This window comes from Balaenoptera musculus, chromosome 11, assembly GCF_009873245.2.
Source record: "Balaenoptera musculus isolate JJ_BM4_2016_0621 chromosome 11, mBalMus1.pri.v3, whole genome shotgun sequence".
Lineage (NCBI taxonomy): Eukaryota > Metazoa > Chordata > Mammalia > Artiodactyla > Balaenopteridae > Balaenoptera > Balaenoptera musculus.
Genome location: NC_045795.1, coordinates 68,415,068 through 68,559,246, shown reverse-complemented (window position 1 = coordinate 68,559,246; position 144,179 = coordinate 68,415,068). Strand labels below are relative to the sequence as shown.

The following is a 144,179-nucleotide window of genomic DNA, read 5'->3' as shown; positions in this document are numbered from 1 at the left end:
TAACAATAAAGGACTGTATCTATTTTTTTCTTCACATGGTTAAAACTACCTTTAATTTCCCTTTTCCACCAAGTGGCCATCCAACTTTCCAGCCCAAAGGCCACCCTGAACAAGAATTTAGTCTGCTGCCTAGAGTGTGAAAAAGCTGTTTTCAAGCCTTTCAAAAAAGTGACCCTTTTTTCACTATTTAATAAGGTGAGAAAAAGAGGGAAAGAGGGTAGTAACAATAACATCATTTTCTCACCTCTAAGAGCTTCTCCAAGGCCCTGTTCCCAACACCACCCCTAACCTCATCTCCCAAAGAATAAACACTTTCTTAAACACGAATCCAATCCCTCTTTACTAACTCTGCGTGTTCACGGAAGAAATAGAGGACAGAGGCCCCTGCAGACTTGGAAGACGGTGGCCTTGCTGTGCCAGAGACTGGTTGCCCAGTGGAAGCAATTCCTCAGAGCCACAAAGGAGCCTCCCTTCCCATGTTAGTAGCAAATATTAGAACAGGTAGCTTTACCTTTTGGGGTTTTAGGGGATTTTTTGCCTTGGATCCGTTTCTCTGACTGGAAGTATTTTGTCATTTGTTGTGATTGTTCTTATTATTATTAATACAACAGAAACCCTAGAGCATAAAGACACAGGACTTATAGGTGTACACCTGATTCACTCTGAAATTGTATTTAGCCTTCAAAGGGATGTTATTTAGCTTGCTAGGGGGTCTGTAATGATGCAACCTCCCCCTTTCTTCAATTCCTAGGCTTACAACAAGCTCTCAAAACAGACTCTCCCCCTTGTGATGGCCACTTTCCCAGGAAGATATTTTAATTAATTAAATGCAGCACAGAAGCCATTACTCCCCCTCTGTTAGTAGAGAGCAGGTTTAACCAGTGTGTCTGCCCCATCTGAGTGCACTATCAAAGGGCTTTAGAAGGCCACCCAGAAACATATATGCAAGAAAAATTACTGTAACTCCGTGCTGGGCTAGCTCACTGGGAAACTTCTGATTACCTAGCAATACGCACTTGTCCTTGGCTAACAAATATCCTCACTTTAACATATATGCCTGGCCTCAGCACTTTTCCGTCCTGAACTCTGCTGTCCTTTGATCCTCTTGACAGCACACATGTGTTCCGGGGCTCTTGAGGCTTGTGGGTGGCAATGTACCAGGAAGTGTGACCCAGGGGCCCCCATTCATTCTCCAGACAAGGAACAGCGTCTGTGGGCGGCCACCAGAGAGAGGTCAGGCTTAGGTTTCCAGAAAGGCTGACCACGATTCCAGAGACAAGCATTTCAGCAGAGGTACCACCTTATTCACATGCTGTCAGGAGCCATGATGTCTGTCCCCTACTCAAAAAACAAATCTGTTGTTTATGGCCTATAAGGAGGGACAAGAACCTTGTCGTTGATAGAGCCCTTCCTATGTGTTAGGCACTATGTTAGCTAATTTGCCCACGTCTTCTCAGTGTGGGCAAAGTTCCCAATTTCTACAAGCCCGGGAGGTAGAAATTATTAACCCTATTTTTTCAGATGAGAAAACAGATCCAGAGAAAAATGATTTCTCCGGTGGTACCAGCCATCACGCGATGGAGCCAAGACTGGAGTTCTTGTTTCACTTTCTGATTTGAAATGCTCAGATGTTGGACGTCTTAAAGCTACTGGTGAGATACTGCTTTAGCATATGCCAGCAAACAGGAGAAAAGGAGAACATTCTTTCCAAGAGTGTTCCAAGAAATATTATTCAAGAATGTAACCCCAAGGAGAACCCATATGGTTTTCTCTGTAACGAAACATATAGAAAAAGAAGGGAGTTGGCATCCTTTCCTCTCCCCTCAGTCCGTCCTAACCCCACCCACCACTGACTCTGCTCCTCCGTGTGGCTTCTCTGAGTGCCCTTCATCTGGAACACAGCCCTGGCTAGCATAGCAGGACCATTCATTTGGCACTTTACCATATACTGCTTTATAACAGTACCCCTTCTCACTACCCCTCTGAACTCCCAGTTACTCTAATAAGCAGAGAAATGCTAAGAAAAAAAAAAAGTAAGCATCTATTGATGGATGAATGGATAAAGAAAATGTGGTATGTATATATATAATAGAAGATATATACAAATATGTATACAATAGAATATTATTAGCCATAAAAAAGAAGGACATCTTGCCATTTGCAACGTGGATGGACTTTGAGGGCATTATGCTAAGTGAAATAAGTCAGACAGAGAGAGACAAATACTGTATGATTTCACTTATATGTGGTATCTAAAAAAAAATAAAATAAAACAAAGAAACTGAACTTATGGATACAGAAGACAGATTGATGATTGGCAGAGGCAGGGGGCGGGGGGAATGAGGTGAAGGGAGTCAAAAGGTACAAACTTCCAGTTATAAAGTAAACCAGTCCTGGGGATGTCATGTACAGCATGGAGACTATACTTAACAATACTGTATTACATATTTGAAAGTTGCTAAGAGAGTGGATCTTAAAAGTTCTCATCACAAGAAAAAAAATTTGTAACTACATATGGTGATGGATGTTAATTGGACTATTGCGGCGATCATTTCGCAAGACATACAAATATCAAACCATTACGTTGTACACCTGAAACTAATATAATTTTCTTTGTCAATTATATCTCAATGTTTTAATATAGTCAAAAAAAAAAAAAGTAAAGATCCTGGACATTTCACAGATTGAATCATCAGCCCCCGATATCCAGAGCTGACTATTACAGTGGGAGCTTCAGAGCATGGAAGTCTCTGCACGGCCCACTGGCAGAGAGGAAGGGAAGCCAGGACAGAGCTTTCAAGATTCACTTGGAATATATTGAGTTGTTCAGCAGTGAAGGAGCAAGAGACAAGGAAGCCCGTGGCAGCTCCAAGAAAAAGAAAACTCCAGTGACAGAACTGAGTTAAGTCAATCATGAGGGTCTTCCCAAAAGCGTCCCAAAACTTTTTAATGCATCTAACAAAATTTTATGGATGCCAGAATTTTTCTGTTTCTCCTTTTTTTTGTTTCACAACCCAGTTTCCATTATCTTACTAGCCAAAACCATCTTTCATATTTTCCTGAAACATTCACTATGAAAGCGGCTAGTGGGGTACCTGGGAATGGTCCTCCAAACCACCACTGGCACATTAGCATTTGTTTATCGGTTTTGCTACATGATTCCTTGGATGCCAAAGGGCTGAGATTCCAGCGTCCATGGATAGTGAGGCAGAGTGGTCTTGTGGGATGGGCACCCTGGCAGTGGGTGCTGATTCCACCTGTGTGAAGACAGGCTCTGTCATTTCACTATCAGAGCACCCATTTTCCCCTAGATGAAACAAGGATAAACATCCTTGTCTTGCCCTGGGTTGCATATTAAAGGAAATAATTTGTATGGATGTTCAGTGTGAGAGATGAATATTTCTATGGCAGTGACAGGGTTCAGGACATGCTTACCCCAAAATAGGGCACCTTGGCATATTGCATATTTCTACCTGAAAGAACTTGAGAAACGGCTTGTGCAGGAAGGACTTTTCTGACCTTTCCCTGAAGCAGGTCATAAAACCCTCATGTGAGACGTGCTCTCCCAATACCCTGAGGAAGGAGCATCGCTATCTCTGAAGAAAAAGGGACACAGGGAGGAATTTGAACCAACAGGCCTTGCTGAGTTTCCCCCAGTTTACTACACTTAGCTCATACCCTTCATCCCATCATCTCTCCACGACTTCCATTCTTCATCCAATCTAGCATAAAAACACTCAGGTTTATACAATGGAATATTACTTGGTCATAAAAAATACTGCCATCTGCAGTGACATGGGTGGACCTAGAGACTGTCAGACTGAGTGAAGCAAGTCAGACAGAGAAAAATATCATATGATATCGCTTATATGTGGAATCTAAAAATATGGTACAATGAACTTATTTATAAAACAGAAATAGAGTCACAGATGTAGAAAACAAACTTATGGTTACCAAAGGGGGAAAGGCAGGGAGGGATAAATTGGGAGATTGGGATTGACATACTCACTACTATATATAAAATAGATAACTAATAAGGACCTACTATATAGCACAGGGAAGTCTACTCAGTACTCTGTAATGAACTACATGGGAAAAGAATCTAAAAAAGAGTGCAAGCAAGATCCTTTTTGACCCACCTCCTAGAGAAATGGAAATGAAAACAAAAATAAACAAATGGGACCTAATGAAACTAAAAGCTTTTGCACAGCAAAGGAAACCATAAACAAGATGAAAAGACATCCCTCAGAACGGGAGAAAATATTTGCAAATGAAGCAACTGACAAAGGATTAATCTCCAAAATTTACAAGCAGCTCATGCAACTCAATATCAAAAAAACAAACAACCCAATCCAAAAATGGGCAGAAGAACTAAATTGACATTTCTCCAAAGAAGATTGCCAACAAACACATGAAAGAATGCTCAACAGCACTAATCATTAGAGAAATGCAAATCAAAACTACAATGAGGTATCACCTCACACCAGTCAGAATGGCCATCATCAAAAAATCTACAAACAATAAATGCTGGAGAGGATGTGGAGAAAAGGGAACCCTCTTGCACTGTTGGTGGGGATGTAAATTGATACAGCCACTATGGAGAACAGTATGGAGGTTCCTTAAAAAACTAAAAATAGAACTATCATACGACCCAGCAATCCCACTACTGGGCATATACCCTGAGAAAACCATAATTCAAAGAGTCATGTACCACAATGTTCATTGCAGCTCTATTTACAATAGCCAGGACATGGAAGCAACCTAAGTGTCCATCGACAGATGAATGGATAAAGAAGATGTGGCACATATATACAATGGAATATTACTCAGCCATAAAAAGAAACGAAATTGAGTTATTTGTGGTGAGGTGGATGGACCTAGAGTCTGTCATACAGAGTGAAGTAAGTCAGAAAGAGAAAACAAATACCGTATGCGAACACATATATATGGAATCTAAAAAAAAAAAATGGTTCTGAAGAACCTAGGGGCAGGACAGGAACAAAGACGCAGATGTAGAGAATGGACTTGAGGACATGGGGAGCGGGAAGGGTAAGCTGGGACAAAGTGAGAGAGTGGCATGGACATATATACACTATCAAATGTAAAATAGATAGCTAGTGGGAAGCAGCTGCATAGCACAGGGAGATCAGCTCGATGCTTTGTGACCACCTAGAGGGGTGGGATAGGGGGTTGGGAGGGAGACGCAAGAGGGAGGAGATATGGGGATATATGTACATGTATAGCTGATTCACTTTGTTATGAAGCAGAAACTGACACACCATTGTAAAGCAATTATACCCCAATAAAGATGTTAAAAAAAAAAAAAAGAGTTGATATTGGAATTCCCTGGTGGTCCAGTGGTTAGGACTCCAGGCTTTCACTGCCGAGGGCCCAGGTTCAGTCACTGGTCGGGGAACTAAGATCCTGCAAGCTACATGGCCAAAAAAATTAAAATTTTGAAATTAAAAAATAAAATAAATAAAATTTAAAAGAGTGGATATATATATATGTATAACTGATTCACTTTGCTGTAAAGCAGAAACTAATACAACATTGTAAATCAACTATACTCCAAAAAAAATTAATTAAAAAAAAAAACACTCAGGTTTAACCATTTCTTTGGGTCTTCATTTCATTATGAAGTCTCTTGTGTCACATGAAACTTAAATAAATATGTGTACTTTTCTCCTGTTAATCTTCATCAGTTTCATTTTCAGACCCAGCCATGGACCCTAAAAAGTTTGAGGAAAACTTTTTCCTCACCTATAGCAAGGAGCATATTAAAAGATGAAAGTACCAGAATGCGGTGCTTTGTCATCATGGCAGAGTTTGGATGTAGCTTATCAATGTTCTTACCCTGGAATTGTCGGGTCAAGATTGTTTGGTCAGTTAATTCTATACAAAATCAAAGTGCCTAACTATTTATTGGAAGAAGTGTTACTGAGTCCTCATGGGTTTGTTGCTTATATTTTTTGTTTAAAGTTAAAAGTCAAAGGATTTCCCTGGCGGTACGGTGCTTAAGACTCTGCGCTTCCACTGCAGGGGGCATGGGTTCAATCCCTGGTCGGGGAACTAAGATCCTACATGCTGTGTGGCAGGGCCAAAAAATAAAAAAAAGAAAGTTAAAAGTCAAATATTTTAGTGTACATACATCTGATGGTGATGGTTTTAAATAAAACTGGATTCAAAAGCTGGGTAGAAGATCAAAAGGAAGTCAGGTCTGTGTTTTCCCCTCAGCTTTCAAAATGCTCTTTTCACCCCATCTGCACCTTGGAGGACAGGTGACCCTACAGCAGAAGGCCCGGCCACACCACAATATTACACAGTCAGCAGCTGGCTTTGCTCTGCTCAGACCTATGAAACACTTAGGTCTCACAGATGCAAACCCAACACATACTTTCATAAAAAGTCAGTTCTCTTCTCTTTCACGATGTTAATATCAATTCATTTACCCTCTGCCTGTCTGAAGAAGGTTGCAATAAACTCATTGGCTTTGCCTCTGAAACCTCTTTTGCACCACCCATCTCCAGGTTGAAGGACAAAAAATCCAAAGACTGCTCCTTTTTTATGGTCAATGATACCTTTTTCAAAGACCTTTCCAGCTCACACCAGGAAAGATCTATGCTATTCCAAACACTTTAAAAATCAGTTGGGGCTTCCCTGGTGGCGCAGTGGTCTGCCTGCCAATGCAGGGGACACGGGTTCGAGCCCTAGTCTGGGAGGATCCCACATGCCGCGGAGCAACTGGGCCCGTGAGCCACAATTACTGAGCCTGCGCGTCTGGAGCCTGTGCTCCGCAACAGGAGAGGCCGCGATAGTGAGAGGCCCGCGCACCGCGATGAAGAGTGGCCCCCACTTGCCACAACTAGAGAAAGCCCTCGCACAGAAACGAAGACCCAACACAGCCATAAATAAATAAATAAATAATTTTTTTAAAAAAAATCAGTTGACTTCTTTTGGGGGAAGAAAAAACTCCTTGTTTATTCTGAGAAGGCATATGACATTGAGATTTTTAGTTCGGTTCAGCTGATGTATTTCAAGCAATTGCAAGCTACACAGCTCTTTTCTCTGATGTGATATGCCTTTCAACAGATCTCTTGGCTGCTTTCAATAGATGATGTACCTCAATCCTCAGGGATTCAATGACTAAAAAATTCGAGGTTTTTTTTTTTTGCACATATTCTATTAGCATAAACTGTGGATGGGCATTTTTTCCTCCCAAGCCTTAGTTTTCTGTAGATTACTTTAAATGCAGGAATCTGTGGAAAGCAGAAAATGTCTGTACAGTGATGTTTCACCCAACTAATCATATTTCCATTACCTTTGCTAAACCACAAGGTAATTTAGCTCAAAAACAGATCAATGGAACGCTTGACACTGTGTATCTTCTCAAGCGGTTCATTATGGAAGAATAAAAGGCCATCAAAGGAAAACAGAGATAGGAAAGGAATCACTGAGTCAGAAAACAAAAATTTTTCTATATGAAAACATCCATCAGTACTTAGGAAACACATGATTTTTAGACACTTACAAATAAAATGCCCCAACTCCCCCCCAAATCCCTTAAAACTAAGTTACGTCTATCACTAAACGGGCCCACTTAGATTATTTTCCAGCATTAAATATTATACAAATATACATGCTTTAAAATACTCTTTAAAAACAACAGCAAAGACTTAGAAGTGTCTGAAAGGATAAAGAACCATTAATAAAAGACTTTTCAAAACTAGATACAGTTCTTTTAAGAAGTAACTTTGCCAGCTTTTGCTGCTGGAAGATTTCACATAAAAATAACAATATAGTATTTTTCGTAGCCAGAAGGATATTTATATTGTATGATATTATTAATACCACTCTTTACTTCACCTTCATTGTTTTTTGGCTTGTACTTATCAGCAACCTAAGTAAAATAAAACTACGAATATACAGAGTATACACAAAATGAGATTCTATTTGATTCCCACTTTAACATTACCTTTCTACACCATCTGCCTCTGGATTTCCCATAAAAAATCTTTTGCTTTGAAAATCTTCATCTTTGCCAAAAGACAGTTTCTAGAGCTTTGGAAAGTTGTCACACTAATACAATCACAAAATGAAATGGCATGGAGCAGCTTAGGAAGACACAGGAGAGTGGGTGTTTTATTACATTTCTCCACCAGATCATTGTTTCTAGGAGGTAATCCATAAATTTTTAATTCTTCTAGTGTTCCTGAGCAATGTAAAAAGAACCGTTCCTGACCTAGTTCAACCTCTTTTTTCACAGTAGTGGCAATAATTTTATTGTGCAAGAGAAACTGGTTATTCTGTTACCTTTTGGGTTCATGCTTATTGAATGGTAAAGTATAATTTATGTGCTTCTCTTTAGATAATGAATATCAAGATCCCTTCAAGGCTCAGAACAGGTAATACTCATTAAATTCAAGGCTGCAGACAACATATAGATGAGTGACTGGCTTTTCATATTGTGACAGTTAATCTCCATTAAATTATAGTGGTTCAGTAATTCAGAGTGATTTTTAATGATCCTGTTTGACATCAAAGTCTATAAGTGCACTTGAATTGGGAAAGATAGGATTTCCTAATACGTGAGCCTTCAGGGTGAATGAGTTTGAGTTCACATAATCTGTATCTGAACCACGTTTATTACTCCACAGATCATATAGTGAGTGGTTTACACAAGGAAGACTCCCAATGACTAGTATGTCAGTTTTGTCTCAAGTAGACCACATGTCAGAGAGGCAAATTAGGACAAGATGTAAACAGAAAAACAGAAAGCATTGAACCCTTTAACTATGTAACATTGTGGTTTTACCGCAAAGTGGGAGGGTCTAATAAATATAAATGATTAATTCCTACAGGTATTTCTGTACAGATGCAAACCATAGGAGATCAACAGCTTATGAATATTCCCTGGCCACTGAACAATCAAATTGCAGATTCGAGGGAGCTAAAATTCACTAAATGAATTAAATTCATATGTAAAAATGATTATGATGTTAATTAAGTCAGAAAAATAAATATTAATAAATGAATAATGGCAATATAAGACTAGAAGAAACCCAGAATTAAAATTGGGGAGTTATAGAAGAGAATACATGGAGAGAATCTACAGGTTCTATTATCAGTGCTTCTTAGGCTTTCATATTTATCTGGACAGTCACCAAGAAACTATCAGCATTCAGAGTTGACACAACAGAGAGATGCCTTACAAAAACTCTTCTTATGGTCTTGGCTTAAGAAATATTGCATTTTCTGGGCAGAAGACCTCTAATAGACTTTTCTCCAAAGAAGACATACAGATGGCCAAAAGGCACATGGAAATATGCTCAACATGCAAATTATTAGAGAAACTCACATGAAAACTATAATGAGGTACCACCTCACACCACTCAAAATGGTCATCATCAAAAAGTCTAGGGACTTCCCTCATGGTCCAGTGGTTAAGAATCTGCCTTCCAGGGGCTTCCCTGGTGGCGCAGTGGTTGAGAGTCTGCCTGTCAATGCAGGGGACACGGGTTCGAGCCCTGGTCTGGGAAGATCCCACATGCCGCGGAGCAACTAGGCCCGTGAGCCACAACTACTGAGCCTGCGCATCTGGAGCCTGTGCTCCGCAACGAGAGGCCACGATAGTGAGAGGCCCACACACCACGATGAAGAGTGGCCCCCGCTTGCCGCAACTAGAGAACGTCCTCGCACAGAAACTAAGACCCAACACAGCCAAAAATAAAAATAATTAAAAAAAAAAAAAAAAAAGAATCTGCCTTCCAATGCAGGGGACACGGGTTCGACCCTGGGTCGGGGAAGTAAGATCCCACATGCCACGGGGCAATGAAGCCTGCACACTCTACAGCCTGCGCGCCACAAATAGAGAGCACTCATGCCGCAACTACTGAGCCCATGTGCCACAATGAAAGATTCCGTGTGCCACAATGAAGACCTGACGCAGCCAAATAAATAAATAAATAAATATTTTTTTAAAAAGTCTAGAAACAATAAATGCTGGGACTTTTCTGGTGGCACAGTGGTTAAGATTCTGTGCTCCCAGTGCAGGGGGCCTGGGTTCGATTCCTGGTGAAGGAATTAGATCCCACATTTATGCTGCAACTAACAGTTCACATGCCACAACTAAGGAGCCCGTGTGACGCAGCTACGGAGCTGTCGAGCTGCAATTAAGGAGCCCACAAGCCACAACTAAGGAGCCCGCCTGCTGCAACTAAGACCCAGCGCAACCAAATAAATAAATAAATTTTTTATAAAAAAAAGAAATGATAGAAACAATAAATGCTGGAGAGAGTGTGGAAAAAAAAAAATCCTACACTGTTCCTGGGAATGAAAATTGCTAGACCCAATATGGAGATCAGTGTGGAGGTTCCTTAAAAAATTGAAATTCAGATGCCAAACGATGCAGCAATCACACTCCTGGGCATATCTTCAGAGAATACCATAATTCGAAAGGATACATGCTACTCAGTGTTGAATGGAGCACTATTTACAATGACCAAGATATAGAGGCAACCTAAATGCCCATTGAGAGATGAATGGATAAAGAAGATGTGGTACATATACACAATGGAATAGTACTCAGCCATAAAAAAGAATGAAGTAATGCCAGTTTAACCAACATGGATGGACTAGGGATGTAAATATGAAGTGAAGTAAGGCAGACAAACACCGAAAAACATCATATCATACCACGAATATGTGGAATCTAAAAATAGAAACAAAAAAACTAATTTACAAAACTAAAACAAACTCACAGAATTAGAAAAAAAACATATGGTTACCAAAGGGAAAGGAGGTGGGGAGGGATAAATTGGGAGACTGGGATTAACACGAACATATTAATATATATAAAATAAATAATAAACACATACCAACTGCAGACCATAGTAAATTTAACTAAACACTGTGTCAAACTCTATGAGGGTAAGGAACCAAAACAGAATAAATATATCTATATGTATAACTGAATCCTCTTGTGGTACAACTAAAAGAAACAAACATTATGAATCAAATATACTCCAATAGAAAAATAAAATCAAATTAAAAAACAAACAAACCCAGGAAGAAATTCTTATAATATTCTCCTCAGGCTCCGGTTACCTAGGCTTTTGTCACCTCCCTGGAGCCTGAGCAGCCTGGGACCCAAGGCTGGCCCACCATAGGGCTGAGGGACCTGGGGAGGATGTGCAGGCACATGAGCCTCCTTTCCGACCTGGAGCGCCTCGTCCCCTCTGGATGGCACCACAAACTCCACACCCAGGCAGGCCCTGCTACGGCTAAAGCAGACCGAGTGCACCCAAGGATGCTGGACCCTCTGGGCTGGAAGGGTTTGGAAAAGTCCCCTGGTGTCCACGTCTCTTGCTGCTAAGGTTCCCAACTCCAGCCTTTTTCCTTAGAGTCACCGCCCCCCATTCAGCCGACAGCACATCGGGGTGTTGCAGGCCTTGGGATGAGTCCGGGGGAGGGACTGAAGGAAGAAGGAATGAGACAGAAACTTTTGGTTGTCTCTGCTGGCCCATTCACCGTAATTTCCAGCTCAGGAACACCACTTTGGCTAAGGCTCTGGTGGCGGAAGGAACCAAAGGCGGGAGTGATGAAATGCTGCCGCCTTGTGGCCATGGCCCATAACGACAAGTTTCAACCCGGGCTTCTGGGCTGGAAATAACACCTGCCCTCAAGAGCCCTGGGGTGGGTACTCGCAAAAGAATTCAAAACACAGCTGACTTTCAAGAAGCCAGTTTCCACAGGTACACTGCATGCGCACGCTGCGTCCAGAGGGAACAGAAAAAGCTGCTCAAATTTGCCTATATTTAGACAAATGCCAATCACAGCCACAGTATCATATCACCCCACACCAGTCACAATGGCCATCCTCTAAAAGACTGGAAACCATGCAAGCTGGAGAGAAAGAGGAGAAAAGGAAACCCTCTCGACAATCGAGGAGCGGGGAAGGTAAATTGGTAGAGCCACTATGGAAAACTGTATGGAGGTTCCCTAAAAAAGGAAAAATGGAGCTACCATGTGATCTGGCAAGTCCAGTCCTGGGTGTATACCCGCAGAAAACCAGGATTGGAAAAGTTACATGCACTTGACGTTGACTGAAGCACCATTTAGAATAGTCACGACACGGAGGCAACCAAAATGTCCATCCAGAGATGAATGCCCAAAGAACACGTGCTGCATATTTACTATGAAGTACTATCAGCCCTAGAAAAGACTGAAATCATGCCATTTGCAGCAACACGGATCGACCTGGAAAGGTCACACAAAGTGAAATAATTCACACAGAGAAGGACAGATATCATATGATATCACGTATATGTAAAGTCTACAAATGGATACAAATGAACAAATTTCCAAACCCAAAACACACCCACAGAAATAGAAAATAAACTTATGGTTAACAAAGGGGAAAGGTGGCGGGCATGGGTAAATTAAGAGGTTGGAATTAACATATACACACGAATGTATATATATAACAGATAATCAACCAGGACCCACTGAGAGCATGGGGAAATCGACTCAACGCTCTGTCATAAGCTATATGGAAAAGAAATCTGAAAGAGATTGGATATATGTATATGTGTAAGCAAGTCACGTTCCTGTACCCCTAAAAAAACACAACAGTGTAAATCAGCTATACTGCCATAGAAAATAAACATCGAATTAACACAAACAAACAAACAAACAAACCCAGAAAGAAATGGCTACTGTCTTCTCCTCAGACATCGGGGACCTAGGCTTTTGTCACCTCCCTGCAGCCTGAGCAGCCTGGGTCCCAAGGCTGGACTGTCGTGGGGCTGAGCGAGCTGGGGAGGATGTGCAGGCACATGAGCCCCCCTTGGACCTGGAGCGCCTCGTCCCCTCTGGATGGCACCACAAACTCCACACCCAGGCAGGCCCTCCTACGGCTAAAGCAGACCGAGTGCACCCAAGGATGCTGGACCCTCTGGGCTGGAAGAGCTTGGAAAAGTCCCCTGGTGTCCACATCTCTTGCTGCTAAGGTTCCCAACTCCAGCCTTTTTCCTTAGAGTCCCACCACCCCACCTTCAGTCGACAGCACCCTCTGCATCGAGGTATTGCAGGCCTTGGGATGAGGCCGGGGGAGGGACTGAAGGGTAACGGGGAAGAAGCAATGAGACACAAACTTTTGGGTGTCTCTGCTGGCCCATTCACCATAATTTCCAGCCCAGGAACACCACTTTGGCTAAGGCTCTGGTGGCCAGAGGAACCAGAGGCGGGCATGATGAAATGCTGCCGCCTTGTGGCCACGGCCCGTAACGACAAGTTTCAACCCGGGCTTCTGGACACTTCATATTCACAAAGCCTGCGGGGCTAGAAATAACACCTGCCCTCAAGAAATGTCCTGGGGTGGGTAATCGCAAAAGAATCAAACAGGGCCGACTTTCAATAAGCCAGTTTCTACCCGCACATTGCACGTGCACGCTGTGTCCAAACGGGAACAGAAAAAGCTGTTCAACTTTGCTGATTTTTAGAGAAATGCCCATCACAGCTACCACGACCTATCACCCCACACTAGTCACAATGGCCATCCTCTAAAGGTCTGGAAACAATGCATGCTGGAGAGACCGTGAGAAAAGGGAACCCCCTGCACTACTGGGGGGGAATGTAAATTGGTAGAGCCACTGTGGAAAACTGTGTAGAGATTCCTTAGAAAACAAAAATATGGAGCTACCATGTGATCCGGCTAGCCCAGTCCTGGGTGTATATCTGCAGAAAACCAGGATTGGAAAAGTTACATGCACTTGCCATTGACTGAAGCACCATTTACAATAGCCATGACACGGAGGGAACCGAAACGTCCACCCAGAGATGAATGGGTAAAGATCATGTGCTACACATCTACGGTGAAATACTACTCAGCCCTAGAAAAGAATAAAATCATGCCATTTGCAGCATCTCGGATGGACCTAGAGAAGATCATACGAAGTGAAGTAAGTCAGACAGAGTGGACAAATATTATATCATATCATTTATATGTGGATTCTAAAAATTGATACAAATGACCTAATTTTGAAAAACGAAATAAGTCTCAGTAGTTAGAAAACAAACCTATGGTCACCAAGTGGAAATTTGGGGGGCGGGCAGCTTGAGAGATATATTGGGAGTTTGGGATTGATGTGCACACACTGCCTTTTTAAAATTAGATAATCAACAAAGACCCCTTGTATAGCACAGGGTTCTTTGCTCAACATTCTGTAATAGCGTAGTATAAAAATAATTTGTAAGAGAATAGATATATGTATACGTATAATTGAATCACTTTGCTATACACCTGAAAATGACAGAACATTTTAAATCAAGTGTAGTCTAATATAAAATAAAATAAAAAATTTAAACCCAAAATCTAATTACAAGGAAAAAAATAAGAAATGCTTGCCTTTTAATTGCGAAAAATAAGGGCGTAAAAAAAGAAGTCTGAGAGTATCCTTGGAATCTCCCATTGATAAGGACAGTCTACCATTTGGCTTAGGGGTTTTTCATGATGGAATTATAAAATCAGTTTTCTAATGGTATAAGGTAAAATATTTTTGGTCCTTAGCCACTTCGTGACTCTGCAAATTTGTGCCTATAACTGATTGTAAATGCAGAGCTTTGGCTTGAATTCTTTTATAATCTTGACTTGTTGTCAAAGCACTAAGAAGTGTTCTGGTAAATTATATGCTTCATTTTAATTCTACTTCAGAAAATTGAAGTGTTATTGGTACTTTCTAAACAACCTGGACAGTAAAATAGTTCAGATCAGCTGGGCTCAGGTAACAAAAAGACCCTGAAGTATATCATCCAAACCCAACAGAGCCTGCTTGTCACTCCTATAATAGTCTGAGACGCGTACCCTGTTAGGCAGGCAGCTGTCCTTTGTGTGGTGATTCAGAGTGTCAGCTCTTTTCATGCCTTGTCTCTGCCATTCCTCAGGTCCTCACAGTGGCCTGCACCCAGTCAACAGAAGGGCTAAAACAAAGTCTGGAAGGGCAAGGTTCTCCTTTAAGCCTTGGCCTGGAGCAGACACACAGCACTTTTGCTAACATTCTACTGGCCTGATTTTGGTCATAGAGGCAAAGGGAAGCCAAAGGAGCTTGGTAAGTGAAGCCTAGCTGTGCCTCAGTCAATGGAAATGGATAAAAGGATTGCTGGTGAATGGCAGACAATCTCCGCCAGAGGCAAGTCAACTAATCTTGGGGCTCTGAGCTCCTTCATGTACAATTGTCTACATCCATGTACCAATCTTGAGGGCTTGTGTATATTTATCATGGACAAAAAAAAAAAAAAAAAGAAGAAGAAGAAAGAAAGAAAATAAATAAAAAGGTTGCAAATAAGAAAAGAGTTTATATGAAGTCTTAGAATTTGGGAGACACAGATTTGGGTAAAACCAAAAGAGTGTTCTGTGGAAGAGAAAGAGTCAGGGGCTTCTAAAGACGAAAGCCACAATGTTGTTAAAGTTCCTGGCAAGAATTGTGATTGACTCTGATGCAAGAAGGGAAATATCTGTCCTTAAGTAATTATGAGTTATTTTAGGGTAAGGGTCTGATAATTATCTTGAGTTTCTGGTAGATGTTCTGGATGAGTGCATTAGGACACTAAGTGGTCAAAAGGTCAGATTCCATACAGTCTGAGGCATGCATAAGTCATACTTCCTCGTGGCCTCCCTGCTGCAATTTAGAGAGCTCTCTTAGCAATACCGACTCCATTTTTATTTTCCTTCCACAGTGTACCTATGAAGCACTTTGAGTTCCATGGATAAGCAGTGTATCAGTTAAATATCCTGCTGTTGTTTATGACATTGCTATGTTATTGGTAATTTGAAACATTACATTGGGTAAAGTAACAGTAAACAACATAGAACTTTCTACCAAAGAACATTATCAAAAACACCATGTTCAATGCAATCTTTCCTGGCAATAGAGGGATGAACTAAATGTTGTTCTAATCCCATGTTCTTTTATTCTCACTACATTATTCCATATGGGAAAGCTATTTCTTTCTTCCTAGTTGAAAGTGTTATTATTTCTGCTCCAGAATTGACAGATTTAACTAGTTCAACATATCAGAAATGTAATTCTAGAAAACATCTAGCACCACTTAAAATACTTTCATAGAGTAACATTTTAAAATACAGAGGTCTGACCAGATGGCTTCACAGGTGAATTCTATCAAACATTAAGAGAAGCGCTAACACCCATCCTTCTCAAACTCTTCCAAAAAATTGCAGAGGAAGGAGCACTCCCAAACTCATTCTACGAGGCCACCATCACCCTGATACCAAAACCAGACAAAGATACTACAAAAAAAGAAAATTACAGACCAATATCACTGATGAATATAGATGCAAAAATCCTCAACAAAATACTAGCAAACAGAATCCAACAACACATTAAAAGGATCATACACCATGATCAAGTGGGATTTATCCCAGGGAAGCAAGGATTCTTCAATATACGCAAATCAATGGATGTGATACACCATATTAACAAATTGAAGAATAAAAACCATATGATCATCTCAATAGGTGCAGAAAAAGCTTTTGACAAAATTCAACACCCATTTATGATAAAAAAAAAAAACCTCTCCAGAAAGTGGGCACAGAGGGAACCTACCTCAACATAATAAAGGCCATATACGACAAACCCACAGGAAACATCATTCTCAATGAACTGAAAGCATTTCCTCTAAGATCAGCAACAAGACAGGGATATCCACTCTTGCCACTATTATTCAACATAGTTTTGGAAGTCCTAGCCATGGCAATCAGAGAAAAAAGAGAAATAAAAGGAATACACATTGGAAAAGAAGTAAAATTGTCACTGTTTGCAGATGACATGATACTATACATGAGAATCCTAAAGATGCCACCAGAAAACTACTAGAGCTCATCAATGAATTTGGTAAAGTTGCAGGATACAAAACTAATGCACAGAAATCTCTTGCATTCCTATACACTAACAACAAAAAATCAGAAAGAGAAATTAAGGAACCAATCCCATTCACCATTGCAAAAAAAAGAATGAAATACCTAGGAATAAACCTACCTAAGGAGGTAAAAGACCTGTACTCAGAAAACTATAAGACACTGATGAAAGAAATCAAAGATGACACAAACAGATGGAGAGATATACCATGTTCTTGGATTGGAAGAATCAATACTGGGAAAATGACTATACTACCCAAAGCAATCTACAGATTCAATGCAATCACTATCAAATTACCAATGACATTTTTTACAGAACTAGAACAAAAAATCTTAAAATTTGTATGGAGACACAAAAGACCCCAAATAGGCAAAGCAATTTTGAAGGGGAAAAAATGCAGCTGGAGGAATCAGACTCCCTGACTTCAGACTATACTACAAAGCTACAGTAATCAAGACAATATGGTACTGGCACAAAAACAGAAATATAGATCAATGGAACAGGATAGAAAACCCTGAGATAAACCCACACACCTGTGGTCAATTAATCTATGACAAAGGAGGCAAAGATATACAATGGAGAAAAGACAGTCTCTTCAATAAGTGGTGCTGGGAAAACTGGACAGCTACATGTAAAAGAATGAAATTAGAACACTCCCTAACACCATACACAAAAATAAACTCAAAATGGATTAAAGACCTAAATGTAAGACCGGACACTATAAAACTCTCAGAGGAAAGCATAGGAAGAACACTCTTTAACATAAATCACAGCAAGATCTTTTTTGACCCACCTCCTAGAGTGATGGAAATAAAAACAAAAATAAACAAATGGGACCTAATGAAATTTAAAAGCCTTTGCACAGCAAAGGAAACTATAAACAAGATGAAAAGACAACCCTCAGAATGGGAGAAAATATTTGCAAACGAATCAACGGACAAAGGATTAATCTCCAAAATATATAAACAGCTCATGCAGCTCAACATTAAAAAAACAACGACCCAATCAAAAAATAGGCAGAAGACCTAAATAGACATTTCTCCAAAGAAGACATACAGATGGCCAAGAGGCACATGAAAAGCTGCTCAACATCACTAATCATTAGAGAAATGCAAATCAAAACTACAATGAGGTATCACCTCACACCGGTTAGAATGGGCATCATCAGAAAATCTACAAACAAGTCTTCCCTGGTAGCTCAGTGGTTAAGAATCCGCCTGCCAATGCAGGAGACACGGATTCAATCCCTGGTCCAGGAAGATCCCACATGCTGCAGAGCAACTAAGCCCGTGCGCCACAACTACTGAGCCTGCACTCTGGAGCCCGCATGCCACACCTACTGAAGCCCGCGCGCCTAGAGCCCATGCTCCACAACAAGAGAAGCCACGACAATGAGAAGCCCAAGCACCGCAACAAAGAGTAGCCCCCGCTCACCACAGCTAGAGAAAGCCCACACACTGCAACGAAGACCCAATGCAGCCGAAAATTTAAAAAATTAATTAATTAATTTAAAAAAAAAAAGAAAATCTACAAACAGCAAATACCTAGAGACCTAGAGACTGTCATACAGAGTGAAGTAAATCAGAACGAGAAAAACAAATATTGTATATTAATGCATATATGTGGAATCTAGAATAATGGTACAGATGAACAGGTCTTCAAGGCAGAAATAGAGACACAGATGTAGAGAACAAATGTATGGACACCAAGGGGGGAAAGCAGGGGGGAGGTGGTGGTGGGATGAATTGGGAGATTGGGATTGACATGTATACACTAATATGTATAAAATTGGTAACTAATAAGAACCTGCTGTATAAAAAATAATAAATAAAATAAAGTACAAATCAAAAATAAATAAATAAATAAAATACAGAGGCCTGAGGCCTTTCTGGAGAAACTGAAGGAAAGAACTACCATCCTAATCATCTGGCAAGGACGAGGTAAGGAGTTTTATAGTAACTCCACAACCTTTTGGATATCAATCATGTAAAATAAATATCAACAGTGAAACAGCAGCATAAGGAAAACAAGTTTCACTCAAGTGTATCTAGTGTAATTTAAGAGTGTGCCTGGCAGAATAGTAGCAAGATACATGATCTACCTGGAAACCAAGGCTAGAAGATGCTAATTCCAACTCAGCAAATGAATCATTATATGACCTTGGGAAAATTAGTTAGCTTGCTTTCTCTGCCTACAAAGGTAAACAGTAATAAGCAGATACTTTCATTTATTTTTTAAATTATTTACTTATTTATTTATTTGGCTGCACCAGGTCTTAGTTGTGGCATGCGGGATCTAGTCCCCTGACCAGGAATCAAACCTGGGCCCCCTGCATTGGGAATGTGGAGTCTTAACCACTGGACCACCAGAGAAGTCCCTAAGCAGATACTTTTAGAATAAATCTTTAAAATCTGAGAAAGAGGACTTCCCTGGTGGCTCAGTGGTTAAGAATCCGCCTGCCAATGCAGGGGACAAGGGTTCGATTCCTGGTCTGGGAAGATCCCACATGCTGCGGAGCAACTAAGCCCGTGCGCCACAACTACTGAGCCTGTGTGTCACAACTACTGAAGCCCACATGCCTAGAAGCCCATGCTCTGCAACAAGAGAAGCCACCGCAATGAGAAGCCCACGCACTGCAACGAAGAGTAGCTCCCGCTTGCCTCAACTAGAGAAAGCCCACACACAGCAATGAAGACCCAATGCAACCAAAAAATAAATAAATAAATAAATTTTAAAAATTAAAAATTAAAAAAAATCTGAGAAAGAAGGGGAGAGGGAGGAGAGAAAGAGAGAGGAGCCAGAGATGGAGAGAAAATGGACAGAGAGAAAGTTGCAAGAGTGAAAAGATGCTGAATTCTGGGCTATACTAAAAGCGATAAGCATAGAGCCTAAGAAACAAAATATATTAATAATACAAGTAAATCAATCATGATTATTTGTTTATACTTATGACAAACAAATGTTTTGTTGGCTGTAGAGCTGAAACAACCATCCATTCTCTCAGGTTTATGTGGTAAATAGAAATCATCTTAACATTCCATTTAATCCAACAAATACTTATTAAGCCTGGCCTCTGTGTCAAAATGTGATAGTAAACAAGACAGACATGGTTCCTGCTTCACTAAGCTGATGAGACAGACAAAACATAAGTGAATATAATAACTACAACTCACAGATAAGTGCTATGAAGAAAGTGAGGAAATGAGCCGTTATTATATCACAGGGATATCAGAGACAAGAATGTTCCAGAAAGGGAGAACAACAAGTGCAAAGGCCCTGAGACTAGATTCATTTAGCACTTGTCAGTCAGTGGGCTGGGATGGAAAATTTGAAAGAGCAATTCACAGAAAATGGAGATGGAAAGAAAGCAAGAGACCAGGCCCAGCAATGTCTCCTCCTAGGCCATGGCAAGGACTTGGGATTTGACATTGGAGAAATGGGAAGTCTGGGACTGACAAAGCTACACAGCTGGTAGATGTATTTTAGTGCCCTTTATCTTAGAGCCCATGATTTTATTTTATTTTTTTTAATGAAAGGTTTATTCAGGGAGATACACACTCCATAGACAGAATGTGGGCCATCTCAGAAGGTGAGAGGCCCCAAAACATGGGGTGGTTACTTTTTATAGGCTGGGTAATTTCATATGCTAATGAGTGGGAGGATTATTCCAACAATTTTGGGAAAGGGGCAGAGATTTCTAGAAACTGGGCCACAGCCCACTTATTGGCCTTTTATGGTCAGCCTCGGAACTGCCATGGCTCCTGTGGGTGTGTCATTTAGCTTGCTGATGTATTACAATGAGGGTATACTGAGGCCCAAGGTCTAGTGGAAATCAACTTGTCCACCATCGTGGACCTAGAGCCCATGGTTTTAAATGGCAAGTTTTATTTTTTACCACAAAACCACTCAGAGTGGGAGAGACATGGGTTGGACTGATTGGGTTTTAGGTTTTCATATTTTAAATTATTTTTATTAAAAAACTGTCATTCATGGAACACAACGCAAATGTTACCAAAGGTTTTCCAGTGCAGAGTAAGACTCCTTCCCACCTCTGATCACATGATCCCAGCCACCCACCTCCCCACCCCTCCCACAAGTCTCTTCCATGGCCTTAAGGGAGTTGGGTCTTAAGACAACATTCATTCACCAGTATTTATTGAGAGTCTACTCTTTGCTGGGGTTGTGTTAGGTACTGGAGACCTAATAGACTGAGATGGAATCTCTGACCTCTCAAAGTCTATTGTCTAAAACAGTGGTCCCCAACCTTTTTGGCACCATGGACCAGTTTCATGGAAGACAATTTTTCCACGGATGGGGTGGGGGGTGGGGAATGGTTCAGAGCAATGGAGAGCGATGGGGAGTGGCAGACAAAGCTTCGCTTGCTAGCCCGCCGCTCACCTCCTGCTGTGCGGCCTGGTTCCTATCAGGCCTCGGACCACTACAGGTCCGAGGCCTGGCGGTTGGGGACCCCTGGTCTAAAAGACACGGGAAAGGTCTTAAGGTTTGATTCACAAATATAAGGTAAAGTCAGGCCTCAAAGTAAATGAGAAAGATTTTCAATTCCAAAATACTCACATTCTCTTTAATGTATCTTAAGAGCTGTATAGGGCATCAAAGTCAACATTAACATGTTTGGGGCCATGCAAACATGCATTTTGAAGCAATTTTCTATTCTGAATATGAAAACTCCCTAAAATAACTTGGTGTTCTTCACTAGTCTAGCCCTGTTCAATCAAAAATAAATATTTAATAAATAAAAAAAGAAATGTCCTAGATTATTTCAGGAAATCTACATAAGAAAAAAACGAATGAATAAGGCACAAGAATGTAATGTACAGCATGGTAACTACAGGTAATGATACTGTATTGCGTATTTGAAAGTAGCTAAGAGAGTGGATCTTGAACATTGTCATCATGAGAAAAAAAAATGTGTAACTATGTGTGGTGATGGATGTTAACTGGACTATTGTGGTGATCATTTTACAATATATACAAATATCAAATCATTATGTTGCACACCTGAAACTAATATAATGTTATATGTCACTATACCTCAATTAAAAAATAAAAATTAAAAAAACCTAAATTCTGTTTCAGGTGTGCCTTTGAATTCTGTACCAAGGGAATGTATTACTTTTTCAAAAAATACAATTAAAAAAATTAGGGTACAGATTGTTTAAATGTTCCCTTGAAAGTAGGTGGTGGGGGGAGGGATAGTCAGGGAGTTTGGGATTGACATGTACACACTGCCATATTTAAAATGGATAACCAACAAGGACCTACTGTAGAGCACAGGGAACTCCGTTCAATATTCTGTAACAACCTAAATGGGAAAAGAATTTGAAAAAGAATAGATACGCATGTATGTATACCTGAATCACTTTGTTGTACACCTGAAACTAACACAAAATGGTTAATCAACTATACTCCAATATAAAATAAAAAGTTTAAAAAAAAAAAGTAGGTATAGGGGATGTAGGGCTCTGCCTCCACTATGAAGAAAGGCAGCCATAGTGTGGATAAAAGGACCCTGGGGTAGCAGGCAGTAGTCCCTGGATTCTAATACCAGATCCCCCCTGACTAGTGTGCAACAACTAGCCAGTGATTTCTCCACCCAGCTTCAATTAAATCAACCATCAAATGAGGATGAACACATTTCTACCATTAGACTGTGAGATGAAAGGAAGCCCTTGCCTTTCTTCTCTGATGAATTCCTACTCATCCCTGAAACATTAATTCAAACATCATCTCCTCCATGAAGCCTTCCTATACTTTCCTGATGAAGTTAGTGGCTCCATCCTCTGGGTTTCAAGTGAAAGGTTTCTAGCATTGCCCCTACTTCTTTCAGTTTCTCCCAGAGCTAGAAAGTTGTCTTTGAAGTTTCCAGGGGGCTACCCTTTCACAATTAGGAGTTCAATAAATACTTGCTTAATGAACGGTAAATGAATTATACATGTTTCCTTGTCTGCATTTGTATACGTAAAGTGATTCTGCAAAGAATGTAAGACATGAAGTATCTTTCCATTAACAAATGGCCTTGGGATGTAAAATCATCAACAATACAACTACTATCCTTTTTATTTTTTTTTTTTCTGTCAAAAATTTTCAATTCCATCGGGGTATCTTTTCTGTAAGAAAATGTTTTTTAACAAGTCGGCGGTGAGGCAGAGCTCCCTATACCTTCCAAGCCTTGTTTTCCTCTTTAGCTAGTACCTGGCTCTTTAAAATGCTCAACAGATGTTTGCTAAAAGAATGAGTTATCGTTTTAAAGCTTTAAACGATCCAAGACAAACTCAAGCCTTCACGGGCTCTTTCCAAAACAGGATAGAAATATTTTCGTGGGATTCAGACGAGGAAAATAAGTAAACGTGGATAATCAGACACTCCTGTATAGTTACAGGCGGGTTAGTTTGGCTTTTTTCAAAATTTTCCTTCATAAAAACACCAAGAGATCCGAGATCTGGGGTAATTTTCGGGGATCCCTCCCTCCTTCCTCTCCGCTTTTCTGTGCTTTCTAAACTGCCCGTGGAGCACTGCCTTGCCACAGCGAGGTTTCCATTCTGCTGCCCCGGGAGCCTAGTCCGGCAGGAACGCTGAGAAAGCTCCCGAGCAGCCTTGATCCGGGCGCCGGGACCTTTCAGCCAGCGGAAAAGAAGCACCTGAGTCCCGGCCTACCAGCTCGGCCACGCGGCAGCACACGCCACCCCGGACGGTCGGTCCACTGGAACCTGACGACACTGGAACCCGACGCCCCGGGCGTGGGCGCAGCGGAGCATAATAGCTGACGTACCGCCTCGCCGCGAGGCCTGGCGGAGAGGAGGAAGTTGAGGGCGCTGACGCAGCTGGGGGAACTTTGGCTCGATGGTACCTTCCTGTCCGCGACTCCGCCCCCGCCAGAGGGGCTAGGCTTTGGAATTCAAGATGGAGTCGCTGAGTCGAGCTGGGCAAGAGATGAGCCTAGCGGCCTTGAAGCAACACGACCCCTACATCACCAGCATCGCAGACCTCACGGGCCAGGTCGCACTGTACACCTTCTGCCCCAAGGCCAACCAGTGGGTGAGTGCAGCCAGGCCGCTGAAGTCGCCCGCCCGGCCGCCGCCTCTTAAAGGGGCCGCGCGGACCGTCCTGGGTGGGGGCCGATGAGGGAGGCCAGGGCGGCAGGGGCGAGGCCAGGAACTGGAGAAGAGTCCGGCTGGCGCCTGAGGGGTGTCGGCGGAGCCGAGGATTGGGCGAGAGGAGCGAGAGAAGTAGGTCCAAACATCCGGGGGAAAAGCTGATAGAGGGGAGGGTCGGAAGAGGATCAGTCCCATGGGGTCCGGTTCGAGGATGTGGGCGACTTGCCTTTTTTGCAGGTGTGTTAGAGCATATGAGACCGGTGGAGTCATAAAGATGCCTGAAAGATTGTGTTTGAAGCTTTGAGGGTTATTAGATCAAGTATATATACATAATCTATAAAATAAACACTCCTTCTCTCCCCCCAATAGACACATAAATAAGAGCTCCCTTCTCAGAGGTCATTTGGATTTAGAGCTTGAAATCCAGTTAGTTTCAATTCTTGGAAGAGAGGGGTTGGGGATAAGTCCCGCATTTATCGAACTACACTGTATTTCCAGAGTTTGGAAAAGATTTCAAGGCACTTAGGAAAATGACTTCCATGTTAATTGGATTACCTTGAAACCTGTGGAAAAGAGACACTGTGTCTGTTTCAGCTATGCTGCTGGTGATGTCACCTCTGAATGCTCCCATCAGACTAAGTACTTTTTGTCTTTTTTGCACGGGAGAGGATCCGAAAAGTTGCATTCAGTTTGTTCACTGACTTGTTAGCCCTTTTGAAGCTTCGTCCGTTGTTTAAATAACATAATTAGGGAATTTCCTGGCGGTCCAGTGGTTAGGACTCTGCACTTCCACTGCAGGGTCCCCAGGTTCGATCCCTGGTCGGGGAACTAAGATCTCACAAGCCGCGCAAGCGGCCAAATAAATAAAGATAACAATTTCCCTTTAAAAAAAAATTGAACCTTCTTGATTAACTCATTCAGCTATATAGGCTTTACTTAGAAAGTAATCCGTAAATGTTTGTTGGATCGAATTAATGATTGACGTTCACGTTTCAGTAAGAATTGAAATCTTTATACTAACAAAACTGAAAGATTCTTATCGTAGTATGTCCTTTACAACATAGTGCAGATACATAGGTTATATTTAATTAGTAATTTTGTGAAAAATCATTTGGCATTTATAAACAGTTAATTCATATAAAGAGAGTTTTCAAAGTCATCTTGCTTTACTTTATCTTCTTTCCTTCACCTCCTGGAAGAGAAGGAGGTATGGGAACCTAAAGAGAACAAAATTATAGATTTTTTTTTAAGTGTGGCTGTTTTAGACATTGCTTTAGTTTGAATCGTTCTGAATCATTTTTCATTTCTTGCTCTACGTATAAATTTTTGTAATGTGGATTGCAGACAAATGGTGAAGATCTGGGGCATGGACTTATTATTAACAGGCTTTTATTTCTAGTTTGTCACAGACTTCCAATATTTTGGAATTTTAATTGTGGTGTTCTCCTTTAAATATGAAATACAAGCTATAATAACCTGAACTGAAAAATAAGCTGCCATTATTCATTTGGGTCATGGCACATGGAGCATAACCAAAGTCTCTTCTCTCATTGTTATTTTACAGTGAGTTGTAACTTTGCACAGTGGTTTATTTGGGCAAGTTTTCTTTCATTGTGAAACAGTTGATTACCAATTTCTTGTACTAATAAAGTTTGAAAGGCAAGAAAAAGCCTCTGAATTTTTAGTAAGGAAAAGTTTCATTATGATGTTTAAGCTAGGGCAATACTCCTGGAAGAAATCAAGATGGTAAATACTTTTTAAAATTATTTTTTCATCCCAGCAAATTCAATTTTATATAACTAACATTTAAGTTTGCTAAGTTTGTTGATTATATTAAACCATTTAGGTCCTATCTGGGCTGTGAACTGTAGACTAATGTTTTTTTTTTTTGCTTTTTTAAAAACATTGTAATGGTGTTTAAAACCTAAATATGCTCTTGTCACAGCAAATGAAAGATGATGAGTTGTACTTTCTTTTTTTTTTTTTTTTAATATTTATTTGTTTATTTGGTTGTGTCGGGTCTTAATTGCGGCATGCATGTGGGATCTAGTTCCCTGACCAGGGATCGAACCCAGGCCCCCTGCACTGGGAGCGCAGAGTCTTATCCACTGCGCCATCAGGGAAGTCCCGAGTTGTACTTTCTTAATCAAAACATTTACTTTAAGCTAAAAAAAAGTTTTTAATTATTTGTAAGACCTATAAGAATTACACTAAGACAGAGTATAGTTTCAATAGTCATGATTCTTCAACACAGTTTTAAAAATAACAAACTAATTGTGTTTGACAGTAACTCTTAACTAAATTTGCTACAAAATTTGCTACTCATAAAACTATACCCCCAGTGATGAAACAAAGTGTCCTATAAGAAAATTTCTTTTTTTTTTTCCCCCTACTAACTTTGATAAACTTTAAAGGTGAAGAAATTGCTGTATACAGGACCTTGGCTTTAAAATTAAGAAATTTGGGTAAAACATTTTAGTTTTAAGAAGTGAAAGCTAATTCTAGAATTTTTCTCCTTTAAATTTTAAAAAAGGAAAGGGAAATTACTGCAGATACAGGTGTGTTGCTGGATAGAACATTGCATATCAGTTAATACGCATCAATAGAATAGAAAGAATACAAAAGAAACTGGTAACAGTAGTCTGTGGAGAAGACCTCCTTGACCTGTTCAAAGTGATTAATTTTAAAATAAGTAAGTTGATCTTAAACATGAAGTATTTCTTCTCCATTGGGACTACTTGGGGTTAGATTATGGGGAAAAAAACTAATTGTCTCATTGTCTGTTATAGGAGAAGACTGATATAGAAGGGACCTTATTTGTATATCGAAGGTAAGCTTTTTTAAAAAAATTTTTTTTTAATTTTTTTTTTTTTTTAATTTGATGGTGAACGGTGTCATACGGAGTGATTCAACCCTATTGTATATTTGTCTTTGGAACCTTCCTGCTTGACCCTTCAACTATTCATCCATCCCTTGCTGTGAGATCCTTACCAAGTAATGTCCTTTCTTTGACACTTCCTGTGATTCAGAATCAAACAGAACTAGAATTTATTTAGGAACCTAGCAAAATGGAAAACATTTTCTAGTAATGAATGAGTCTAAAGCATTTGCCTTTCTCCCTCCCCCCATATTAAGAAAAATAGAATTCATTGAGAAAAATAGTTGAGAAAAAGAGAATACATGGACTAGCTGTTGTGTGATTACTAAACAAAAAGTTATCTTCTAAGACTCTGGTTCTGTCCCCTTTCCAGCTACCCCCAAAAGTTTTGGATTGTGTCAGTGTCTGTAGTAATATGTATTTTTAGTTTGAGAGTCTTTTAGAAAGCCTAGATTATTCATAATTGCACATTTTTTATTTTTAACTTTTCTGAGAATTATCATCTTAAAACATGATTTAAAAAAAAACATGATTGGTTTGTAAATGCAACTTGTGTTTTGTTCGGCAACTTTCTTGGCCTACAGGCAACTGACAGGGTATGTTAGTCATTGGAGTTCCTTGTTTTCCTGGATCCCTCTTAGGTCTTGCTCTGACTGGGGTAGGTTCCTTCCCTTGGTTTCTAAAGCTTAGGGAACTCAGCAGGAGTTATTACTGATACCTGGTTCTTTTCCTGTGTGTGTGTATTGTGAGTTATCTTTTATGGATTGCCTTTCTCCATTTCTCCACTAATGGTTATTAACAAGAATTTGTCAAATATTCTTCTAAATTTTGCTGTACAACTTTGAGATCTTGTCTAAAAATACTGATCTTTTTCTTCCTTTAAATGTAAATGCTTTGATGTTACTTTTTATTTTTTGACATTTTGTTTGCTGTTATTCATCTTTCTCCTTTCAAAAAAAAAAAAAGCCTTTACCCTTCACCTACTTCATTAGTCTTCATTACCAATATAAATACCTAGAAGCTCTTCAACTGTTGTTAGAATGTTCGTACTTGGAAAGTGGCTTGCTGGCCTTATTGTTACAGTAGAGTACAGATCCACCGGTTATAGAAGATGAAATTTAGTTTAGTGAGCGACTTGATTTAATGAAATTTATGGAGGCTTACACAGTATTGATTCTAATAAAAGGAGACCAGAGAAACTCTATTTGGGAACTGTGAGAACATTTTATATACTTTGGATAAATATATACCAGGATGTCAGAATGTCAATTTGGAGAGACCTTAGTATAAAAGAAGCCTGGATTTGGAATCAGAAAACCTAAAGGACTCAGCGAAACAAGTGTATACAGAGAAACAAGTGAGAAACCGTAAAGTGTTGTATACAAGTGAGAAATATCTAAAGGATCGTATGCTGAATCACCCTGATATGAGAACCAAGGGTGTTTCTTATTGTAGGATTCAAAGCATTTTCTGTGTAACTCAGGTTTTTCCATAGTTCTCACATTTGATGTAAGAAAAATCATTGTAATGGTGGGTAATAATTATAACCAATCCTGCAACATATTTAAAATAAATTATATTTTTATTGAGCATATGTTTATATGCTATATATATACTATATGTCTGTCTTGGGACATATCTAAAAAAATGACAACCCTATTTGCATGGAACTTACAGTTTAGTGGAGAAGGACAATAAATACAAAAAATGATAAGTGGTGTGGAAAAAGAGAGAGGAGGAATAGAGGTATTGAGTTTGGGAGCATTAAAAAGGGTAGTTCTCTAGTAGGCCTCAGTGAGAACAGGACAATTTACCAAAGGCTTGTGGGAAATGGGATAACTAGATTCTGGGCCAGTGGCCCAGGCAGAGGTCTTTAGGTGGAAACATACCTGTAGGAAGAATGGCAAGGAGCCCAGTGTGGCTGGAGCAGGAGGAACAAGGGAAGAGGCATAGGAGATGAAGTCAAGGGGGTGCACATCACCTAAGGCCTTGGTGGCCTTAGATAGGACCTTGGTCTTTTCTCTGAGGGACCGAGAAAGCTTCTGAGAGGAGGAGGGGTACGATCTGACTTAGATTTTTTTGTTTATAGTTTTAAGTGCTAATAATATTATATAATGCAATATTGTATTCGTTCTTTAAAATGGAAATAAAGAGGTAGATAACATTTCTGCAAATTGAACAGTGACTACAGATTTTTTTTTTCTTCTATTAAATCTAAGGTCAGCTTCACCTTACCATGGTTTTACCATTGTGAATCGACTGAATATGCACAATCTAGTTGAACCAGTGAATAAAGACTTGGAATTTCAGCTCCATGAACCATTTCTTCTATATAGAAATGCAAGCTGTGAGTATCTATCTGTTAATTACAGTGCATATGTTTGCAGTTAAAATTGAGTGACTTTAGTTTCTGTCAGCACATTATTCTTGGAAATTAAAGGTACAATAAAAAATATGGTCTATACTCTTGTGGTTATAAATGAGTCTCTTAGTAAGATCAAAGCTTTTAAATTGGGCTTCTAAAATTGAAACACTCTTTTGTATACAGTAACTTATTACATTATTTTAGTTAACTATACTATTCCATATAATAGCATTACATTATATTCCTATTGTTTGTTCTATGAAAATAAGTTTCACCCTTTGTTTTTGTTGTAACACGTATTAATGGCTGCCCATGCCCCTGAGCAACAGAACTTAGTTTAAGAGACACAGGACAGATACTGATATTTCTGTCCACAAAGAAAGTACTATCTTCGCCCTGATTGTGGTATTTTTCAATCTGTTTATTTAGTTGAGTATCTGTTGGGTATAAGTGCTGGGCCAAGAGCTATTGTACTTTAATGTTAATAATATAATAACCTCTGGAGTAGGCAGGCAGTTAAATGAGCTGAGACTCTGAGGTGAGTGGCGGCTATTCAGGTGAAGAGTGAGGACTGTAACCCTTTTTTCTGCTTCCTAGTCCAGGGTCCTTTCAGGCATTTTATAGACTCTAAAAATGGTTGGGTGTGGTCAGCAAAGCTAGAGTGGCCCTTTCAAGAAGGAAAGCGCTAAAAAGTATACCTGGTTCCTGTACTTCAGCATGGCTATTGAAGGTATGAGTGTTTGAGGACAGAAGACAGGCAATTTGTTTGGCATTGATGGTAGGGATATCAAAACATTACGGTGGTAAGGTGATTGTGCTGTAACCATCATCTAAGGAGATTGCTGGAGATAACTGCTCCTTAAGTAAAAGTTTGCATTTCACTTGACTGGGAGGTAACTGGTATTGGGGGAATGTCTTCAGTATAAAATGTAAAAAAACTACTAGAAATTATGCATCTTTTCATTCCCTGAATGAGAAATGGCAAGGTCTGTGTTGAAGCTAGAAACCCCAAATTCTTCTCTGTAGCTCACTTTTAAGCGAAATAAAATCTGTCTCTTGACTTTTCAGTAAACTATTTGTCCAGATAATTACCTCTCTTAGATGGTTTGAATGGATTTATTTAAACTAATGTTACAGTAGAATTACTTCAAATAGCTGTTTTCTTTATGCTGACCATTCTGTTAAAGGGAAAATTCTGCAAAGTAACACAGATCCAATTTTTTTTTAAGGAAAATTGGTTTAATTCTGCTTTTTATTACCTGAAAATTTAATCTAGCTATTGCCTCTAAGAAAAGTTTGATTAGTAGTCAGTAGGGGAAATTATCAGAGGACCATGGACTTGATTACCATTTAGCATAAGCCTGAAGTGAATCTCATTATATTTCTTTAACAAGTAAAGTTTCCTATGAAGTTGAAAGTGCAAGATGACACAAATATAAGTGAACCATGATTAACCAAAACCTTTTTTAAATTAATTTTTATTGGAGTATAGTTGATTTACAGTGTTGTGTTGATAAAACAAAATTTAATCGGAGCCTAAAATATCTGGAAATATTTCTATAGTCCATGTGTGGAAGAAATGAAAGCAAATTGTAAAAAAAACAAGCTAATGTTAGGTTTTATTTTGCGAAAATCTAGTAAATTTCTCATGTGTTACTTGGGATCAATAGTATAACTTTAACCGCACTATAGTGTCATAGATTGATTTGCTGTAATGATAAGACTTTAAATGGTCAGGAGTGTTTTTTATATTAATTAGAATATTCTTGAGGGAAAAAGTAAACTACTGCTTTTTATCTTAGAAAGGTTTTCAACAAGAGGTTGAAACAAAGGTTTCCTTAGTTAAACAGAAGACTCATTTAACCAGGTCATACCCTTCCTCGGTTAATTGAGGCACTGAATCATCTCAAGGGCCTTACAGTTTCTGATATTGCTAATTAGAAATTCAAGAGCACATCAGTTTGCTTTCAGACCAGAGAAAAGCCTGAAAAGGTCAAGCACAATACAGTGGATATATTAGAAACAGTCCAGAGGAGGAGTTTGGGGAAAGTATTTAAAGGAATAGCTGTATCAGGGAGAAGTGACAAGGCAGCATAAAGTGATTCTGGGAGTGTTAAGGCCTCTCTTGAGTATATGTTTTGTCTACCTAGTCTTAAAAGTAAAAAGTAGTCTTGTCAGGTCAGCAAGCTATTGAGTTGTTTAGGGATTGTTCTTTAAATAAAAAGTTAATTAGTGTCTGATTGTGTATACAGGTAATTGTACATGATTCTGTAGCTGCTCTTCTGTTGTTTTCTTTTGGAAAATACCCCCAAGACACCTGACCCATTTTACTCAAGTTACACCCTCAGATCTAGCCTCTTCCACTTAAATCAGTTTTTAGAGTTGAGAGAATATTGAGCTATAACTTTTTCCAGTTCTAAATTGTTTGTATTGCTTTATATTATTTTTTTTTAGTGGTTTTTTTTGTTTGTTTGTTTTGGCCGTTTTGTGCGGCTTGTGGGATCTTAGTTCCCCGACCAGGGATTGAATCCCGGCCCACAGCAGTGAAAGCGCGGAGTCCTAACCCCTGGACCACCAGGAAACTCACTAGTTTTTCTTTATACACTCCCCACCCACCCCAGCTTCACCACCCCAAGAGAAAAGTAAAGTCTTACAGAGGAAATGCTTATGCCCTCCAGAAGCTTAGCTTTGGTGATTCTCTTGAACCTTTTGGAAGCAGTATATTTTTGTATACTGTGCAAGGACTTTGGGCAGCCACAAGACCCAATGAGGGTTGTGGAGACTGCAGATTCTGTAGTTATTAAGCAAAAATGATGTTCCCAGCACCTTATTTCTGATTCCCGACTTACAGATGCGGAAACAAGAGTCCCAGAGAAGTTAAGAAATTTGCTCAAGAGTCACAAAGGTTATAAGTGACAGGCAGAAGTCAAATCTAGGTCTGTTGAGCTTCAAAACCAATGTTCTTTCTACTCTGCTACAACAATAAAATTACTTCATCAATCCACATTCTAGAGCAGTGGTGTCCAACAGAACTCTATGATGATGGAAAGAGTCTATATGGGTACTGTCTCATTTAGCAATCGCCAGCCAGCCACATGTGACTGTTGAGCACTTGAAATGTGGCTGGTGTGGCCAAGAAAAACATTTTTTTTAAGTTTATTTAATTTAATCAATTTGCATTTAAATAGCCGTACGAGACTAGTGGCTACCATATTGGACAACAGAGGTCTAAAGCATGGATCCATGCAGAAACACACCCTTTTGTTGTGCCATACCTGAACTGAACAAGCACTTGGGAAGCTTTAGATTAGATTTTTATGCCTCTCATTTAGTAATTCCTTTTTAAAATTTACAAATGATTTCGAGATACAAAGGCTGCAGAAGATATCCCTGAGGGTGGCTTTGCCATGGTAACACTCTTCTGCGTGGAATTTAGTTTGCAGACAAGAATTCTATTCTAGGCTTTGCCATTTTACCAACTGTAACCTTGGATAAATCACTTAAACCACTGATCTGACCTGCTTATCTTAAGAGAGCATCATATATGTAAAGGTTTTTTGTCAGGCACTTACAAATATAAAATATTATAGACTATGTCTCCATCTTGGACTTAAGCCAAATGATCTTATTAGTGGAAGAGTCATAAAGACTTTATTATCCAGGTTCTCTTATAACCTAGGCCCATAGTGTGCTTCTTTCCATCCCTTCTGATTAGCACCATGACAAGCTGGGAACTCTGTTTACCTTTACAAATATTACATTCAAATGTTGTAATGGCAATTACTAGACAGCCTGAGGTATGATAAGTTGAAAATATATATATATGTTAAAGATGAGAAATCTTAGAGGCTACAAATTTTTTAAAACTCTGATCAGTGGGTCATGGTGTGCTGGAACACACAGCCCCCTCCTGGCTAAAATTTTATAGGATAATGTAATGCTGTGTTAATCTGTGGACACATCTCCCTTAAAAACATTTATGATAGTTTTCATTTTATCTGTGATTAGTTGAAAAATCATAATTCTTTTGCTCTGTAAACATATGCATTACTACCAATCTGCTGATCTTCTGTTTTCATTTGTGAACAGAATCCATTTTACTAACTGGATTATAAAACCATTCTTTGGGAACTCTGAATTTCGAGGACTTATGGCATAGGCACATCAAAGAAAAACTCCTGTCCAACAATATGATGTCAGAAAATCTTCCCCCTACAAACACTTAGAAATGCTATATAAAGTATTAAATGCATAGTATAGCCTGAAAGGGAATGGGGGCATTTTAATGGGTGAGCATCAAAGTGAAAACTGAAAGCCAAAGTGGGAAGCTTGTGTGCTGACACCAGCTGCCAGCTGGTTATAGGGTTCTTGGGGATAGGGAACGCTCTTTAACATGAGGACCCCATTATAATTACATGGGATCAGGAGACAAGACCTTGACCCCTCACGAGGTGGCTCATTGGAGCTGAGATGTACATACCAACGTTCACCCAGGTGCCCTAATGAGTTATATATTAATAAATTAGAAAGATATCAGGGATATCCCCACGAACCTAGGGAGATGACAGGCAAGCTAATCTACCTCAATCTAGGCTATGAGTTGGAGGGAAAATGTCTCCCCTGAAAATTGTAACCATGAGCTCTCTCATACAGATTTGAGATTCAAGTTATATCATTCATTTGGTATAATTTCTTACCCAGGCCAAAAAATTAACATAAAATTGATCGTCAACTGTTGAGTACTCTAGAACACATGGCAAAAGCAAATACAAAACTTTTCTAGAGAGAAATATTCTTAATCCAGATTGCCCAGGCATCTTATTGACAAGCCTCGTGGTCCAAAATTACTATATATACAAAGAAATAATTCAGTCAGTAAAAGTTACAATAAAACAAACAGCCAACCCTTCGCAGAAACTTTGGGTAATGAAATGATCAGATAGAGACTTTAATGGATATGAGTATCCGATGTAGATTATAAAAGAAAATGATAGGTAGATTTGAAAAATAACCAAGTAAAACTTCTAGAAATTAAAATTTTAGTTATCGAAATAAACTCTCTACCTGGACTCAACAGTTAATTTATAACAATTGAAAAGAGAATTGGGGAACTGGAAGAGACATCTGAGAAAATTATCCAGGATGCATTCCAGAAAGGGAAAAAATGGAAAATTTGACAGAGAGGATAGGATTGGAAAGTCTTAGAAAGTTTAACATATGACAGAGAAGAATTTCCGAATGATAAAATATAGAGAGAGGTACTATTTGAAGAGATTATGACTGAGAATTTTCCAGAATCCATGAAAGACAGAAGTCTCAGATTTAGGCAGTAAAATAAGGCCCCAAGCAAAATAAATAGAAATAAATACACACCTGGACAGATGGTAAAACATCAAAGGCAAAGACAGAAGCAACCAAGCTTGAGACTGATTATTTACAAAGAGCACCAGTTTGACAGCATATTTAATTGCAGCTACTGAATTTGAAAGACAGAGGAATAATATATGCAGAGTACTGAGGAAAAAACAAACAACGATTCAGTAATTCAAGAGAACAAAATAAAGACATTTTTCAGCAAAAACAGAACTGTCTCCGCAGACCCTTGTTGTATACACTTCCAAAGCAGTACTGTCCAGTATGGTAGACACTAGTCACATGTAGCTATTGAACACTTGAAATGTGCCTAGTACAACTGAGTTTTTAATTGTAAATTAATTCTTAATTTAGTTTAATTAATTTAATTTTACCAGTGCAGTTCTAAAGGCTATAGTTCAGAAATAAGGAAATTGAACACAGAAGTAATGAGATTTAAGTAACAAGAATAATGAGCAAAAAAAAGAAGGTACATCAAAATAAGCATTGACTGTATAAAACAATAAAATGACTAGTTTGAGTAGAGGTATTAAAAAGGTGAATCAAAAATACTAGACAGCAATAATATAAGATAAAAACTTTCCAAACCTAAAGCATCCCAAGACTGAGGAGAGGGTAAATAAATTGATGAACAATAGATTTTAAGTCAAGTGATTACCCAAAAGATTCAGGGTAATCACTGCAGAACAAAAAATAAGATATCTTGATTTTAAGCCAGTATAAATCAAGATAGGAAAAACGTAAACAGAAACCATGGGAAATAGCCCAGTTATAGTAAAATGGCATAAATAAATAAAGCAGTATTTAGAACAAATGTTAAGTGAACTGTACTTGCCAGTTAAAAGAGATTCTGAGATTGGATAAAGATACAGAATTTGCCAAAAATGCTGTTTTCAAAAAACTTAAAACTCAAAAACCAGGAAAGTTTGAAAGTAAAGGGATAGAATGATATATATTAGGTAACTATTAACCAAACAAGGCTGATGTAACTATGTAAATCACATATGATAGATTCCAAGGTAAGAAACATCATCAGGAATAAAGTTACCACATAATGACAAAAGGAGTAAATAACCTGCAAGATAAAACAATTCCAAACCGGTATTACCTTGTATTAATCTTTGTCAGAATTACATATCAAATGTTTAAAGTCCATAATTATAATGGGAGAGTTAAACAGGCCACCTCAGTAATTGACAGATAAGGCAGATAATTTAGTAAGGTTATGGGATATTTAAACAACACAGTTAGGCTTGATCTAATGGACATATAAAGAACCCTGCTTCTAGCAGTTCAAGAATTTGCATTTTTTCAAGTCTGTATAGAATTTTATAAAAAATACCATATGTAGGCTACCCAGGCACAGAAGTTATAGAGGAAAAAGGAAATCTTTAAGTTGAAGGAAAATATAGATGAGTAGAAATTAATTGCAGAAAGTAGGGGCTTCCCTGGTGGCGCAGTGGTTGAGAATCTGCCTGCCAATGCAGGGGACATGGGTTCGAGGCCTGGTCTGGGAGGATACCACATGCCGCGGAGCAACTAAGCCCGTGAGCCACAGCTACTGAGCCTGCACGTCTGGAGCCCGTGCTCCGCAACGGGAGAGGCCTGTGCACCGCAATGAAGAGTGGCCCCTGCTCGCCGCAACTGGAGAAAACCCTCGCACAGAAACGAAGACCCAACACAGCCAAAAATAAATTAATTAATTAATTAAAAAAAAAAAAAGAAAGTAGGAATTGCAATAGAACAGTAGAGCAAATCAACAAAACAAAAAACTCTCCCCTATAACTTGATTGATCCAACAACAACAACAAAAAAAGAGTAAGGAGAGGCATAATAGGCAATACTAGTAATAATATATACTATATATATATAGCAATTAAAGATAGAGAATAAAATAAGAAACCACTATGAAGAACTTTCTGCCTGTAAGTTTAAAACTTGGATTATATGGACAATTTCCTGGAAAAAACACAGTGTAACAAAACTTAGGAATAAATGGACTCAATGAAATAATTGGGTCAGTAGTTTAAAATCTCTTCCATCACATCTTAAAAAATGCTGAGAAGAAAGTTCTGTCCGGTTCAGTAAATGGTACTAGAGTAGTTCTCCATATAGCAACCGGCCTCTGAAAAAGCAGCCATAGGATCTGTACATTTCTGATCTTATCTCAGGACACTTATCTCCAGTGAGGAAATTGTGCTTCTATTATCCACTATTCCTTCAAGCATTTGGTGAGCACCTGCTGCAAGCAACATACCTCACTAAGTATGTTTCTCTTAGAAGGTTCTTTTCCCCAAGATCATTGTCAGAGGTGCTTTGATTTCCACTTCTGTGGGTATCTCTCAGGGTGAACGTGGTAACCTGGAATCTGTTATTTATGTGTGTGTGTGTGTGTGTATGACTTAATTATGACATGCCCCAAGGCCATTTTGTAAGGTAGGTTCTGAGCAATTTTTTTAAATCCAAAATTTGGTATGTGAATCAACAAAAAAGTAAAAGCAAGCAAAACTGGTTTTTCTTTGTTACAGCTAGACAGTTTACAGGATAACCTGGTTAATTGAAAATATTAAGATAAAGGTTTGTGGTACCACTAAGCTCTGTAAAATCGATTCTAGCATTTAATGATTTTCTTTTGCAAAAACTATTTATTTTGTCCTTTACTTTGTTTTTAAACAAACAAGGTGATTATTTAATTCAGATGCACATCTTAATTCATTAATGTTTATTAAGTATCTTTTGCTAAGCATTTTACCACATGGTATATCATTTTGATTAACAGTATTGTGTACTTTTAAAGAATTTTATGTATGTTTCTAGTTCTGAGATTCTGTTTTATTTTCTTAGAAAATTATAAGCAGAAGTCTTTAAATTAAATTGTGTTAGAACTTTTAGCGTCAGAACTCTGCCTTTCTGGTAAAGGTCAAGATTCTCAAAGAAATATGCTACTATATTAATCCCAGTGCTGTGCATATTTATTCCTGAAACAACCCTGTTAATTAGTGGTAAAAATTAATGATTTAAGATCTGTGATTTGAGACTTATCAGTTGCCAATTTGAATGATTAAGCTCGTTACAGTGAAAATGTGATCCACCAGAGAGATTGTGAGGGTATTTACGTGTTGTTTTTCCTGGTCATTTTTAACAGCAATACTGATTCATGAATTAGAAGGAGTATACAGTCTACATTTTCTCTTCTCACCCCTAACTTTATTCTGTCCTTAGACAAGTTTGTGATGGCAGTTTTAGCCAAAAGAGAAGTGATTATCTTACTTTGTGTGCATGTTAGACTTGACATCTTTTTACTGAACGATAATCATTTTAACAAGGACAACTCCATGTTTCCTCCACCCAACACCTTAAGGCATGGATGTCCCACTGAATGCCACTTTTCATTTTAAAATGTTTTCTATAATCCAGAAGTACTTTTGAAAAAAATCAACAAAGCTTCACTCTGTAACCAGCTTAACAACAGCAGATCACCATAACAAAACAATTGAATATAAAAATATTATTGCTATTTAATATTTTTAAGAACTTACCTCCAAAAACCTGTGCGAAGTACCCCTTCGTTTCCGCTTCACTTGTAACTTTTCCTTTATATCGGGCGTCAGTCTCTTGATATAGAGCATTTTTAATTAAAATTAGGTCACTAGAAAAAGCAGGGAAATTCATTTCCATAGCGTTGAAAATGTAGCTGCCAAATGGAAAATTTTAGTAGGAGAAATACTGTAGTGTGTGTGTGTGTGTTTCTTGGTCTCTGCTTGTCCTTTCTCAGTTCAAGGGCAAGACTCGGAACAGTAGAGATGCTAGGTGGCTGCTGGCATTTGGCGCAAATCTTCAGACTTAAAGCACAGTGCAGGAAATTTCCTTGCAAGAGAAGTTTACAATTTGTCAACTCAGAAAATGTGAGTTCTACCTCGAGACTGAAAGAGGAATTTATAAACAGTTTTTAAAGTTACACAGTTCATTCTTTGTGATCTTTGAATCCAGCACACTGCTTCTTACTTAGCCTGAAGAAAGGCAGGCAGTCTTCCCCCATCAGCAGCAGCTGCTGTGGTTGGTATGATTCTGCAATCAGTGAAAGAAGAAGGATCTGTGGCGCTGCATTAGTCTGGCCTTCTGAACCAAGATAAAGAGCCTTGCTGTTGCCACCTTTGTAGATTGAAGAGGTAAAAACACCATGAAAACAGTGACTTAGACTCCAAGGCTGATCTGGTGACACTGTTAGGTCAGACATATCAAAAATCTTTAATGCTTCCTGTCATAGGCCGCCACTTAGTATTCTAGTAGAGCTCCATCAGGTACCTTCTTGTTAACTTCATGAGTCTGTGAACGTGTCAGAATTTCCAAAGCAGATTCTTTTCATTATGACTAATTAATTACTGGCTTCACCCCCTGCCCAAAGTAGTGTTGTCAGGGGAAAAGCAATTTTTATCATTTTTTTATTATAGTGTTATTTTAATTGTAAAGATTTAAAAAGTTAACCATGTATGCTCCATTTATTTCTTTTAGATAATTAATGTTTTCTCTTTCAAGAACTCAAAAAGGAAAGCAACAATTACTTATAGCTAAGTGGCAGAAACTTCTTACTATGTGTTGTATAGGTTTTCATCTTGTGTTAATATAGGGAAGCACATTGTGGAGGTGAAAAATTGAAACAGAGTAACCACTTGTCCAGGAAGATTTGAAGCCACTCTGGAGTGGGCAGAATAAACCTCAAGACAGCCCTCTGACATTCAAAAAATTAGGGCATTTGGTCTTCCCTGGTGGCGCAGTGGTTAAGAATACACCTGCCAATGCAGGGGACACGGGTTCGAGCCCTGGTCCGGGAAGATCCCACATGCTGCGGAGCAACTAAGCCCCTGTGCCACAACTACTGAGCCTGCGCTCTAGAGCCCACAAACCACAACTGCTGAGCCCACGAGCCACAACTACTGAAACCCATGTGCCTAGAGCCCAGGCTCCGCAACAAGAGAAGCCACTGCAATGAGAAGCCCGCGCACCGCAACGAAGAGTAGCCCCTGCTCTCTGCAACGAAGAGTAGCCCCTGCTGGCCGCAACTAGAGAAAGCCTGCGTTCAGCAACAGAGACTCAACACAGCCAAAAATAAATAAATAAAATAAATTAAAAAAAAAAAAATTGGGGTATTTTACACACACACATCTGGAGTTCTACCTTTTCTTCTTATGATGAAATGGCATGTATGGCCACACAGCACCTGCATTCCTGCAAGCACTAACAGTCAGCAGAGCATTGGGTAGGGCCTGCTCACCGGAGCTTCGCTGATCCCATCACACCCTGAGGTCTCTTATACCCCTTCGGCATTTGCCTTACGACCCTGGTTTGGATAATCTCTTAGTAAATTGGTAGAAAAACATGTAGGAGAGAAGTTAGAGAAAGGAGAGAAAAGAAATTCCCCCTTTTCTTACACCACTGTCTGACCTGTTTCCCAAACCCCTAAGTGTAGATTTTTAGAAGCCCAGGAAACAGGAACTTGGCTGCATGGAAGCCAAGGGCCATGCTTCCCACCGTTTGTTGTCCCTTATGATACATAAAAATGATAATATGGATTTGTGAGGGACACTGGGGTGAATAGACCACTAGTGGGGGTTGGATGAATCCAACATTTTGGCACATCCATAATCACTTGCAGCTCAGGGGAAGCTCTGCCTTAGGGAGTGGCAAGTACTGTGTGGCAATAGTGGCGATAAATCCTGACAGCAGAGGTGAAACCCTAGTGTGATTCACTATTTTATTCAGGGTTGCCCATCATTAAAGAATAAAAAGTTTATAAATAAGAATCATCAGTTGTGATATTTTAGGGTTTATTTTCCTAGTCCCCCAAAACATTCAGTGGGCATTTCATGTGTCTGAATCCTATACTGAAATTACAGTGTTAAAAGGGACTGTGGAAGCAGTATTGCTGGTAAATATTTTTGGACTTGATTTAATTTAGAGAGGGGAACCAAATTTAGAAACAAACCAAAGAGTTTGCAGAATAGCATTTTTAATTTCCTGGCCTAAGTCTTTTAATCAGTGTTTACTAAATAGACATTATAATTTAAATTTTAGAAAGTGGACTCTTTCTCTGCCATGTTAGTGTTCAGTGGTGTTTTAATATGTGTGTTCTTTTGTCCAAAAAAGGTAAGCTGCTGACGTAACCCAGTTACACTTACCAGCCTTACTTATAGATTCACAGCATTTCCTCACCTGCCTGTTTGCCACCTACCACAGTCTCCGGTCGTAATCCCAGGTCCGCAGTCTTTGGCTCCATACCCCTTTTCCTGTGTGTGTGTGTTCTAACCCCCACCCCACCTCAGAGACTTTCTCTTCTCTCTCTTTCCCAACCTTTTGATACTGATGTGGAGCCACCAGGCTTATTCTTGTCTTAAAGGAAATGATCTGTCAAGGCATTTTCTTTTTCACTTGTCAGGGCAGGCTTATGTTTATATCATCTACTCCATTCTTAACAGTACTTTTATAATCAGAAGGGTCTTCCTCATTCTAGGGTAAATATTTTTGGTTATGTTCAAAGTACATTTTCTTGTTTTTGTTCCCCAGTCTAGGGGATCTTTGTGGGTGTCGTCTTCATAAATTTTATAATAATTTTATAACTCAATGCCAAAAAGCTTTATCAAACCCCTTTTTCTGCTTGGCACCATACTGAGAAAATCTTCAGCCTCCTCAAATCCTTTTAGAAAGTAGATCAGATCTAAATAATAAATGAATAAAAAGACAACATGCATGAGAGTGATTCCCAGCTCTGTTTTTGTGACAGTTCACAGAATCTCTAGAAGTCTCAAGGGATTTTATAAAGGCTCCAAATTAATTTGGGTTTCCTTGATCTTGTGTGTGCCATATGCCACTGCAGATGAGAAGCAAAATGAGGTATAACATCAAATCATAATTGGCTCCTGGATCTTCAAACAGGACTCTCTAGGGAAATGGACGTCTTGCCCTTCAGCTTTTTAAAATTTATCAATATTAAATAATCCAATAACTTTAATCTTTGTCGGTTGTATTTTTCATACTTTCAAAAGAAAAGGGCTGTCACTTGAAAAGCAATGGAGAGCTTCCCTGGTGGCTCATTGGTTAAGAATCCGCCTGCCGATGCAGGAGACACGGGTTCGAGCCCTGGTCTGGGAAGATCCCACATGCCGCAGAGCAACTAAGCCCATGCGCCACAATTACTGAGCCTGCGCTCCAGAGCCCGCAAGCCACAACTACTGAGCCCACATGCCTAGAGCCCGTGCTCTGCAACAAGAGAAGCCACCGCAATGAGAAGCCCGCGCACCGCAACGAAGAGTAGCCCCCGCTCACCGCAGCTAGAGAAAGCCCGCACACAGCAACAAAGACCCAATGCAGCCAAAAATAAATAATTTTTTTTAAGTTATGAAAAGAAAAGCAATGGAAACGTTTAATTTTTTTTAAGATTTATTTATTGATTGATTGATTGATTGATATTTTTGGGGGGGTCTTCGTTTCTGTGCTAGGGCTTTCTCTAGTTGCGGCAAGCAGGGGCCACTCTTCATCGCGGTGCGTGGGCCTCTCACTATCTTCTTGCGGAGCACAGGCTCCAGACGCGCAGGCTCAGCAGTTGTGGCTCACGGGCCTAGTTGCTCCATGGCATGTGGGATCTTCCCAGACCAGGGCTTGAACCCGTGTGCCCTGCATTAGCAGGCAGACTCTCAACCACTGCGCCACCAGGGAAGACCGAAACGTTTAATTTTGAATATACTTTTCTGCACTTTGCTATTTTTTATGGAAGTACAACATAAAGGTATTTAAATGTCCTGTCACACCCCGTAACTCTTCAGTAACTGCATGACTTACTTGGGACAATGGTTAACAGCCATGATATGTGGTGGGTGTCCAATAACTAAATAATTTGCTTTCATATTGAGGAAAGCCGCTTATAAAACAGGATGCCATTTATTATTTACTATAGCAAAATTATACGGTATTGCCAAATCCCTAAATCCTCTGTGGTATAATTAATCAAGATGTTTCAGCAAGCAAATTGTTGGCAAAATGTGTTGGGCCTTAGAGTGTAAGTTCTCTTGAGGGAAGAATACTTAGCTTTGGTTTAGAGACAAGGTCTTCCATGGTTTTAGCTATCTGGTGAACTTGTCTGTCTTTCCTCACCAGTGACAGTGACAGGCTCAGTGGCAGCTCCCTGGGCCTCCTTGCCAGTTGCATGCACTGAGCATTTGATATGTTGGCAGACAGAGCTGATTCTTTGATGCGTGTCTGAACCTCTACAGGTCTGCTTTTGGCAGAATCGAGTGTGACTCTTATCCTTTACCCATTAAGCTATCATTATGGCTTCCTTATCTTTATTTCTTCTGCAGCATGCCTTTGAAAGTGTTTGGCTCTTTTTTGGCCGTTTACTTGATAATGTACAAACGTGGAAAGTGTGCATCTTATTTCTAAATTACAGTGTATTTCTTCAAAGGAAAGGGGGTGGGGCTTAAGTAAAGATTTGTCAAAGTAAGTTGACAGCTCGGGTGGACTTACTTTGATTACTGATATGGAATTCTTTCTTAAGAGTTTGGTTTACAAATCCCCTGTGAAAACATACTTAAAAGCCTCTGCTTAGCCCCAGAAATACTGTGTGTTCCTCTCTGAGCCTGATGTATTGCATATCATCCTTTTTTCTCATCACTCTAAGTTGTATGGGGTGTCTTTTAGAGAAATATTGGTGTCTTTTGTATTTGGCCTCTTGTATTTTGTGTGTTCTTTAGCCAAGGTCAGATGAGGCATATTTAGAGAAAGGTAGTTGTGTGTAATTGCCATATATGAAGTCTTTTCAGAACCCCAATCCAATTTACTCTATGTTGGAGCAGTTCTTAGCTGCTAGGAACATAACTAAGAGCCTGCGGTAGATAATGCTTAGCAATTATCTCCTCTGTAACAAGGTTGCTTCTGTGCTTCTTCCATTGGGATGTCAAAGGTAAGTTTAATCTGTCGACTTACATCATGTAAAATATTCCAGAATTATCTGTTATTCCAGGATGTTAACTCTGTTTGAAGCATTGGTAGTGTTTTGAAGTTCTGTGAACAGAAGAGGGGCGATGAAAATGGATTCCAAACACAGGGAACTATTCACAGCAGGCTGACGGCTCAGAAAACAAAAGCAAGCCTGGGCTGCCTCGTGGTAGTACGCATGGCCAGATGTGGGGTCAGAGAAACCCCCTTGTGAACAGAGTAGGGAAAAAAATATCCATGTTCATGATCTTCATTGATTAAAATGAAACCATTCACTTACTCTGTATATCAATGTTTTATCTCACTCTACAATGGCAATAAAAAAGCCAATTAAACTTTTATTTCCACTGAAAAGAAACTGTTAAAGTTGTGATTGGTCATAAAGTCTTTTATAGAATATAATGACCTTAATTCAGGGTGAAACAAAAAATTCGCCATTAAAATAGCTTTCAGTGTACACTGAAAACTATGACATTAATCAAAGAAATTGAAGAAGACACATTGGACTTCCCTGGTGGCGCAGTGGTTTAGAATCTGCCTGCCAGTACAGGGGACACAGGTTCGAGCCCTGGTCTGGGAAGATCCCACATGCTGTGGAGCAGCCAAGCCCGTGCCCCACAACTACTGAGCCTGTGCTCTAGAGCCTGCACGCCACAACTACTGAAGCCCGCACGCCACAGCTACTGAAGCCCGCACGCCTAGAGCCCATGCGCCACAAGAGAAGCCACTGTAATGAGAAACCTGTGCACCGCAACGAAGAGTAGCCCCCCCGCCACAACTAGAGAAAGCCTGCGTACAGCAACGAAGACCCAATGCAGCCAAAAATAAATAAATAAATAAATTTATAAAAAGAAAAAAAAGATATCCCATGCTCATGGATTGGAAGAATTAATAGCGTTAAAATGTCCATCCTGGGCTTCCCTGGTGGCGCAGTGGTTGAGAATCTGCCTGCCAGTGCAGGGGACACGGGTTCGAGCCCTGGTCTGGGAAGATCCCACATGCCATGGAGCAACTAGGCCCGTGAGCCACAACTACTGAGCCTGCGCGTCTGGAGCCCGTGCTCCGCAACAAGAGAGGCCGCGATAGTGAGAGGCCCGCACACCGCGATGAAGAGTGGCCCCCACTTGCCGCAACTAGAGAAAGCCCATGCACAGCAACGAAGACCCAACACAGCCAAAAATAAATAAATAAAATTTTTTTAAAAAATGTCCATACTACCCAAAGCAGTCTACAGATTCAGTGCAATCCCTATCAAAATTCCAATGACATTTTTCACCAAAATAGAACAAACAATCCTAATATTTGTATGAAACCACAAAGACCCTGAAGAGCCAAAGCAATCTTTTTTTTAAAATATTTTATTTATTTATTTATTTATTTATTTGGCTACATCGCGTCTTTAGTTGAGGCATGTGAGATCTTTCCTTGCAGCACGCAGGCTCTTTGTTGCAGCGCGCAGGGCTCTAGTTATGATGCATGGACTCTAGACCACGCAGGCACAGTAGTTGCAGCACACAGGCTCTCTAGTTATGGTGCGCAGGCTCCAGAGCACGCGGGCTTAGTTGCCCCGCGGCATGTGGGATCTTAGTTCCCAGACCAGGGCTCGAACTCGCATCCCCTGCATTGGAAGGTGGATTCTTAACCACTGGACCACCAGGGAAGTCCTGAGCCAAAGCAATTTTGAGAAAGAACAACAAAGCTGGAGGCATTACCCTCCCTGATTTCAAACTATATTATAAAGCTGTAGTAATCAAAACAGTATGGTATTGGCATAAAAACACACATAGATCAATGGAACAGAATAGAGAGCCCACAAATAAACCCAGGCATATATGGCCAATTAACTTATGACAGAGAAGCCAAGAATACACAATGGGGAAAGAACAGTCTCTGATAAATGGTATTGGGAGAACTGAACACACAATGGAATATTATTCAGCCATAAAAAAGAATGAAATCCTTCCATTTGGATGGCCTTTGAGGGCATTATGCTAAGTGAAGTAAGTCAGACGGAAAAAATAATACCGCATGATTCCACTTATATGTGGAATCAAACAAAAACGGAGATCATAGATACAGAGAACAGGTTGGTGCTTGCCTGAGGTGGGTAGGTAAAATGGGCGAAGGAAGTCAAAAGGTACAAATTTCCAGTTATAAAATGAATAAGTCATGGGAATGTAATGTACAGCATGGTGACTATGGTTAATAGTACTGTATTGCGTATTTGAATGTAGCTAGGAGAGCGGATCTTAAAAGTTCTCATCACAAGAAAAATAATTTTTTTGTGACTGTGTATGGTGATGGATGTTAACTGGACTTGTGGTGATTATTTTGCAGTATACACAAATATCAAATAATTGCACTGTACACCTGAAACTAATATAATATGTCATTTATACCTTAATTTTTTTTAAAAAATAAGCTTTTATTAACAGTGGCTTTCTAAATGAATGTGTATTGGTAATATCAATATATGTTAATGTGTATTGATGAAATTCAAGTTGTAGTTATAAAAAAGGATTTTTAATTTATTTAAAGTTTCTTATGCTAGCATTTATATTTTCTATATTTTGTCAGTCTTTTAGTGTATAATTTTTAACTTATTCAATTATTTATACTTTATTCTTTTATGTGTTGCTTTAGTCTTCAAGCATAATTGAAGCTCATTAACTTTTTTGTTTTTACAAAATATTTTATGTTATTTAAACTAATGAGGCATTGGGTGTATAGTGGCAGGATTATTGGCCTAGGAATGAGAAAACCTGAGTTCTAGTTATAAGGCTATTTTTCTCTGATTTATTAATGTCATGTAGTCTTTCCATGAGCTTCAGTTTTCCATCCATAAGCATACATAATGAGACTTCTGATCCAAACAAAATGGCATAGATTTGTCTTTTCTTGCTTCTACCCTGTTAAGTACAACTATAAAAACCAGAAGTAACGCAAAAGAAAATCAGGAACACTCTGAACAGTAGAAGGAGGAAGATGATCTGGTGCAGGACCCAGAACTCGAAGAACAGCACAGCATCAGGTTGTCTTACAACCCTCCCACCCAACAGAAGAAGGGGACCCAGGCCTGGTGTTTCTTGACCTCCAGTGTAGCAAAGGAGGGTGCCCCAGTTAGGCTCATTCCTCTCTCAGATCAAATGGGAGTCCTGCCAACAATACCAGGTGAGCCCAGCAAAACTGGCAGGAAGGATTGGAAGCCCTACTGACAATAAGTGGCCACTGGGGTAGTATGTTTCCTCCTTTTCATGAAGGTGTGGTGGGAGCAGGGGAGGAGTCACATCACAGCCAGCCTGGCCTGGGAAGCAGTCTTCATCTCTGAAGGTCAGAGGCTCCCCACTCAAGGCATACCAGATGGCCTAGCCGTGGGAAACTTCTCTCACCCCTTCAAGCAACACTGCCTGGGAGTCTACTAAATTCCCACCTCAAGAAATTAGGAAAAGAAGAACAAAATAAAATAACTCAAAGCATACAGAAGTAAGGAAAGAACAAAGATGAGAACAGAAAAATCAGTGACATTGAAAAGATGAAAATAGAGAAAAACCAATGAAACAAAAAGTTGGTTCTTTGAAAAAGTCAATAAAATTGATAAACCTTTAGTAATGACTAACAAAAGCAAAAACACGACACAGATTAGCAATATCAGGAATGAAATAGTGGACGTTGTTACCCCAAAACTGGGTTTGCCTCTTGGTGGGTGTCGAGCCAAAAGACAAAGCCAAGCCAAAGATCAGTAGAAGGAAGGATTTATTATTACTTGCAGCAATTAAGAACTACTGGGCTTTCCCAAAGCAGGGTTTCCCCAAACAGCAAAATTGGGGGAGTTTTAAGCTAAGGATACATGCATATTCATGAAGGGGCTTGAGTGGTCCACAGAGTCCAAACTTCTAGTTGATTGAAGTCATGAGGGTCGGAAAAGGTCAGCATCATCATTCCTTAGGTTTCAGTTGATCTGGTGGTTGAGCTTTTCAGGCTAGTCTTACCATTGAAACAGAACAAGGAGTCTAAGACTGATATGTTATCTTTGTTATTGTTACTTCTCTTGCCTGATAATAGTTAGTTTCTGCATTCTTTTGTTCCCTTAAGATCATTAGTTACTGGGACCTGTTCAGGGGCAAGCATGGTGGCCAGGCTTAGATCACAAAATGTCTTAGGCCAAAAATGGCTTCTCTTCTGTCAAGAAAGCCGTGCCTGGTTCTGTTTCTCCTGGGACCTCCTACCGTATCTGCTTACAATGTCACTACACATCCTCTGTAATAAGAGAATGGTATTAACAACTTTATACTCATAAACTTGACAACTTAGAAGAAATGGACCAATTCCTTGAAAACAACAAACTGCAAAACTCAACCGAGATAAAATAGATAACATGAGTAGTCCTATAGCCATGAAAGAAATTGAATCCATAATTTTAAAGCTCTCAAAAAAGAAATCTCCAGGCCCAGATGGTTTTACTGGAGAATTCAAAGAATTAACACTAATTTTACACAGTTTGTTGCAGAAAACAGAAAAGGAAGGAATTCTTCTCAACTGATTGTGTAAGACCAGTATTTACTCTAATACCCAAACAAGGCAAAGACAGTACAAAAAAAAAAGAAAACCACAAATCAGTATCTCTCATGAACTTGATGAAAAAAATCCTTAACCGGGCTTCCCTGGTGGCGCAGTAGTCGAGAATCTGCCTGCCAATGCAGGGGACACGGGTTCAAGCCCTGGTCTGGGAGGATCCCACATACTGCGGAGCAACTAGGCCCGTGAGCCACAACTGCTGAGCCTGCGCGTCTGGAGCCTGTGCTCCGCAACAGGAGAGGCCGCGATAGTGAGAGGCCCGCGCACCGCAATGAAGAGTGGCCCCCACTTGCCACAACTAGAGAAAGCCCTCGCACAGAAACGAAGACCCAACACAGCCATAAATTTAAAAATTAATTAATTAATTAATTAATTAAATTAAAAAAAAATTGGGTTGGCCAAAGTGTGCCTTTGGTTTAAAAAAAAAAAAAAAATCCTTAACCAAATATTAGCAAAGCCAACAATATATAGAAAAGAAATATAAATTATGCCCAAATGGGCCTTATTCCAAATCTGCAAAGCTGGTTCAGTATTAAAAATCAGTCACTCTAATCCACCATATCATAATTGAAAGGCTGAATGTTTTCCCTCTAAGATTGAAAACAAGACAAAGATATCCATTGTCATCACTGCTATTCAGCATAGCACTAGAAGATCTAGCCACTGCAATAAGGCAAAAAAGAAAAAGAAGAGGACTACAGATTGGAAAAGAAGAAATAAAACTGTCTCCATTCACAAATGACATGATTGTCTATGTATAGACTCCTAGAACTAGTAAGTGAGTTTGGTAAGGTCTGAGGATACAAGATCAACACACAAAAATCAATCAGACTTCTACATACTAACAATGAACCTGTGGAAACCCAAGTTAAAAACAATACCATTCATAATCTCTACAAAGAAAATTAAATACTTAGGGTAAACATAACAAAAAATATATAGGGTATGTGTGCTGAAAATTACAAAATGAAAGAAATCAAAACCTAAATAAATGGAGAGATGTGCTATATTTGTGCATTGAAGGACTTGACATACTAAAGATGTCAGCTCTTCCCAAGTCCTGTCAAAATCCCAGCAAGGATTTTTGTAGGTGTAGACAAACTTATTCTAAAATTTATATGGAAAGACACAGACCCTAGAAGCTAAAACAATCTTGGAAAAAGAAGCATAAAGTGGGAGGAATTATTCTTCCCAATATTAAAGCCTATATATAGCTGCAGTAATCAAGATGATGTGGTATTGGTAGAGGGATAAACAAATAAATAGGACAGAATAAAGAATCTAGAAATAGACACACACAGATATGCCCAGATATGTCTGGCTGTGATATTATGTTATAGTTTTACAGAATGTTACCACTGGAAGAAACAAATTAAAGGGCACACAGGATCTCTGTTTATTTTTTACAATTGCATGTTAAGCTACAATTATTTCAAAACTAAAAGTTTAATTAAAAAAAATAAAAGCATATCTGCCCTTCCTGTGCCAGAGAGTCACAGTAAGTATGAAAGGGGGTGCAACCTGGGATGTGCTGTGTCACAGTGGGTGCACATGGTAGCAATGAGCCATGCCTATCCCTATGTTTATTTTGACTTATATATTCAGTATATCTACCTTATCCAGAAAGTATTTATATGTACGACACAGAGAATACAGCCAAAATTTTGTAATAACTGTAAATGGAAAGTAACCTTTAAAAATTGTATAAAAATTAAAAGTTAAAGTAAAAAAATAAATTCAAAAAGTATCTGAGGCTTCCCTGGTGGCGCAGTGGTTAAGAATCCGCCTGCCAGTGCAGGGCACACAGGTTCGAGCTCTGGTCTAGGACAATCCCACATGCCGCGGAGCAACTAAGCCTGTGCGCCACAACTACTGAGCCTGTGCTCTAGAGCCCACGAGCCACAACTACTGGGCCCACGTGCCACAACTACTGAAGCCCATGCACCTAGAGCCTGTGCTCCTCAACAAGAGAAGCCACCGCAATGAGAAGCCTATGCACCGCATCAAAGAGTAGCCCCCGCTCACCACAACTAGAGAAAGCCCAGGCAGCAACGAAGACCCAACACAGCCAAAAATAAAAAATAAATAAATAAAATAAATTTTTTTTAAAAAGAAGCATCTACAGTAGTTTTGGACTTCCCTGGTGGCACAGTGGTGAAGAATCCGCCTGCCAACGCAGGGGACAAGGGTTTGAGCCCTCGTCTGGGAAGATCCCACATGCCACAGAGCAACTAAGCCCGTGCACCACAACTACTGAGCCCACGTGCCACAACTACTGAAGCTCGTGCACCTAGAGCCTGTGCTCCTCAACAAGAGAAGCCACCGCAATGAGAAGCCCATGCACCGCATCGAAGAGTAGCCCCCGCTCACCACAACTAGAGAAAGCCCAGGCAGCAACGAAGACCCAACACAGCCAAAAATAAAAAATAAATAAATAAAATTTTTTTAAAAAGAAGCATCTACAGTAGTTTTGGACTTCCCTGGTGGCACAGTGGTGAAGAATCCGCCTGCCAATGCAGGGGACAAGGGTTTGAGCCCTCGTCTGGGAAGATCCCACATGCCGCAGAGCAACTAAGCCCACGTGCCACAACTACTGAGCTTGCGCTCTAGAGCCCGCAAGCCACAACTACTGAGCCCGCATGCCACAACCACTGAATCCTGTGCTCCACAGCAAGAGAAGCCACCGCAATGAGAAACCTGCGCACTGCAACGAAGAGTAGCCCCCGCTCACCACAACTAGAGAAAGCCCGTGTGCAGCAAGGAAGACCCAATGCAGCCAAAAATAAATGAATAGAAATTAATTAATTTTTTAAAAAAAGTATTTACAGTAGTTTTATATTTAGTCATCTTTATAATAAAGTTCATTTATCCATTCACCAGTGTTTTTCTTTATTTTTTTATTGACGTATAATTGATTTACAATGTTGTTCATTTCTGCTGTACAGCAATGTGACTCAGCTATATACATATATACCTTCTTTTTTATTATCTTTTTCATTATGGTTTATCCCAGGATATTGAATATAGTTCCCTGTGCTATACAGCAGGAACTTGTTTATTATTCAGTGTTTTGTGGGGGCTTTTTTAGTGGTAATCACCATACTGGGAATAAAAGATTGGAAAAGAAGTGTGAGATGGAGCTCAGCCTGGGCACTTCCATTTCACGTGTGAATAGAGTCGATCATAGGATGGGTCTGGAGTTGGTGTTTGTTTTTTAAAGCTTTGTTTTTACTGTAACATGGTATTAATTTTATATTTTTAAATTTCAAGAGACTCATAAAGGTTCTGGTGTTTGGTTTTGGAACATGGTTTTCAACGATTAAGACACCTTTTTCCCCACATTTGACTATCAATTTGGAAAGCATTTTACAATTATCAAGTGAAGAAAAACAAAACCTAAAAGTTGCAGGTTAAATTTTATTGAGACCTTTCTGAGGACTGTTGCCCAGGAGATAGCTTCTCAGATAACTCTGAAGAATGCTCCAAAGAGGTAAGGGAGGAGCCAGGATAAGTAGGAGTTTTTGCTGAAAATGTGTAGTTGAACATCAAAATATTACTGCTAATCACAAAAAACAGATACCTCAAGTTAATGATTTTTGTGCTTTTGTGTGTACGGGAAGATGCAAGGTCTGGGCTCATTGAAATTATTCCTTAGATAGGCATCTTAGATATGCAACTATCTAGGGCCAGTATCCAGAGCACACAATGTTTGCTGTTCGTCTCCATCCTGAATTTGCCTTAGGGCTCACCATGGGGGGTTGGGGGGGTGCTGCAGTGGCTGGTGGCTTGATGGCAGGCAAGGGCAACATGCCGTATTTACTGGAATGGTAGGAGTTCCCTTTCCACACAATCAATGTTAATTCTTAGTTTAACTGGCAGCATTTTTTTTTCTTGATAATACATAAAATAATAGTTTATCTTGTACTTTAGTGGCATCTTAAGCTCGATGAGATCTGGTAATGATGTCTAAAACCAACTGTTTTTGCAATTTTCATCTGAGTATTTTAGCTGTCCTAATTTTATTAATAATTTTATTATTAAACAGTTTGCAGGGAGGCTTTTTTTTTTATTTAGAGTAACTGTTAACAGGTTGAGGCCCTCATGGTAAATTCTGTGACATTTTATGGTGATAATATATTACTTACATATTACCCAAGTATTGAAACCTCATTTCCCCTTATCTTTTTTTTCTTTGTTTTTCAAGTGTCAATATACAGTATCTGGTTTTATGACAAGAATGACTGTCACCGCATAGCCAAACTCATGGCCGAGTAAGTATTTCTGTTTACACCATAGATTTAATTAGTGATATATGGGAGATGAAAAAATGACTTTTCCCCTTTCTCTTTGTTACTGGAGTCCACTAACTCATGCTATTTTCCCCTGATTTCCTGTTACTGTCGAAGTTTTGAAAAAGGCAGCAAAGCTTAAAGAAATCTAAAATTATCTATAATCCTACTACTACTAGCATTACTGTTTTTGTCTGTTTCATTCCAGTCTTTTTCTTTACGTGTACCTTGGGTTGATGTGTGTGATTGTTTCTTATGTCCACTGAGAGAACAATGCACAACATAAAATTTGTGAGTTAATTTTTATTCAGTGACCTTACTGAGCGCTATAGCCTGGGAGATGGCCTCTCAGAGAGCTCTGAGGAACTGCTTCCAAGAGGTAAAGGAGGAGCCAGGATATATATGAACTTTTTTTTTATATATATACATCAGAAAAAAATCATCTACTCAAGATGTTACCACCAAGAGGAAAATACCATAGGAAAAAATATATTTACATAATTGAAACCAGCTAAAGACCACTTTGTTTTTAAACCAAAAAGGTAAGAAAAAAAAGAATTCAAAATATGACCCTCAGCCATAGTAACAAGAATTTTAAAATACTTTAAAAAGAAAAAACCAGGGAGCTGGAGAATGGAGTGCCAGAAGAATGAGGATATATGAACTTTCTTGCTGAGAAAAACATGTAGTCAAGCATCAAAAGATTACTGCCAATAGCAAAGGACAGACATCTCAAGTTGATGATTTTCGTGCTTTTCTATGTATGGGAAGATGCAAGAATCTGGGGTCATTGAAATGATTCCTTAGATATGCATCTTAATCTAAGGACCAGTATATCCAAAGCACAGAATGTTTCCTGTTTTTCTCCATTCTGAATTCCTCTCAGGGTGCACTCTCTGTGGGCAACTGCAGTAGCTATAGGCTTGATGTTTCTTGAACTGGAATGGCAAGCAACACTTTTTTCTTTACACTTACAAAAGTAAGATCATACTGTACATCCTACTTTTCATGTCAACAGCATTTTTCCAGGGCATTCTAGTATTTATAACGACTGCATTGTATTCAGTCCTGCAGACAGATCATAATTTAACTGTTAAACATCTGGTTAGAGCCATTGAACTGCCTAGCTCCAGAGGGTATCCTCTATATCCAGTGCACAGCCTAACCGCCACATGCAGTGGATCTGACTTAGGTTCTCTCCAGATTTCCACTGTAGCAGGTGGAACTGTGTTCAGTAACTGATAGAGAACTTCTGCACACATCCGTGGCTACTTCCTTTAAGAGAACTTACTTTTGACACAGATTCTAGGTTTAGTAGTCCCCAATCCTCTAATGTATTATGTTCCAGGAGAGTTCTTATAAACCAGAATCTTGGAATTTGGAAAGTAATTTTCATTGGATTGATGTTCTGAGCGATGGTTCATCGACCTTTCTCAGACTGGCGCACAGAAGCCACCCCTCGTGTGGCTTACCTGTATTGCTGGTATGGCCATTCTGGTTTCTGGGAGCCCAAGACACTTAGGTGCTAGAGGGGCCTGAGGTGCTACAGAGCTCTGGACAAACTGTTGCAGTGGGCAGCGAGTTCTGGGGCACTTATGTTTCCTTTGCAATTTTTGCCTGAATCTCCTCAGAAATGCAGACCTCTCTTTCCCCTCTGTCAAATCAAAATTCCCTTTGCTCTCCTGCAAGGTTTTTACCTACATGCTTGGGGGGAAACAGTATTAATTTTCTTTTTAACAGTCTAATTTTAAACTAATTCTAGTAAAAGTGTAAATAATTAGGCCCAAAATCTCAGTTCCAGGTATATTTGCATTTTAAAAGAAGTGCACATGGCTAAGGCCATGTTTTAGTCCAGGACTGCTAACATGTCTCAAGTGGATGTTTATCTGCTTCCTGCTTTGTTTGCTGTAGCTATGAGCCACTGGCAGGCCACGCTTATTACTGTGTGCACCCCAAGGACATTGTTCCATATGAACTTGTGTCATTCATTTGAAAATGTGTTGTTGGCTCTCTAGAACCAGACTTTCTTTTTAGAACAACTTTTCTCTTAAAAAAAAAAAATAAAAGATAATAAACTTTTTTTACAAACCCATTTATTTGACTATTTTGTAGTTTTGAAAGTGACAGCAGAAGCAGCTTCTGATAACTTAGAAGACAAAGATTTGTTGATTCTTGATTGTCCTGAAATCCAGAATATTTTTCTTAAATATCTATGCTTTGGAATATATTAATATATAGACTTTCTCCTGCAGATTGAGAGCTTTTGGGCCCAAAGTGAGAGAACCTGGCTTTTGCAGCACTAACAGCTATTTGCAGGAAACCATTTTGAGCTTTTTTCTCTCTCAGGGCAGGTGGTACACCTAAGGCAAGACTTCAGAATGTAGATAAAGCAGAAGACTGAAGGCCTATCTGAAACTATTGTATTGAGCCTAGAAATAGGATGAGGAAGTAGAAACAGAAAGCAGAAAGGAAAAAGAAGGACATTCAGGGTTCCTTCACTAGAAATGCCCGAAAGAGGGACATTTGCTTAAGCTTTAAGCTTGTTTTACTAGAAGCAGGGGTGGTATTGAAACTGATTAGTGAATGCCCTCGTGAAACTGTTGATAGTGAGTTTTCAAGTGTCTGGCCTATTTATGGCTGAAGAGAATACCTAATATGTTAACATTAACTTTGTGATAAATGGTGTTCTGGTCACCGAAGATAAAAAGGTTACTTTATCTTTCTTTGCTCTAACTTTGCCTGCATACAGCCTCTATTTGCTACATATTTCAGAATATCACCTCTCTTAACCAGAAATACAGGTAAAATTCTTTTGGGCATACTGTGCATCTAAATAAATGTGCCCGTTACTGCCCATTCTGTTAAATCTAGTTCTTATCACTGTTTTGACAGCTGCAATATAATAAAAGTTCTTCAAGTAAAAAATTGATTTATTCCAAAAGGTGTTAATAAGAACTGAAAAGCTATGTAGGAGAGCAAGAAGGTGGATTCAGGCTGATGTGGCCTATAACTGAGTATTAACTAATTAGTCAATTTTAATAGTACTCTTTTTTCTTATTATTAAAAGAGTGCCTGTTAATTATGGAAAATGAAGAGAAGTACAAAAAAAGAAAGCGAAATTGCTTGTAACCTACCATCAAGAAATAACCAATGTATATCTCTCCAGTCTTTTTTTCCTTTGCAACAGGCCTCACAGTTGTCACAATACAGTATTTCTTTCCCAAGAGTTGATTACCAGTATGGATATAAATGAAACAATATTTATTCTAATTGGTCTGATCCTCATATCACATGCCTGTCTTCTTTCAGTCTGCCATCAAGTCCATGATTCTACATTTGTTTTATAAATAATAATCCTATTAAGAGCTGTAAGAATCTAAATAGAGAAACGACACCATTACCTTAAAGCAGCATTTTCCAAATAAGAATCCTGCTTCAAGAGAAGATTCTACGGTCAAATAAATTTGGGGAAATCTGTAAGCCCATCCTTGGAGAATCATAACACATTTTAGCATGTTAAAAACTCAGAATGTTTTTGCTGTTTAAAAAAAAATCTGTTTAATATTGTTTAACCCAGTATTTTCAAATAAAAGAACCATCCCACACACACTATTGGGAGTTCCTGGACAGGCTGTTTTAAAGCAGTAAGCTGACACTGGGTGGCCTGTTGTTGACCTACTCCTCTTAGTCCATAAAAACAAACCTTTTGCTACTGAATTGTTTTATTGCCTGTCATCATCACTGTCTGAAAGTTCTCAATTAATATGATTATCAAGTTGTGACTGTACCCATAATATCCCATGGCAGGTAGGCCTATTCATTACAGTTGGGATTGAAACCTGAATGGATCTTTAAAAGAAAAAAAGACTAGTTGCCTTATTAAAATTTATTACTTTTATTTCAAGCTTGAAGAAAAATATAAGAAACAATAATATATCCATGTGCTCACCACCCAGCTTTCAGTTTCTCACATTTTGCTATAACTGCTTCAGACTTTAATATGTGGCAGGGGAGAGAGGATGTTCCTAAGAAATGAAACCCCTCAGATAGATTTGAAGACCCCAACCCTCGACTTAGACCTTGCCTTTTCATGCTTTATATATTTTCAAGGGCAGAATTAGCTTAAGCAGCACCAATCAAAATAAAGAGCATCGCCACAATCACCCTAACCTCAGTCACCCACTTAGTGATTTTTTAAGGAGAGAACAAGGGAAATCTTTTGTTTGCTTGTAGTGCCATCGTTAACTTTTGAAGATTCGCCGAGACCTCCGTTTTCAAGAAGCTAATCTTTCTCCTTGCTACCCCATTATCAATACACACTCTCCACAGGGGTTGTTCAACTATGCAGCCTTCCTTTGTCTTGGTGGCATTGTCCATTTTCAAATTTACTTCACCAGTTAGTTTGACTGATTTTGAGATACTTTTAAAAAAGAGAGAGAGATAATGAGATAATTCAGTAGAGTTTTCAGGGTACCTACTTCTACCCACTCTGGAAAGGAATTCTGTATTTTTGGCCTTCTGACAGTGAAATATATTGGTTGGTACTGTTGTGAATGAGGTGGTGAAGTAGGTAGTCGTATACTCCTGGGATGGGGTAACCGAGGCTCTGTGTTTTGTATTGTGAGGACGGTGTTACCATGTGGCATTCTTCCTGTATCCTTGGAAGTTGGACACCAAAAGAGCTCTTGGGTCAGATTGTATCAAAAGAGGTCTTTCTAAAACCTGGTTCTCCTCCTGTAGCGTGGTAGAAGAGGAGACACGGCGGTCCCAGCAAGCAGCTCGGGATAAGCAGAGTCCCAGCCAGGCCAACGGCTGCAGTGACCACAGGCCCATCGACATCCTGGAGATGCTAAGCAGAGCCAAGGATGAGTATGAGAGGGTGAGACTCTGCATGCTGAGTGGGAGAAGTAAAGGGAGGAGGAGACCTGCAGGGGGGCTCGTGGGCTGGGGAAGTCACCCCCAGGGCCAGCGGGAATAAGTCGTTCAAAAAGAAAACATGTCTTATAATTTTAAGCCTAAAAGATAAGGAAAGACATTTTCTTACCTCAGAAAATTTAGAATGCTCTTTTTCTATTCCTGTAAAATTACTGTGGGAGAAAATGATCTTGGACTGCAGGAGTTAGCCTGTAGCAGGTAGTTCTGGAAAGGTTTTACGCCTCTTCTTCCACCCTGCAGGCTCTGCTAGGTCTTAGGAATTTATGTAGTTTTTGAAAAGTACTCTGATAATTTGCACCCTGTAATACCGAAGCATATATTTATGATCTGTAATTGGTGCTAGGTGCACAGCCCTCATTAAGCATCATTTAGAATATTACCCAAATGAGAGGCTTTTCTAGAATGCTTTTTTTTCTGTTTTGTATTTTAGTTTGTTTATTTATTTATTTATTTAAGCCTCGCCACATGGTTTGTGGGATCTTAGTACCCCGACAGGGACTGAACACAGGCCCTCAGCAGTGAAAGTACAGAGTCCTAACCACTAGACCACCAGGGAATTCCCTGGGTTTTGGGGTTTTTTTTAATGTTTATTTGTTTATTTATTTATTTGGCTGTGCCGGGTCTTAGTTGCGGCATGTGGAATCTAGTTCGCTGACCAGGGATCGAACCTGGGCCCCGTGCGTTGGGAGCACGGAGTCTTAGCCACTGGACCACCAGGGAAGTCCCTGCCTGTATTTTAGTTTAAAAGTTAATCGATAACATTTTCTCCCCAAAGTTGAATTAAATGGAATTTGTGGTGCATTCATTAATTTATTCAGTACATACTTATGAACTGTCCACTATGTGCCAAGCAGTGGGCAGTTCCTCAGTGGTCTTCAAACCTTGTGGCTTTGGAACTGTCCTGGCTTTTCACCTGACATCAGCACTTCAAAGCCCCAGGCTTCATTGGAGTGAGGCGGAAGGTTTCTACTGCTGCACTTTGTTTCAGCAGAATTGTAATTGTCATCTTACTCTTTACTAACATTGGGTTAAGTTAAGCTTTTTTTGTTTAATCTTCACCTCACCAAAAGTTCAAGGAACAAGGTGTGAAAAACACTAAGATGGTAGCTCCCCTAACAGTTCTCTGACACTAGCCTCTACATTGTCAACAGGTGGTCCTTGAAAAGAGGTTCTAATTGGTCAAATGAGTTAAGAAAACATTGTTAGAATGGCTTCTCCTCCCCCATCTTCTTGGGGCTTTACAGTGCTCAAGACTCTGAAAGTTCCCACAGTAAACAAAACAGTAACCCCAAGTTCCAGATTGACTTGACTACAGGACCATTTTTCACATACTACCCTTTAACATCTCAAGAATCTAGAGTTCGGGGAACAAACTTTGGAAGCAGTGCTCTAGAAGGTAGTTGCCCGTAATTAAAAACAGTCATATTCACCATAAACTACAACAGATCTTCTATGTTCAAACACCAAAGGTCCCACCTCCTGGGTAGAGAAATGTACATTAGAGCCCATGAGAAGTTTCAGTTTATACCAAATTCCTCAGTGTCTCATAGAGAATTACGAAGAATTTGTGGATCTGTGAAAATTAATATAGGAAAAGCAGTCATCTCTATAATGAATTCCTTGATTCTTAGGAAACTAGATGAGATTAATTTCAAGAATCATTTCCGAACTTTTAGGTTACCATATATTACCATAAATTCCCTCTTGTATCCTTAATGAGATATGGGTTATCTACATAGATACCTTGTTCTGTTTTTATAGAGACCTTTTGGTGTTCTGACAACAAGTAACTAATAAGTTCCGAGCTCTGTCACCTGTTCCCAGTGATGAGTAGATCAAGGTGCCACACAGGGTAGGAAGTATAGGCGCTGTACACTAGAGCAGACACTCCAGGAGATGGCCTGCCTTCCCCCTCAGGCTGAGAAGCGAGTCATCTCCAAAGGAAAGAAAGAACTAAAGCCTTGTTTTTCTACACAGAGCTGTAAAGGAACTCTAGGTCACATGAGCAGAATAAAAATCTGACAACGATTTCTAGTTAATAAACATTGCAAAACTAGAAAATATGGAAAGTGCAATAATTACTGTTGTAAAGAAAATTTTTCCATGGTGTGGAATAAATGAAATTTCTGTGGTTGGATTAAGACTGAACCTTTGGGAATTTAGTTAAATCTTTGATATTTACTTCATAATATGTTCTTTCTATTTTTGAAAACCGTCCATAAATAGGTGGTGCTTCCTTAAACAAGAGTTTCGTTTCTTGTCTGCACTTGCCTATCATCTAATCAAATGGGGTTAGTATTAGCAGTGGCCCGTGAATTCACATCTTAGTGTTTGGATGGGCTCTTCTCTGGTGCCGATTGTTCCAGATGGACCCTTTATCTTTAGGTAGAGACTTGGGAGATTGATAGTTTCAAGGGCAGGGGTACAAGCTAGGCCTCAGTGATAGAATTTAATCCCAATTCTAAATCTCCCCTGTCCAGTGTATATAATACAGTGAATGAAATTCCAGACTTTTTTTTTTTTTTTTTTTTTTTTGGCTGCGTCGGGTCTTAGTTGCGGCACACAGGCTCTTCTGCTTTGTTGTGGTGCGCAGGCTTTTCTCTAGTTGTGAAGTGCAGGCTTAGTTGCCCCGTGGCATGTGGGATCTTAGTTCCCCAACCAGGGATCGAACTGGCGTCCCCTGCATTGCAAGATGGATTCTTAACCACTGGACCATCAGGGAAGTCTGGAAATTCCAGACTTTTGGGTGAGCAATTTCTAAAGTTTTTTTTTTTTTTAAGAAATTCACGTTCTTCTATTTATTTATTTATGACTGTGTTGAGTCTTCGTTTCTGTGCGAGGGCTTTCTCTAGTTGCGGCAAGCGGGGACCACCCCTCATCGCGGTGCGCGGGCCTCTCACCATCGCGGCCTCCCTTGCCGCGGAGCACAGGCTCCAGACGCGCAGGCTCAGCAATTGTGGCTCACGGGCCCAGCCGCTCCGCGGCATGTGGGATCCCCCCAGACCAGGGCCCGAACCCGTGTCCCCTGCATTGGCAGACAGACTCCCAACCACTGCGCCACCAGGGAAGCCCTGAGTGAGCAGTTTCTAATAGAGACTATTTGAAAATAAAAATACTTTATAATAATCATTTTCTCCCCAAGTCCTATAGTAGTTTGTTTCAACCAACTTCCTGGGTTTTTTTGTATTTATTTATTCATCTATTTATTTATTTATTTATTCACTTTGGCTGTGCCGGGTCCCAGCTGCAGCACACAGGATCTTCGTTGCAGCATGTGGGATCTTTTTAGTTGCAGCACGTGGACTTCTTAGTTGCGGCATGCGGACTTCTTCGTTGCGGCATGCGAACTCTTAGTTGCGGCATGCATGTGGAATCCAATTCCCCAACCAGGGATCGAACCCAGGCCCCCTGCATTGGGAGTGCGGAGTCCTACCCACTGGACCACTAGGAAGTTCCCCAACTTTCCTGTTTTTAATGTAAAGAAAGATAGCTGAAACACAGGCCTTGACTAAGGTTGGCCCATTCTGAGTCACATCTAGCCACAGGATGTAATCCTAGATTTTGGTAGGGACTTTTTGTTTGTTTTAGTGTAATTGCCAAAAAAATTTTTTTAACCCAGAGGGATTTTTTTGTTCTTAAAAAAATAGGAACACTATTATTTTTCTTATTATGTAAGCAGTGCATATTAATTATAGAAAATTTTATATTTTAAAATTATTATTATTTTTTTCCTTATAAATTTATTTATTTATTTATTTATTTTTTGGCTGCGTTGGGTCTTCGTTGCTGTGCGCGGGCTTTCTCTAGTTGCATTGAGCGAGGGCTACTCTTTGTTGCAGTGCAGTGGCTTCTCTTGTGGAGCACAGGCTCTAGATGTGCGGGCTTCAGTAGTTGTGGCACGTGGGCTCAGTAGTTGTGGCTCGCAGGCTCAGTAGTTGTGGCACACGGGCTTAGTTGCTCCGCGGCATGTGGGATCTTCCCGGACCAGGGCTCGAACCCAGGTCCCCTGCATTGGCAGGCGGATTCTTAACCACTGCGCCACCAGGGAAGTCCTATATTTTAAAATTATAATAAATGGGGAAAAAAAATAATTCCACCACCTAGAAATAATTGCTACTAATGCCTTGTTATTTATCCTTCCACAAATTTGTCTAAATATGTCCCAATGTGTGTGATAATATTTAAGTACACAGTTTTATTAACTAGTTTTAAAACTACTTTTTCATTAACTTTTTTGTAACCTATTTTTTTTCCAAAGAACAGTATCTTTTTGTGACAGTATTCATCTCACAGGGAGTCCCTGGGAGAGTTCATTTGGTAGAATGAAAAGCTTTTGAAAAAGCACACTGTGATGTTAATAGTTGTATATCTTTATTTCTGTGCCTTATATAAACAATATCCTAGATTTTTCTAATTCTGTTTGAGAACTCAGAAGTATACCTTTGTAGCTGTCTTGTTATTAATTAGCATTAATTTTCTCTTAAGATAAGTTACTTGAAATGGGATTGGTAAATCAAAGGATTTTGACATTTTTAAGGTTTTTACCAAATACTGTAAAATTATCTTCCCAAGTTTGTTTGTGGGACTTCCCTGGTGGCGCAGTGGTTAAGAATCCACCTGCCAATGCGTGGGACACGGGTTCGATCCCTAGTCCAGGAAGATCCCTCATGCCTCGGAGCAGCTAAGCCTGTGCACCACAACTACTGAGCCTGCGCTCTAGAGTCCGCAAGCCACAACTACTGAGCCCACGTGCTGCAACTACTGAAGCCCACGTGCCTAGAGCCTGTGCTCCACAACAAGAGAAGCCACCACAATGAGAAGCACGCGCACCGCAGCAAAGAGTAGCCCCTGCTCACAACAACTCGAGAAAGCCCATGCGCAGCAATGAAGACCCAACGCAGCCAAAAACAAAATTAAAAAAAAAAAAAAAGTTTGTTTTTGATTGTCCATTTCCCCCAATTCTTATGAATACTGGTTACTATCATTAACAAACAAACCCAAAATAAACCCTCAAAAATAAATAAATAAACAAACAAACCTTCCAAGAACAGCCCTGCATAAGTGTAAGAAAATATTTGAAGTTCTGGAAACCTTTTAAAGTACAACCCATCTTATAGCTCATGAAGTAAGTATTGCAGACTCACATGTCCCAAAACCAAGTGGGCCACAGTGGCGCCCACAGTGGGCCAGAGTGGAAGTAAAACCAACAGAGAGCCTGTCCCTGTGTCATCTGGTCAGTTGCAGCTCAGCTATAGCCAGTCGTTACCAAATGGGCTGGTGTGCCAAATTATTCAGCTTTTCTCTGAAAATGACAAGCCAGGATTTTTATGTGAAAACTGCCAATTTTAAAGATACTCCTGAACATTTACACCTTCCATCTTAAGAACTTGTTGTGAGCAGTGTTTTCATTTTATATTGGGTTGGCCCAAAAGTTCGTAACATTTTGTGGAGAAACCGGAACGAACTTTTGGGCCAACCCGTTATATTTTCTGTAATACAATTCAGTTCCAAGTATTCCCCATAAGGTGTTGATACTGGTTGATGGTGGTGTTGCACAAAGAGGTATGTTAGAAGATAAGACAGTTCATAAGCTTTCACAGACTATTTCACCTCTGCTTAAATGGGTAACATTGAGTAAATGGTGTTCTGAAATAATACAAGGACTAAGTCATTTGAATAGAAAAAAATGCGTATCATCCATTCATTTCACATTCAGTACCTACTCCTGCACTAGGCACGTATCTTTATAGTATGGTGTCAAGAAAGTTAATCTGTCTCTGAACTAAAGTTTGGAGCTTCTTTTTTTAAAAAGTCCGGTCCCTTGACTGTTCTAAACTGTTTTTGGTATCTATTTTGACACAGATAATGCTCACTAGATGCTTGATTATATAGCCTAAATATAGCTTAGTTTCTAAAGATTCCATGTCCATCTAGTGATCATTTTTTAAGGATTCTTTCTAAGAACAAAGATACAAGTTAACAGGAATTTTTAAACACTTTATTACAATGTTTTGTCATCTGTGATAGTGATGTTTAGAGACTTTTTTAAAAATTTATTTATTTATTTTGGCTGTGCTGGGTCTTAGTTGCAGCATGCACGCTTCTTAGTTGTGGCATACATGAGGGATCTAGTTCCCCGACCAGGGATCGAACCAGGCCCCCTGCATTGGGAGTGCAGAGTCTTACCCACTGGACCACCAGGGAAGTCCCTAGAGACCTTTTTAATTTAATTTTTAAAATACATGATGGTGTTAGAGTACTTGTACATTCATAGGTTCAAAAAAAATGAACCTCAACCTAAATGTAACACTTTATACAAAAATCAACTTAAAATGGGTCAATAGATCTAAATGTAAAAAATAAAATTACAAAAATTTAGAAGAAATATATATTTACCATATGACCCAGAAATACCACTCCTAGGAATTTACTCTAGAAAATGAAGCTTTTGTCCACACAAAAACCTGTACATGAATGTTTGTAGAAGCTGTATTCATAGTCACCAAAAACTGGAAGCAACACAAATGTCCTCCTATAGGTAAATGGTTAAAAAACTTTAAGATCGTTATGGAAAAAACCCAAACGAACTTTTTGGCCAGCCCAGTACATAACAACAGCTTGGATGAATCTCAAAGGCATTAGGCTAAGTTAAAGAAGCCAGCATTCCATTTATATGACATTCTCAAAAAGACAGAACTAGTGCCAGAGAACAGATCACTGGTTGCCAGGAGTGGAGGGAGGGCATGACTGCATTGGGATAGCCTGAGGGAGTTTTGGGGGGTGATCAATATGTTTTATATCCTGATTGTGGTGATAGATATGTACACAGATAGAACTGTGCACTCCAAAAGTTGATTTCACCATATATTAACTTAAAAAATAAAATGGAGGGCTTCCCTGGTGGCGCAGTGGTTGAGAGTCTGCCTGCCAATGCAGGGGACACGGGTTCGGGCCCTGGTCTGGGAAGATCCCACATGCCACAGAGCAGCTAGGCCCGTGAGCCACAATTACTGAGCCTGCGCGTCTAGAGCTTGTGCTCCGCAACAAGAGAGGCCACAACAGTGAGAGGCCCGCGCACCGCGATGAAGAGTGGCCCCCGCTTGCCACAACTAGTGAAAGCCCTCTCACAGAAACGAAGACCCAACACAGCCATAAATAAATAAATAAATAAATAAATAAAATTTTAAAAAATAAAAAAAATAAAAATAAAATGGAAAAGAGTACATGGTAAAGTAATGCTACTTGCTTTTCCTTAAAAGGGTTATAAAAGTAACAGTTGTTACTAACACTGTTGTCTAAAATCAGGTGCTCAGCTTTCTAGAAATTTTATTGTACAGGTTAATTTACATGCAGGTCCAGAGCAAACATTTGGGGGGATTTTATGCTTGACTTTTAAAATAATGTTTCTAGTAACCTTGAATGCTGTTTTGTGAGCCAAAGAATAGCAAGCTTTTCACATGATATACTTTTCCTTCTAATTTAAGAATCAGATGGGCAATTCAAATATCTCCAGCCCTGGGTTACAGCCAAGTACTCAGATCTCCAATCTGGGAAGCACCGAGACTCTAGAAGAGACGCCATCCGGGTCCCAAGATAAGGTTTGTACAGCTAAAGCCCTAACTTCATCCAAGGTAACCTAACAAAGTCAACGTTTTGTAAGGATTTTAATGCAGTACAAGTTTGATTTGTTGTTCATCTGTCAGAGTATGTATGTACAGGCAGCAACGTAATGTCATCCTCTCACGTCATATCCCCTGGTCCATGTAACTATCTTTCATCTGGATTTTGCCGTAGCCTCCTGTCTGGTTTCCCAGCATTTGCCCTTGCCACTCCCTCCCCTATTCTTAACCCAGCAGCCAAAGTAATCCTGGTATAACATAAGTTAGATCATGGCCTTCCTCCAGTGGTATCTCATCTCACTCAAATAAAAGCCAGGGTCATGGCAGTGGCTCACAAGGCCCTACCTGATCTGGCCCCCCTAACCCTGGCCTCATCCTCTATCTTTCTGCCTTGCTCCCAGCCTCATTGGCTTTTCTGCCTTTCTGCAAATGTGCCACACATGCCCCTGCCTCAGCACAGGCCTTTGCAATTACAGTTCCCTTGGCCTGAAAGACTTCCATCCTAGAAGTAGCTTGCTTCCTTTCTTCCTTCAGATCTCTAGTGTCTTCCATAAAAGTGAGAGCCTCTCTCACCACCCTATTTTATTTTATTTATTTATTTTTTTAATAAATTTATTCATTTATTTATTTATTTATCTTTGGCTGCATTGGGTCTTTGTTGCTGCACGTGGGCTTTCCCTGTTGTGATGAGTGGGGGCTACTCTCCATTGTGGTGCACGGGCTTCTCATTGCGGTGGCTCCTCTTGTTGCAGAGCACGGGCTCTAGGCACATGGGCTTCAGTAGTTGTGGCTCGCAGGCTCAGTAGTTGTGGCACACGGGCTTAGTTGCTCCGCGGCATGTGGGATCTTCCCAGACGAGGGATCGAACCTGTGTCCCCTGCATTGGCAGGAGGATTCTTAACCACTGCGCCACCAGGGAAGTCCCTCACCACCCTTTTTCTTGGCTGTGTTGGGTCTTCGTTGCTGCGCACGGGCTTTCTCTAGTTGCGGCGAGCAGGGCTGGTCTTTGTTGTGGTGCGCGGGCTTCTCATTGCGGTGGCTTCTCTTGTTGCAGAGCACAGGCTCTAGGCACACAAGCTTCAGTTGTGGCACACGGGCTCTAGAGAGCAGGCTCAGTATTTGTGGCACACGGGCTTTGTTGCTCCGCGGCATGTGGGATCTTCCCTGACCAGGGATTGAACCTGGGCCCCCTGCATTGGGAGCACAGAGTCTTAGCCACTGGGCCACCAGGGAAGTCCCAGAAAACCATAGTTTTTTAATTAAACTTTTTATTTTGAGATAATTATAGATTAATATGCAGTTGTAAGAAATAATACAGAAAGATCCATGTCCCCTTTACCCATTTACTCCATTGATAACAGCTTGTAAAATACAGTACAATATCACAACCAGAATATTAATACAATATACCCATCTTGTTCACATTTCCTCAGTTTTATTCGTATTTATTTGTGTGTATGCGCGTGTGTTTATTTAGTTCTATGCAATTTTATCTCATGTAGAGCTTTGTATGTCTTCCACCACAGTCAAGATACAGAAGACTTCCATCACCACAAGAATCCTCTGTGTTGCCCTTTTGTTACTGCGCTAACTTACATGTCACACCCTCCCAGCCTTCTTCTGGCATCCCTAACCCCTGGCAGTGACTAATCTGTCTCCAGGTCTGTAATGTTGTCATTTCAAGAATTTTCTATAAATGGAATCATACAATATATAACCTTTTGGGATTATGTTTCTTCACTCAGCATAACTCCTGGAGATTCATTGAAATTGTTATGTATATCAATAGTTCCCTGTCATTGCTGAGTGGAATTAACATTTTTAACCATTAACCTGTTAAAGGACATCTGAGTTGTTTTCAGTTTGGGACTATTATGAATAAAGTTTCCATGAACATTTGTATACAGGTTTTTGTACATAAATTCCCTTTACTCTGGGATAAATGCCCAAGAGTGCAAATTTGGGTAATTTGGTAATTGCATGTTTTAGTTTAATAAGAAACTGCCCTGCCATACTGTTTTCCAGAGAGGCTGTACCATTTTACATTCCCATCAGCAATGTATCTATAAAGTTTTTAGGTATGTAGATGGTAATTCAGTTAAACCACATTTTGTGTACCACATTCCTTTCCTCCATTTTTACTGTATTTGGACTTAGGATCCTGAAGGTCAAACATATATTAGAAGCAATGCTGTGTTTTAAAAAAATCAAAGAAAAAAGCAGTGCTATATAAAATTTAATTTTTAAAAAATGTATGTTAAGAGAGGCGGCAAGGGAAGGAGCAGATTCCTTCTGGTCTGGTTTATCAGCCAGTGGGCCAGTCACTTCCCCTTTCCTTCTGAATCATGGGATTAAGGATTCTTGCAGTGCCTAACTCACAGACTTACTGTGAGATCCAAATGAAGAAATGGACCCCCAAAAACTCCATTTTATAGCCAAAGTGACAGCATTTTGTAAAATATTGAGATCTGGATATTGTCAGAGCCATGTCTAAAATTAGCTAAAATCCATAATCGGGGTTCAGTAAAGTTCTCTCGAGGCGGCTGTGCAGTCTACGCTCTCTGAAAATGGCTACAACTTCAGAAAGCTCTGGGGGCTTCCCTGGTGTCACAGTGGTTAAGAATCCGCCTGGCAGTGCAGGGGACACGGGTTTGAGCCCTGGTCCCGGAAGATCCCACATGCCACGGAGCAACTAAGCCCGTGCACCACAACTACTGAGTCTGTGCTCTACAGCCCACAAGCCACAACTACTGAGCCCGCATGCCACAACTACTGAAGCCTGTGCACCTAGAACCCATGCTCTGCAACAAGAGAAGCCACTGCAATGAGAAGCCCGCCCACCGCAACGAAGAGTAGCCCCCGCTCGACGCAACCAGAGAAAGCCCGCGCACAGCAACGAAGACCCAATGCAGCCAAAGATAAATAAATAAAATAAATTTATTTAAATTAAAAAAAAAAGAAAGCTCTGTATATGGAAAAAAAAAAGTCAGACTTTTGGCAGAATGCTGCCAGACAGATCGGAATTCAAACTCATTTACCTGTCCCAATTAACTAAAAGGGCAGACTTTGAGCCCTGCTATTGGGATTTAAAGTTATTTTAGAATTTTAGAACTTCTTATTTAATATAAATGTATTGAGAATATTTATATATTTAAGAACACTATTGTTCCCTTAAGCCCAAATGCACAATTGCTACAAATCTCATAAATATCTTGAGATTGGATGCAAAAAAAAAAAAAAAAAAAAATCCATAGTCGGCCCTCCATGCAGATTGTATGTTGGTTTACAAACACTGCCATCTAGTGCTGAGGAGCAAGTAATGCTGTCAAGCCTTAATAGTATTAAATTTTATTTCAGTTTCATAATTCACTTATTAAAATTCCTTTGGGACTATTTCCCTAGTTTGTTTAGTATTGTTTTTTTGGTTCCTGTGGTTAAGAATAATCGTATCTTCTAGTGTGCCCAGGGCACTATCAGGTAGGAAATCTGACATGGACACAATAAATCCAAACAGAAGTATGAAGTTCTCTAAACAGCAAGAGCTATGGGGTGAGGAAGGAACAATGGAAAATCTGATACAGTTTTGTTGTTGTTGTTTTGTTTCTTGGGGTTTTTTTTTTTAATATTATTTATTTGGCTGTGCCGGGTCTTCATTGTGGCATGCAGGATCTTCACTGCAGCATGCAGGATCTTCGTTGCAGCACGTGTGATCTTTTAGTTGTGGCAAGCGGGATGTTCAGTTGTGGCATGCGGGATCTAGTTCCCTGACCAGGGATCGAACCCGGGGCCCCTGCATAGGGAGCTCGGAGTCTTAGCCACTGGACCACCAGGGAAGTCCCCTGATACAGTTTATTAGAATTTTTTTGAGTACCGTACATGGTGTCACTCACTGAATTCCATTTCCCAGGGGCATGGCATTACAGAACTCAGAATCCAGTCTTTAAAGATGAGTAAAGAATACAATTTCACCTTTTCTATGGATGATGGAAGATGAATCCATGAATAAATAAGCCCAGCTACTAGAGGAATGCAGCCAGTTTTTCTTATCAGAGGCAGAGAAGTGTAGAGAGGGTCCTGTCCAACTCAGAGACTATAAAGCTTTGGGGAGTTTGTGTGGAGACGCGTGCTGTGCCCACTCAGCCTCTTGCAACTGATTCAGCCAGTTACATATTTCCAAAAGTTCGTACCTTTTGACTTGTATCCACCTCTTAGTTATTCAAGTCTTAGCTGCACCTCTGTTCCCCAGAGGATCATATCACCATTCAGTTGAGTAGGTAACCTATCATCTGCTTGATGGACATCTCAGTATGGTGGCATAATGGTTAAGAATATGGACTGTCTTGTTAGAACTAGGTTGGAGTCTAGTTCTGTTGTTGTACTTGGTCATCATCTATAAAATGGCAATAATAATAGTACTGCCCTCACCGATTAATAGAGTAATGCGTGTAAAGTGTGTAGCACAGGGCCTCATGTGTAATGAGCGTTCTGTCTATGATAACTCTTATTGCCCTCATAACCTCATTTATTCTGCCTCATGTGAGATACCTCTGAAACCCTAAAGCTTTACCACACACCCTATTCCAGAGAAAGTCTGAGAATCTGTCTCTGGCCTGGCAGAAGTTGCAGGGAGGCAGCATGGAGAAATTGGAAACTTTCTGCTGCTTTTGCCGTCAGAATTCAGCATTCTACCATATGGTTTCATTATTTATTTACTTATTTACTTATTTATTTATATTTATTTAGGCTGTGCCAGGTCTTAGTTGCGGCACGAAGGATCTTCACTGAGGCATGGGGGATCTTTTAGTTGCGGCATTCGAACTCTTAGTTGCAGCATGCATGCAGGATTTAGTTCCCCGACCAGGGATCAAACCCGGGTGCCCTGCATTGGGAGTGTAGAGTCTTACCCACTGGACCACCAGGGAAGTCCCATTTTTTAATATGAAGTAGATTTCGTACCATTAGAAATACCAGTTTTGGGGACTTCCCTGGTGGTCCAGTGGTAAAGAATCCACTTTCCAATGCAGGGGACTCAGGTTCAATCCCTGGTCAGGGAACTAAGATCCCAACTAAGATCTGTGGGGCAGGGCTTCCCTGGTGGCGCAGTGGTTGAGAATCTGCCTGCCAATGCAGGGGACACGGGTTCAAGCCCTGGTCTGGGAAGATCCCACATGCCACGGAGCAACTAGGCCCGTGAGCCACAACTACTGAGCCTGCGCGTCTGGAGCCTGTGCTCTGCAACAAGAGAGGCCCGCGCACCGCGATGAAGAGTGGCCCCCACTTGCCGCAACTAGAGAAAGCCCTTGCACAGAAACGAAGACCCAACACAGCTAAAAATAAATAAATAATAAAAATAAAGGAATTCCTTAAAAAAAAAAAAAAAAAAAAGATCTGTGGGGCAACCAAGCCCGTGCGCCACAACTACCAAGCTCTTGTGCCTCAACGCTAGAGCCCGCCCTCGCGCCACAACTACAGAGCCCACACGCTCTGCAGCCTGCACACCACAACTAGAGGGAACCCCACGTGCTGCAACGAAAGATCCCGCATGCCTCAACAAAGATCCTGTGTGCAGCAACTAATACCTAACGCAGCCAAAAAAAAAAAGAAAGAAAGAAAATAAATAAATATGTATATATTTTTTTTAACGGAGGATTTAGAGAGACTTTAAAAAAAATACCAGTTTTTTTCAACAGTTTTAGATATATGTATTAATTCAGTAAATATTTATTAAATTTATACTTCAAAGTAAGCCGTGTTTTTCTATACTGAAATAAACATTATCATCAAGCACCATAAGACATTCACCATTCTAATCGTCTTGGAAGGTGATTTTTTTTTTTTTTTTTTTTTTTAATTTATTTGGCTCTGTCGGGTCTTAGCTGTGGCATGTGGCATCTTTCCTTGCGGCGTGCAGACTCAGTTGCAGCGCGTGGGCTAAGTTGCCCCGCAGCATGTGGGATCTTAGTTCCCTGACCAGGGATCAAACCCATGTCCTCTGCATCGGAAGGCAGATTCTTAACCACTGGACCACCAGGAAAGTCCCTAGAGATACCAGTTTTTAAGTGTAAGTGTAGAAACATTTCACATGTAAATGTGGGTAATGTTAGTTGTTCAAAAGTTGATTTGTGTTCCACTAGATAGGTAAAAATTGCTACCTGGATCGTGTCATTTATGAAGCCTAAGGTGTATTTCATGGTGAGGCTTCTCCATGTCCTATTGTTTGATTGCTCCTTTTCTTATAACATAAAATAGTATTCTTCCCTGGAAAAGACTCTTAAGTTTCTGCAAGATAGTCCCAATGTGGTCTGTGTTTTTTAAAGTAGGTATGTCTAAATGTTGGTTTGTGCATGTGTGTATATATATATATATACACATATATATAAAAGAATATCGTGCTTAAGATCTACGTAATTGGGAATTCCCTGGCGGTCCAGTGGTTAGGACTCCGCGCTTCCACTGCAGGGGGCACAGGTTCAATCCCTGGTTGGGGTACTAAGATCCTGCATGCCGTGTGGCGTGGCAAAAATAAACTACATAATTTGCATTAATGAATAAGAATTAGTGTAGTTTTCCAGCACTTCTTTTGCCAAGCAGTCTTCACCATTTTGTTCTAAACATGATGTGTAAAAAAGGAATTAACCCAACTCAAAAATGGGCAAAGGGGGAACTTCCCTGGCAGTCCAGTGGTTAAGACTCCGAGCTTCCGCTGCAGTGGGCGTGGGTTCAGTCCCTGGTCGGGGAACTAAGATCCTGCATGCTGCATGGTGCAGCCAAAAAATAATAAATAAATAAATAAATTTTTAAAATGGGCAAAGGGCTGAATAGACATTTCTCCAAATAACATACACAAAAGGCCAACAAGTGTTATGGTAATGTAAAATGGTACAGCAGCCCTGGAGAACAGTTTGGCAGTTCCTCAAAAAGTTAAAATGTGGAATTACCATATGATCCAGCAATTCTTTTCCTGGATATGTACCTGAGAGAACTGAAAACAAGGACTAAAACAGACACTTCTACACTAATGTTCTATGAAGCATTATTCATAACAGCCAAGAGGTGGAAACAAATTGTCAATCATCAGATGAATGGATAAACAAAATGTGGTATATACGTACAATGGAGTGTTATTCAGCCTTTAAAAGGAATGAAATTCTGGGAATACCCTGGCGGTCCAGTGGTTAGGATTCTGCGCTTCCACTGCAGAGGGCACAGGTTCGATCCCTGGTTAGGGAACTAAGATCCCGCAAGCCACGAGGCGCAGCCAAAAAAATAATAATAAAAATAAAAAATAAAAAGGAATGAAATTCTGATACCTGCTACAACATGGATGAACCTTGAAAACATGCTAGGTGAAATTAAGTCAGTCACAAAAGGACGAATATTGTATGATTACACTTATACAAGGTAGGTAGAGTAGGCAAATTTATAGATACAGAAAGTAGAATAGAGATTACCGGGGTCTGTGGGTGGGGCATTGGGGGTGACCAGGAGAGAAGGTAGGGAGTTGTTTAATAGGTACAGAGTTTCTGTTAGGGTTGATGAAAAACTTCTGTAAATAGACAGCATTGTGAATATTCTGAATGCCACTGAATTTTACAGTTCAGTATAAATATGGTTAAATATGGTTAAAATGGTAACTTTTGTTATGTATATTTTACCATAACTTTTAGAAATGGGAAGGGGGAAGGAATTGTCTCTCTGCTCATCAGCAGACATTTATAATGCCAGGGATCCAAAAGTGAGTAGATCACAGTGTTCAGCTTGGGGTTGGAACCTATGCGTTCTACTATAGTTATGTGGCCTGGACAGAGAGAAAGAGACATCTGTCCCATATCAGAATTCATTGTCTATTTCAGATTACTTTGAATGGATTTGAAACGTTACCAGTGAATTTTGAACAAATAGCTGTGTCTTTAATGACTCCTTGCCTCAGGGAACAATGGGGTGATTTATAATAGCACAGCCTCCATATCCCATCAAGTGGTTTTGTTGTTATTATTTTGCATTATAGGGGATGATATTCTAAAAGGATTTGATAGATTTTTAATATCCCCACATATTATTTGATGTTCTTTAAAACATATCCACACACAGATTTATCATAATTGCTATTAAGAGTATATGTGGGGCAATGTGCTCACCGGTCCCGCAGATCTGTCTCTTGCTTCAACAGTGTTTGGACGGAACAGACCCAGGGACGCCCCTTGCTCCAGCCTCCTACCACTCTCCAACCTTTTTTCCAGTCCCAACCTTCGGAGTCAGCCACTCAGCTATCCTCGGCCACCAGGACCAGCTAACACCATTTTTTGAGCTTAACTCTTTATTACCGATCAACCCTGAGCTCCCAGATTCGTCAGAATTATTCCACCAAGGTGGAGGCCACCATCAACTGCCTGGTCAGCGTGCATCTGCGGGCCTCCTACACCTACCTCCTCTCGGGGCTTCTATTTCGACCGCGACATCGTGGCTCTGGAGGGCATGGGCCACTTTTTCTGCGAATTGGTGGGGAAGAAGTGCGAGGGTGCCCAGCGTCTCTTGAAAATGCAAAACCAGTGTGGCAGCCGTGTCCTCTTCGAGGACATGCAGAAGCCATCTCAAGATGAGTGGGGTACAAACCCAGGACACTTTGGAAGCTGCCATTCTCTTGGAGAAGAACCTGAACCAGGCCCTTTTGGATCTGCGTGCCCTGGGTTCTGCCCGCCCAGACCCCCACCTCTGTGACTTCCTGGAGAGCCACTTCCTAGATAAGGAGGTGAAACTCATCAAGAAGATGAGTCACCGCCTGACCAACCTCCGCAGACTGTTTGGTTCCCAGGCTGTGCTGGGCGAGTATCTCTTCGAAAGTCTCACCTTCAAGCACGACTAAGAGCCTCCAGAGCCCAGCGGCCTTTGAGGAGCCCCTCTGGTGTCAGGGCTTCTGCCTGAAGCCCCTCTCTGCAGCCACTAGGCAGCTTTTTAACCACCCTGGAGCCCTCTCCCAAGCCTTGGACCAAATGGAAACAATAAAACTTTTTGCAGCAAAAAAAAAAAAGACTGTATCTGGGTTCATATAATGATGATAATAGCCAACTCCCAATTATTGAATGCTTGTTGGGCACCAGACATTATATCGAGAACTTAATTTTTACAACAGCTCTGTGAGGCAATTAGCCACAGTTGCCCTCAGTTTTCAAATGAGGGAACTACATAGAAACGCTGTAGTTTTACCAGTTAAGAGCTGGTACTTGAACCTAGGTACTTTTTATTTCAGACCCTAAGCTCTGCAGTTTTCCAGAAGTAAAAATGTAAGGATATGAAACCATATAAAGTCTTTTGCAGTTCTTCACATCCACAGTGTATGATGAGGTGTTAGTACTGCCTAGTATTTGGAGTGAGACTGTGAATCTGGAAAATCCCCTGAAGTGCTAGAAAGTGTGACAAGACAGTCTTACTAGTCTCGCTACGGCATTGTTAGCGGGGGCCTGAATGTGCCATGTGAGAGTTCCTTCACCTAAACAAAGCCTCTTGTCACATTAACTTGCCAAGATAAATTATGTTAGCTTTAATATTAATAGAATTCTCTTCATTGACTATTTTCTGAGATATAATGGTTCGGTACGAAATTGTAATTTTTTACAACTGGAGAAGGCTTCTGCCTCTTCCTCCACAACGGCTATTCCGCACACCTACGCTCTCCCGGCCACCTCTCTCTCACCCAGCAGGTGCTTCTGCCCTCACACCAGGGAGAAAATGCACAGCGGCGCCCCCGGAACTTTTTCTGTCCCTTATGTGTAAGCTCCCCTGCATGCTCAGTCCTCCCTTCCCTGTTGTCCCTCAACAAAGGGGATCCCTAACCCCCTTCCCTTAAGAGCCTGCTGCCCAGAAGCTCCCTCTCTCTTCTTCTCCCCACCCTTCACAGCCCAATGCCCCTGGCACCTGGTTAACACCATTAATTATTTGTCAAATGGACGCAGCAAACATTGGGGGAAAACTGAGCTTGTTTTCCTGTAGAAATGGGATCATACCATAGTGTTATCATCATTGTATTTCAGATGCAGTGTACTTGAAGGCCTTTATAGACTTTCTGGGGCCCTGAAAATCATGTGTTTTCAGTGAATTTTTTTTGTCATGTAAACATATATGTAAACAACTAAGAAGTCCATACACTTTAGGGATAAAACCATAAATTGAGGCTGCTTGTGTTCTCAGAGTACTTTGTCTCCCATGCGAATGTAAGCTCTGTCAGGGTAGGACTTTTTTTTGTTACTTCCTGGTATGTCCTTTGGGCCCAGGTCAGAGCAGGACCTGCCACCCTGTGCATACTCAGCAAATAAAGGTTAAATGAATTCAGCAATACTGCTTGAAGGGAAGGGGCCAGAAAGCTCACAAGTGGGAAGCATGAATATTTCTCCTTTGAGTCGTTGCAGTGGTATCAATAAGCCAGATCACTAAAATACATGTAAATTTAACATGTTCAGGCTTAAATGCTTTGCTTTTTCTTAAGGATTCTGTGATTCGGGAGTAGGAAGGAGGAATGGCTAGCTATTTAAAAAATGGTTAAATTGGGAGGGGCAAGATCGGGGTAGGGGATTAAGAGGTACAAACTACTATGTATAAAATAAATAAGATATAAGGATATATTGTACAGCACAGAGGACATAACCAATATTTTGTAATCACTTTAAATGAAGTACGAGCTATAAAAATACTGAATCACTATGTTGTACACCTGTAGCTAATATAATGTTGTATCAGCTATACTTGAATTTTTTTTAATGGTTAATTTTATTTTCTGGTATTTGAGGCCTAGTCCTCAAGGTGCAATGCCTACCTTTTAGTCAAAAATCATGAAAATAAAGGTAGGATTGCTTGATCAGCATTTGGTCCCTCTGTCCTCTTGAGTGTAATTTCCCTACCATGTGTGACTGACATAGGACAATTAGGCACAATTAACTTTGAAGTAAAGTAATTGCCCCTTCACCTTATATCTGTTTGCCAACAAAAAAAAGATGAATTCTAAGCTATCACCTAGAGTCAGGAAAATTGGAATTTTACTACTAATGCAGATTTCTGTCCACCACCTTGGGGAGACCAGATAGATGTACCTAGGCCTTAATCCTGAGGACATCTTCAGTTTGTTCCACTTCCTATTTTCAGACTCCACCCAGCCTTGCTTCTGCAAACTGTTTTGGTTGATGGAAAAGAAGTTTAGTTGCGCTGGTTTGCAAGAGATTTCTTTCATTGGGTGGTTTGATTTGTTTTTCAGTCTGCTCCGTCTGGACACAAGCATCTGACAGTGGAAGAATTATTTGGAACCTCTTTGCCAAAGGAACAGCCAACACTCTTGGGTCTGGATTCAGAAGAAGTAGAGAAGCTGCCAGGAGATGCCTCCCAGAAAGAGCCCAGCTCGTTCCTACCATTTTCCTTTGAGCCAGGAGGGGCCCCTCAGTCGGAAAACCTGGGTGTCCATCCTGCTGCCCAGCACTCAGTCCAGCCTGAAGTCACCACCCCGGTGCTAATCACTCCTGCCTCCATCACACAGTCCAGCGAAAAGCAGGCCCCAAGCTATGCGATCCCGTTGCACCCTGTGCTTAGTCCTACTCTACCAGCAGAAGCTTCTACTGGACAGGCTCCCCCAAGCCTACCCCGAAACACCACCATGATGCAAGCAGTGAAGACCACACCTAGACAGAGGTCTCCACTTCTGAGTCAGCCAGTCCCTGAGCTGAGCCACACCAGTCTGACTGCCAGCCAGAGCCCATTCAGGGCCCCGCTGAGTGTGACAAACACAGCTGGTACATCCCTCCCAAGCGTTGATCTTCTCCAGAAACTCAGGTTGACCCCACAGCATGACCAAATACAGACACAGTCACTTGGGAAAGGTGCAGTGGCACCCAGCTTTTCTGCAGCAGCTGGCCAGCTGGCCACGCCTGAGAGCTTCATAGAGCCTCCCACGAAGACAGCAGCAGCGAGAGCCTCGGCCTCCCTGAGCAACATGGTGCTTGCTCCCCTTCAGGTACTGGCAGGAGGGTGGGGGGCTGTAACTGGGTGGGATGAAACTGCAAAGACCTGGATTTTAATTGACAGGAGACAGAGTTGTGTAAAGAGACAGCTGTTGAGTGTGTCAGGAGCTAGAAGAAAGGAGAGATAAGCCCTGCAGTGATCAGCCAGACCATTGGTAACGGGTGCTGTAACTCAGTTCACTTCCCAAAGTTATTTCAACTGATAAAAGCTAAGAAACTGTTTTCTTTCCCGGGTGTACATTTTAGGGTTTTTTGTTTATTTTTGCCTAACAGTTCCAGAAGTCCTTATCTGACTCGGGACCACGGATCCAGATTATCCCAATCTTTGTTCCATCCCTGGCTCCCTCAGTACTCTCACTGAGTGCCTGCCTTGTGCCAGGAGCGTTAGGGCTGCCATCAGACCATCCCAGATTTGGAGGTCTGGGGTCAAATAAAGCTTCCTCAGGAAACTGATGTTCAGCTGAGATCTGAAGACTCAGTAGAAGTTAGCCAGACCTATTCTAGAAGTAGGAAGAGTGTGTGGAAGCAAGGAAAATAGCACATACAGAGGCCTGGACATGAGAGGGCTTTTGCTGAACTTGCACTGCGGCTGGATCTACGTGGAAAGAAACGTAGGGGAGCAGGTATTTGTTGATGAGCAAAACTTTGTAAATTGTGTCAAGGAGTTAGAGGTTTGTTCTAAGGGCCCTAGGGAGTCTTTTAAGTGCTTTGAGCCAAGGGTGGTGTGCCGGGAAACGAGAAGATGGAAGTAGAATGACCCATCAGGAAGGAGGCTGGGGCAGTCACCCAGGCTTGAGCTGGTGGGGGCCTGCACTGGGGAGTGTGGACACGTGGATTTGTTAAGAAGTAGGATCAGTGGGACTTAGTGGTGAAGTGGGTGTGGGGGTGAAGAAGAGGCTTGTCCCTCAATTTATAAGGTCGGTGAGTTTACAAATGAGGAAGTCAGGTCAGAGTTGGAAGTGACTTGTGCAAGATCACAGAACTGAAAGGGGGTAGAACCTTTCAGGGTTTTAGTCTCATGCCCTTTAATAATTATAATCTCCAACTCTTAACATTTTACCAAGTAATATTATATAGAAGAGCCCATCATAATAATTGAATATTATTTCTTAGTTAATGGAGTATTTTTTCCATTCCATTGAAATTCTGTACAGAAAAAGGGGAAACCTAGTGTCCTGGTTACATCATTAAATTGTCATTTTTTGCCATTTCTGTCTGCAGTATAAGGAGGAGAGAAAATGTTCTGTTTGACGGGTAGGTATCACACCCCTGCAGTGTGTCTGCTGCCACTGTTCCTGTTCTTCTGGAAGTACAACCAGCAGTGGTGAATGCCACCCCCTCCAGATTTTGACCTCTGGGATAGCACCCTGCTCTCCAGCATGCCTCCTTGCAAGGGAAGCTTACAGACATGTACATTTTCATTTATGTGGCAGTATTGAATTTTAGGACCTTGGGCTTTATTGAGTTCTAATGTATTTGCTCTACACAGGAAGTTTTTTGTCTCCCAGTGAATGGGGATAAAATTTAGCATGTGGAAGTGTGACTCTGTATGAAGACTATTTAGTGCCACCTGTCCAAAGTTTAAATCACCTTATCAGGAGGTATCACACTGCCAGGATCTTGCATCTCTACAGCCTCAACAGCAAACATAGGCTTGGGCTATCCCAGCTCTTATAAGAGACACAGGTTTCAGCTTTTTCCTTAGAGACACTTTCAAGACTTTGCACGCACCCCTGTTCTCGGGTGGAACTGAAGGGAGTCGGGTACTGTCCCAGAGCTCTCATCCTGCATTGTCACAAGTTCTGGTCAGCCTCTCCCCTCAGGAGTCTAGGAACCAGTTCATGTCTGAACTATTCCTTACTGCTGCTAACCTAGATTTTTCCACAGTAACTAAGAAATCTTAATTGAAACTTGCTACATCTGTTCATCTTTTCTTTTTAAACGTTGCAGTCTATGCAGCAAAACCAGGATCCTGAAGTTTTTGCCCAGCCTAAGATGTTATCCAGTGCCATCCCGGTAAGGATTCCCTTTTTCTGAAGAGCACAGTATGTTTAAGTTCTTCTGCTGAGTGTGAAGTAAAACATTGTCACTTGAGTGAAAAGTTTTAGCTTTCAAGCGTAGGCCCATCTTAGATGCCCCCTCCTGCTCCCCTAGGCAGAGTTCATTGCTGTGGCCTCTGTAGGCCTCAAGGCATCTGTCTGCAGTGATGTCTTCCCTGACTGTGTGTATGGGAGGGCAGGGTGGGCCACAGCAGGGGCACTCACTCAGTGTTTGTGAATGGGCGACTGCTGAGAGCAAGTCAGCCTGGTCCCTATGAGTAGGAGATTGTCTTTGCCCTGGAAGAGCTGTGGTGTCTCAGTAAACAGAAGGCAGCATCACTACGCTGCTCTCATTGGCTTCCCGTTGCTCTGACGACAAAGCCTCCCAGGCCTGTGTGCTCTGTGTCTTGCTGTTTCTCCCCTGCCTCATTTTTTAAAAGTTGCCCTCATCCTCCATTACCTACCAGCCTTGACATGCACACTTATTTTTTTCAGTTCTTAAACTTTTACATTCCTTTTGCCTTTGAGCCTTTACACCACTCCTCAAGTCTCAGAATTTAAAGTATAGCCAGCTTCTGACTGGTCTTGTTAACGGGTCTTTTCTGTAGCTTGTCCTGCTGCATGGTGATCGGCGGGAGCTCTCAGCCTGGTGTTGCACCAAAACAACAAACCAACTGGCTCAGAACCCAGAAACCACATTCTCAAAACTATGGCAAGCTCTTGGCTATTTGTAAATGAGGAGAGTGACAGATAGGAGGAAAAAAATATATAGCTCTCTGTTGATTATATCAAAATGTGAGAATTATTTAAAATACTAATTATTACTCTTTTGTGTATTCTGATGGTTAGCTATTATTAGCCCAGAAGTACATCTAAATGAAAGGAGATAGATATTAGATTTATGTTTTTAAAATGTATCTTTGAGGGCTTCCCTGGTGGCGCAGTGGTTGAGACTCCGCCTGCCAATGCAGGGGACACGGGTTCGAGCCCTGGTCTGGGAAGATCCCACATGCCGCGGAGCAACTAGGCCCGTGCGCCACAACTACTGAGCCTGCGCGTTTGGAGTCTGTGCTCCGCAACAAGAGAGGCCGCGATAGTGAGAGGCCCGCGCACCGCGATGAAGAGTGGCCCCCACTTGCCGCAACTAGACAAAGCCCTCGCACGGAAACGAAGACCCAACACAGCCATAAATAAATAAATAAATAAATTTTTTAAAAAATGTATCTTTGATACCTGTAATGGTATAATAAATACGTTGAACACCACCAAAGAAACTAAGGCTCAGGATTTCCCTGGTGGTCTAGTGGCTAAGACTCCGCGCTCCCAATGCAGGGGGGCCCAGGTTTGATCCCTGGTCAGGAAACTAGATCCCACATGCCACAACTAAAAGATCCCGCATGCCCCAACTAAGAGCCAGTACAGCCAAATAAATAAATATTTTTTAAATGAAAGAAACTAATGCTTCATATAACTGGGTTTTTTTAATTCTCTTTTTATTGAAATAAAACTTACATATAATAAAATGCAGATTTTTTAATTGAGTTTTAACATACGTATATTCCCATGGGTAACGACCCAGCCAAGGTATGTAACATTTCCATCACCTCAGGAAGTTCCTTCACACCCTCTTCCAGTCATTTCTGTGCCCCTCATGGAAAAACTTCGCATGTTTGATTTATCACAGGACTATTCTTACTGTGCATACCCTGCTGTTATTTATCAGATTCCCCTTCTGTGATGATCGGGCTTGGCTTCTCATAACAACTCTAGGGCATCCTTATCATATAGATGGACTCTTTATCCTTCAGCTAACAAGCTTCCTAACCAGACGTAAAATGCCCAGATGCTGCTCCTGAATGTTTATCTGAACCCCAGATAGTTAGCATTGGACTCTGGGCTCCAGTCTCCTGCTGCTTATGCTTGTTATCAGGCGTCCACTGCTCTGGACGTGGCTGCTGGCTTCCACACTTCGGTGCAAAATGACCATTGTTCCCCTGCAGGTGGCAGGCCCCCCACTGGTTCCTGCAACAACTTCGGCAGTGTCCTCAGTCCTGCTGTCCCCAAGTGTTTTCCAGCAGACAGTTACAAGGTCCTCAGACCTTGAGAGGAAAGCAAGCTCCCCTTCTCCTCTCACTGTTGGAACATCAGAAAATCAGAGAAAGCCTTCCATTATCCTCAGCAAGTCTCAGCTCCAGGATACATTAATACATCTAATTAAGGTATGTAGGATATCAATTTAGTCTTTGAATTTCATTCTTTAAAAATAAAAAAATTGTATGACTTCTTAGAAAATCAGTTCATAAAGAAAATTCAAGACTAGCCAGAACCAGTGTTTCTCTCTTCTTGGGCATACGCTCCAGGTGGAAAAATATCTGAGTGGGGCTTCCCTGGTGGCGCAGTGGTTGAGAGTGCCTGCCAGTGCAGGGGACCCGGGTTCGAGCCCTGGTCTGGGAAGATCCCACATGCCACGGAGCAGCTGGGCCCGTGAGCCGCAATTGCTGAGCCTGCGCGTCTGGAGCCTGTGCTCCGCAACAAGAGAGACCGCGATAGTGAGAGGCCCGCGCACCGCGATGAAGAGTGGCCCCCGCTTGCCACAACTAGAGAAAGCCCTCGCACAGAAATGAAGACCTAACACAGCCATAAATAAATAAATAAATTTAAAAAAAATATATCTGAGTGAATTCCAAAATATTAATGATGGTTATCTCTGGGTGGTGGGATTCTTTGGGTAATTAGTTATACAGATCATGTATACAGCTTCTTCCTAAGCTGTTATCAAGAAAGTAAGCTCTAATGAGGTAAATGTGACATTACCATCTCTTCCAGAATGATTCCAGCTTCCTCAGTACGCTTCATGAAGTCTACTTGCAGGTTCTGACCAAGAACAAAGACAACCACAACCTATGACTGGAGCAGAGTAAATACGAAGGCAGAATGTCGACCTCAGAAACAAATAGGCCTCATCATGGAAACTTCTAAACAGAACATTGAGTTTTGAGAATCCTGAAATTGAGCCTATGAGAAAGAGACTCATTCCTTAAGAATGTTTTCCAAGTGACGTTCCCAGTGATAATGGAGGTTTCACTGTGAAGCATCACCAGCAGACCTTTGTTTTGACAAAAAAAAAAGAAAAAAAAAAAAGACCGTTGTGTTGAGTTGTGTGGGTGTTTTCATCAGATCTAAGCAAGTTTGTGAAATAAGGAATCTGATTTTCAACTCACTTTCACGTTCAAGGTCTTAGGGAAAAGGGGTCACCAGCCTTGCAGCAGTCAGAGTTCAGCCCAGCCTGCACCCCTCTCCCCTCCACTCCCCCCCTAAAAACTTGAGCATTGGGCTGATAGTCAAGTTCAGAACAGAGCAGAAGTCAGCTCTGTGCAAAGTAGCTACGTGTTTTAAGGGTCAGAGTTTAAGCTGGCAAATTAGGACTGATTTGTTCAAGTGAAGTATATTTTATATGAACGCCTCACTTGGGCCTTAAAAGTTCTGAAATTTCTTAATTGTGTTTTGTTTTTAAGTGTCCCCAGTGCTGCCGTGTAGCAGGCTCCCAGTGCGGGGATACATTGGAATCGGGCCCTGCAGGCCCTGTCATGGTATGGCAGCAGGCGTGGCACACCTTTGAAATAAAGGCTGGGACTGGTAAGGCCCGAATTCTATCAGAAATCTTCACTTTAAGTTACTCTCCAGTGGTTTTGAAAATGTTAAATTTGTGTGTGAATCATAGCCTTATTTTCCTTTTCTGTCTAAACACAGTGAGAAGTCATTGTTAATTGTTTTCCTTAACACTTTGACAAAAGGACCAGTGGACCAATCTGACAAAGCCATTCTGGTTCCATTCCTCAAGTCTACTGAGAACAGTTTTAAAGCTATGCAGAAAAGGGAGCTGTTATTCACACTGCCCTTATTTTATTATAGAATATGGAGTTAAAAACAAAGTGTGAAATTCAGAACTTTACCAATGTATTCCTAGGCTGTGAGTACTTTTGCAGCCCAAAGTGTGAAAATATGTAAAGATGCTTTGTTATGCTGCTATTGATCCGCCATGATTTATATTTATTCTTTTATGGCATGTAATGGTGATTAGTAATATTTTAATGTAGATTTTGATTTATTTCAGCAATAGTAATTTTAAGATATTCTTTGAATGAAAGTGTCTTCGTTTCTATGATACAGGTCATTTTGTAGTATTTAACCAATTAAGATGCACTGCTTACTTTTCTGAGCACTATTTAATGATGGGGTAAAACCCAATTGGCTCAACCAGCTAGCATAAGGATTAGCTGTGAATAATGCTGACAGATGTAATGGTTCCTCGGGAACAATCATTTAAGCTTTAATGGTAACTCAATCATAAGTCCACAGATTTTTTTTTTTCTAGCTGAGATTTTAGAAAATTACTTGTGAATTACATACTTGTTTTAGTTTGCTCTTAGTTTTTTAGCATAAAGAATACCTTGATTGGCTTTTGTTAATCTAAACATGCTTCCTGAGCAACTTTTCTGCTTCCCAATTTAGTGTCTTCTATTGCATTTACCTAGTTATTTGTCAATTGCGCAGAAGTCAGGGAAGCTTTAAAGTTCTCATACTCCATTAGGAATAGTTTGTTTTCAAAGGTAGTGTGTAAATTCAGCAACCAAAAATGAATTGCTTGCGTGTCACCTGGGAAAGAGAAAGTTACAGTAAGACATGAAGTGTTGCTGACACCAGTAGATGGTGTCCAGGGAGCCACGTGACTGTTCTCAGAAAACAGTTGCCCTGGTAGGTTTGCTCGCATCCCAGGTGTAGTCTCAGTGGGCTTTGGTAAGCGGAAGAATCAAGGGATTCTTGTTATGATAGACATTTGAATTGAAATGATGATTTGAGTATGGACAATATTATGAGAGAGTTGAGAGAATATCCTGAAGAGGGTCTTTAATCAAATCTGTTAATTTTCACCCTTTAATCCAAGTAATGAATATGACAGACAGTAAAGAGAATCTGTGATAAGGTTTCCTTCGTGTGAAAGTAAATTTTTAAGTGCCCAAGTCATGGAGATTTGAAAAGGGTAAACCTGTTTCAACTCCCAGATTTATGTATTCAAAGCATTTTGAAAATTCAGAAGCCAGAAGTTCACCGTCATGATGACTAGGAAGTTCAGGCCAGAATGAGTCCCTAGAGAAGTCAGGCCAAGCCTGAACAGTTGCAGTTGGATGACCCTGGCCCGAAAGTCGCAGTTCAGTTGCCTTATTCCTCGTTCAGGCTTCTGTCCAGAACCTCATGCTAGTTTAGGTTGCATGTTTACATTGCTGCAGTGACTTTACTGGAATCTTAGTTTTAAACCTTAGTTGAATCAAAATGGACACCAAAACAGAGATGCTTCTTGCTAGGTTTGCAGAACTGCAGGTGACCTGCATTTAGGTCACCGTGACTGTCTGTATGCCCCCCCTCACCTGGGTGGGTGGCACTACTCTTCTTTGGTTGTAGTTAATGTGGTGTCTTTGAATGGACTCCCACCTCCCAAACAGCCTTGCTCCTTTCCTTTAAGGAAGAAGCTTCTCCTCATTGTGCATCTCTCCTGACGTTTGTAAGGTGTGACTTTGAATCCTAGGGTTTCAAGTGACTGTCAGTTTCAGAAGCATTCATGCTGTCTGCATGTGAATGTGAGTGTCCATGGCTTACTTTGGAAGGCTTTTGGGAGTGGGGTTTTGTTAAGAGCCCAAGTTGACCTGGGTCCTTCTCTGCCGGAGGATGCACAGGCTAAGTTTAGAATATGACCCGATTTTGCATGTCAAGAATTGTTCTTTTTCCACCCATGTATTCTTGTAAAAATTTTAAACCCCATCAAATCTTCTACTAGGTAAATATTTTTAAACCACGCAGCTTTATTACTCTCCTCCCCAAAGAATGTAGTTTGAAATTTTCTCATTTTGGTAGTAGAGGCCATAACTGCCATTGTATTACTAACAATGCAACATGAAATTGAAGGTGCCTAACTGCTTAAAAAACAAAATTAGCCATCATACTGTAACTCTGGGCAAAATGAAACACAGAGGAATGAGAGGCGGCACAGGCACGAGTGGGCTCAGTCCACGTGAGTGAAGACGAGGAATCACAGGGACATGTGTCCTGCATTCTTGCTGCGTGTTTGCTGCTGAGCACGTGTTTCTTTCTTACTTGTCTTTGGTTTTCTTCAGTTGTATTCAAAGGGCCTTCTGGAACCAATAGTGCCCTGTGTTTTCAGGTGTCTAAAACGTTAAGATCTGAAACAAGTAAAGCAACTTACACTGAGCTTTTTAAAGCTGTGCTTGAGAACATTTCCCTGAGTGGGCCGGGGCCTCAAGGAGCCTGTTTATCAGCAAATTCAGCAGGAGAGATGTGTGCAATGTTTCACTCGGTTTTGTATTTGACATCTTCATTTGAAATGCTATGATGCAATATCGTTCACTTTGAATGGGGAAAATGCAAAATTGTGTTGCCCTTTTATCTGTGTGATTCCTTAAGAAACGTGTTTTTAACAGTATGTGTTCTAAATGGTTTTTTATTCTGTATTCCTGCTTTGGCCATGTGGCTCTCATGACCTTCAGTGTACCAGAGTCTCAGCGCCCTGAAATGTGAGCATGAGAAGCTCTGGGATTACAGCAAGATTTTTGTTCCATGAGCGCAATACAGCATCATTAACATTTTTAATGGTATGGATTTTATACCATCTGTGTATGTTTGCAAATATTAAGTTATTACCTGTTTTCAGATGAGCATTTTTCATCCTAAATTTTATATGTTTGCAAATATATTTTTTTAATAAAAGTTCAAAACCAAGTTTTAGCACCTACTAAATTTTAATTGTGTTTTTATTGAATTTACAGAAATAGGAACTTTTGAATGAGTTGCTACACTTTGCCAGAGCCTCCTACTGCTGAGAGGGAGTGAGGTGAGAGAACAAAACAGCTCCATTTATTCCTCTGAGTTTTCCCCAGATGGAGGGTACAGGTCTAATCATGACCAAAAACACTGTTTTACAGGGGACTTAACCTTCCAGGTCACTTCCCAAATTCACTCAGTTGATGTGTACTGAGCTGTCATATGTGCCAGGCATCTAGGATGATAAGGAAGGAAAGAGGGAGGGAAGAAAGTAAAATGTGATCATTATGGGACGTAGGGAAAAGGAAAAAAGTGTTAATCATATATCTCCCTAGTAATTGTTCACATTAAGTGTGTTTCCAAATGAAATTCTCTCTAAAATGTTTGTTATACCTGCCTGCTTTTGTAGAGCAGAGCATATGCTTAACCCTCGCTTTATGACTTTTGTACACACGCCTCAGTCATCATTAATGCATGCTCATTCAGCACTTAAGCACTGCTGTCCATTATTTTCCTGATCTTCACAATAACCCATTTTAGGGAGAAGGGAGTTGAAGCCGAGAGTGACAGGGCCTGCTGCTTATTAAGCCAGTACTGAGTTAGGGACCCGAAGCCAAGCAGACCGGAGGGCTGGTCTAGAATTCCTTTCTTGACTCCATTGCCTCCACGATAAATTATTCTAGATTGCTTTCTACAATTCCTTAGGTCACACATTACCACTGTTTATTAAAAGCTAGTTTGACCTACTCACGTGCTGCTTTTCAGCTCTCATGACCTAGGAAACCAGGTAACCAGGTTCATTGGAATTTCGTGAAAAACTAAGGCCACTGGATCGTGAACAAGAGCCATAGGGTTTGGGATTTTAGGCTTCCTGGTTGTTTCTAATGATGTTTTCACTCACCGTTTATGGATACTGGTTCATGCTGTTGCTAAAAGATACCTCATCTTGGGCTTCCCTGGTGGCGCAGTAGTTAAGAATCCGCCTGCCAATGCAGGGGATACGGGTTCAAGCTCTGGTCCGGGAAGATCCCACATGCCGCGGAGCAACTAAGCCTGTGCGCCACAACTCCTGAGCCTGCGCTCTAGAGGCTGCGAGCCACAATTACTGATCCCCGCGCACCTAGAGCCCATGCTCCGCAACAAGAGAAGCCACCACAATGAGAAGCCCACGTACCGCAAGGAAGAGTAGCCCCCACTCTCCGCAACTGAAGAAAGCCCGCATGCAGCAACAAAGACCCAACGCAGCCAAAAATAAGTAAATATTAATTAATTGAGTGGTTAATTTTAAAAAATACCTGGTCTTTGAGCAAGTGTGTGAGTTAGAAATTGCTGAGGCTTCTGTGTTTGTCAGAGCTACAAGAACCAGCCTGTCTCTCCTGGATGAGCAGCTAGAAATCTGGCCATGGGGTTTCCTCTAAAGATGAAGCCGGGTTCTTGGAAAGCTAAAGGGAAGAGCAGCAAAACAGTCATTAAATCAAGCAAACCCTGGAGCCCAGCCTGCATTCCCTCCTTCAGACCGTGTCTTTTGGGGTCTCTGTTACCCCCAAGTGTAATGGGAAGACGCCAACAGGTTTCTAAAGGGCTTAGATCAAGATTCTTCACCCGTCTAAGTCTGCTGCCACGCTCATGCAGACGGAACCCATGGCAGGGCAGGAGGATGGGGCTTACACATACCTCTTCAGGTTCACCAGGCAAATTAGCTAAAAGTAAAGATGACTACTGAGAGATTTCTTATGCCCAGCGGTAGAATGGCTCGGAAGGAGGTGATACAAAGGCCGCATGACAGTCACATCATGTTTCACAAACACTTCTTTCACGTAAGTTTGAATAAATTTGAAGTACAGTCCCACAAGTAATCATAACCGATGTTTGTTGTGTGCTGTGTGCTCTGTGTGCATTCTCTAACCCTCCCCACATCCCTGGGAGGTGGAGGCCATTCAAAGTGCAGCCTCGGGAAAGGGCCACCCACGACACCAGCTTCCTGTCATCCTGGGAAGGGGCAGAGGCCCTGGCTGTGGTTAGACCGACGTCAGCCCATCAGTCTAAAAAGGGCCCCAGAATTTGGAGCTGAGAAGGCGGCCACAGTCCACAGGAACTGCTGCTTGCTTACCATGTCCCTGCCCCTGCAGAAAGATGGGTCTGGTACTGCCTGAGCCCTGGCAAAGCTCTAGAGGCACCCCCAGCAAACTGCCCGCCATGTTCTGTGGAATTTCTCAGTGTTGGTAATGGTGCCCTGGCTTCTGAAGCATGTACAAAATCTGGACCCCTACACATTTTGCTAACCAAGCCCCGTTTCGTTGTTTCTATATCTGACGCGTCCCTGCCCCCAGAGATTGCCCCTCCCAGCCTCTCCCAGGCAGGGGTCTTTCCCCTGGACAAAAGGGCTAACACCCTCTCCCGTGTCCTGCTGGCACCGAGAAGCTTCCCTGACTTCTGTTTGACCCTTACCCCAACAGGCCCCCTGATGGGAAAGGGGACTCTAGCAATGTTGCCGGCAACACCCCCATTTACTGTGTGGTCTCCACCCCAGCAGGCACCTCACCCCCTTTTAAACAAATATTTTGTCATTTCACCTTTACCATTTTGACCTAGAATTCATAGAGAATGTAACCTATGCCTACATAATTTTTAAATAAGACCTTAATTGTGATATAGAGGAGAAGTTTTAAAGTAATTTATAATCAGATGTTCCATATTAAATATGGAAATGCTTGGGCATGACTACACAAATTCTCAGAATGCCCCCGTAAATAGGAGCCCTGGTCTTCGCTCTGACACGGCTCCCCTTCACCCAGAAGACGGCTGCTCTCCCACAGAGGGCCCGTCCAGGGCCGACACACGTGGGAGCCAGCTCCCACGCCCCTCCATCGCCCGCCCTGACTCACTGGGCTCCTGCCCAAGAGGAGACCGAGGAGCTGTTTGCGCTCCAGCCCAAGATGGCGAGGCTATTAATTAACATTCCCCGAGGACTTGGGAGCCCTTAAATGATGGGCCGGTGCGATGGCTGGTGCCTCAACCTCAGAGAAAGGTAGGGGGGAGGGTGGGAGAGAGAGAGACACACACACCCTATTTGTTGGTCCCCATCCGACCCTTGGGGCTGGGGGTAGCAGCTATTCTGTCCCAGACTCAGTGCTGGACACTATGGGCACAGCCCCACACACGCCTGCCCTGTCCCCTTAGCCTGGGCTCCGTGGTAAACTGCGATTTCGGGAGCAGGGATGCACGTCACTCTGTGGAATAGAGTGACTTTCACCGTCCTGACCACCTGGGGGACACATGTCATTGCCTCGTTTTCCAGATGAAGGAACTGACCACTGAGTGATTTGCTGAAGGCCATCCGTCCAAGTTCACCCAGCTAGGGGGCAGCAGAGGCAAGAGTTGACCTGGACGTGTTCAGTTCAAACCTCCCTCTGGGTTTGTGGAACGTGGAAAAAGCTTTTGGGTCCCTGGAGAATTTTGAAGCACGTTTGGAAATGACAGTGGCGTTGCTGCCAGTCACCTGTTGTTATCCCTTCCTCCCAGGTATGGCTCTTCAGAGGGCTTTCTCAGCCCTAGGCCGGGGGTGGGGGGTGGGGGGGTGCGTGGGAGTGGCTCAGAGGCATCCTGCCAGGACACTGGCCGAGCTGGGAAGCCGAGGTCCAGATCTGAAATGGGTTTATAGTCTCAATCCCCGTCACCCGTGCCAGCATGACACAGGTACAGTTTGGTGTTATTTCAAAATTTGCTGTCGGTTGTCACCTCCTCCTTGGAGCCTTCCCTGATCTGCAGTCTCAGCAGGCAATTCTTTGTACAGATCACAGGACAGGGCCGCGTGGCCCCCGCCAACCTGTGACCTGCGATCTGAGAACAAAGACAGGATCATCTTCTTCCCCAAACAACTAGCACAGTGCCAGCACACAGGCCTTGGTAAATGCAACAAACGAGTGAATTCATGAGGGAATCAAAGGGTCAATTGAGGCCTCATCAAAGTCACCAGAAGGAAGGCTGACTAGATGTCATTGCTAATTCTGGGGGTGGGGTGGGGAGAAAAAGCCATTGTGTTTGGAGGGCAACCAACCTGGACTTGGGACTTCCTGTGGCTGCTGACTGTTCCTCCCAGCCAAGCACTGTTAGGGCTTCGTGTTTCCCAGGAGGAGCCGTGTGGCTCTGAACAGGGAAAGGATCCCTCTCCATGCCTTTCCCCAGACTGCTGCAGCCCTACCCTAAACAACCACCGCTTCAGCTATTCAACAACTGCCCAGGAGAAGATCCACTTAATCTCCCCACAACAAAACCAGAATGTTCATCTTTAATACCCACAGGAACAAAAGCCACCTCTACCACCCAGCTTGCTCAGGGAAACCAGGAGATATCAGAAGAGGGAACAGGGTGACAATCTCTCCCCACTCTGTGCCACAGGCCATGCAGGCGGGCCCGGCTGCCCTAGAAGTGCCCTGACTGTCAACAGCACTGCCCAAGCCCAGCCTGGCATGGCACACCCGGACAGGAACTGATGGGGGCTGTTGAGGCAGCTCCTTACTCCCCACCCAGGGAGGTGCCCAGGCTCTTGCTATTCAAACCGCAAGCTACAATGACTAGGCACTTTTCCTTTGTGTGCAAGGAAAGCAGGCCTGGCAGGGCTGCTCTGGGCTTCATGCTGGTGCTCACCTTTCAGGAGTGCCAGGTGCCTGCAGCCCTGGCCTTTGGGGGTGACTCAGAGGGTCGACCACCCAATCTGGTCCTGGGATTGGCCAAGGACACACAGTGATGACCAGAAAAGAAGCCCTCTCTCCCAGAAGCAAGTGCTAGCTATAGTGAAAGCACAAGTATTGTTTGATACAGTACAAACACGGAAGCAATGCAAACGTCCAACCAAGGGGGGACAGTGGATGACCTTCCTCTGTGCCAGTAATAATTCTGGGGGAGAAAAGCACGTGGACTCTGCGGGAAAGCATTTAAGATGCACGGTGATATAAACCAGAGGGATCGTGACCTTACCTAAAATATTTATGTTCACGGATAAAAAGGAAAAAAAAAGGCTGGAAGGAAATAACCAAAATGTTGTCCTTAGTGACCCCTGGATGGTGGATTATGGGGGATGAAGTTTTCCTCTTTGTGTATCAGTCAGGATACAAGCAGAGAAGCAGAACCTGTAGGTCTATATTAAAGATTTGTGGCAAAGAATTGGATTGTTCCAAGGTGGTGGAGCGAGGGGACTGATAGGTAAGTCACAAACTGCAGAGGAGGCTGGAGCTGCCACAGAAGAAGTCACTTTTCTTCTTCATCCTTTCAACCGACTGAATCAGATCCACCCAGGTTATCTAGAATAATCTCTTTTACTTAAAATCAACTGATTATGGGATTTAATCACATCTACAAGATACCTTCACAGCAGCACCTAGGTTAGTGTTTGAATAATTGGGGACACAGCCTAGCTGAATTGAAACAGGAGGGAAGGGGGGCAGGGCACAACCTTTGAAAGAATGATATAGCCCGAGGACATGACATAAATGGATTAGAACCAAATGGGTCCAAGATGGTGGACAAGTCGACTTCCACTAGACTTTGAGCCTCAGTATACGCTCATTGTAACACATCAGTAAGCTAAATGACAAACCCACAGGCGCCATGACAATTCCAAGGCCAACCATAAGGATAAAAAAGTGGGCAGTGGCCCAATTCCTGGAAATCCCTGCCCCTTCCTGGAATAGCTGGAATACTCCTCCCACTCATTAGCCTATGAAATTACCCACCCCTATAAAAACTGACAATCCCTTACCCTTACCTTCTGTGATGCCCACACTCTGTCTGTGGAGTATGCTTCTCGCTTCTTACCTATTACTTTGTCTCACTGAATCCTTTCTGCAATGAGACATCAAGAACCTGAGCTTCATTAAGTCCTGAAACCAGGTGTGCAATCTCAGTTGGAAGACTGGGGGTTTTGGCCGGGTTCGAGTCCTGGCCGTGTGGGTTCAAGTCCCAGTCTGGGTTTTGGCTGGGTTTGAGCCCCAGCACGTGAGTTCAAGTCCCAATTTGGGGTGCACGGTTTCAGAATGACATATAAAACAGACTATCACAGTATTTTGCTATATTCTCAAATTTTCTACAAAGAACATGTGTTGTTACTGGTATAATTTTTTTTTTTAAAGCAGTAAATGACAAAACCACCATGAGGTACCACTTTGCACCTACGAGGCTAGTTAAAATAAAATAGACAAGAGGATGGGCTTCCCTGGTGGCGCAGTGGTTAAGAATCTGCCTGCCAATGCAGTAGACAGGGGTTCAAGCCCTGGTCTTGGAAGATCTCACATGCCGCGGAGCAACTAAGCCCATGCGCCACAACTACCCAGCCTGCGTGCCACAACTACTGAAGTCCGCGCACCTAGAGCCCGTGCTCTGCAACAAGAGAGGCCACTGCTATGAGAAGCCCGTGCACCACAATAAAGAGTAGCCCCTGCTCACCACAACTAGAGAAAGCCCATGTGCAGCAACAAAGACCCAACGCAGCTAAAAATAAAAATAAATAAATTTATTTTAAAAAATTATTAAAAGATACATTTCTGCAAGAAGAAAAGTGAATCCAGAGAGAAGATTTGGGAGTAAAGAAGCAACCCTGACTGGTTCGAGTCCCAGCTGTGTAGGTTCAAGTCCCAATCTGGGTTTAAGCTGGGTTCGAGTCCTGGCGTGTGGATTCAAGTCCCAATCTGAGGTGCACAGTTTCAGTACCACGCGGCCTACGGGATCTTAGTTCCCCGACCAGGGAATGAACCCAGTCCCCTGGCAGTGAAAGTGCCGAGTCCTAACCACTGGACCACCAGGGGATTCCCAAGTTGTGATTTTTTTAAAAAGCAATAAAATGAGAAAGGAAGGAGAGAGAGCCATGTGCACCTGGGTTAGAGCTGACTTCTAGCAAAGTCGAGGAGCTGGTGAGTTAGCCCCTGTGTCCAGGTTCCCTTTCCCCACCCCTGCCTCCCTGTCGTGGGGCTCTTGCCCAGTGCCCACGGTCCCAGAGTCTGCAGGTGTCCTGGAGAAAACCATCTTTAAAACTCATCTCAGAATTCTCTCTTCTCATTGATTTTCCCTTTGCTCACTGGCCAAGGGGGTCTAATACCTCCTGCTGCCTACATACCACTGCCAGGAAGAGCTTACAGCTGTGAAAATGAGGGCAGCCTCCCCACCTTGAATTTGCTTTCCCCAGGCAGAGAAAGGGAAAACAAGAAGAAACCTCTGTTTGTTGTGAGAATTAGCCCATTTTACAAATGTGAGGAAACAGAGGCCCAGAAACATGCAGGGATCCACCCAAGGCCATGCAGGTCTTGGATTCCCTCCCTCTGCCCTCTCCCCCAAGCACATGGCTGGGACCTCTCTACTAAGAGGCAGAGGTGACTGAGTCACAACCAGACTTCCTGGAGAGCTCATTGCCAAATATGTATCAAGGGCTTTAGAAGGGTTGCCACCCTCTGACCTAGCAGTTTCCCATTGAAAACTCTGGGAAAACTCCCGGCTAAGCTGCCAGGAGGACAAGGATTTAGGTACCACATGTTAACTGCAGGGTAATACATCTTGGTGAAAACCTGGAAGCACTCCAAACACTCATCACTGAGGGATGGTTAATAAATGAGGACACAGCTCCATGATGGGACAATACACAGCTAGTAAAAATGATGTCTTTGAAGAATTTGGGAATGCTAATGGGAAAACATAAATGAAAAATGGAGAATTTTATGTGATCCTGGCAATAAGAAAACAAAAGAAACTATAGTAGCAAACACCTATTGAAGGGACCCCCACTTCTACTCTCCAGCCCCTCTCCCTGACCTTTGACCCTGTTTTATTTTCTTCAAACAATTGTAATAAATCAGTATTTGTCAAATGAGGGAATTCCCTGGCGGTCCAGTGGTTAGGACTCCAAGCTTCCTCTGGAGGGGTCACAGGTTCGATCTCTGGCGGGGAGCTAAGATCCTGCATGCAGCGTGGTGCAGCCAAAAAAAAAAAAATTTGTCAAACCAACAAATGACTTTAACAGTGGTCCTCTTTGGGTGGCATTACATACAATTTTAGTTTACTTCTAAATTTTCTATACCTTCCAGGTTTTTACAATGAGTGTACTTTACTTTTACCTTTGGGGGGGGCAGTGTTTTTAAAACACAAGAACAAAAACAAAAGTTAAATCAGAAAAATCAGAGGTTCTGTGAGTTGAACTGTGTGTCATCTCACATCCCTGGGGGCAACATTATCAAAAGAAACTTTACCCCAAAAATGCCTCTGGAAGGAAATTTCTGGCGTTGAGAGGAGAGATGGATTTATTAAAACTGAATTCTTCATCAACCTACAAGCCCGTTAGAGAGTGTCCAAAAGTGGGCCCTCTGCTACGCATTGGTGGACACGAGGCTGGACACATCCTCACACAAGGACTCATCCCAGGCCCCCACAGGCTTTCAGCCCCGGATATGAGTCAAAGACAGTGTCCTGAAGACCCAGACTGGGATGTTGCCTCCACTGCAAGCCCAGTGCTGACTTAGGGCCCCCAGCACTAGCCCAGGCCTGCCCCAGGAGCCGCACGTGGGCCAGACCTGCCAAAGTGATGCCCAGTGCTGTCATTCAGGAACACAGCTGCTCAGGACACGTTCACGCCTCATTGGTGTCCACTCAGGGGATGTGCAGAAGCACATCAGGATAGCTCTGCCCTGAATTTCATGTAGATAGCAGAGCAAGGGCAGGAGGGACCTCCCACTGGTGAGCACCCACCGCCTGGAGGTTTGCTCCCAACTCAAAAACATCCAAGGAAACAGCCTGGCTTATGAAACACAGAGGCAGCTTTACATAATCATGAGAAATCACAAGAAAAAGCGCATTCATAAAAATGCATCTCGAGGGCTTCCCTGGTGGCACAGTGGTTAAGAATCCACCTACCAATGCAGGGGACATGGGTTTGAGCCCTGGTCCAGGAAGATCCCACATGCCGCGGAGCAACTAAGCCCGAGCGCCACAACTATTGAACCTGCGCTCTAGAGCTCGCGAGCCACAACTACTGAAGCGGGTGCGCCTAGAGCCCGTGCTCCGCGTCAAGAGAAGGCACCGCAATGAGAAGCCCATGCACCGCAACGAAGAGAGAGCACCCCCCGCTCGCCACCACTAGAGAAAGCCTGCGCGCAGCAATGAAGATCCAAAGCAGCCATTAATTCAATTAATTAATTAATTAATTTAAAAAATGAAAATTAAAAAAAAATACATCTCCCAATCTCAACAGTGCTTTTTCAAGATGGAATTTTGTTTTGCTTTTTTTTGGATTATAAAAGTAAACAGTGTTCACTAGCACTAAATTCCAGCCAAAGAGAAATTTGTAAAGTAGAAACCCAAAGTCTCCCTCAGTCCAACCCTCCAAAGTCCCCCACGGCTTGAAGTCTGTCCTTGCAGCCTCTGTTCTGCCCAGGCACACTTATGAACACGCACATGTATGGGTACACACGCATGCATGCACACACACATGCGTGTGCACACTTTATTTTTGACAGAAATAGGATCACACTCTATGTGCTGTTCTATACCTTGCTTTACTCTGTTTTCATGTCACGGACATCTCCCCACCACAGCTGGACTTTCAGTGCTTCACTTAGCCCCATGGCGTAACCAGCGAGGCGTTGAACTCAGGTCTGTCCAGGTCTCCCCCATGTTTTTCTCTGGAGAGTTCTCAGAACCCCAAAACAGAATTGCCTGAGGGTCTTTTAGAAATGCAGAGTCCTAGGCCCCACCCTAGGGATTCTGATTCAGAAGGTTAGATGTGGTGACCAGGGATTCGTGTGTAGAATAACTGTTTCAGGCAATTCTTATGACTTAGCCAGCTAGGGGACTGTCATGTCTGGTGATTGGGACCCTTAGGAGCTATAGTTCCCCACAGGCCCTTCCAATTTCTGTCCGCAAGTCAGAAATGGGGATACTTTAGAGTATACCCATTTCTCAGGCGGCTTGGTCTTCACACCGATTGGGTGAAATGACCACGTAGGCCCCCACCAGCCCGTGGCTGCTGCCATTGCAGACATGCTTGCTGATGGAACTTCCCTCAGCATCATCTCCCAGGCACAGAGCTCCTAGTGGAAGGGCACAAGAATTGTGAAGGTCTTCATGTCCAAGGGTCTAGTTGGGTGCCCAGATCTGAGCAGCAGGAGGAGCTAGACCTTGGCTCTGCCCTGTGCCTTAGCTAAGGCACCCAGACCTTGTAGGCCAGGGGTGTCGGGGAGGGGGGCGGGAGGAGAAGGCTGTGGTGATGCCAAACTGGGTCTTATTCACCTGGAATCCTGGGATGACAAGAAGCTGCCCCAGGGGTCCCTAGAACCCCACAATGGGGCAGGTGGAGGGGCATTTTCTTCCATCACTGCTGGATCCCCAGAGCCATGGAGAGACCTGTGCCACCATTAGAGACCAGGGTGGGTGCAGAATGGCAAGGATTAGTCCCATTGGGCAGAGGGAGAAATTGAGGTTTGGAACAGGAAACCACTGCTCTAAAGGCCAGAGTTGGAAGGCACAGAGCTTCCAAAGGGTTTCAAAGGTATGTCCTTTCTTATCAGACTGAGGGCAGAGGCACACGTCAGGTCTCTGACATGGCATACCCTTGGGGCTATCTCACTCCAATCCAGCCTGCAGCCCTTGCCAGCTTTGGAGCCAAACTTGGGTGGGCAGGCCTCCATGGGCTGGGCCAGCAGGACCCAAGTGCTATGAGATGCACTTGGCTTAGGGTCTGGCTGGGCATCTGGGAGCCAGGCCAGCAGAGGAACAGCCAAGGAGCACCCAGAGGTGGGGTGGGGGACTCAGTCACATTCAGTCCATTGTCCCTCATGACCCAGAGCTCTGAGTGTTGGCAAAAGACACAGAGGGGACACAGGCAAGGAAGGCCTGGCCACTTGCCTCCCTCAGCTCGCTCAGGGGCTCAGCATCAGACAGCTCTGATGCAGCCCCCTCCTCAGCCACTGATCTGAGGGGATACCTTTCTCTGTCCTCTGTGAAATGGAGCTTCTTCCTGTATAAGACATGGTAAAGGGTTTCAACCTCCTGTGGCATGTGGGGTGGGTCAACTCCACCGACAGCGTCTGTGATGACAGTCCCCTCCCTACTCCCACTTGGGGGACCCTCGTCCCCCTGGGGGCCAGGGGACCTGGTAAGAGCAGAGGTGGGTTCTCCTGTCCCTACAGACCTGGAACCAAACCCAGTGATCTCCCTAAGAGTCAGCAGTGTTATTAGGCCCTAATAACTTGTGAAGGGTTTGTCTCTAGTAATTTCTCAGTTAACATTAGCTGATATTATCATTACTACTAATATGTGTTCTCATTTTCATAATCCTCATCCTCCTACAGGTTCCTCAAGCCCTGGGGTCCCTCTCTGGGGCTGGGGCTTGAGGATAGGGCGTGTTTGCTAGGGCAGAACCCCCTGCACGCACCAGCCCTGTGACCTTAATTGACCTTGCCAGTTTCAGTTTGCTCATTTTTACTAAAGGATAATCAATGAAGCCTCCCCTCTCAGTTTCACTCCAGGGCTTTGTGGAGGAAGGAGAGCGGTCTGCAGTGAAGATGCGAGTCAACCGGAGAACCCTGAGCCGGGCCTAGAACCTGGAATTATTATCACATTATTTGTGTCGGTGGTTAATCCCGGCATGGCAGTGCAGCCTGACTCACAGGAACCTGGCAGCCCGCAGCTGCCCCGCAGATTTCGGAGGAAGTAAAAAGAGACGGAGAGGTTCGGTGGGTGAACAGCATCGGGGCGGGTCCAGAGTCTCCCAGGCTCCCAACCGCCTTGGTTTCCTATCAGCGCCGGAGGGCTGGGGCGGGGCTGCCTCCGCAGGTCCGGGGGCGGGGTGGGGCGGGGCAACCTGGGGTGATGCCGGCGCCCCGCCCCCGCGGGCGGCTCCCGGGACTCTTAACGCGCCCCCGCGCGGCGTCCGGCCTTAGCAGTTGCCTGCGGCTACGCTGCACTGCGTCTCCGCGTCTTCGGCCTCCCCACCCGCCCGTTCGCCCGGCCGCGCCATGGAGGCCTACCATAAGCCAGACCAGCAGAAGCTGCAGGCCCTGAAGGACACGGCCAACCGCCTGCGCATCAGTTCCATCCAGGCCACCACGGCGGCCGGCTCGGGGTGAGTGGGGGCGCAGGGCGAGGGCGCCGGGGCCGCGGGCACGCCGGCTCCATGTCGCGCTGCACGGTGCCACCACGAGGGAGGCGGCCGGGGGCGCGGTCAGATGGCGGAGCGCGCGCCTCGCAGGTCAGCGCCGGAGGAGCCTTCCGGCGCGCCCGCGCTCGGCCCGGCTTCCGCCGGCTGGGGACCGGCTCCCAGCAGGCCTCAGGCCGGCTCGGCCCCTCATTCCCCGCTGCTCTAAGGCGCAGGGGACGCGGCTCCGCACTGCAGAGGCCCCTCGCCGGCCGTGCCGGGAAGGCCACCATTAGTGCCCACTCGCCGAGAGACAAGCCCTGTACCGTGCCCTCGGCACGCGCGGCCCCTGGACGCTTTCCACCCTGGTAACTGGTAACGTTGCACCCACACGTGAGGAAACTGAAGCTCCGAATTTGTCAGTTGCCCGAGGTCACACGCGGCGAGAGCTGGAATTTGAACCCGTGCTGCCCAACTCGAGAGCGCCTGTTTTAACCCCTCATCTTGCAGAGGAGCCTGGGGCCCCGGCCTTGTCCCTACCTCAAACTACCCGTCCCCTCCTCCACCTCACATTCCTGTTCAGAGTCACATTCCTGCCACCCTTGGCTCTGGAGCAGGGGGTGCTGAGACTCCAGGGGAGTAGGAGTGGGGAGTGAGGAGGAAGGTGGCCACGTGGATGCAGAATCCTGGCATCCCTTGTGAAGGGAAGGTCTAAGAGCTCCTCTGGGGTGGGGGCAGGAGGAGGGGATGGGGTGGAGGAGGGGAGACTTGGAAGGTTAAGAGAACCAAGAACCAAGCCCCAGGGCCCTGGGGTGAACATGCAGGGCCAGCCTCCAGGTGCACTTTTCTCAAGTCAGAGGCCCATCTCCCAACGTTCTTTCCCGCCAGCCCCAATGGCTCAGAAGATGGAGAAAGGCTGTTGCCCATCCCAGGGAGCCTTCTCTGAAGATGGCCAGTTGCAAGGGACAGTAATGATAACTGGCCACTGTGCAGCTGGAGGCATCAGGTGGGGTAGTTGAGAGGATCAGCTAGTGAGTCACTTCAGAGCCTGTTTCCCCCTCTGTAAAATGGGAACAATAGTAGCGCCTACACACTGAGTAGTTTTGAGGATTCCAGCCCTTGGGAGCTGGGGCATGAGGCTGCCCAGACAGCATGTCATGGGTTCATGAAATGATTTTGAAGTCTGGGTGGGGGATGGTTTCCAGGAACCTTCCCAGCCAAGTCTTCTCTTTAGAACAAAGACAAGATTCTAGCTTCTGGCTGATTTCATACAGGATATGCTTTTAATGAGTCAACCTGTTGACCAGCAGGGCAGGTAGCCACTCACCCTGTGTGCCTTTAAGACACCCATTTCTCAGAAAGGATTAGACCTCTCCTGGGAGGCCATTGCCCTCCCATCCCACCTCTCCCACCCCACCCACCATGCACTCTTTGGACCCTTTATCTCCACTGGGTTTATATCAGTGGAGATACACTGATACCCGATCATGCGGGGTATCCCTTGGCCAGGCAGGGATCTGGCTTACTCTTGGTGCCCTCTCCCCCGCCTGGCACACAGTAGGTCTGCACACCTATATTGCTTGGTGAGTACTACTGGATCCCCTTCCCTTGACCACTTCAGGGGATCATTTGCCCTGCAGAACCTTGTTGAACCCTGCTGTATGCTAGGAGCTCTCTAGCCAGATTCCTGGCGGTCTAGCTGGAGGGACACAAAATAGTGTTACACTTCTGAGCATCTTACAGGTCTAGATAAAACCTATAGACAATTACAGGGTTCCTGAGTGGTCAGTAAGTATCCCTGGTGTGACACAGAGCATCCTTTATTGCTAATATTATCTTATGGATTCTGAGAATAATCCTATGCGACAGATGCTGTCATATCACATTTTATAGATGAGGAAAGTGAGGCTAGTGTGTTAAGTGACTTGCCCAAGCTGGTCATTGGTCGCCGTTCCATGCTGTCCAGTGAGGGGCTCACGTTAACCAGGAAGAGTTCTTGGGCAGGCAGGCAGCACCAGGCCAGAAAATGGAGAGAAACTAGAAAGGGGAAGATAAGGCACAGTGATAGGGGATCTCAGTCAGTTTGAAGGCACTTGGAGAGAAATGAAATAACATTGACAACTGGGGGAGGGGGGCTCCCAAAGGAAGAGGGTGTCCAATGGGTCTCCTGGGTCTTTGTTAGATAGTTAAACTCTGATTTCTATGGGGAGAAGATACTGGATTTGGCAACTAAGTTACACCCAGGTTTACTGTTGTAATGCCTTAGGGAGGAACTCACTGAACTCAAAGTGTCCATTTACAAGAAGAAAAAATGCAGGATACAGTGATTCCTGTTCGTTTTAAGCATGCGTAAAAAATGAAGGAAAGAAATACTTAGAAAAAAACTTGCCACAAGGCCAAAAAAAAAAAAAAAGAAATACTTAGAAAAAACTTAACTTTTCAGAAGGAAGTAACATTACTAATACTACCTCTGTCACAAGAGATTTTGAAAGGCATGTGCCAAGAGCTCTGTGTGCACACACACAAAAAAAACCAGTAAAGGAAGACTTCAACAGGTCTCCGGATGTATGTTTTGAGGCCGACTATTCCCTCACAGCAATGGGTGCAGTCCATCAAGTGAAGGCTCAGCTTTGAGGCCCTGGCTCTGTGCAGTCATGGCCAAAGTGACCATCCTGTCAGGTTGTCTCTTTTCTGGGGGAGCTTACATCCCCGGTGGTGAAACAGCACTTTGGCCAAAGTCTTTTCATGGTCACTGTGGAGGCTGGACTGACATTGGATCAGTGAGGACCAGGCCGTGGTGTTAAGGATTCGGTGAAGTCCTGATACCTTGGTAGCTTTCCCCTTCCTGTGCCATAACTGACCAAGTGACAGTGGACCTCACCAGGCCCGGGAAGTGAGGACACTGGCCTCTGTGTCCAGGGAGCTGAGGGACAGAGCCAGCACAGAGGGCTCCTTGTGGCAGCACCCACAGCTTCTCCAGGTCACCTGCCCCTCCCTCCGCGTGCTGGGGGAGCTGTGGCAGCCGTGGCAAGGGTCCAGCTCATCCAGGCTTTAAAAGATGAGACTTGATGGCCTTGTCAGAGGGGCCCTTACTGCTGAGGCTCATAGTGGAGATTTCTTAGTTCTCAGCAAGCGGGCTAGACTGGCGTTATCCAAACAATGCTGAGTGTCATCTGAGGACACCATCAGAGTCAGGCCCAGCTCTGGAGGCGCGGGCTGTGCTTAGAAGTCCCCGGGGCTCTGACCCACAGTGTTGGGGTGGATACTCAGGAACATAAGGTCTGGCCAGGCCTGGCTGGTGGGCACAGGGAGACGAATCTAACCCTGGCTGTGTTCCGACTGGCTGTGCCCTTGTCAGAAAGACCCTTCCCATCCCAGGGCCTCAGTTTCCCTATCTCTAAAAGAGAAGTTCACAGATAGGTTGTTTTTGAACTGGGTTTCTCTGGGGTGGGGCTGGGGGACCAGAAGGAGCAAGCTCTGGGGTCCTGCCACCTCCTGTTGTGGGTTTCATGTCCTGGGGGTCCACGTGACCTTGAAGTGGCTGGAAGTACATCCCTCCCTGCTACCCAGCTCTGGTGCTTAGAGAGGCTTTGAGTGCTCAGAGGGCCCCTGTTGGCCCAGCCTCTCTGGGCAGAAAACTGCTGCCTGGGCCTGCTTCTCCATTCGGGCTGTCTTCACCCCAGCTTGGCCCTGACTGAGGCAAGAGCAAGCCCGTTGAGATTACCCCAGCAGCAGCATTTCCCAACTCTGTGTGAGGACACCCGGCTGTCCTGCAGTGACTCTGTTCTTTGCCTCTGAACTCAGCAGGGCTGATGGGCAGTGCTTCCTGAGGCTGGGAACCTGGTGCAGCCACCTGGCTAGGGTCTGAGGTGTTCTCCTGTCTTCCCATGAGCTGATCACACTGTGGCCCCTGGACCACCAGCTCTGACTCCCCTTGACTTTGCCTCTTTAGGTAGAGACCTGTTGTCACTAGAGCCCAGTCTCACAAAATCAGGAACTCCTTTATTGCCACAGACTACAGCTGCCAGCCCTGGACGCTGGGTCCTTAGGCAGACTCTGTGCTCCTGCCCTGAACAGTGAGGTGAAGTCCACTCCATGGGGTGGGCTGGTGGGAGCTGGCGATTGCCCCAGCATGTGGGTCTAGCTGGCGGGGGCCTGCACTGTGTGGCCTTCTTGTTCAGAAGTCAGTCTCACCCATGGCCTGGCTGTAATCTCTGAGGGCTGCACAACTGGGTAAGGGAGTGTGGCTGCTCAAGTACTTCCTCTGCTGGGCTCTGAGCACCTTCTTCCTTTTAAAAATCATCCTTTTATAGCTCTAGTGAGGTATAATTTTCATATCATAACATTCTTAGTGTATGGTCCAGTGGCTTTTAGTAAATTTAGTATATTGACAGTGATTTACAGTAAGTTTTAGTGAATTTACCACTTCCCATTTTAACTCTTCTGGATATTTCATATAAATGGAATCCTACAGAATGAGGTCTTTGGGGGTCTGGCTTTTTTCACTTAGCACAATATTTGGAAGGTCATTATGTTGTAGCATGAATTAGTACTTCATTTCCTTTTATTGCTGAATAGTCCATTGTTTGGATATACTACATTTTGTTTATCCATTCTTCACTTTCTCTTAGCGTTTTGCTTTTCTCCTAGCTCTTCTGATGGTAGGCTGTGTGACCTTGGGCAAGGTACTTCCCCCTTCTGTGGACCTTAGTGGTCCCATCCTCAAAATGAGAAGGAGGTTCGACTTCATATCTGGTATTTTTAGAGCTGATATTTACTGAGCAATTGCCGTTTTCCTATGCACTGTGTTAAGCTCTTTACACACAAATACTACCTCATTCAGTCAGATTCTGCTACTGTCTCCATTTTACAAAAAGGAAGCTGAGGCTCAGAGAGGTCACATCCCTAGAGTCTTGGAGCCAGGATACATCATTTATTTGTGCACTCTTTGTTCCAGATGCTCTTCAGGCCCGAGGCTACAACAGTGAAAAGACTCAAACTCCCTGCCCTCCTGGAGCTGGAGTTGCACCTAGGATAGACAGGCAACAAATAGCCACATATAATGTCAGTTGGCCGCAAGTATGAGTGAGGGGAAAAAGGTTTTTTGTGTTGTTTTTTTTTAACGCGATATGCGGGATCTGAGTTCCCTGACCAAGGATTGAACGCAAGCCCACTGCAGTGGAAGCGCGGAGTCTTAACTGGTGGACCGCCAGGGAAGTCTTGAAGAAGGTATTTTAGATAGTGTGGTCAGGGAGGGCTTCTCGGAGGGAGTGGTGTGGGGCATAGCTCTGTTTCTTCACAGTCTGAGGTGTGGAGGCAGTCTTTCCAGGCAGGAGTCAGCCCAGGTGGTTCTAGGAACAGGAGGAACAAGGATGGCTTCTGTCCTGGCATCCTGAGATTCTCTTGCCTGAGTATTTTCTTTTTTAATGTTTTTTTTTTAATATATAAGTTTATTTATTTTATTTATTTATTTTTGGCTCCGTTGGGTCTTCATTGCTGCACGCGGGCTTTCTCTAGTTGCGGTGAGCGGGGGCTACTCTTTGTTGTGGTGCGTGGGCTTCTCATTGTGGTGGCTTCTCTTGTTGCAGAGAACGGGCTAGGCGCGCGGGCTTCAGTAGCTGTGGCTCGAAGGCTCCAGAGCACAGGCTCAGTAGTTGTGGCGCACGGGCTTAGTCGCTCCGCGGTATGTGGGATCTTCCCAGACCAGGGATCGAACCCGTGCCCCCGGCATTGGCAGGCGGATTCTTAACCACTAGTTAAGAATGCCACCAGGGAAGTCCCCTGAGTATTTTTTTTTTTAATATATACCTAAAAAAGAATATAAATGATGTACGTGTTATAAATAACGAACCTGGGTGTACCTACCTCCAGGCTTAAGAACTAGGACGTTAATAGTGCTTTAGAACCTGCTGGGTGTCTCTCCCTCCTCAGATAAGGAAGGTTTCCCCTAGAAAGAACTATACACTGAGTTTTGCATTTTATTGTTTTCCTTATAGTCTTATAACATTTGTATAAATTCATAAACAGTATGGTCTTCCCTGCTGTAGAGATCTGTCAGCAGTGTGCTTTGTTCACGTGTCGTATTTGTGAGATCTTGTTGAGGTTGCTGCGTAGTATTCCATTATAGGAATATATTGTCATTAAATATCCTCTTTATTTCTTTATGGCTGCGTTGGGTCTTCGTTGCTGTGCGCGGGCTTTCTCTTGTTGTGGCGAGCGGGGGCTACTCTTCGTTGTGGTGCACGGGCTTCTCATTGCGGTGGCTTCTCTTGTTGCGGAGCACGGGCTCTGGGGCTCACGGGCTCAGTAGTTGTGGCTCACGGGCTCTTGAGCGCAGGCTCAGCAGTTGTGGTGCACAGGCTTAGCTGCTCTGTGGCATGTGGGATCTGCTCGAACCCGTGTCCCCTGCATTGGCAGGCAGATTCTTAACCACTGCGCCACCAGAGAAGTCCCTTTTTTTTCCTTTTTGAAGAGCTAACTCTTGACTTCGATTTTTAAAAATTGAACATTTGCTTCCTATTTCATAAATTTCCATTTTTTATCTTTCTACTGTCTTTGAGCTCACTGTATTTTTTAACTTTTTAGGTTGGACCTTAACTGTTGGTTTTCAACTCATATTTCTTACTTTTTCCTTCGGGTACTTATTTCTTCTTCATAACAGATTATTTTTCTTTGTATTTTTAAGCATTGGAGAGGCTGTTGTAGTGCTCACCTCCCTGGTTCATTTTCTGAGGCCTTGAGGCATGTGTATGACATGTGTAGGGTGGGAGAAGGGCCATCTTCCAGCAGCTGGCAGCATTATCTGTTGATAATGGAGAGGAGCCCAGCCAGGGGGTGAGGGATCTTCTCTGCACTTTTTCTGCAGGGAAATCTGTGAGCAAGCAGAGTGAATGCTGAAGGGAAGGGTGGTGGTGGAGACATCTGGAAGAATGTCCTCCCAGAGGTGGGGGGCCTTTGGGAGACTTACCTAGGCCCAGCTCTAAGGCCTCAGCACCGCCTTCATAGATTGAACTAATTAGGAGTAAGTGGACAGGTTTTGGAACAAACTTATAATCCCCATGCATCACAAAGAGTTGCATAGTGGATAAAATTCCCTGCAGCCTCCCACCTTGCCCACACCCCTCCCTGCCTCTTGCCAGTTTACATTCATGGGTTTGTCCTGTACAGCACCTTGGGGTGGGCCCCCGCCCACAGTTGTCCCCCCAGGGCAGGCTGGGGTTACAGGAGAATCTCAGGCCCTCAGACCACAGACTCTGTACACTGAAGTTCCTCTAGTAATTTGCACCTAAAAGTAACTGTCTCCCTGTGTTCAGCAGTTTATGGTTTGCAGAGCCCCATCTCAATCCTCAGCTCATTTCTTCCCTCCTGCCTGCCCCGTGGTCCGCAGAGGGTCGTGGTCCCAGCCTGGAGATGAGGAGTTGGAGGCACTGAGAAGTGTGGCATCTGGTCTTCCAGCAAATGGTGGTGGCTGATGGTAACCTGGGCACTTTGAGTTCATTGTCTTAGGGACCCCCCGCCATCCCCACACAGCACCCCATTTACAAGTGAGGAAGCTGAGCCTCGGCGAGGTGAAGCATGTGCTAAAGTCACAGCCTGCGTGGCCCATATCCCCACCCTGGGACACCTCTCTCAGAGGGAGTTCCCTGAAAGCTCTGGGGTGGGGTGGAGCAGACACCTGGCCCCCAAGGATCCCTTATTCTGTATGTTTTTATTTGGCAGGTATGAAGGTAGGGCCAGTAGTGTGTCCGGGATGCAGTCTTTGGAGGAAATATAGGCTCAACCTCCATGGGTCTCGCAAGGAAGGGTTAAAATCAGCTACTTTTCAACTTCTGGTGTCTCTTCATGGGTGACCTCCCTCCCACCACGTCAGCTTTGCCTGGGTCAGGCACACTTCCATCATGTGCAGAAAGTGCTTGTGTCACAGCCCTTTCTCCCTGAAGCCCCTTCCTGGGAACCGCCAGGGGGGCAGGGCAGGCCAAGCTCCTGTCCGTGTCTGCCTTCTTTCTCTTGGAGCAGTTTGGCCTGCTCTCAACCCCCATCCTTCCCCCACTGTTCTCCTAACAGGGTCATGACTTTTGAAAGAGGGTTCCTCAGGGATGAAGCTGCCCTAGGAGGGGAAGGGCAGGAGGTCAGCCTGGCTGGTGTCGACTGGGGTGTCCCCCAGCTGAATTTTGCGCTAGGGACACGGGAGTTGGGTTCCTGCCAGGCAGGGAAAGGTTTCTCGTTCACATTTCCTCACCTCCCTCTTTCAGGTCTAGTGTCTTTCCCCATGACCAGGAGTTCGTAGAAATGGTTAAGTATAAGACGATTGTGTGCTGGGGATGTGGGTACTAAACCAGCATGGACAGTTCCGGATTTCTCTACTAATGTGTCTGCTCTGGGAGTGACTCACCCCTAACCCGTGGCGGGAGCCGGCTGGCAGGGAGGAGGGAGGCCCACGTGAACTCCAGGTGGTGCATGTGCCCTTGAGTTTGGCAGTGGGCATGTTTTAGTGTGAAGGGCCTCAGAGCAGCGGCAGAAGGCTGCGCTGAGCTGCATGGAGGGAGCGGCTGGGAGGCACGTACCCTGAGGCTGACATTGTAATCAAACTGCGGACCGCAGGGCTTCAGGAATCACAGCATGTCCTGCCGGGGACCCCAGTCTCCACTCCTGGGGGCTGAGGCTGAATCCATCAAGTGAGTCCTAAGAAACCTGAATAAGTCACATCTCTAAGACAAAATCCTTGTACTTTCTCTGGTTAAGTCCTTTGCCCAGTAGCCATTCAAATAACTGTGCAACAAATAGAACAAGAGCCTAAAAAAGGGAGACCGGTTGACCCCACTGCTCCAGACCTGGAAGGGCAGGCGCTTGCTGCTGTCAGCCCCAGCCCAGCCCTGTCTCAGGCAGAAGGAATTTTTATTTTTTCCAGGATTGTAGCCTTTGTAGAAGGTAAGAGATTGCTTTGCCTTTTAAATTCTGTGCAAAAACATGGTTTCTGGTGGCTCTACCAGCCCTCAGAATGCCCATTAAAGGCCTGCCGAGTAGCCCAGTGATACTCTTGGAGAGCCCGAAGGCCCAGCTTTCAGACTACCAACCCTGTGGGTGGAGGCTGCTGGGAGCCTTCGTCCGTTAGCCCCTGCCCAGGGCCGTAGGAGGCCCAGCACCCCTGGGGGCCTGGGAGGCCAAGTTGCCCTGACAAGTGGGCAGAGTCCTGGGCAGTCCCACTGGGACTTAGCTAACTGTTCATAGAGGGGCCACCGCAGTCTCCTGGACCCCTCCTCCTTTCTTACTGTAGTCCAGCCCCAGAATTCTTCAATTACCGTGATTCTGAGGGTCCAGACTGTTGGCCCCTGGGAGGGTGCAACCCCCATGCTGCCAGCAGTGCCTCCTTGAGACCCCATGTAACCCTCCCAGGAGGGAGGAGCACGTGTCTCTTGACAAGCCAAGCCCGTGACTCCTTGGGACCTGCACCCCCAGGTCCCTGTCTGTGGGCGTGGGATAAGCCCTGTAGATCAGGGGTTCAGGGCTGTGATGCATGCGTCCGTCTCTCTCCTGGGCCACAGCCACCCCACGTCATGCTGCAGCGCCGCCGAGATCATGGCTGTCCTCTTCTTCCACACCATGCGCTACAAGGCCATGGATCCCCGGAACCCTCACAACGACCGCTTTGTGCTCTCCAAGGTAGGAGGCCAGCCTTCTGTCCTTCACCTGGGGCTGGGTGGGCCCTGAAATGGTGAGAAGGGGACCTACCTCCCTGGTGTGAACCCAGCCCCTCACCACTCTTCTCCACCTGCTCCGCCCGGCCCCTCCCTCGGTGTCTTGCTCTGTGCTGACCCAGCTGGTAAACTTAACCCCAAGCTAAGGAATAAACAGCCGAATTAGTAGGGGATAATGGAAATGATCTGGGTGTTCTACCCATGTGTGGTGTTGACAGGCAGGACTGGAGTCCAGGTCTGGGGTGTGGCTTTGTGGCTTTCTGCACGCATCTCTGCTGTGCCAGTACCCAGGACACGCTCGCTCCCTCAAGAGTGGTGATGCCCTGCAGTAGGGTTTGGGATGGGGCGCACTGACCGGCACTGACCACCTCCCCCCGCCGCCCCGCTTGAGAACCATAGCCACAAACTATGCCGTGAACCCCCGAAATCCACCTGTACCCAGGCCTGGCTCCATGGCCTTTGGTCTCTCGGGGTAGGCATGAGAGCTTAGAAGTCTGTCCAAGTCCGCTCACATGCCAGAACCCAGGGATTAGGGCGGCCGGCTGCCTGCTGGGGTTTTGGCCTCGGGCCTCACAGCTGCGCTCCCCCTGCACCTGTCCTAGGGCCTGCTCGGCCTTGGCTGTGGGAACCTTGGGCTGGAGAGGGATGACAGGAGGGGAGGTAGCCTTCACTTGCTTCCTTTCCTGAAAGGGATACCCGGGCCGGCAGGTTCGGTTCGGCCAGGCCCCGGGTTTCGGGGTGTGGCGGGAACAGCGCCTCATCTGACCCGTCCCCCCACCGTCCATCCCCTGCAGGGCCACGCAGCGCCCATCCTGTATGCCGTCTGGGCTGAAGCCGGCTTCCTGCCTGAGGCAGAGCTGCTGAACCTGAGGAAGATCAGCTCTGACTTGGACGGGCACCCTGTCCCGGTAAGTGCACCCCACTGGGAGCCTCTCCAGGCCTCTCCTTCCACTTCCTGTTTCTCAAGGCATGCGGGAAGGGGACAGGGCACCCACTGAGGAGCCGAGGGTGTTGGAGGGCAGAGGAGGGCATTAAAGTGAGGAAGAAGCAGGTATTTGGGGGCACGCTGTTTACCCCAAGCTTGTGCTGAAGCGTGAGACCTTTAAGGCCCCAGCCCAGGGCACTCTGGGTCAACTGCGGAAGGGCCTCTCCCCAGGCACCAAACACCGGCTTCCCTTCCCTGCTGGGCCTCCCTGGCCACTTAGACACAGCTTGGGAGAAGAGGTTCACCAGGGATTCTCTAAGGGGGTCGCAGCAGGATGCTGGTGACACCCACGGAAGGGGCCCGGTGTGCTCCTCGGGGCGCTGCAAACATTTGGAGTTCATGGGGTTACCATGGAAACTGTGACGCCCCATCTGGGCACCCACTAGGGCCAAATAATTCAGTTTTGTCATGAATTCTCCCAGCCACTGTGTGAGGTGGATAATGTGGGCTCTGTTTACAGATGAGGGAACCGAGGCCCAAAGAGATTCAGTCCGTGGCCTGAGGTCACCCAGCTCCCCATGGGCCGAGCTGGTATTTGAACCACACCCACAATTACTGCTGTAGGGGAATAATGAGAAGTCACACTCTGCCTTCTGCAGACCTGCCTGCACCTTGGGTATGGGTGGGGTGTGGCTTCGAGGCTTGCAAGGTCACAGGGCTAGAATTCTGGGAGGCACTTCTGGGAAACATTGCCTGTGGTAACTGTAGCCCTCTGTCATGACAGAAGCAAGCTTTCACCGACGTGGCCACGGGCTCCCTGGGCCAAGGCCTTGGGGCCGCTTGCGGGATGGCCTACACCGGCAAGTACTTCGACAAAGCCAGGTGACACTCCCACTCCCCACCCCCACCCACGATGGTTTTGGGAGGGGTCCTGGTGGCCCAGCTTTACTCGATGCCCCCAGGCACCTCCTTGCCTGCCCAGGGCGGAGTAGGAACTGAGTAACTAACCGTGCATGTGTGGCATGAGGCTGGTACCAGGACCGGCTCCCTTTTCAGATGAGGAAATAGGCTCAAAGGAGTGAAGGGACCTGCCCAGAGTCCCTGGATCGTGACTGGTAGGGCCAGGCTTGCATCCAGGGCCATGTGCTCTTTGGCCAGAGCGCTTTGGCTCATGAGTCCGTGCTGCCCCCAAGCCTGGCACCTGGACCCTGGAAGTCTTAGGTGGGCCCACCTCTCAATGCCTGACTAGGTGCCGAGAACCCAGGCCCGAGCCACTCGCCTTTACCTCGGGAAAGGAGAAAATGGGGTGTTCCGGGGGTGTTTCTGGGCCTCCCTGACCCCCGCGTGTCAGCCAGGGAAGAGATGAACCCTGGAGAGAGTGGCCTGTGGAGGGTGAGCAGCCTGGTCAGAGAGGTTTGCTGCTCCAGCACCAGGCAGTTTGGGAGAGCGCCCCCTCGAGGCAGGTTTCAGCTACAAGGCCGTCCACCGTGGCCTGCAGACAGGTCTCTGTTGCCGAGGGGAGGAGTGTTGGCTGCAGGCTGTCAAAGTGGTTTCTTCATTCCTTTACCGTTTAGGGCCCTGTCCTCTGTGCTTTATAGGGTTTCACCTTGATAAGGGGATAAGGTGCGTACAGCTGCCCCTCTCACAGGTGGGGAAACTGAGGTAAGATGTTTGCCTTATGGTGGAGGCAGGATGTGAACCCAGGGTGTGCATCTGGGGTCCATATTCAGGGTCCCCAGGCTGCTCTGAGGGGCCTGAGGGAAGCACAGCAGGCTCGGGGAGCCCTGTGGGCGGGAAGCTTCCCAGAGGAGAGGCCGAGGGAGTCTGGCCTGCAGGCGGCAGGAGGCTACAGGGAGCCTGACTGGATGCTCCGCCCCAGTGAGCACCTACTGTGTGCAGGGGAAGCTCCTGAGACAGCTCTCCAGGAGGTGGGCTGGGGCTGTGAGGCCTTCCAGACTCAGGCCAGTGTTACCTGACGGCATAGCCTCCCGGGCTGGGCTCTGGGGCCAGGCTCAGCTACACCCAGAAGTGATTCACCATGCAGTGAAGAAAGTCACAAAGAACGGGATGTGTGTTTAAGAGTATTTTATTTGGCACAGAACCAGAGCTGTGAGTTAATTATTCTCTACAGTTGCTTGAAATAATTCCTCGTGAAGGATCGTTTCCTGACCCTAACATAATGGGAAAAGCCAGTGTAGGGAGAAAACGTTTAGCTGGGTTCTCAGTGGCCAGGGTTGGCTAAGGCTGAGGGGTTAAGGGAATTATCAGGCTGCGCCAGCCGCCAGAGTTCCTGGATCCAGCCTCCAGTCAGGGCTGTCCAGCCAGCCATCAACCAGGGAGCACACATCCAATTGGCTCTCTTCCATTTCTCTTTTGTTTTTTTTTTTTTGGTTGCACTACATGGCTTATGGGATCTTAGTTCCCCAACCAGGGATCGAACCTGGGGCCCCGGCAGTAAGAGCACTGAGTCCTAACCACTGGACCGCCAGGGAATTCCCCATTTCTCTTTTAAATAATTTTTTTTTCGATTATAAAATACATACTAATCTAAAATACAGGAATGCATTAAAAAGAAACGAGGGATTTCCCTGGCGGTCCAGTGGTTAAGACTGCGCTTCTACTGCAGGGGGCATGGGTTCAATCTCTGGTCAGGGAATGAATACTGTGAGGTGTGGCCAAAAAAAAAAAAAAGAAACAAACATCTTCCTTATTCTTAACCACCTCTCCCCCATATCAGTCTCACTTAACAATGTATCCTATTTCCTCCATGTTATTGTGAGAAGAAACTTAATGGATTTATAATCCTAGTATTTATACAACTTTACCTAATTCTTTTTAGAAAAATCTGAACACTTTCTCACACCCTAACTGTCAAGAGCTAGTGTTGTTGTTTTTTTAATTAATTTATTTATTTTTGGCTGTGTTGGGTCTTCATTGCTGTGCGTGGGCTTTTCTCTAGTTGCGGCGAGCGGGAGCTACTCTTTGTTGCGGTGCATGGGTTTCTCATTGCGGTGGCTTCTCTTGTTGCGGAGCACGCGCTCTAGGTGCGTGGGCTTCAGTAATTGTGGCATGTGGGCTCAGTAGTTGTGGCGCACAGGCTCAATAGTTGTGGCTCACGGGCTTAGTTGCTCCGTGGCATGTGGGATCTTCCTGGACCAGGGCTGGAACCCGTGTCCCCTGTATTGGCAGGCGGATTCTTAACCACTGTGCCACCAGGGAAGTCCAAGAGCTAGTTTTAATGACTGGATACTGTTCTGTTTTATGGGGATGCTGTAACACGTTTAGACCGTCATCTGTTATTGGATATTTGAGGTGGTTTCCCAACTCCTGCAGCAAATGTTGGCCCTCTCGTTAGGGTCTCTTCTCTTCATGGTAGTTCAGGACTGTGGGCATTTGTAGCTCTACCCTGAATCTAACAGCTTCAGGAAATATGCAGCCTCAGGGTTAGCCCTGGCTTCTGCAGGGCCCCCTTTCCTGTCCACAAGCACCCCCAGTGTCTCCCCACGCCGCCCTCCTGACTTGAGTCTGAGGCTATGCTGGAACTCCACTCTTGGCCCCAGTTCAGCTTCCTTGGAAGTGGGTGTGGGGTTGGGAAGGCAGCCAGTCTGCTTCCCTAGAGTCCCTTTCTGGGGAAGTCGAGTTCCCTACAGGCTTCTCTGGCTTAGCCCCATCAGGCTGGTCATTTTCGGGAGCTGCTGTGCCAGACCCCACCCCTGCAGTGTCTTCGGGCCCCCCTTGCAGCCTGCAAGACCCAGCTTCAGATAAGCCTCTGTGAGTGGGACCTTCTGCTCCTTGTGGGGGAACCAGTGGCCTGGCCTGCTAGAGGCCACAGAAGGGAAGGTATGGGCCTGGCATGGCAAGGGGAGGACGCAGGAGCCCTCCCTGACCTGGAGGCCTGCAGGGGTGCTGAGTCATGCTGACAGCACCACAGCCGTCCCCACCTCTCTTCAGCTTCCCCTGCCTTGGCCCTGCAGCAAGGAGGCCTGGAGGCCCGACCCACTCAGCAACAGGGCGGCTGTGTCCCTCCGAGCCATCCAGGCACCAGCCTCCCTCCCTGGGGTCACACATCTGGACGCTGGGCAGGGGAAAGGGGTTCCCCGCATCCTGCTGCTCCTCCCCCACGTGCGATCCTAGTCAGCAAGGAGTGGACAGTCTGGGCTGGGCAGTCGGGCCTGTGTTTGAATCCTCGCTCAGCTGCTCCCCGACTGCATGATCTTCAGGCAAGTGCCTTGACCTTTGAGCCTGTTTCCTTGTCTGTGTGTTTTTTTGGGAATAACGACTGCACTTACCTTCTTTGAGAGTGTTACTCAGTGCTAAGCAGAGTTGGGGGGTTGGGGGTTGGGGTCAAGGTCCCTGAACTGGTCTCCCTGCCTCCAGCCTCACCCCTTGGCTCCACCCTCCCCGGCCAGGGAGGGTTCTGTTTCTGGGTAATTTATCCCAACTTCATTGCTCTTTTTACCGTGTCACACTGCCTTTGGAACAGTCATGGCTGCCTGTGTTGAGGGCAGGAGATGGCCCCTGGGGTGGAGAAAGCCTAGGCCCAGCTCTAGTCTTGGGTAAGAACCAGCCCCAGAAGTTTGGGAGGAGCCCATCCTTTGAGGCACCTGCCCACACCGTGATCCCGGCCTTCAGGCCCCCTTGTGAGTGCTCATTTTCACCTGAAGCCTCCCTCTAGGGTGCATCACAGATGGCCTCCCTGGCCCAGCTCCTCTGAGCAGAAAGGTCCTCTGTCCCTCTGGCCCACTTAGTGAGTCCCAGGGCTCCCGCAGCAGTCCTGGTTCACGGTGGGGCGGAGAGAAGTGGGTGCACCCCAGCAGCGGGCGGCTCCAGGCCCTCCCGCCAGCGTGAGTAGTTAGCCCCTGTGAGCCTCACCATTTTCTTCACGCCCTAACAACTCCAGACTGCTGTCTGGAGCTCTGTTTCTTGGCAGCTGGTACTGCTTTCTGGAGCTCCTGACAGCTTCCTTCACAGCCCCTTCCTCACTGGGTGTGGACTTGGGGTGGGCACAGCTGTTGCACGTCCCAGAGGGAAAGGCCAGGGGCACGTGGGCCAGGCAAGGGGGCCAGTCTGTAACCCACCCCCGCACCCCCGCAGCTACCGTGTCTACTGCATGCTGGGAGACGGGGAGCTGTCAGAGGGCTCCGTGTGGGAGGCCATGGCCTTTGCAGCCATCTACAAGCTGGACAACCTCGTTGCCATTCTTGACATCAACCGCCTGGGCCAGAGCGACCCCACCCCGCTGCAGCATCAGATGGACGTCTACCAGAAGCGCTGCGAGGCCTTCGGGTACGTACGAGGCTGTGGCCTGAGCACCCTCATAGCAAAGGAGGCCTCTGTGCCAGAAGCTTTGCAGATGCAGGGGCTGAAGCCAGAGGTTAAGCCCCATCAAAAGAAGGTCTCCCTTCAGCGTCTGACTCACAGGGCATTTGGACTTAAAGTGGCCGCCCTGGCCAGTGCCATGGATTTGTGGGCTGAGGCCCAGCTCTGAGCAAGTTCCTTTACTTGCACGTTGGGTGGTGTGATGGCTCTCAGAGCTTCCACATAATGTGATCTCACACATCCTCACCTTGTTCTTGGGTGAGGAGGGAGGAGGTGCATGGTGTGGACCAGGCTCGCTCAGTACGTCAGGCCACTGGTTACCTCCTGTGACAGGAGGAGGAACAGGCCTCTCATAGGGAAACGGGAGATAGGGTTTCCAGATTTCCCCCATAGCCTTGGTGGATGGTTGTGAGTTCAGAGTCACGTGTTACAAAGCAGGGAGGTCCATCTGGGTGGGTGTCAGCCAGAGAGGGCCTCACCTTGATGTCCCTCCCCTACCCCAAATACAAGTTCTGCAGTTGGGCTCTGAGGGTCCAGGGCCTCCAAGGCCACCCTTCATAGATGAGCCGATGACCAGGGAGAGTCGAGTTGGAGTTGCAGTACCTGATCACACAGCAGACATAGGGCTGTTATCTCTGAGAGACCTTATAGAGAGAAAATGAAGAGAAGAAAGATTCTCTGTTGGACAGGGGAAGAAACAGCCACAACATGCCTCAGGGACAGACCTCCTCAAGGCCACATCGGGCTGGGACTTGGAGTATAACCCCGGCAGCATCCTTGGGTCTGTGTCCATAACCTTGTGGCTACGAAGCCAGATTCCTTAAGTCCTGGCTTCATCACTTAACTTGCTTTGCGGCCTTGGGCAGATTACTCCACCTTCAGTATGTCAGTTTACATGTCTATAAAATGGGGACAACAACAGGTTTTTGTTTGTTTGTTTTTAATAATTTGCCTTTTATTCTTTTTTTTAAATTTATTTATTTTATTTATTTATGTTTGGCTACGTTGGGTGTTTGTTGCTGCGCATGGGTTTTCTCTAGTTGCATCAAGCAGGGGCTACTCTCTGTTGCAGTGCGCAGGCTTCTCATTGAGGTGGCTTCTCTTGTTGGGAGCATGGGCTCTAGGCACGCGGGCTTCAGTAGTTGTGGCTCGCGGGCTCTAGAGTGCAGGCTCAGCAGTTGTGGCACATGGGCTTAGCTGCACCGCGGCACTTGGGATCTTCCTGGACCAGGGCGTGAACCCGTGTCCCCTGCATTGGCAGGCGGATTCTTAACCACTGCGCCACCAGGGAAGCCCAACAACAGGTTTAAATGGGTTAATATGTGCTCAGCCCCGTGCCTACATAGAGTGGGCACTCAGTAAGTGTGAGCTGCTACTTCTGTTACTGTTAATCTGCCAAAAAGTGTCCCAAAAGGGATTGCCTGAAAGAGAAAGGCTCCTTCCTCAACATGGCTCATTTTATACAAGTTTCCGGCACCACGTCCAGCATCTATGGAGTGATTGGATGTGTCCCTTAAATAAAAATTCATCAAAAATCTAGTAGTAGATTCCAAACCCAGTGCATTGTCCTAAAAGCAGCTTTCAGTAGGAAATGAATAGCTCAGGAATGAAAGACAATAAGTGAACTAGGCTTTGCATTACTTAGGAGAGAGGAGGAAAATCTGTTCAAAGGCAAACAAGAGGAAGTAAAACAATGTGAAAAGAGAAAATTAAACCCAAATCGGAAACCGGCAGGTTTGAGGCGCCCCAACTCCTCCAGCTCTTTTCCAGATCGCAGCCGTGCAGTGGAGCGAGGGCAGAGCCTTTCCCCAGGACCGTCCTCAGGGCCCTCGCCCCTCATGCCCTCTTTCTGTCCCCAGCTGGCACGCCATCATCGTAGATGGACACAGCGTGGAGGAGCTGTGCAAGGCCTTCGGGCAGGTCAAGAACCAGCCAACGGCCATCATTGCCAAGACCTTCAAGGGTCGAGGCATCACAGGTCTGTATGCTCGAGTCTCCTTCCACCCACCACCCGGGACTGGGCCCTGCGGCTGACTGAAGAGGGGGGGTTTAGGAGGCGTGCCTCTGAGAGCCCGCGTCGGGGGTTGAGCCAGCCCCTTGCTTCCTCAGCGGAGTGCACCCAGTCCAGGGAAGGGGGAGCAGGAGACTTGCTGGGCCGTGTGGCTGAGCTGGGATTTAGACCCTGGTTTGGCTGGTCTCGACTGGGGGTCATGTGTAGGCAGGAGGAGAGGGAGGACTTGGAAAGGACTGTGGGTAAGGAGAGAGGACACTCCCTGCCTGGCATCTGCAGAGCGACCTTGACAGCTCCAGCTGTCTGCCCTGAGCCGAAGGGCTGATGCAGGGAGCCCCAGGAAAGCCTGGGGAGACCTAGATTCTTCCCTAGGAGGCAAGCGGGGTACCCCTCATGCAATGGAAAAGTGATTCCAGAGGCCTGTGTGGGTGGGCAGCCCAGGAGGGTCTGGAAGATGGTTCCTCTGCCTGGCCTGACAGCCATGCAGACATAAGTCCCTCCCTAGCACCTAGGCCCAGGCTCCAGACCCTTGCTTGGGGCTGGGATGGCCCTTGCCCATTGTAAAGATGGGAAGATGGGGCTAGAAGTGGCCAGGGACTTGCCCGGGGTACAGGGAGTCTGGCACTGAAAGAGCCAACTGCCCGCTCTGGGCTGGCTTCACTGTGCCACGTGCCCGGCTCTCCCCCTGCCCACCAGGGGTCACGTCCCCCTCTGCCTGTGTGGACTTGAGGTAAATGAGGATATTCACTGGTATCTGGGAAGAAGTGTACAGCTCTGGAACCTTCTGGGAGAGGACTCTGGGATACAGTCATGACCTCAGTGCTGCTGATGCTGACCCCTCAGGTGTTACCACCACGTGGGCTCTGGAAACCTCATAGCTCCTGGGGGCTGCTTGGGAGGGTTAGTCCTTGGCTTTCTCCAGGCTGTGGTGACATCTGAGGTGACCTTAGAGGAGAGGGTTATTAAGCCTCACTGGTCCCCACACAGCCAGATGCCACGGTGGGGGATGCACCTGGGGGCTTACAGAGCCCCGTCTGCTGCTCACTGATGCATAGGTGACCTTGGCGGTGCTCCCCCGCCCTAGGCCTCAGCTTCCTCTCCCAGCCTATTCAACAAATTGAGTGTGATTTCTACAGCAGACCCCACGCTGTGCAGGCTTGGGGTGGGGAGGTGATGCAAGGGGAATGGGATGGGGTGGCATGCCAGCAACATTCATCTACCACACATGCCCCCTCCCCACTGGGAGCTCCTGGGGGACTGGGCCGCTACTCAACGGGGGCCTGCAGTTGAGTGCTGGTCACCATGGTCCTCCTTCCCTGACCCCCATGGTGGCCTGCCCTTGACGTGTGGAGGGTTAGGCCCCCTCGAGCAGCTTCCTGGCCCTCTGGGAGCTTTCACCTTACCTGTCCCTCTGCCCTCCTATGTTGTACCCATAGGGATAGAAGATAAGGAGTCTTGGCATGGGAAGCCCCTCCCCAAAAACATGGCTGATCAGATCATCCAGGAAATCTACAGCCAGATCCACAGCAAAAAGAAGATCCTGGCGACACCCCCGCAGGAGGACACCCCCTCAGTGGACATCACCAACATCCGAATGCCCACCCCACCCAGCTACAAAGTTGGGGACAAGGTACCCAGTTGGGCCTCACTTTTCTGGACCGGTTGGGCTAGGGTGGCACCGGTTCTCTGGTTCCCCAGGGGTGGGGCCGGGAAAGAGAAGAGAGATTAGATTAGTTGGGGGTCAGGAGGAACCTTGAGATGTTGCTCCTGCCAGTTCTTTCATGGGGCCAGCCAGCTCTGGAATTATTTACATGCAGAGGCTCAGAGAGGGCAAGGGTTTGCCCATAGTCACACAGCAAGCTACTGGGATCAAAGCTGATAGCTTCTGAGTCCCCCCCCAGCCCCGGTCCATCATGGCCTTGGCCTGCGCTCAGGACTGCCCCACTTCTGGCCAGGCAAAGGCAAAGGGCAGGCCTGCCCGGCTCTGGGCACTCCCCCTTGTGGACCTATCATTGTCACCTGAGTCAGGCTTTCTGACTCCCAGGCCCTCAGTGTATTCTCGTGCAGAGTGGGGCGAGTTCGCAGGCCTCTGTCACAGGGCTGGGGAAATGGGGGTGTTAGGACATCTTTTCCAGCTCAGATGGTGCATAGCCGGGCTGGAGACAAGAGGCTGCACCCAAGACATTCATCGTTTTAAGTTCTTATTGGCAACCTTACAGAAGTTTCCACAGGGCCATATGCTGCTGGGCTTTCTGTTTTTACCCTTTTCCGCCCTGGTGGAAGCTATGGCCCAGAGGCTGAGCTGGGCTCCAGGCCACATACCCCCCGAGGTGCTCAGCCTTCCCACTCTCCTCCCTACAGATAGCCACCCGCAAGGCCTATGGGCAGGCCCTGGCCAAGCTGGGCCACGCCAGCGACCGCATCATCGCCCTGGACGGGGACACCAAGAATTCCACCTTCTCAGAACTCTTCAAAAAGGAGCACCCAGACCGCTTCATCGAGTGCTACATTGCTGAGCAGAACATGGTGGGTGCAGCTGGGGTCTGAGAGGTGCAGGGGCAGGGCTGAACCCCTCCTGTTCCCTTGAGCAGCCGTGTTTGGCACTGCCAGGTGCCTGCTAGGCCCTAGAAACAGCTAGGACCCAGCATTGACCCTTGACCTCAAGTAACTGGTGGCAGAGGGGTGTTGTGACACCCAAGGGCTGGGTGAGTGCACACGGGGGAGCTGAGCAGGGGATGCTGCGCGCAGGCCAGGCATTGTGGTGGATGGGCTTTCTCTGGGGGTAAAGGGCCCTCCAGGTGGAAGGGCAGGCACAGCCAGGAGGCTGGAACTAGCAGCCAAAGTCCGCTGGGCCCTTTTATGCACAAGGCTTTGGCCCTTGCCACCCTGTGGAATACAGAGATGAGAGAACTTTGTGGACCCCTGCCATGCACACAGTTGGGTTAACAGCTCCTTGTCAGGATCTATGGTTGTTAAATAAGGAACAGTGTTTTGTCCTGTTTTTCAAAATATCCTGGCCGAGGAGCCCAGTCTGGCCTGCAGGCTTCTAGGAACTGGGAGCTTCCTCCCCCTGGAGACCACCTGACCCTGTTGCATCCAGAGTTCTCCTTCAACCTGAAGTTGTCTCTGGCTTCCAGCCTTGGCAGCTGGAGGGTCCGGGGAGGGTGGTGGCTGGGGAAGGAGGGCTCCTGTCAGCTGGTGGGTTTCAGAGCTGTGGAGGTGATGCCAGTTTAGAACCAGTGCCTGCACTCAGTGCTTCTGGGCCAGGATTTGGGGCCTGGGGCCTCTGGGCATACAGAGGGGTTGCGAGGGCTGGTCTCTGCAGAGGCCTTGGGGTGGCAGGGAGATGGTGGAGGAGACTTGCAGAGGCCTGGGAAGGATGGACCATCCATGCCCAAGCTTACTAGCCTGCTCTGTGAAAGGCTTTGCTTGTTGCTAGAAAAGTGTTCCCCAGGACAGTGATTTTAAGAGAACTTGTGAAATTACTATTTCAAGTTGAAGGAGTTTGGAAACAGACTGTGGGGTCAGTGGGTGCACAGGATCACTTGCATGGGAGGAGGAGAATTAACAGTTACTAGGATGACGGAACCCTCACCTCCCAAGAGGTGGGCCCTGGGGGTCCTGGGCCCCCTGGCCACCCTCTCCCTCCTCGGGGCTGACACCACCCACTCTGCCCCCAGGTGAGCATCGCCGTGGGCTGCGCCACACGTGACAGGACGGTGCCCTTCTGCAGCACCTTTGCAGCCTTCTTTACACGGGCCTTTGACCAGATTCGCATGGCAGCCATCTCCGAGAGCAACATCAACCTCTGTGGCTCGCACTGCGGTGTGTCCATCGGTGAGGAGCTGCGGCCGCGTGCTCACGCCTGTGACCTCCCCGGAGTTCTTTTTTTTTTTTTTTGCTTTTTCCCACACATAAACATTTCTTAAACATTTTCAGTATTACACACAATTTGCTTCTTTTACTTAGCAATTTTTGGCATTTTTCTGTCAGTACTTCATTCTTTTTAACTGCTACAGATTTACATTTTATAGACATACTGGTTAGTTATTTATTAATCAACATTTGGGCTGCTTCCAAGTTTGAAAAAGAAAGTTGCAACAGATACTCTTGGGTCCATTTCTTTGTTCAGGATTAATTTCCAGAAGTGGAAGTTCTGGGTTCAAACCCAGAATACTTTGAATTTTAATTGATATTGCTAACTTACACTCTAAAAAGGTTGTACCAATTTATAAGGCAGAAAATGCTATTTTTTTTGGATACTTCATCTAAATCTTTGCTAACGTGATGGGTAAAACATGTTTTAATTTTCATTTTTTAATTCTGTGAAGTTTAGTTTCTAACTTACTAATTTTGGTTTCTAGCAATATTCATTCTTAATTTTTACCTCTTTGACTTTTTAATTTTAGCCATTATGCTTGATATTAGGTTATTCTTTTTTGTAAAGAGCAGCCAGTTCTTGTTCTATCGTTGTAACATCCCACGCAATCTGATTGAAGGTCAGAAACAAAGTTTTCTAAGGTCTCAGACCTTCTCCTTTAACCACCGAAAAGGTAGTCTCGTACCTGCCTCTTTACTATCTCTGTGGAATATCCTGGAGTTTTCAACTTAACTGACTCCTAGTCTGAGTGAACAGAATTTTTTTCAAAAGTGTGATATAAAGTAATTCACAGTCCCTCTTTTGATCTAATTTTAATAACTAACTGAATGCTAGCTCTTCTGTTTATAATCCATTTCTGACCTTTGGACCCATCTGCCTAGCTCCTAACTCTATAGGCTCTGGTTTCAACTCATGCTACCAGGGGACTCTGCCACTTTGGGCTGTCTTGGTAGATGTTCTACCCTAGGCAGGTGCTGGTCACCTATTCTTGACTCTTGATGGGCGTTCAGGCAGTTACAGCAGGAAATGTTTCACAAATGGTATCTGATACAGTGTAGTTAAGATTAATGGGGAATAAAAGTACTTTGCTTAGAAATAATTATCCATAGATCTAAAGTCAACAAAAGTCTCCACAACAAAAAATACATAATTTTTTTGGGGGGTGAGGAGGAGGCTTGAAATAGATCAGAAATCACTTTCACATTAATTGTTCTTTTTATATACTTCAAATTTGTACTTAATGCCTTTCTCCTCCTGGACATCAGAAGGAACACCTGGATATCCTATAAACGGAACTGCCTTCCACTATCCAAACCATGTCCACTTTATTTGTTAATTCTGGTTGCTCAATAAGTTTTAAGGCATCATCCAGACTTTTAGCAAGAAAATGAGCTCCCTGTGGAGGTTCCTTGAGTTCTCTACTGAGAACTATATTAATTCTGTCCTTTAAAGGTCGATTCTTCTCTGGAATGGAGATCCAGGTTTTCCCACCCATAATCACCAAATTCTGTTTACCTGAGCGGGGGCCAGGGCAGGTCCCCATTCTTGCCGATGCCCATGTTCTGGGACACAGCGACAATGCAGTTTAGCAGATGAACCATGACGGTGGCAGAAAACACTTCCGAGCTAGCATGTCACACTTAACACGGGGATAGCCCGCCAGCTTGGCGCGAAATTCTGTCCCCGGACTTCTGAAACAGGGTTTGGGGCCAGGATTCCATTCCACGCATGAGGTCGTACTTCAGCATATCCTTTCCCACACCCCAGGGGAAGATGGGCCCTCCCAGATGGCCCTGGAAGATCTGGCTCTGTTTCGGTCTGTCCCCATGTCAACCGTCTTTTACCCAAGCGATGGGGTGTCTACGGAGAAGGCAGTGGAATTAGCAGCCAATAGAAAGGTGGGTCACTTGACTGTTCTTTCTTCAGCTGGCAGCTAGCGCTTCCCTAAAGGAACAGGAAGGGAGGCCAGCATGCAGGCCCAGAGCTGGTCATTTGCTGCCCCAGAGTGGTGTCTCCTGACCTTGCACTGGTGTTGTGGCTTGGAGGAGTTAGACCAGGAAAAATGAAATACACACCACCCTTCCTGCTGCGTGGCAGACATTGCTAATTGAACACCGTTGTCTTTCACCACTGAGCATCCTGACAGCCCCTGCCAATCCAGCAGTTGATGCCTGTCTGCCCTCCCTGAGTTGGATTCTCCAAGACAGAATGAACTGAGTCCTGAACAAGAGCCACGCTGCCATTGACTGGAATGTCTCACGTGGTTCTCGTTCCTCTGAGGGCAGGGGGCGAGCCACAGCACTCTGGGGCGGGGGGTGGAGGGGGTGCATGCAGTCCTTGGAGGCCAGTCTACCTGATGGAGAAGTTATCTTCCATCTGGGGCTTGGGGCTGGCTCTCACGCAGGAGGAATATTTGGAGAGGCACGTGCTGCAGAGGAAAGACTCCAGTCCTCAAGGTTGGAAGTCCTGCGTCCTGAAATCCTCAGTTATTCTGTTTCATTCCAGGGCATCTGCTTCATCCGAACCAGCCGCCCAGAAAACGCCATCATCTACAACAACAATGAGGATTTCCAAATCGGACAGGCCAAGGTCAGTGTGGTTTATGCCCCAGTGAGACCCCATAGAGCGAGCCTGAGGTCAGGACCCACCCCAGTCTACCAGTCCCTGAGCCTCACTGGCCCCCGTGTTGCCCCCAGGTGGTCCTGAAGAGCAGGGACGACCAGGTGACTGTGATCGGGGCTGGGGTGACCCTGCATGAGGCCTTGGCTGCTGCTGACCTGCTAAAGAAAGGTAAGGAGGGCGGGACCCACAAAGTCTTAGATGGGGTGCTAACTGCAGACCCGGTCTTGGGTGAAGAAAAATCTCATCTAATTAAATGATGAGAGTATTACTAAAAGCCAGGCTTGGAGCACTTCCTGTGTGCCCAGCATGGTGGCCAGATCAGAGGCCCTGGAGCCTGAATCTACTTAGCTGGCTTCTAATTAAGTATGTTATTCAGCATCACTGTGCCTCGTTTCCCCATCCATGATGGAGGTACTATCACCTTCCCCATGGGGCTGTCCTGAGGATTTAATAAACGTGACCTGGCATTATTATCATTGCGAGATCACGAGTGTTAGCTGTAGGGAAGACAGGCATTAGCCTCCCCTGCAGTAGAATCACAACAGATTTCAGCTGTGCTGAGCACCCAGGAGAGGGCGGACATGGGTGTCCTTAGGAAAATGACCTCAGGGCTTCCCTGGTGGCGCAGTGGTTAAGAATCCACCTGCAAGTGCAGGGGACATGGTTCAAGCCCTGGTGCAGGAAGATCCCACATGCCGCAGAGCAGCTAAGCCCGTGCTCCACAACTACTGAGCCTGTGCTCTAGAGCCTGGGAGTCACAACTACTGAGCCCACGTGCCACAACTACTGAAGCCCATGCGCCTAGAGCCCGTGCTCTGCAACAAGACAAGCCACCGCAACTAGAGAAAGCCCGTGCGCAGCAACGAAGACCCAATGCAGCCAAAAATAAATAAATTAAAAAAAAAAAAAAGAAAATGACCTCAGATGTGAGTAGGAACTGATAAGCAAAGAGGGTGTCGAAGAGGCCCAGGCATAAGGAACAGAGCTCTAAGGAACTAGGGGGAGGGCCAGAGCAGGAGCGAGACGGGCTGGAGATCCAGGGGGAGGGTTGACCCATCCTCCTGACCTGACACCGTCCTGCCTGCAGCCACAGCTCCCCTCCCCACCACCCCACATGCCCTCACTTTACCTCAGGGCGGACCCTTGGAGGCGGCCGTCCCCCTGGCTTTCCCTGACAGTCGGTCCAAAGGCCAAGATACTGCAGCCCAGGGCGTGAGGGGAGAGAGGAGGCGCTCCTCTTCTTGCCTGAGACCTGCTGCTCCTGTCAGGCCAGGGAGGCTCCAAGGTGGAGGTGTGGGTGCAGAGGACACGGGCATCACAGCTCAACAGAGGCGGTGGCCGAGCCATCGGGGGTGGGTAGCTGTGTGACAGGCCCCCTCGCAGGGTGCCCATCAGAGGCCCCCAGAGGGCAGACCCACGGCGCCCAGCTCCTTCCCCTCAGCCCACCCCGCTTCTTCTCGCCTCACAGAGAAGATCAACATTCGCGTGTTGGACCCTTTCACCATCAAGCCCCTGGACAAGAAGCTCATTCTCGACAGTGCCCGGGCTACCAAGGGCAGGATCGTCACCGTGGAGGACCACTACTATGAAGGTGACAGAGCCGGGGACACACGGGTTGGGAGGGCTGGGGCACAGGGCTGGACATCCTCCTTTATCCCAGCCCCAGGAGGGTAGCTGCAGCCCAGGAAACCCAGAGCAGCTGGGACTTGGCCTCTTAACAGACCTCAGGCTTGGCCTGGGGACCCTTGAACTCGATGGCTGGAATGGCTCCTTGGATCCCTGCCTGACTCAGGAAGCCTGAGAGGGTTCCAGCCGTGCTAAGAGCACACAGTGGTCATGTCCCTGAAGTACCTGAAAGTTAAGGCTGTTGTGCAGAATCAAACTGGGAAAGCGACACAAATTTCTGGCTTTTATGAGTTTTTCACAAAGCCATCCTCTACAAATACACACTACTCTCTTCTCCAAGGGAGGCCCCAGGGGAATAGACGGGCTTAGACCCTGAGATCAAGTGCAGATGTTGGTTGATGACAGCTGCCCAGAGGATGGTGTTAAATATGATTCAGAGGCCATATTTGGGCTTATGAAAAAAATAAGTACTGTGATTGGTGATGTCTGCTCTGGCTACTGGCGTGGGGCAGGGTGGTTGGTAAATATGCCATCCCCCCATCCTTGGGAAAGGGAATAAACTCAGACTGATTCAGGGCCCGGGGGCGCAGCTAGGGGCTCTGGGGACCCACCCACTGCTCACCTGAGGCTGCATCACCTGACTCACCTCTTTTCCTTTGTCCAGGTGGCATAGGTGAGGCAGTGGCCTCTGCAGTAGTGGGCGAGCCTGGCGTCACTGTCACTCACCTGGCTGTCAGCCAGGTGCCAAGAAGCGGGAAACCAGCAGAGCTGCTCAAGATGTTCGGCATTGACAAGGACGCCATCGCGCAAGCCGTGCGGGGCCTGGTCACCAAAGCCTAGTGGGGGGCATGGGGTACAGCGTGGGAGTGAGTTCTACACATTCCTGAGATCCTGGCAGAGGTGCTCAAAGATGTACCGAGAGGAGTCATAAATATACGTTTTGAGAACAATGAATTGGCTTCTGAAATGTTTTTTCTTGATGTGAATGCAGCCAGTGCTGGTTCAGAGGAAGAAGGGTGGAGGGAGAAGTAGGGAGGTTGGTGCAGTTGGTTCTGAGCTGCTGCTGCTTCCCAAGCACCACCAGGTTCGCCTGCAACCTGCCTTCCAGCCCAGAGGCGGAAACCCTCACCCTCAGCTGGCCCGGCCCCAGGGGCCTAGGGAGCCGCCTTACAGTCTGACCCCTGTGGTCCAAGGTCTCCTGGGGTAGGGAGGGCACTTGCTTCTTGTTCTAGTTCCTTCCCATGCCCTCTTAACCAGCAACCTCAGAGAAGCAGAGGGAAACAGGGTAGCCCCATCCTGGGAAAGAATGTAGCTCTCAGGTTGGCATCAGAGCTGCAGGCAGCAAGAAAAACAAGAATCTCCCACCCAGCACCACAGACCCAGCAGTCCTCAATTCCAAGTGTGCAGAACTGCCTCCCCTCGACTTGTGAAAATGCAGTTTCCTGGGCCTTGCCTCTGGGGCCGGGACTCTGTATTTGACAGCTGGCCCGGGAGCTTCTCCTCACACTTAGAGAGCTGTGCAGGCCCGAGCTCCAGCCTCTACGCGGGGCTGGTTCCCTCACCTCCGTGACCACAGCTTATTTCTCCCTTGCTCCCTGAGCTCAGCTACGGTAGGCCTTGCCTGTAGCCAAATGCATAGAACCTTATCCCGACCTAGGACAAATTAATGCCAGGGGAAGAGGGCTGGGTGCTCCCAGCCACTGGTGGGGCTCCCAGGAAATCCGGAGTTCTTGGGGAGATGAGACATTCACAGACATGCCTGTTTGTCCACCCAACAATCTGGACAGTATGAACCAATCACACCCACAGTCAGCAAGCTCACAAGGCTACTCAGCCAGGTTTGGCTGGACCAGGGGCTGTGTGCCTGTGTTTGACACCAATTCCAAAGGGTGCCAGGAAGAGCAGGGGTGGGGAGGAGTCCTGGGCCAGGGCTCATCAGCCTGCTGGCACCAACCGGAGGCAACTTAAGCACTAGAAGCCGACATCAGGGCAAACACCAGGGAGGCTGGCACCAGGCACTGCAGGAAGCCCACGTGGGTAGGGGGAGGAGGGGAGGAGGCAAGCCCTCTCTTCCTGCCTGGGACCAGTGCGGTGGGGGGAAGAGGATAGTTCTCAGCCAGAGCTCTGGATCCTGACAACTCTGATGCCCCTTCTTGTATAATCCAAAATAAACTACAGTAAACCAGAAAAAAAAGTAAGGAAATCCATGGAGGTCTGCAAAGCAGCAGCCTGGGGACAGGGAGCTGGGGTGGGCGCCACCTGGTGGTCATCCCTGGTACTGTGATGCCTGGAACGGATCCCCAAGGTGGGGCTGAGACGAGGAATGGGATGGCGGCTGTCGTCCCAGGACTGGGCTGCAGCCAGCCAGGAACAGCGAGGAGTGGGAGGTGAAGGTGACATTGCTGAACACCTCCTGCAAGCCAGCGCTTTATGTGTACACATCTACTTAGCCCTTCCAACTGGATCATCCCCATCTTTCAGATAAGGTAGAACTGAGGCTCAGATGAGACACCAGTTACTCCAGCACAGTAGTAAAAGGCAGAGCTGGGATTGGAACCTGGGTCTCTCTCACTCCAAGACCTCAGCCTCTGCACCCTACTGCCCCTCGGCCCCCTGGTGAAGGGGTTGTGCAGCGGGCACCTGGAGAAGGGCCTTGGGTCCTGCAGGACCATGGCTATGGGGAGCGTGGAGGGAGCACGCTAGAGCTCAGATTCTGTACAGCTGTCAGCAAAGCCGCCTGTGGTCCTTGGGGCCTAAGGCCCATGCACGTAAGTTTCTAGAAGCAAATGGTGGGAAAAGGGCACCTGAGCCATGGACACAGGCCCAGGTCTGAAGGGAGGCTGGGGTAGACCTGCTGGGCCCATCTATATGCATCAGCCATGACCCCAAGGACCTGGGCAGCCCTGGATAATCCAAGCAGGGGACAGGAGAGGCAGCTGCCCCAACACCCCAGCCTGCTCAGCCTCTCGAAACCCACACAGCTTGTGAGGGAGAAGACAAAGGCCTGGGCGGGCAGGCCCTTGGGGCTTGGGCAGGATATGGAGGAAGTGACAATATTCCCAAGGCCCCAGACCTAGTCCTAAGACATCAGGGACACAGGAAACTGGGACATTTATGGACCCAGAGCCCATGATGAGCCTTTGAAACCCTGCTTCCTCTCTTTGGCTGAGAAGACATAGTATAAAACGTGCTTGGTAGAGACTTCCCTACAGGTCCAGCGGTTAAGACTGCGCTTCCACTGCAGGGACCGCAGGTTCGATCCCTGATCAGGGAACTAAGACCCCACATGCCATGCGGTGTGGCGAAGCACATGCAGGAAGCCCAGTCAGCTGGGCCCTCATGAAAGTCCGAGGAACCTGTTATTTCCTCCTTAGCCCCTGGCCAGGGAGGATGAGAAGCCAGGACACAGTGCCCAAGGCTCTCCTTGGCCTGACCTCCCAGCCAGAAAGGCCTGGCCAAGCCTCATGGCTTAGGCAGCTGAGTGGGAGGTCAGTTTCAGGGCCCCACAACAGCCTCAGGACCAACTCCTGGCACCAGTGAAGGGCCTCCCAGCCCAGCTGGCAGGGAGGGGAGGCCAGGGACCACTTTTCTTTGCACCACCCCACAGCCGTGCATGTGACATGGCTACAGGGGTGAGGGGTGCCCTGGGGACTTCTCGGTTCTCAGGCGAGGCTGAGCCAGGTGAGCCTGACAAAATTATACTGGTCTTTTCTGCCTTCTTTTACTTACCATAATGTTTTTAAGGTTCACCCGTGTATCAGAATTTCATTTCTTTTTATTGCCAAATAATATATTATTGTATGGTTATACCACATTTTATTTTTCCATTCATCAGTTATTTCTCCTTTTTGTCTATTATAAGTAACGCTTCTATAAACATTTGTGGTCTGGAGGGACATATGTTCTCATTTCTCTTGGGTGTATACCTAGGATTGGAATTGCTGGTAACTATCTATGTTTAACTTTCTGAGGAACTGCAAGGCTGATGGCTGTGCCATTTTACATTCCCACCAGCAATGCATAACAGATCCAATTTCTCCTCACCCTTGCCAACACTTGTAATTATCTTTTTTATTACAGGTGAGGTCGTATCTCATGGTTTTGATCTGCATTCTCACGATGGATAATGGTATGGAACATCTTTTTATATGCTTATTGGCCATTTGCACACCTTCTTTGGAGAAATATCTATATGGATTCTTTGCCTATTTTTAAAATTGGGTTATTTCTCTTCTTATTATTGAATTGTATGGACTGAATGTTTGTATCCCCTCAAAGTCCATATGTGGAAATTCTCATCCCCAGTGTGATGAAATTTGGAGGCGGGGCCTTTGGAAGATAATTAGGGTTGGATAAGCCATGAGGGTGGGGCTCTTACAATGGAATTAATGCCCTTTTAAAAGAGGAAGCAAATAAGATCTGTCTTTCCTGTATGCACACAGGAAATGTTATGTGAGGACATAACTAAAAAGCCATCTGCATACCAGGAAGAGGGCTTTCAGACACCAAACCTGAGGGCACATTGATCTTGGACTTTCCAGAACTATGAGAAATAAATAATTGTTGGCTAAACCACCCAGCCTATGGTAATTTATAACAGTAGCCCAAACTAAGACAAATTGTAAGAGTTCTTTATTTATGTAGTCCAGATACAAGTCCCTTATAAGACTTATGATTTGAAAATATTTTCTCCCATTCTGTGGGTCTGCCATTTTTAAAAATCTTTTTTGTTGAGATAATTGTGGATTCACAAGAAGTTGCAAAAAAAGAAGAGGTCTCATGACCTCAACCAGCTTTCCCCAGTGGTGGCATCTTACATAACTATTGTGCATCACCAAGACCAGGACATGCACGTTTGTACAATGTCTCAGGTGACCACAAACCTTACTCAGATTTCACAAGTTCCTGTCTTTTTGATAGGACTTGAAGGCCTTCACTTCTTGTCCTTTCTGTGGTGAGGACAGGGGGGCAGAATGTGAGGTGTCTCACTGCAGCTGGGGACCAAGTGCTCCGTTCTCTCCCAGTGAGGATACCTGTGCTTCCAGGATCTCCGTGTGGAGATCCACACAGACGCCTCTTGCAGCAGAGCTGGGGTCACAACCGTTCCCTCATCTCACCAAAGATCCCCTCCCCGGATGTTGTGTGTAGGGGGATCCAGGTTCTGCCACAAAGAAAGCCACCACCTCAAACATCCTGTCCTTCCCAGCCTCCGGGACAAGGGGTTTTGGGGGTGGGTATTACTTTAATAATTAAAGCATTTCAGAGGCAGGTTCCAGCCCTCCTCCCCAAGATGAGTCCCTGCCTGGGGTTCCCCAGTGCTCTTCTGTCCCCTTCGGGGTAGGGGGAGAGGTAACAGGAGAGCAAGGGGACACTGGCAAGTGCTCTGGGCAGGATTCCAGAAATCACTAACCCTCGGGGATCTGGGTGTTACAGACATGGGGATTTGAAGTATGAATCTGGGAAAAAACATAAGGGCAAAGACAGGTTGCCCACTCTCACCAGTATTATTCAACATTGTTTTGGAAGTTTTAGCCACAGCAATCAGAGAAGGAAAAGAAATAAAAGGAATCCAAATCAGAAAAGAAGAAGTAAAGCTGTCACTGTTTGCAGATGACATGATACTATACATAGAGAATCCTAAAGATGCTACCAGAAAACTACTAGAGCTAATCAATGAATTTGGTAAAGTAGCAGGATTAATGCACAGAAATCTCTTGCATTCTTATACACTAATGATGAAAAATCTGAAAGTGAAATTAAGGAAACACTATCATTTACCACTGCAACAAAAAGAATAAAATACCTAGGAATAAACCTATCTAAGGAGACAAAAGACCTGTATGCAGAAAACTATAAGACACTGATGAAAGAAATTAAAGATGATACAAACATGGAGAGATATACCATGTTCTTGGATTGGAAGAATCAACATTGTGAAAATGACTATACTACCCAAAGCAATCTACAGATTCAATGCAATCCCTATCAAACTACCACTGGCATTTTTCACAGAACTAGAACAAAAAATTTCACAAGTTGTATGGAAACACTAAAGACCCTGAATAGCCAAAGCAATCTGGAGAAAGAAAAACGGAGCTGGAGGAATCAGGCTCCCTGACTTCAGACTATACTACAAAGCTACAGTAATCAAGACAATATGGTACTGGCACAAAAACAGAAATATAGATCACTGGAACAGGATAGAAAGCCCAGAGATAAACCCACGCACATATGGTCACCTTATTTTTGATAAAGGAGGCAAGAACATACAATGAAGAAAAGACAGCCTCTTCAATAAGTGGTGCTGGGAAAACTGGACAGCTACATGTAAAAGAATGAAATTAGAACACTCCCTAACACCATACACAAAAATAAACTCAAAATGGATTAAAGACCTAAATGTACGGCCAGACACTATAAAACTCTTAGAGGAAAATATAGGCAGAGCACTCTATGACATAAATCACAGCAAGATCCTTTTTGACCAACCTCCTAGAGAAATGGAAATAAAAACAAAAATAAACAAATGGGACCTAATGAAATTTAAAACCTTTTGCACAGCAAAGGAAACCATAAACAAGACAAAAAGACAACCCTCAGAATGGGAGAAAATATTTGCAAATGAAGCAACTGACAAAGGATTAATCTCCAAAATTTACAAGCAGCTCATGCAGCTCAATATCAAAAAAACAAACAACCCAATCCAAAAATGGGCAGAAGACCTAAATAGACATTTCTCCAAAGAAGATATACAGATTGCCAACAAACACATGAATGGATGCTGAATATCACTAATCATTAGAGAAATGCAAATCAAAACTACAGTGAGGTATCACCTCACACCAGTCAGAATGGCCATCATCAAAAAATCTACAAACAATAAATGCTGGAGAGGGTGTGGAGAAAAGGGAACCCTCTTGCACTGTTGGTGGGAATGTAAATTGATACAGCCACTATGGAGAACAGTATAGAAATTCCTTTAAAAACTAAAAGTAGAACTACCATACGACCCAGCAATCCCACTACTGGGCATATACCCTGAGAAAACCATAATTCAAAAAGAGTCATGTATCACGATGTTCATTGCAGCTCTATTTACAATAGCCAGGACATGGAAGCAACCTAAGTGTCCATCGACAGATGAATGGATAAAGAAGATGTGGCACATATATACAATGGAATATTACTCAGCCATAAAAAGAAACAAAATTGAGTTATTTGTAGTGAGGTGGATGGATCTAGTGTCTGTCATACAGAGTGAAGTAAGTCAGAAAAAGAAAAACAAATACCGTATGCTAACACATACATATGGAATCTAAAAAAAAAAAAAATGTCATGAAGAACCTAGGGGCAGGACAGGAATAAACACGCAGACCTACTAGAGAATGGACTTGAGGACACGGGGAGGGGGAAGGGTAAACTGGGACAAAGTGAGAGAGTGGCATGTACGTATATACACTACCAAATGTAAAACCGATAGCTAGTGGGAAGCAGCCGCATAGCACAGGGAGATCAGCTCGGTGCTTTGTGACCACCTAGAGGGGTGGGATAGGGAGGGTGGGAGGGAGGGAGAGGCAAGAGGGAAGAGATATGGGGATATATGTACATGTATAGCTGATTCACTTTGTTATAAAGCAGAAACTAACACACCATTGTAAGGCAATTATACTCCAATAAAGATGTTAAAAAAAATACATAAGGGCAAAAAGTGGGAAAGGATGAGGCAATAAAAGGGTGTGAACTACAAGGCTCCTCCCCCAAGTAGTGGTTCAGTGGGGGCCACTGAGACCCCCCAAACCAGGTCTTGTGCCCCCACTATCCACTCTAGAGAAAGGGGGTCACGCAGATGTGGCCCTAAGGGCAAGAGGAGGAAAGTCTCCTTTGAGTTGGGTCCTGGATGGAGGCACAGGGTCTGCATTGGTGCTGGGCTTGGTGCTGACTCACTCTAGGTCAGGCGCAGCCTTGGGAAGAGTGAGCCTTTGGTCAAGCTGGCAAGGCAGGACAGGGTCCTCGGGGTCAGGTGTCTTGCTACTGCCTCTACAGCATAAGCCTGAGCCAGGAGGTGTCCCGCTCCCAGGCATCTGGGAACGGGGAGGGACAACGTCAGCATTAAGGAGGATCCCAGGGCTTCCCTGGTGGCGCAGTGGTTAAGAATCCGCCTGCCAATGCAGGGGACATGGGTTTGAGCCCTGGTCTGGGAAGATCCCACATGCCGCGGAACAGCTAAGCCTGTGTGGCACAACTACTGAGCCTGCGCTCTAGAGCCCGCGAACCACAACTACTGAAGCCTGCGTGCCTAGAGCCCGTGCTCCGCAGCAAGAGAAGCCACCGCAATGAGAAGCCCGTGCACCGCAACAAAGAGTAGCCCCCATTTGCCGCAACTAGCGAAAGCCTGTGCACAGCAACGAAGACCCAATGCAGCCAAAAATAAATAAATAAATAAATAAATAAATTTTTTTTTAAAAAAGGAGGACCCCAAAGCTGCTGAAGCCCCATTCTTAGCTAGGGCTGCATAACAAAATTCCTTAGGCTGGGTGGCTTAAACAACAGAAACTTACTTCTCACTGTTCTGAAGGCTGGAAGTCCAAGATCAAGGTGCCAGCCAATTCGGTTTCTTGTGAGGGCCTACACTGTGGCTTATAGATGTCCTCACATGGCCTTTCCTCCCTGTGCCAGTGGAGACAGACAGACAGAGCTCTTGGTGTCTCTAAGTAAGAGGACACTAACCCTATCTGGTCAGGGTTCCACCCACATGATCTCATTTAACCTTAAATACCTCCTTAGAGTCTCCATCTCCAAATATGGTCACATTGGGGGTTAGGGCTTTAACCTATGAATTTGGGAGCAACACAGTTCAGTGCATAGCAGCCCCCAAATCTGCCCAGTTCATGGTTCACCCATCATCTCCCAGGGGAACACTCAACTGTACATTAGAACTTGAAGTTTAAGAGAAAAAGGAAAATATCTGGGATTTAAAGGGGAAGAGGAGGGAAGGTTCTTTAAAAAGGGAGCAGAAATTCATCCACAGGTCACTGACCACCTCCCTACACACACCCAAGCCAGGGTGGAGGAAGCCCAGAGCCCCCATCCTTCATCCCCATCTCACCACAAAAAAAGAGCAACAGAGTTTCCAACATCAACAAATGCTTTTCCCCAGAAAATGTCTCTTTGTACCTCAGTACCCCTCAAAGCACAAAGGGTGACTTTACTAGTACCCAAGTCATACATGGCCCATTTTTATGTTGCCTTCAGTGACTTCAGATCTGAACATGCAATAAATGTTTTTCTCATATTTTCATGGGGGTAGGAGGCAGCTGATCAGAGTTTTAACAAAAACTTCCTAACCATACTCTGCACCTTAAATTCAAGAAGTTTCCACCTCTGCTCCTCCAAGCTCAAAAGATGAAGAAAACCATCACACAGTTCAGAACTGGATGAGCAGCTCTATCCTTACAAGAGGTATTTGGAGACAAGCCAGGGCCTCTGCATGTGCTTGAGCCCAGGTCCACCAGGCTGGAGGTGAGGGGTGCTGAAGTTTAGACCCACCAGGAATTTCATTTTAGCTGATCCCAGGAACACAGACCTCAGCAAAGAGCCTGTCTCTCCATCACCTCAGAGGCCCAAGTCACATCACTTTGTAGGAAAAAGTGGCCCATGTGGAGGAGTAGCCTATACCTCCACCTGTAAAGACTAGGGAGGAGCTGACTCATGGACCAGAGACCCTGGGCTGCAGCAATGACTCCCAGTAGTCACACAGCACTGAGATTGCAAGATGCATGCTGGGACGAAGAGGAAGTTTTGGGCAATTACTCACCCCCACCCCACTCGTGGGACTGGACAGGGTTCTCTCCCAGTAACTCCAGGCCCCATTGATTTTGCTTCCTAAATGATCCCAAATATGCCAGCTTCTGCCTTCATCCTGGTCCATTCTTTTTTTTTTAATAGACTTATTTATTTATTTTTGGCTGCGTTGGGTCTTCGTTGCTGCGCACTGGCTTTCTCTAGTTGTGACGAGCGGGGGCTACTCTTTGTTGCAGTGCGCCGGCTTCTCATTGCGGTGGCTTCTCTTGTTGCGGAGCACGGGCTCTAGGCACGCAGGTTTCAGTAGTTGCGGTGTGCGCGCTCAGTAGTTGTGGCTCACAGGCTTAGCTGCCCCGCCGCATGTGGGATCTTCCTGGCCCAGGGCTCGAACCCAAGTCCCCTGTGCTGACAGGCAGATTCTTAACCACTGCGTCCCAGGGAAGTCCCCATCACCTCTTCTTATACAGAGCACAGTCAATGGCCTCCAGATGCCTTCTGACTTCTGCCCCTCGCCCCAGCTCATTCTCTACACAGCAGCCCAAGGGAATCTTCTAGAACCTGACACAAGCGCTTACTGTTCAAGCACATCCCCTCCCTCATGACTCGCACTGGATGAAGCCCTGAATGGCCTCTTCCCGCCCTGCTGCAGCCTCACTTCAAACCATCTCCCCCTGTCTCTCCAGCACCAGCCCCGGTGGCCCAGCTTCTGTCACTTCCTCCATGGTCTCTCCCACTTCCTCTTCTCCCTCCCACCCCCTCCCCAGGCTGCGCTGGTACCGATCACTTAGTGCTGAGAAAAACACAAGGCAGTTTGACAACAGGAAGAAAACGGGGGACTGAGGAGGAGGAAGAGAAAGCTTGGGTTGGGGGGCAAGGGCCTCTCAGGAGGAAGGCACAGCCTATCTGGGTGACAGCCCATGCCTACTGTGATTAGAGGGCACACATGGTGGGGGGCTGGGGGAGGAAGGATGCAGCCTTGAATGCTAACTTCAGTAATTTGGATCTCAACTATGCCTGAAAAGACTTCCAATTTTACTTTCACAGGAAGAGGAACTTCTTTTTTTTTTCCTTCTCCAACCAATATTTTATTGAACGTTTTCCATGGCCCGGATCCTGTGAAAAGAGGAATCCAAAGCTGGACCAGCCCTAATTCATGTCCTCCAGGCCAGTGATTCCCCAAACCCTGCTAATGAACAGAATGGGAGATTTCCACACACACATCAAGTCCCAGGCCCAGAATATCACCTTTCTGTGGCTTTCCTTAGCAAAGACAAGATGGGCTGAAATTCTCAAGAAAGGGTCCACTAAACCAAGAGAAAACAAAAAGGATATCAATGCATAGAGTGCTTGAAAAATTAATCGCACTTCTCCACAGATTCCAAACCTCCCAAACCAAAAGGTCGTCTTTCTGTTCACACCCCCTACACACCTAAGAAATCTGCAAGCAAGCCCAAATTACAGTCGTAATTTCCAAGGCCACTCACCCTGCTACCAGCGGCCTTTGGAGATAATCGAGATATTCTGGTGTTGAAAACTATCTTCCTCCACTTTGCTGCTTCACCATCCATTCTTTGTGTTCTCTCCCCCTCCTCCTCCCTCTCCACGCTCCTCCAGTTTCAAACATAGTAGAGTAACAGAAGGCAGGGGCATGAAGCAGGAGGAGAAATCTTATATTTTAACCAGAAATTTAATATTTTCATCAGAAATTGCCAACACGTGACAGATAAGATGCAGCCTTTCTTAACTAAATGTTTCTAAATTCTCATGCTTTGGAGGGTTACCTAGGAAATGGCCTTCCTTAGATCTCTGGTTGGGAGAAATCCCTCCCTGCCTCTTCTATATTTCTTCCTTTCATAAGACAGTTGTATTTATTACTTGCTATTATGGCAATTTGTTCTAGACTGTGAAATCCTTAAAACCTGGGTAATTTTCTGGTTCGTCTTTTTCTCCACATAGCCAATTGCAGTGTTGTGCATGGGGCAGATGGCACATGAATAGCTGTCCAACAAAGTGGGTAAATGAGAAATGAGTAGCAAAAGAGTACAATTAACCTGAGAAAAACTTCACTGTGGTGGTTGGGAAAGGTGTATGCAGATGCATTGCTAATTTCCTGCCCTTCATTATCTGCAGAAACAGTTTTCCTGCCTTGCGTCCACCCGTAGAGGAATAAGGACATTTTTATAAAGAAATGTTAAATCATGTTACCTCTGGAACTAATTGGCCTGCATGTGCAATTCCAGAACACAGTTCACCAAAGCTTCATTACTAGACCAAGTCATCCATACTGTTCCTATTTCTGGTATGCTTTGTTCCTTTGTGTAGATTCCTGTTTGCATCTGGAATAATTTTCCTTCTGCTTGATGGACCTCTTTTAACATTTTCTGTAAATGCTGGAGATGAATTATTTTAGCTTTGGATGTCTGAAAAACTCTTGACACCCTTGCTGGCCATAGAATTCTGAGTGTGTGTGTGTCTTTCAGTATTTTAAAGACTTGCCCCCTTGTCTCCTCACTTGCCTTGTTTCCAAAGAGAAATCTGTTGTCATCCTTATTTTTTTTTGTTCCTCTGCCTGTAACGTGACTTTTTTCTTTGGATATATTTAAGATTTTCTCTTTATCACTGCTTTTTAGCAATTTAATTATGATGTGCTTTGGTGTATTTTCCTTGTGTCTGTTGTGCTTGCGATTCATTGAGCTTCTTGGAGCTATGGATTTATAATTTTCATCAAGTCTAGAAAATTTTCTGCCATTATTTCTTCCAATATTTTTTCTGTACCATCATCCCCTTATCCTTCAGAGATTCCACTTCGATATAGATTAGATTGCTTGAGGTTGTACCATGACTTACTGGTGCTGTTAATTTTTCCCCCACTCTGGGTTTCATTGTGGATACTTTCTGTTGCTATGTCTTTAAGTTTTTATCTGCAATGTCTAATCTGCTGTGAATCCCAGTCAGCATATTTTAAAATCTCAGACATCATTGTGTAATTGGGGTCTTTTTTTGTATCTTCCATATTTCTGTTTATTTTTTTTTAAATAGGCTTTATTTTTAAAAGCAGTTTTAGGTTCACAAGCAAAACTGAGTGGAAGGTAGAGTTCCCATATACTCCCTACCCCAACACATGCATAGCCTCCCCAACTATTGACATCCCCCACCAGAGTGGTACATCTGTTACAACTGATATGAACCTATATTGACACATCATTATCACCCAAAGCCCACGTTCACATTAGGGTTCACTCTTGGCGTTATACATTCTATGAGTTTGGACAAGTGTATAATGACATATATCAGTATATTAACATATAGAATAGTTTTACTTACTGCCCTAAAAATTTGTTGTGCTTTGCCTATTCATCCTCTACTTAACTTTTTGAAATATGGAATAGTTATAATAATTATTTAGTTAATAACTAGTTTTAATGTCCTTGTCTGCAAATTCTAATACGTGTGTTGGTTCTGGGTCAGTTTCAATTGATATTTTTCCTGTTTCTTTTCATGCCTGGTAATTTTTTTTTAAATTTATTTATTTTTTATTTATTTATTTTTGGCTGTGTTGGGTCTTCGTTGCTGTGTGCAGGCTTTCTCTACTTGCGGTGAGTGGGGGCTATTCTTTGTTGCGGTGCACGGGCTTCTCATTGCGGTGGCTTCTCTTGTTGCAGAGCACAGGCCCTAGGCACGTGGGCTTCAGTAGTTGTGGCACACGGGCTCAGTAGTTGTGGCATGAGGGGTCTAGAGCACAGGCTTAGTAGTTGTGGCACCAGGCTTAGTGGCTCCACGGCATGTGGGATCTTCCCAGACCAGGGCTCGAACCCGTGTCCCCTGCATTGACAGGCGGATTCTTAACCACTGTGCCACCAGGCAAGTCCCCATACCTGGTAATTTTTGATTGGATACCAGACATTGTGGATTTTATGTGATTGGATGCTGGATACTTTTTATATTCCCATAAATATTCTTAGGCTTTGTTCTATGACGTGGTGACCTCTGGGTACTCTACACAGTGACCCTGAATCATGAGGTTTTCCAGTATGGCTTCTGAGAATAGCCACTGTTCCCAACACCCTGTGAGTTCTAAGGATTGCTCCCTCTTATCCACTCAGATAATCCTTTCTCACCTTGGAGCATTTCCTCACACACATGCCCTGATGAGTGCTTAGCCAAGTACTCCAGAAGGATTCTCTGCAGACCTCTGGGCCTTTCTCTCTCATCCCCAATAGGCTACATTCTGAATTCCATCCCCCTTGGCTTCCCTGAATTCCCAGCTTCATCTTCCCAACTTGGGGAGTCCACGGGGCACCACCTGGTTTCCCCTCCCTAAGCCTCAGCCTGAAGACTGTCTCCAGGCAGTAAGCTGGGCAAACATGGGGCTCACCTCCCATGTTTCCCATCTCTCAGGGAACACTGCCCTTTGTTACCTCATGTCCAGAATCTTGAGAACTGTTGTTTCATTAATTTTATCTTGTTTTTGTTTTTTGTTTTTTTTCTTTTTTCCTCAGGCAGGACAGGAAGGTAAATATAGTCCCTTCTACTCCATTTGGCAGGATGAAAGCAGGATTCTACATCATTTATTTGGATAAAGTGTGGTCAATATATATGATGGGATATCATACAACTCTGAAAGGGAATGCCTTAACCAGTCACAAAAGATTACATATTGTATGATTCTATTTATATGACACATCCTGAATAGGCAAATCTATACATTCAGAAAGTAGATTAGTGGTTGCCAAGAGCTGGGGATATGGGGGAAGTAGGAGGCTGACGGCTAAAGAGCATGGAGTTTCTTGAGAGGGCAGACAGCAGAAGCAAGAAGAACTACAATCCTGCAGCCTGTGGAACAAAAACCACATTCACAGAAAGATGGACAAGATTAAAAGGCAGAGGGCTATGAACCAGATGAAGGAACAAGATATAACCCCAGAAAAACAACTAAATGAAGTGGAGATAGGAAACCTTCCAGAAAAAGAATTCAGAATAATGATAGTGAAGATGATCCAGGACCTCAGAAAAAAATTGGAGGCAAAGATCGAGAAAATGCAAGAAATGTTTAGCAAAGACCTAGAAGAATTAAAGAACAAACAAACAGAGATGAACAACACAATATCTGAAATGAAAACTACACTAGAAGGAATCAATAGTAGAATAACTGAGGCAGAAGAACAGATAAGTGACCTGGAATACAGAATGATGGAATTCACTGCTACAGAACAGACTAAAGAAAAAAGAATGAAAAGAAATGAAGACAGCCTGAGAGACCTCTGGGATAACATTAAACACAACAACATTTGCATTATAGGGGTCCCAGAAGGAGAAGAGAGAGAGAAAGGACCAGAGAAAATATTTGAGGAGATTATAGTCGAAAACTTCCTTAACATGGGAAAGGAAATAGCACCCAAGTCCAGGAAGCGCAGAGAGTCCCATACAGGATAAACCCAAAGAGAAACACGCCAAGACACATAATAATCAAACTGGCAAAAATTAAAGACAAAGAAAAATTATTGAAAGCAGCAAGGGAAAAACGACAAATAACATACAAGGGAACTCCCATAAGGTTAATAGCTGATTTCTCAGCAGAAACTCTACAATCCAGAAGGGAGTGGCATGATATACTTAAAGTGATGAAAGGGAAGAACCTACAACCAAGGTTACTCTACCCGGCAAGGATCTCATTCAGATTTGATGGAGAAATCAAAAGCTTTACAGACAAGCAAAAGCTAAGAGAATTCAGCACCACCAAACCAGCTCTACAACAAATGCTAAAGGAACTTCTCTAAGTGGGAAACACAAGAGAAGAAAAGGACCTACAAAAACAAACCCAAAACAATTAAGAAAATGATAATAGGAACATACATATCGATAATTACCTTAAACGTGAATGGATTAAATGCTCCAACCAAAAGACAGAAGCTTGCTGAATGGATACAAAAACAAGACCCATATACATGCTGTCTACAAGAGACCCACTTCAGACCTAGGGACACATACAGACTGAAAGTGAGGGGATGGAAAAAGGTATTCCATGCAAATGGAAATCAAAAGAAAGCTGGAGTAGCAATACTCATATCAGATAAAATAGACTTTAAAATAAAGAATGTTACAAGAGACAAGGAAGGACACTATGTAATGATCAAGGGATCAATCCAAGAAGAAGATATAACAATTATAAATATATATGCACCCAACATAGGAGCACCTCAGTACATAAGGCAACTGCTAACAATTCTAAAAGAGGAAATTGACAGTAACACAACAATAGTGGGGGACCTTAACACCTCACTTACACCAATGGACAGATCATCCAAAATGAAAATAAGTAAGGAGACAGAAGCTTTAAATGACACAATAGACCAGATAGATTTAATTGATATTTATAGGACATTCCATCCAAAAACAGCAGATTACACTTTCTTCTCAAGTACACATGGAACATTCTCCAAGGTAGATCACATCTTAGGTAACAAACCAAGCCTCAGTAAATTTAAGAAAATTGAAATCATATCAAGCATCTTTTCTGACCACAACGCTATGAGATTAGAAATGAATTACAAGGAAAAGAACATAAAAAACACAAACACATGGAGGCTAAACAATACATTACTAAATAACCAAGAGATCACTGGAGAAATCAAAGAGGAAATCAAAAGATACCTAGAGACAAATGACAATGAAAACACGACGATCCAAAACCTATGGGATGCAGCAAAAGCAATTCTAAGAGGGAAGTTTATAGCTATACAAGCTTACCTCAAGAAGCAAGAAAAATCTAAAATAAACAATCTAACCGTACACCTTAAGGAATTAGAGAAAGAAGAACAAACAAAGCCCAAAGTTAGCAGATGGAAAGAAATCATAAAGATCAGAGCAAAAATAAATGAAACAGAAGCAAAGAAAACAATAACAAAGATCAAAAAAACTAAAAGCTGGTTCTTTGAGAAGATAAACAAAATTGATAAACCATTAGCCAGACTCATCAAGAAAAAGAGGGAGAAGACTCAAATCAATAAAATTAGAAATGAAAAAGGAGAAGTTACAAAAGACACCGCAGGAATACCAAGCATCCTAAGAGAAGACTACAAGCAACTCTATGCCAATAAAATGGACAACCTGGAAGAAATGGACAAATTCTTAGAAAGGTATAACCTTTCAAGACTGAACCAGGAAGAAATAGAAAATATGAACAGACCAATCACAAGTAATGAAATTGAAACTGTGATTAAAAACCTTCCAACAAACAAAAGTCCAGGACTAGATGGCTTCACAGGTGAATTCTATCAAACATTTAGAGAACAGCTAACACCCATCCTTCTCAAACTCTTCCAAAAAATTGCAGAGGAAGGGACACTCCCCAACTCATTCTATGAGGCCACCATCACCCTGATACCAAAACCAGACAAAGATACTACAAAAAAAGAAAATTACAGACCAATATCACTGATGAATATAGATGCAAAAATCCTCAGCAAAATACTAGCAAACAGAATCCAACAACACATTAAAAGGATCATTAAAAAAAAAAAAGGGTATGGAGTTTCTTCTCTGCGTGATGAAACTGTTCTAAAATTGCGGTAATGATTGTACAACTCTATGCACATACTGAAAACCATTGAATTGTACACCTTGAATGGGTGAATTGTATGGTATATGAATTATATCTCAAAGCTCTCACAAAAGGAAGGAAATACACTTGAGCTACAGGGCTTAGTAAAGGTCAATTTCAAAAGCATGCGTGGGTTGGCGGGGTGGGCAATCAGGCAGCAGAAGGATCCTCCTGTGCACAGACACTGTTTATAATGAAGTTTAAAAACATGCAAAACAATTCTCTAGGGACTTCCCTGGTGGCGTAGTGCTTAAGAAGCTGCCTGCCAATTCAGGGGACATGGGTTCGAGCCCTGGTCCATGAAGATCCCACATGCCGCGGAGCAACTAAGCCCGTGCGCCACAACCACTGAGCCTGCGCTCTAGAGACCGTGAGCCACAACTACTGAAGCCTGCACACCTAAAGCCCGTGCTCCACAACAAGAGAAGCCACCGCAATCAGAAGCCCGCGCACTGCAACGAAGAGTAGCCCCCGCTCGCCACAGCTACAGAAAGCCCACACGCAGCAACAAAGACCCAACACAGCCAAAAATAAATAAATTAATTAATTAAAGCAAAATTTAAAAAAATTCTCTAGACTATGCTCAGGGTTGCCTATGGTACAGAGAAATGGTCCACACTCTAAAACCAGGTGCTGGTTCCCGCTGGAAGAATGCAGAGGAAATGAGGGTGGGAAGTACAAAGGGTGGCAATTTTACCTCTACAGTTTTCTTTAAGAGCTTTGTTGTTGTTGTTTTTTTTTTTTTTTTTTTGGTTGGGCCACAGGGCATGTGGGATCTTAGCTCCCCAAGCAGGGAGCCAACCGGGCCCCCTGCAGTGGAAGCACAGAGTCTCACCACACTGGACCACCAGGGAAGTCCCTTTACGAGTTTTCTTAATAAGATTACTTGTCAGATAAATCACCCACATTTCCCCTGATGTCAGTGCCCCTCCATCCCTGCGCAGGCCCAGCACCTCACAGCGAACGCCGGCCCCACGGAGCCTGACTTCCCATCTCTGATGCAGAAAGAACACCGGAGAGTTTAAAAAAACAACCCCTGAAGCTTGTTTTTTGCTTCCCTTGGGAAAGCGCAACTATCCCACCAGACTTGCCCGTGCTGCGTCGCCCCCAACCTTCCCAAAGCCCCAGAAAATCTTACCGAGCTGGTTCAGGCTGCAGTCAGCGGAACCTCGTGGGCCCATCGGGGTAGCTGCTCCTCCGCGCCCACGCCCAGGGCCCGCAGCACTCTCTCCGCAGCCCCGCCGGGCCGCCACGCCTCGGCCACGAACTCCCGCACTAGCTCAGCTGCAGCCCGCCCACAGCCTCCAACAAGTAATGCCAAGCTCATGATAACCCCCACCTGCGGGCTGCACGCCCACCTCTTAACACACCAGGAGGGGATTAAGCCGCTCGTCAAGCCTGTCCTCTCACTCCAGCTGGCTCCCCTGCCTGAGCGCTCACTTTCTGCCAGCCTGGCCCCCCAGTGCAGAGAGCCCGACCACCCACGGGTGGGGGCTGGGAGCAGGGCTGTGCTCAGGGGACCACACATCCTTGGGGCAGGACTCCAGGGCCCTGCCCAGCTCCCAGGCCTTGGCTCTGCCAGTTCCTCTGCCTGGGACCGCTTCCCCGACCCCACCCTGTTGCCTGCTCATTCTTTTTAACTTCTAAAATACTGTGAAATGTCACCTCCATAAAGAAAAGCACATAGCACAAATGTACAGTGTAACAAATCATTAGAAAGGGACACCTGGGTAACCAGCAGTCAGGTCAAGAGACAGAACGCCTACCTGTTCTTGAAAAAAATACTTTTAAAAATTATGAAACGTTTTGAGCATAAAGCACAGAGGATAAAATAAGCATCTGCAGACCTTCCACCAAGCGCTATGAACCTCTGATGGTTTTCTGTACATGCTTCAAAATTTTTCTGAAAGAGGTAAAGCATTAGAGACAGAAGCCAAGCCCTTAGGTAGTCTCTGGAGCCCAGGTCTCCCCCCACCCCTACCCTTCAGAGGAGCCAGCGTCCTGCGTCCTGGTTGCACCCTCCGACTCCTGGAGTTCTGGGCGCTTCACACAGAAGCTTGCATCCCTGAGCTCGTGCAGCTCTGCGCTGCCCTATTTCATCACCCCACACATATCCTTCCACATTTCCTCTTAACATGGGTTTGAGAGTCAGTCGGTGTTGAAGCTGGCAGCCCTGTCCACTGTGAAGGCGGAGGCTCAATACCCACTGCACGAACTCACCTCCAGTTCTCCATTTAGTCTCCTGTGTGGACATTCGGTTGTTTCCACTTTTGCACTTTACAGTGTGGCAATGAAAAATCTTACCTGTGTGGCTCTCAGTGTTGCGACCAAGACTTTCTCCAGCAAGAAGGCTGGGTCTTCAGCAGTCCCAAAGGGTGCCAAGTTGCCTTCTGGGGGAATGAGGCCAATTATGTTCCCACGCTTGCTAACAGGGACCCGCAGCTTTGCATCTCAGCAAAACTTGGCATTAGCAGACTTTAAAAATGTTGCAGGTCCGACAGTGGGACCTACTCATTCTTTGGATCTCAGGATTAAATGTCTCCTCTTCCAGGAGGACTTTCCAGTTCCTGTTGCCCTCCCAGGAAGAGCCGGTACTTCCTCTGTCCACCCACAGCCCCAGCGGACACCCTGACCCCCACCCTCCC

General features: G+C 44.6%; 2 protein-coding genes, 1 long non-coding RNA gene and 1 pseudogene across 6 annotated transcripts; 2 read left to right on the top strand and 2 right to left on the bottom strand.

Moving 5' to 3' along the window:
• The first annotated feature begins 23,747 nt into the window (after window positions 1–23,747).
• Window positions 23,748–85,919, top strand: DCP1A (decapping mRNA 1A). Of its 2 annotated transcripts, none has more exons than XM_036868701.1 (10): window positions 23,748–23,990; window positions 26,839–26,879; window positions 29,147–29,274; window positions 52,433–52,499; window positions 57,258–57,396; window positions 64,937–65,050; window positions 76,314–77,063; window positions 79,021–79,086; window positions 81,110–81,328; window positions 81,936–85,919. In XM_036868701.1, the coding sequence occupies exons 1-10, from the start codon at window positions 23,856–23,858 to the stop codon at window positions 82,014–82,016; spliced, it is 1,740 nt and encodes a 579-aa protein (XP_036724596.1). In that variant the 5' UTR covers window positions 23,748–23,855; the 3' UTR covers window positions 82,017–85,919. The 2 variants fall into 2 exon arrangements, with proteins under 2 accessions (XP_036724596.1, XP_036724595.1); XM_036868700.1 differs by having other exon boundaries at window positions 23,833–23,990; window positions 82,625–85,919.
• Window positions 85,920–85,983: 64 nt separating this feature from the next.
• Window positions 85,984–87,467, bottom strand: LOC118904409. The gene is made up of 3 exons (XR_005021980.1): window positions 87,239–87,467; window positions 86,845–86,926; window positions 85,984–86,178 (listed from the first exon to the last, which is right to left on the bottom strand). It is a non-coding gene; the product is annotated as an uncharacterized LOC118904409 (long non-coding RNA).
• A 10,327-nt stretch (window positions 87,468–97,794) lies between these two features.
• Window positions 97,795–125,087, top strand: TKT (transketolase). 3 transcript variants are annotated; one of them, XM_036868675.1, is made up of 16 exons: window positions 97,829–98,043; window positions 106,308–106,347; window positions 106,657–106,730; window positions 107,598–107,715; window positions 108,545–108,658; window positions 109,460–109,557; window positions 113,770–113,961; window positions 115,854–115,972; window positions 117,442–117,635; window positions 118,367–118,531; window positions 119,686–119,842; window positions 121,653–121,783; window positions 122,391–122,474; window positions 122,582–122,675; window positions 123,976–124,098; window positions 124,798–125,087. In XM_036868675.1, the coding sequence occupies exons 1-16, from the start codon at window positions 97,937–97,939 to the stop codon at window positions 124,971–124,973; spliced, it is 1,986 nt and encodes a 661-aa protein (XP_036724570.1). In that variant the 5' UTR covers window positions 97,829–97,936; the 3' UTR covers window positions 124,974–125,087. The 3 variants fall into 3 exon arrangements, with proteins under 3 accessions (XP_036724571.1, XP_036724570.1, XP_036724572.1); XM_036868676.1 differs by lacking the exons at window positions 106,308–106,347; window positions 106,657–106,730 and having other exon boundaries at window positions 97,795–98,043; XM_036868677.1 differs by lacking the exons at window positions 97,829–98,043; window positions 106,308–106,347; window positions 106,657–106,730 and adding an exon at window positions 106,963–106,983.
• Window positions 120,763–121,636, bottom strand: LOC118903522 (annotated as a pseudogene).
• Window positions 125,088–144,179: the final 19,092 nt, after the last annotated feature.

Coding starts and splice junctions, on each gene's coding strand:
- DCP1A (XM_036868700.1), top strand. CDS start 23,856: ATGGAGTCGCTGAGTCGAGCTGGGCAAGAGATGAGCCTAGCGGCCTTG. Junction 23,991..26,838: donor GCCCCAAGGCCAACCAGTGG/GTGAGTGCAGCC, acceptor TGTCTGTTATAG/GAGAAGACTGATATAGAAGG. Junction 77,064..79,020: donor TGGTGCTTGCTCCCCTTCAG/GTACTGGCAGGA, acceptor TAAACGTTGCAG/TCTATGCAGCAAAACCAGGA.
- TKT (XM_036868675.1), top strand. CDS start 97,937: ATGGAGGCCTACCATAAGCCAGACCAGCAGAAGCTGCAGGCCCTGAAG. Junction 118,532..119,685: donor ACATTGCTGAGCAGAACATG/GTGGGTGCAGCT, acceptor CTCTGCCCCCAG/GTGAGCATCGCCGTGGGCTG. Junction 124,099..124,797: donor GGAGGACCACTACTATGAAG/GTGACAGAGCCG, acceptor TCCTTTGTCCAG/GTGGCATAGGTGAGGCAGTG.